Source organism: Podarcis vaucheri, assembly GCF_965113315.1.
Source record: "Podarcis vaucheri genome assembly, chromosome: 3".
Classification (NCBI taxonomy): Eukaryota; Metazoa; Chordata; class Lepidosauria; order Squamata; family Lacertidae; genus Podarcis; species Podarcis vaucheri.
In genome coordinates this window covers 119725918-119837451 of record NC_138761.1, presented here as the reverse complement: position 1 = coordinate 119837451, position 111534 = coordinate 119725918, and the positions used below count along the sequence as shown (strand labels likewise).

The 111534-nt window shown below is 42.6% G+C and overlaps 2 protein-coding genes across 3 annotated transcripts; one reads left to right on the top strand and one right to left on the bottom strand.

The window, feature by feature from the left end:
* Nucleotides 1-19947: 19947 nt before the first annotated feature.
* CTNNA1 (catenin alpha 1) lies at nt 19948-86970 on the bottom strand. 2 transcript variants are annotated; one of them, XM_082216330.1, is made up of 18 exons: nt 86813-86970; nt 78653-78759; nt 75812-76007; nt 73506-73672; nt 72572-72691; nt 70000-70266; nt 67761-67964; nt 52846-52926; nt 51719-51871; nt 45385-45477; nt 44541-44697; nt 40330-40530; nt 37364-37515; nt 34367-34477; nt 32013-32194; nt 29484-29589; nt 27568-27702; nt 19948-21274 (listed from the first exon to the last, which is right to left on the bottom strand). In XM_082216330.1, exons 2-18 carry the CDS (start codon nt 78755-78757, stop codon nt 20987-20989), a joined length of 2718 nt encoding a protein of 905 aa, XP_082072456.1. In that variant the 5' UTR covers nt 78758-78759; nt 86813-86970; the 3' UTR covers nt 19948-20986. The 2 variants fall into 2 exon arrangements, with proteins under 2 accessions (XP_082072456.1, XP_082072457.1); XM_082216331.1 differs by having other exon boundaries at nt 86824-86970.
* LRRTM2 (leucine rich repeat transmembrane neuronal 2) lies at nt 55228-59711 on the top strand. The gene is made up of 2 exons (XM_082217030.1): nt 55228-55648; nt 55927-59711. The coding sequence occupies exons 1-2, from the start codon at nt 55645-55647 to the stop codon at nt 57471-57473; spliced, it is 1551 nt and encodes a 516-aa protein (XP_082073156.1). The 5' UTR covers nt 55228-55644; the 3' UTR covers nt 57474-59711.
* Nucleotides 86971-111534: the final 24564 nt, after the last annotated feature.

The following is a 111534-nucleotide window of genomic DNA, read 5'->3' as shown; positions in this document are numbered from 1 at the left end:
GTTGAAAAGGTCTAAGCACTCTCTGAATGGCCGCTTCTCAGATTTTATTGTGTTGCAGGACGGTCACTGAGAGGTGGATGTGCTTTATCGCCTAATGTACACTTATAGGGTTGCTTCCAGCCAAAGCGCCATACACCTTCACCTCTAAAGGACATTTGAAGCACATTCCTTCCCTCAAAACATTCTGAGCACTGTTAATTAGAGTACAAAAATGATCAGGCGACATTGAGCATGATACGCCTAGGTGGACCAATGACCTGACTCGGAACAAGGCAGCTTTCTAGTGCTCCTGTCCTAAGGATCCATGCCCAGGAATGGGGAATCTGTGGCACTCCAGATTGCGTTGGAGTCCAGCCAGTGGCATAGCATGGGTTGCCAGCACCCGAGTCCATGCAAAGGTATGTGGTGTTTGGGAGGGAGGGAAAAGGGACGAAGTACACATACACATTCAACTGCCTAATGGCATCTACGCCACCCAGCAGATTGTAGCTGCGAAGTCATTCCCTTGTCTGGAGAAGGCACCTCCTGGTTCACGTGGATCAGTTTTCAACTGAGCCCTGTGTTGGAAGTGTGCAGCAGTATTGAGGCAGCGGTAGGGGCATGAAATTTCATGCCCCTAACCATTTTGTAAGGGACGCGGGTGGCGCTGTGGGTAAAACCTCAGTGCCTAGGACTTGCCGATCGTATGGTCAGCGGTTCAAATCCCCGCGGCGGGGTGAGCTCCCGTCGTTCGGTCCCAGCTCCTGCCCACCTAGCAGTTCGAAAGCCCCCTTAAGTGCAAGTAGATAAATAGGTACCGCTTTATAGCGGGAAGGTAAATGGTTTTTCCGTGTGCTGCGCTGGTGCCGGCTCGCCAGAGCAGCTTCGTCACGCTGGCCACATGTCCCAGAAGTGTCTCCGGACAGCGCTGGCCCCTGGTCTCTTAAGCAAGATGGGCGCACAACCCCAGAGTCGGACACGACTGGCCTGTACGGGCAGGGGTACCTTTACCTTTACCTTAACCATTTTGTGCCCGGGGCAACTGCCCCTGTGCCCCCAATGCTAAGCCACTGAGTCAAACTTCCATCAGCCCCAGCCAGTATGGTCAAAGGTCATGAATTATGTGAGTTATAATGGAGCAACATTTGGGGGGCCCCGGGTTCCCCATCTCTGATCTGGTCCTTCTCCTAGGAAACTCAGATGAATGCATGAATCCTCTAGGGTTGTGGGGGAGATGAGTTAGGATGAATCTATAACTCACTTGTCTTCATTATTCGTCACACAGGTACATCCAGGATTTCCCAAACTTACCCATTTCCTGTTTGTTTGAGACATTTATGTACTGCCTCTCAGTAAAAATTCTGGGATGGCCTACAACAAACGGATAGAAATAAATAAATATAAAGAAAGAACAATAAATATAAAAACAAACAGCAATTGAGAAGGGGTCGTAAAATTCAGCAGAATGGGTTTTATTTATTTCCTTCCATTTATGAATCCTGTCCTATGGAACATTTCAAAGTGCCAGGACAATAAAAGCATCAGCAATATAAAAAAACACAATTTCATATATAAAAAAACCAATTGAAACAATTTCGTGTACCAGAACAATTTCATATCCAATACAGATGCAGAATGGGATAAAAAATACCCACTTAAAAGGCTGGTTGAAAAAGGAAGGTTTTCAATAGGCGACAAAAAGGCAACAGAGATAGTTCCTGTCTGATATGTCACAGGACAGTAAGAGCTGTTTGACAGTGGAATTTGCTGCCAAGGAGTGTGGTGGAGTCTCCTTCTTTGGAGGTCTTTAAGCAGAGGCTTGACAACCATATGTCAGGAGTGCTCTGATGGTGTTTCCTGCTTGGCAGGGGGTTGGACTCGATGGCCCTTGTGGTCTCTTCCAACTCTATGATTCTATGATTCTAGGAGGGAGTTCCAAAGGGGAGACCCTGCTACACTAAATGCATATTCTCACATTGTATGGAACAGACCTTCTGAAGGCAATGGTATCTACAGGATACCATCCCTGAGATACCATCCCTGCAGAGCATAGTAATTTATTGGGCATATAAGAGGCAACACAATCTTTTAGGTATCCTATGTTGGGAAACTGTGTACGTACAGCTACTCACACAGAGTCGATTAAGGTTAGGCAGACAGCCAGAAGGCAGTCAGAAGGAGTATGTCTGCCTGGTGATAACAGAGACATGGAGACTGCTCCCTGATTGGCCAAGCTCTCTCAAGGGAGTGATAATTAATGGCCTACTAACTGTTAGTTCAGGAGTTCACTGTTCGTGTTCAGAGTTCTGTGTCAGTGTAGGAGTTGTGAGTCGTGTCAGAGAGAGCTAGCTAAAGATCCATGCTCTGTTCCTGTAAATAGTCCACTGTATATAATAAACACCTAACTACAAGTTCCTGGTTCCTGCTTCGTCTATCCTGTCTGCAGCCAAGTTGCCAATTGCTTACGTGGATTCTGCGTGTACTCTGCTAGGTCTGGCTAAGATCCTGCAACTAGTCAGAAAGTTGTGAAACACCAAATAGGTTTTGCCTATATCCTACACCCAAGCTATATAGGACTTTGCATGCCAACACCAGCACCTTGAGCTTAACCTCCCAGCAGATTGGTAGCCAGTAAAATTCTTGCAGCAACAGCAGCAGAATATGATGATGGTCTGCCCCGTTAGGGGCGGCCTGTCTTGTTTTGCTGCCTAAGGTGAAACAGAACTGCCCACAACTGCCCAAGTCCCCTCCTCTCCAGGGTTTCCCCCAAGCAATCTGAGATGGCTTCTTTGTGCCTGTCTTGGCTCCGTCCACTTCATCTCTCTCCTGGTTCTGGGAGACCAGGCAGGAGCTGGTTGCAGCTGGAAGAGGAGATTTCCATGTGTCTTCATCAGCCTGACTCTTCTCTGCCTCTGTGCTGGTCCTATGGGTTACCCGAGAGGCGAGGTCCAAGTCCGGTCCGTGGTCAAAGGTGCAACGTGGAGGCAGTCCGTAGTAGCTGAAGCTGGGTGCAGGGCAGGGAGTTGGACTCAGAGGCTGAACCTGAGGAATCCCAGCCTGCACAGGAGTCCCCGCCTCCAGAACCAGCTGAGCCACGGCTGGGGCCTGAGCCTGAAGGGTCCTCACCTGTGCTGGGTCCTCAGGTGCAGGCATCAGCTGAGTCTGCTCTGGCTCCTGAGGTGATGGAGGACCCATTACCTGCAGGTGCTTCACTCTCAGCCCCATCAGGAGAAGTGGAGGTTTACCTCTGGGTCCAGTAACCCTCCAGCCTCTCCTGAGCTGCAGAGGCTCAGGGCAGAGAGGCAGAGGGAACTAAGTTCCCCCAGGAGGAGTGCTTGCCTCCAGGCCAGGAGAGGCAAGTCACCTGTGGACTGGGGCCACCCTATGCCTCGGGGCAGATAAAAGCCAGCCAGCCCCAGTCCCAAGTTGCGGGAGCAACATTGTTGGTAGCCTGTTCCTGCCTGCACCCTCTCCTGTCTGAGCTCCTGACCTCACCGGACTCCCTGCCCTGCACCCAGCTTCAGCTTTGACAGACTGCCTCCATATTGCTCCTTCGGCCTTGGCCTGGACTCGGACCTCGCCTCTCGGTTGACCCACGGGACCAGCACAAGCTAGTAAAAGGCACTTGCTTAGATGCAGGACAGTGGGGTCTGTGAGTGTTTGCAGAAACTAGCCTGCTGTACAAAGGTAACTGTTATGTACTGAAGTCCTCACCCTGGGCCAGCATGGGGATACTGTAGATAGTTTTCACTCAGGTCCACATATGCAAATAAGGGATTGAAAGTGACGTTCAGTGATTGGATAGTGACAGAAAGTTGTTACTGTTGCTTTTGCAGTTGAGCTCTATATAGGCAGGTTGGCTGAACCCTTCAGCCCAGTTCTGTTCTGGGCCTGTGAATAAACAAGAGCTGTTTGAAGAATCGCTGTGTCGTCCGTTATGTTCACCCCCAACTTAACAGTAACATTAGCAGGTGTTGATTCACCCACTTTTGTCTCTGGTTCGGCCCATCACAGGCTGAAAAAAGTTCATCACCCCGGTGGTAGAAGGTGGCCTTTACTGCCCTTCCTTCATTTCCCACTATTCTGGAAAAGTTATTGATGTCTGGACCTCCCTCAATCTGCCTATGTGCTCCTGAATTGTCCTGAAGTCAGCAGCCAGCTGCTCCCATCTAATCCCCAACCCAAGCTGCGAACTGGGTTCAGTTCCTTTCCACACTCAGGTCCAATTACAGAGAGCAGCACCATCAGCCCAAGCCCAATGGCTTGAATTAGCCTGGCGCTGGTCACAGGAGAGACCCGCATGCCTTTCCAACAGAGCAGCCAGCCAGCTTTTCCCCCAGTTGCCAATAGCGCAGTTCTTCCGCTACTTCTAACTTTAGGGTTTCTCCTCCCTCGCGAAAACCCCAAAATAAGGCGAACTCATAAAAGAGCTGAAAAGCCCAGCCTTTCCCTTCCCACTCCCTGTTTACTCAGCTCCATCAGATGTAGAGCTCATGATCTCGTTAAGCAGATTGATATTTACAGCCCACAGAAAGCTCGTTTGAAAAATCACAGCGATCGAGTCGTGAGCTTACATGGGGAAATGTATTGGGGAAGCTGGGGCATGATTGATTATGCAAGCAGTATTCCGAGTGGAAAAGGGTTATCTCGGTAACATCATCTTGCTTGCTAATGTTCCCTGGCTCACAGACCCTGGGCGCCCACTGGGGAAGTGTTCCAGCTAAAACTGGGTCACGACTGTCATTTATGAAGACCACCAAGTACAGACCTATTGCAGCTCCCTCTCTTGCCCGGTGCATGTAAGCTTAAATATTTCAGATTCATTTTCTTCTTGGCAATGTGGTGCCTTTATGCTTTCACAGTGCTGTGCACTGAGTTCGTAAGGGCCGGGGTGTGCTCAATAGACATTTGAATATTCCCTTTTTGATAGAACAGGCATGTTTTTAGGCACCAGCACACAATAGACGTGGGTCCACATAGGTTTCCTATGAATATTCAGATTTTTATTTTGTTCCTGCCATTTTTGAAAGACTGTACTAAAAGCAAGCAAAACAAAGGAGGTCAGGAGGTATTAAAAATATTATTCACCTGGGATTATGGGCACCCGGTTGTCTTTTAGAGAACGATTCTCCACAACATGGAAGATGAAGTTTTCAATAACTTGACATTTTGCTCCTTTCACCTGATTATCTCTTTTGTTCTCCAAAGCATTACTCCAAAGCCTATTTGTGAAAAACACATTGGGGATATGAAGAAATGGAGAAAGTTGCGTGGCGAGTTCCCGCCTCCCCCCTCAGAAATAAAGACACGAGACACAAGAATTCGAGTTAATGGGTCAAATTAGGCCACAACTTTATTGATTACAGGAATTGAGCGGTATTGGCTTAGGCATTGGTCCTAACAATTAACCGGCTTTAGCCCACTGGATGGAAGACCAGTGAGGGTTAACCACCAGTAGGGGGAGTCCTGCTGAGGCACGTCAACTAGGAGCTCCCCCCCAGAGTTACTGCTCGGGGGTGTGCCGTGGGCCCATACCTCCATAGGCCTAAGACAAGGCCACGCCCCCCGGAATCCTTTACCGGACTACCCTTTATTTTGGGGGAAGGTGATGGCGCTTCCTTCCCCCCCCCTTTCATCTGCATAACAAAAGATCCATACCCCTACCAATGCCTAACTGCCAATACCGGGGAGTTGTGACGGATTGATACAAGGCGAAAACCAAGTGGCTGGTGCCAATCTGCCAAATGGAAAAATTCCTACCAGGCCCCTTGACCAACCAAAGTCCATACAGTGGTGCCTCGCAAGATGAAAAGAATCCGTTCTGTGATTCTCTTCGTCTAGCGGTTTTTTTGTCTTGCGAAGCAAGCCCATTGAAGGATTAGCGGATTAGCGCTATTAGCGCTTTTAGCGGCTTATCTGCTGATCGGATCAGCTGATAAGTGGCTTAGAAAAAGGGGGGGGGAGGAAAAAAAACCAGCAGGAACTCGCAAGACATTGTCGTCTTGCAAAGCAAGCCCATAGGAAATTCGTTTTGCGAAGCACCTCCAAAACGGAAAACTCTTTCGTCTAGCGAGATTTCCGTCTTGCGAGGCATTCGTCTTGCGGGGCACCACTGTATCAATGTCATAGAGCCTATCCTAACGGGTGGGAGGGCAGGGAAAAACCTGGCTAGCTGCTGCGCGGGAAAGAGGGAGACCCTTGGCTGCGCCAGACCTAAATGTGTGAGGCCACGCCCCCAGGGTGACGCGTCCGCGGATTCCCTAGCATCACAGGGCTAGAGCGTGGGTGTGTGTGTGTGTGAAGCCCGCAACCCCACCTCCTCACTAGCTCTGAAGTGGCTTTGCTCTGCCAACATCACCATTAATCCCTTCCCCAAAAACACACACGGGCACAGGGGGAAATTTCCTGTTCACATCTTAAAACGCAGGGAGACTAAGGTCTGTTCCTTGTGCAGAAATGCAGCGAACCTCAAGTAACCTTGGCGGCTGCCGAGACCATATAACACCAGTCTTGAAAGACCTACATTGGCTCCCAGTACGTTTCCGAGCACAATTCAAAGTGTTGGTGCTGACCTTTAAAGCCCTAAACGGCCTTGGTCCAGTATACCTGAAGGAGCGTCTCCACCCCCATCATTCTGCCCAGACACTGAGGTCCAGCGCCGAGGGCCTTCTGGCGGTTCCCTTGCTGCAAGAGGTGAGGCTACAGGGAACCAGACAGAGGGCCTTCTTGGTAGTGGCGCCCACCCTGTGGAACGCCCTTCCAGCAGATGTCAAAGCAATAAACAACTACCTGACATTCAGAAGACATCTTAAGGCAGCCCTGTTCAGGGAAGTTTTTAACGTGTGATATTTTACTGGAAGCCACCCAGAGTGGCTGGGGAGGCCCAGCCGGATGGGCGGGGTATAAATAATAAATTATTATTATTATATTATTATTATTAATTCAAGCACATATTCTAAACAAAGTAGTTACTTGGCCCATTTTGCAAACAAATCTCTTGATCTCAAAGCAAGCTCCAGGATGCGCTTCAAACATCTTGTAGAAAATTCTTCTGTTTCTTGCACTTCCCCTCAAACTAGCTACCATTTGATTAGAAAACCGAAGCCACGATTAAGCTGAGGTGTGAACAACAGGATAGCAAAAATGGATTCTATGTGCCCTAATGGTTGCTAATTACTGATGAATTGGAAGAACAGAGATACAATTCCCCTTAATAAATGGCTTGATAACATCGGCAACATATGAACAGACAGCTTACAGACACAGACTTCCTTGGATAAATACAGTGAAATTTAGAATGAGTGTGTGCAGAATATATTAGGTTAGTGACAATTATATGTGCATTAGAATAATAAGAATACGCACATCTGTTTATAAATGTATGAGAATGTAACAGTATATTTTTCTTTTTTCATTCTCATTTACTTTTTTCATTCTGTATTTTTGTAAATGAAATTATCTTGATCAAATATTAATAATAAAAATGAAAACCTGAGATGTGTCCATTTCAAGCAGCCATTGCACATGCAGATGGCAGCACCAGTGAATTCGAGTTCGGAGCAGGGAAACAAACCAGGTACAGTGGTACCTCGGGTTAAGAACTTAATTTGTTCTGGAGGTCTGTTCTTAACCTGAAACTGTTCTTAACCTGAAGCACCACTTTAGCTAATGGGGCCCCCACAGCCGCAGCCATGCAATTTCTGTTCTCATCCTGAAGCAAAGTTCTTAACCAGAGGTACTATTTCTGGGTTAGCAGAGTCTGTAACCTGAAGCGTATGTAACCCGAGGTACCACTGTAATGGGAATTCGGTAAAGACAACTCTACCCTCTCTCTGGTGTAAAGGTAAAGGGACCCCTGACCATTAGGTCCAGTCGCGGCCAACTCTGGGGTTGCGGTGCTCATCTCACTTTACTGGCCGACGGAGCTGGCATACAGCTTCTGGGTCATGTGGCCAGCATGACTAAGCCGCTTCTGGCGAACCAGAGCAGCGCACGGAAATGCCGTTTACCTTATAGCACCATAAAAAAAAACCTATTCGAAATGCCCCTGGTCCTCAGAATTTACTCCAATCCACACGCCTCACTAGCCCTGTTATTGCCAGACTGGAAAGTGACCTTGAACACTGATAATGCTTCTTGCCTGCTTGGAGGATAGAGAGGGCTGTGTGTAGAAGCTAACCTACCGCACAGAGGTAAAATGGACACTTATTGCGTATCATGTGCCCTCTGGAAGGCAGCCCAGAAGGGGAACACAGCCCTCAGCCTCAAAAAGATTCTACATCCTGTCCAACTGGCCGGTCGCAATCTACTAGTCAATCGCAGGATGTCCCTGGTCGGTCCAGGGACTAATGGGTAGATCACTGGCAGTTTTTTTAGAGTGGGAGTAGATTGCAGTCTCTTGGAAGTTGGACGTGCCTGCTGTATTAGAACTTTGCATGACACATTTCTTGGAAAGAATCCAAAATATTGATGCACTCATTTTTATTTTTTGGGGCCGGTTCCATAATTGTTAAATTTAGCAAACAGTGTTTGCAATGAGTCAATGTGAGTCAATTTCAGTGCAAACATTCACCTTAACCTAGTCTTTTGCTCATGTGTTTAAAGATGAAGAGGTACATATGTCACAAATCTGTCATACTAAAAATGTACCTAAAAATAAAAATAAAAATCACACAAACACATTTTGGAGGCAAGCTTCAGATCTTGTTTGCTAGTCCAGCGGTCCTTGCAGTGCAGGGAACTAGAAACCCTGTACAGTGGTACCTCGGTTTTCAAGCGTCTCCGTTGATGAACATTTCGGTTTTCAAACACCGTGAACCCAGAAGTAAATACTTCAGTTTTCAAACACGCCTTGGAAGATGAACACGCCATGCGGTTTCCATATGGAATTTTCTGTATTGAGGCTTCCATATTGAGTTTTTGGTTTTCGAATGTTTCAGAACTCGAAAGGTATTCCGGAACAGATTACGTTCGAAAGCCGAGGTACCACGACTTATAGGGTCTCTCCTTTAGACAGCCATGTGTATGACTTCATTGGTGAAGCATGTCAGAATTCCCTACTCTCCACTTCATACCCATGTGCACCTCACACTCTCCCCAGATCTGCTGGGTGGGGTATAAATAATAAAATTGTTGCTGCTACTGTGGTTGTTATTGAATACGACATCCCTATTTCCATCGGGAAAATGTTGAAAGGTATGTAAACTACTTTGTAAAATATATAGTAAAGGTATCTGGCTTGTATGATGTCTGCTGCGCAGTCGTACCTTCGATCCTGAATGCCTTGTGAATCGAATGTTTTGGCTCCCAAACACCGCAAAGCTGGATGTGAGTGTTCCAGTTTGCGAACGTTGTTCGGAAGCCAAATGTCCGAGGCTGCTTCTGATTGGCTGCAGGAAGCTCCAGCCAATTGGAAGCCGCGCCTTGGTTGTTGAATGTTTTTGGAAGTCAAACGGACATCCGGAATGGATTCCGTTTGACAACCATGGTACGACCGTACTGCTTTTTTTTTTTTTTTTGCTGGAACTGCTTTAGCAAAAGGCGGTTAAAAAAAATGCTGTTGTTGTTTAGTTGTTTCCGACTCTTCGTGACGCCCTGGACCAGAGCACGCCAGGCACTCCTGTCTTCCACTGCCTCCCACTGTTTGGTCAAACTCATGCTGGTAGCTTCGAGAACACTGTCCAACCATCTCGTCCTCTGTCGTCCCCTTCTCCTTGTGCCCTCCATCTTTCCCAACATCAGGGTCTTTTCCAGGGAGTCTTCTCTTCTCATGAGATGGCCTCAGCTTCAGGATCTGTCCTTCCAGTGAGCTCTCAGGGCTGACTTCCTTAAGAATGGAGAGGTTTGATCTTCTTGCAGTCCATGGGACTCTCAAGAGTCTCCTTCAGCACCAGAATTCAAAAGCACCAATTCTTTGGCGATCAGCCTTCTTTATGGTCCAACTCTCACTTGTATGGTCCAGCTCTCACGTATATGCCTTTTGTCTCAAACCCCATTGTCAAAGACAACAGGCATATAAGTTAAAAAAAACACAACAAGTAAAAACTTCTGACTGTATTGCTTTTTTTTGCTGGAACTGCTTTAGTGAAAGGTGGTTAAAAACAAACAAACAAGTAAAAACGTCTGACTGTATAAATGGAAAGGGTGAAAGAGGAAAGAATCAGGGCCACTTTCCCAAAGATGTTACTGACATCTCTCAAATAGTCTGGTGCTACAACATGGCTTTGTGGGGTATGTGCATTTTTGCAAGAGGAATTGCACGTGGCCCTGGGCTCATGCATACAGACTGCTTCAAATACGGCTTCTGCTTTCCCCAGCACTAGCAAGGAGGCAGTTAAAGCACGCAGCTGCCGCCATCTCCTCCTTTATTCCAAGAACCCTGCAACCTGCATTCGTGGTCCTCAGGGCACCCTCTGGGGATAGCATTCCTCAGTTCAGTCGCTCTCTGTTGCTGCTGGGAATTTGCCTGTTTTGAGCCTTACATTTCTAACTCACTGCACAAGCTGTCTGCAGTAATTTAATGTTGTAATGTGGCTTTAAGGCTTTCTGAGGGGTCTCCACCAACGGGTGTGTGTGTGTGTGCAAAAACCCACCTCTCCAAAGCCTGGGGCCTGATCCCAACTTTACTTCAGCCTGAGAAAGGGACAAATTAGATGTGACGGGGGAAAACCTTAGCTTTAACTATATGGACCTTTGTCGGCAAGGTGATGTTTCGTGACTACTGTCACCGTCTGCAGTGATCATGGAGCCCAAGAAAGTAAAATCTCTCACTGCCTCCATTTCTTCCCCTTCTATTTGCCAGCAGGTGATGGGCCCAGTGGCCCTGATCTTCGTTTTTTTTGATGTTGAGCTTCAGACCATATTTTGCACTCTCCTCTTTCACCCTCATCCTTTTACATTGCCTAGGTTTAATTCTGATAAGAGGAAGTAGCTTCTTTGTAGACATCTTTCCAACTTCATATATGACTGAGGTGTCGCCTAACTCTTAACTCGGAGCCTACAGTTGTGAGTATACTACCTCCAGATTATAAACAGAGTGAACCAAAAATATTACTTTATCTTTTTTTTAACTGTGATAAAGATGTGTTAACCGGTTTGGGATGCCTAGCCAATTGCCACCAACCCTGTGTGTCTCTGCGTCACCTGCTGGCTTGCCCCTGCCCCTGGAATTTCTTCGGCAACAACTCTGCAAACTTTACCTATTTTCTACTGTAAGTATTCAAGCAGATTCTTTTCCTAGAAGATTCAAGATGGGGGGGGGGGGGTCAGCAACTGCTGACACCAGGGACTCAGCTATATAGCTGCAAATACAAGGTTTTAAGTTTGTTTTAAGTGCACTATACACATTTGACACTAGATGGCGATGGTGAGCTTATGGCAAATTCAATATATTTTCCAAAACGTTTTTTTAAAAAGCATTTTCATAGCAGTTTTTTTAACGTGTGTCTAGATTTCACCCTGGAGTCAGGTAAGCATTCAGGAATGATATAGGCCAAGGCACTAGATTTGGCAACAGCTGGGCTGCCGGGGTTGTCAGAAGGAGGCATACAAGGTTTTGCAGGAACCCCTCCATCATTCAGTTTGTACAAACACGACACACACACACAACATATGCGACATTTCTGTTATAAATTCATAGTAAATCAACCATACATCGGATTTACACTGGTCCACTTTTATTTTGCTCCATGAAGGAAGGACTATCAAAGGGGGATGGTTTGATACAGGACGGCCCTTAAACATACCAACACGTACTCAGGAGCCCTACCCAGTTGGCATGACAACCCTGATGGTCCCAGACAGAAGACCATCAAGGTCACAAAGGACTTGCATATGGGAGTGGATTCAACACGGACTGGAACAAAGGACAATGATCAGATCTTCCCTCTGGGGGCAGGAAACTGCCAACTCCCCTTTGTCCTCTGGAAATGACTCATGGGGAGGGGGAAAGGAGGAACCAGCCAGGTGACAAGATACTCAGGTTACCATCACAACTCCTCCCTCAACCCCTCCTTTTTGTGATGTGTCAGTGATGTAGTCATGACGTTGTTGTGATGTAGTTCTAGGGGTGTAGCTTGGGGGATTAGTAACTAATAAAAGTTGGGGTCTTCTTTTGTTCTGGGCTTCCATCTTGTTTCACCTGGTGGCAGGTGGGAGTCCTGCCGTGACAGTCTTCAATAAAGACCAAGCCTACTGGCTGCTGTTTTGCTCTGGTATTCCTGCCTGGTGCCCTTGTTTTTTTGTCCAAGGGAGCCCTCGGATTTCTCCGTTAACAAAGGTGCCATCAAACCATCTTAGAAACTCCACTAGGGATTTGTGTTGGGTTTACTCCTTAGCTGGTGAATGAACAACTGGACTGAGTTCAGCAGGGCTTCACGGGTTGCATGGATAGATCGAGGGCCATGTGTGGCCCCTGGGCTGCCCACATGCAATGTCAAACCTGACGCACACCGGCCATTTTACCACAGTGTTTACCTGGAAATGAGTCGCGCTGACTGATGTGGGACTTATGTTCTGGCATTTATCTTTAGGATTGCGACTATCAAAGATACAAGCCAGCAGCCAACAGGTCATGCCACACTAATTTCATGCCCATTAGTATTTTACTGGAACGCTGAAATCCCATTCATGAAATACAGCCCTTCGTGGGATCATAAAAATTCATATTCCAAGTAAGAGTAAGTAAATCAGCTCACTGACAAGCCATACTAAGGACAGGAGGACAGCGCAACGGAGCCCATTATGTTAAATCCATTTAGCAGCTGCGAGGGTAGCGCCATCAGGCAAAGGGTTATGGGAATGGGGGGGGAGAGATGCATAAACCAAAGTTAGAAGGGAATATACAACAGATGAGCTTGGAGAGAGGAAGCCTTAATTCATGTAGGGGTAGCTGACAAGAACAGATGGGGGTCTGACGGGAATTCTACATTCCGCAAGAGGGATGTGCTTTTCCCTCTTAAAAACGTATCAATTCTAGCTAGCTGACAATTCGGGGAAATATGGCAAGAGGGGCGGTTTCAGTGGGGGCAGACTTGGCTCTGCCTCTGAACTGGAAGGCACTCTGAAGAAATGAAAGAACATTCGAAGAGCAATAAATAGGATACTCCACTTCCAGAGCCTTGCTACATGCCTGTCAATCATTTCCAAGTTCTTTTATTTTCTCCAGCCTCTGAAAAACTAAATGACCCACAGTTCCTAAATTCACTTGAGGGAAGTGCGGTCCGATCCCAGGAATTTAGGAACAGCTAACTTACAGAATGGGATGCAGGTGGCGCTGTGGGTTAAACCACAGAGCCTAGGACTTGCCGATCAGAAGGTCAGTGGTTCGAATCCCCGTGACGGGGTGAGCTCCCGTTGCTCGGCCCCTGCTCCTGCCAACCTAGCAGTTCGAAAGCACACCAGTGCAAGTAGATAAATAGGTACCACTTGAGCGGGAAGGTAAACGGCGTTTCCGTGCACTGTTCTGGTTTGCCAGAAGCAGCTTATTCATGCTGGCCACATGACCCGGAAGCTGTACGCCGGCTCCCTTGGCCAGTAAAGCAAGATGAGCGCCACAACCCCAGAGTCGGCCACAACTGGACCTAATGGTCAGGGGTCCCTTTACCTTTTTAACTTACAGAATACAGTTACTATTTGTGTCAAAACACCACCTTTCCCCCCGGCTGGTTGTAACCGTTTTTTTCCTTTGCTGACTCTGCTGTTGCTGTTTTTGTTCCGTTTTAGTATCTGGGTTGAATGTGACATTTTAATAACATTACTGTTGTATTTGTGCTTTATATATGACATTTGTCTTACGAGCTCTTTGGGATGGGTATCAACTTTGTTCCCTCATTCTATCTACTTTAGTACATAGTTATTTAGATTCTACAAGGAGCCTCTGATGTAGAGAACAGAAAAGGCGGTCTTATACAAAGTCATACCATCAGTCCAACTAATTTTGTTTGCTCTAGCCAGTCAAGTGTTGGCTCTCCAGGATTCCAGAAATTAGCCTTTGCCAGACTGCAAGAAGATCCAACCGATCCATTCTTAAGGAAATCAGCCCTGAGTGCTCACTGGAAGTTCAGATCCTGAAGCTGAGGCTCCAATCATAGCTGTCAACTTACAGATTTGAAAATAAGGGACCAGCAGCCTCGAAAATAAGGGATCAGCAGCCAAAATAAGGGACTTCCTGGGCACAAGTATGTACAACTTCTGAGCCCCTCCGAGACAAAGGCAGAAAGCCCAGCCAGCAGCCAAACGAAGCCTCAAGCAGTGGTTCCCACAGCGCAGCAACCCAGCAAAGGGGATGCAGCAAGGAAAACCACTGACAGCTCTCCGCTGGGAAGCGCTGAGCAAGGGCGAGTCCCCAGGCAACGCGGCCGATTTGATTGGCACAAGGCATGCAAGCTCCACCCCCCAGGTCATTCTTAGACTCCTTATTGGGTGAGCAACGCAGCCAAGCAACACAGTTGGAGCCTCCCTCCTCCCTGGCCGGCAGGGAGGGAGGGAGAGGAGCTGCTTCCTTTGAAACCCGGGAAATTTAAGGGACATCATCAATCTGGGACAGCAGCGGGACACAGCGCTGGGATAAGGGAGTTTCCTGCCAAATAAGGGATGGTTGACAGCTATGGCTCCAATACTTTGGCCACCTCATGAGAAGAGAAGACTCCCTGGAAAAGACCCTGATGTTGGGAAAGATGGGGGGCACAAGGAGAAGGGGACGACAGAGGACGAGATGGTTGGACAGTGTTTTCAAACCTACCAGCATGAGTTTGACCAAACTGCAGGAGGCAGTGGAAGACAGGAGTGCCTGGCGTGCTCTGGTCCATGGGGTCATGAAGAGTTGGACATGACTAAACGACTAAACAACAACAACAACAGATCTACCTGGATAATGAACCTGGGACCTTCTGCAGTCACAACAAGCCCTTTGTCAGGCTATGAGATGGCCTCCATCCCCAAAGTACACACAATGAGAAATATTTGAATCCACACATATTTTTTAACTGCGTATACTGCATATTCAGCAGAAAGCCTCTAAGCAGTTTACAAAGAACCATCTGAAATATATATATATATATGCCATATTCAGATGAGCAATAGCCACCTGCGGGAAGAGGAACCCATTCAGGTTTGAGATGGTGTGTGAATTTTAACTCTTAGCAATCCAAAATGTTATTCTCTTACTAAAGGGTTGTAATGTTAAGAAGACGCAACACATAACTAGGATCAATATGGGAGTGGCAGAACCTATTGAATGAAAATCTGCTGATCCTATCAGGGAAAAGTGGGAAAAGGTAAAGACTCCTGGATGGTTAAGTCCAGTCAAAGGCGACTATGGGGTTGCGGCACTCATTTCGCTTTCAGGCCAAGGGAGCTGGCGTTTCTCCACAGACAGCTTTCCAGGTCATGTGGCCAGCAGGACTAAACCACTTCTGGTGCAATGGAACACCATGATGGAAACCAGAGTGCATGGAAATTCTGTTTACCTTCCAGTCGCAGAGGTACCTATTTATCTACTTGCACTGGTGTGCTTTCGAACTGCTAGGTTGGCAGGAGCTGGGACAGAGCAATGGGAGCCCACCCCGTCGCAGGGATTCGAACTGCCGACCTTCTGATCGGCAAGCCCAAAAGGCTCAGCGGTTTAGACCACAGTGCCACCCACATCCCTATCAGGGGAAAGTGGAAAAAAGGCGATCCTAATCTGGATGGTTGATGCATACAAAGAATCTGTTCATTGGTCTAGCTCTCAGGATCCCACACCCTTATTGGCTACCAGATGTAGGTAAATGCAGACACCCATGATTTCATGGCTCAGTTTGCCACAAGCCCTAGGGAAGAAAGCAAATCTAGAACCACATGTGCTGCTACTAACTTTTTGTAGAAAAGGAAAGGAATGGAGCACCCCAATGATTTTTTGTGGGTTGGGTGGACTAGGGTGGGGAAAGCAGAGAACTGAAGTATTGGGTAGGTGCTAATCTTCCTAATCTCTAACATTACATTCTTGTTCCTATGTTCTTTTCCTAGCGCTCACTTTTCTTCACATGGAACACTTAGAAATAAAAAGAACATTCTGAACACTGATGTACTGTATTGCCAAGAGGGAAATTGCATGGCCATTTATGCAGCTGCATAACTGCATTTCATCCAGGGTCCTGTGGCTGTGAAACGTGCTGTGCTCTTTGTCCCCCTTTCCTTCCCCCCCTTGCAAGCCTGGGTAGTTCTCGCTGCCTTGCACGCCTTTGCAAAACGGTAGCTGCGCTTTTCCTCCCCTCTTGTTGCCTCCCGATTTTTACTACATCGTTGACTCTGAAGCCCCCCAAGGCACATCATCCACAGCTAACTCACACTCTCCGGCTGGCTTGAAGAATGGAGTGGTTTAGACATGCGTTTCAAGAGGGAGGGTAAACTGGCTTTGCAGAAAGTAGCAGAGGAACACGCCAGATCAGCCCCCATAAGCACAAATTTGGCAACATTTGAGATTAATTGAAATATGGTGAATTGGGTTCATTTTAAGACCTACTGTATCTTTTGCACCATAACACTCACTTTTTTCCTCCTAGAAAGTAAGGGGAAATGTCTGTGCGTGTTATGGAGCGAATGCCTACGGGTGGCAGGGTGGGATCTGCTGCAGTCGTGAGCAGAGGATCCATGGTTCCCCTTCCTTCCCTCCTCCGTGGTTACAAAGCATGGATCCTCAGGCTTTTTGCATTGGGCTCCTCCAAACTCACTGTCTGATCACATGTCTGTGGCCACAGCATGAACCACAAAAATCATATATCTACTATTTCATTTAGAATATTTTTTTTCTTGTTTTCCTCCTCTAAAAACTACGTGCGTGTTATAGAGCGAAAAATACGGTAAATCCTGATTTGGCACGTGCAAATTTCAAAGCAGTTGAAGACAAGTTGCAGCGATGGGCATACATGCTTAATAACAGCAAATGTTGCATATTGTGGACAGAGCCAGTTGCATGCCCCAGGATGATGTATTTGATGGTGTGTTGTTTTATTTACTATTTATCTATTTATTAGATGTGGATGCTTCAAGGACATTTTGATAATGTAATGATCCAACCAACCAACCAACTACTAAGTTTTCTGCTTCTCACTTACAATTTTTAGGTCTTTATGTAACTTCTTTGAATGGTTGCTCTTAAGAACACCCTCTCCCCATAAAGTATAAAAACTGACCTCTAAAAGGGACAAGCTCCCCTTCCCCTGTCATTAGGCACTGAAACTGCAGGATTTGTGCTGCATGGGAAAAACAAGATATAAATTCTCACTCTTTTCAATCCCACTGCTCACGCAAAGGGCTTTGCTGTCTCATCTGTCAAGGGCAACTGGAGTGGGATCAAAACTGATTTGGATGGCTCCATGCTTTTGGCATCACCAAAACTTGTCATCCATTTTCATATATGCATTTAACAGGTAGAGAAGCTAAAGGTGAACGCTTATCCAACTCCAGAGAGAATATATTTTTCTTTGAGAAGTGGTATTCATGGCTTCAGAAAGTTTTCCTGTAGAGATTTCTAGGTGTAGACTTATGAACTGTAACTGTCCTGGATGAGAGGCAGATTACAGAAAATCTAAGGAGTCTGAAGCTGCAGGAGAAACTGAAGATAGGCAGTCTTATGTGAATACTACCGTATTTTTGGCTCCATAAGACGCACCGTTTTTAGAGGAGGAAAACAAGAAAAAAATATTCTGAACGAAAGAATGGATGTATGATTTTTGTGGTTCATGCTATGGCCACAGACATGTGATTTGATGGTGAGTTTGGGGTAGCCCAATGCAAAAATCCTGAGAATCCATGTGGATCCATGCTTTGTAACCACGTTTTTGCGCCCCATGAAACAGTGGATGTGTGATTTTTTGGGTGCAGGCTATTCCTGTCTCCTCTCCTTACAAGTTCGCTGTCTTTACCTCCCCCCCTCCCCAGGCAGCCTCCTTTACCCGCAGCCTTATCTCCCTCCCGATCGCTTGCCGATCAGCTGCTCAGCAGCTTCGTTTCCACACACCCTTCCCACTTTCTAGAAAAAAAAGAGGACGATCTGCTTTTCGCCCCTGGGCAATTCAGCTCCAGGGACCACGCATTCGCTCCATAAGATGCACAGACATTTCCCCTTACTTTTCAGGAGGAAAAAAGTGCGTCTTATGGGAAAATACGGTATATATCTGGTTTATTTGGTACCCTCCAGCATCTTTTGTCCCATGGTCTTAAGGTTTCCTAACAAGCTAGTCTTAAGGTTTCCTAACAAGCTCCACGGGGCTTGGGGTACCTTTCTCGTTAAAAGCTGGTTTTGTTAAGTAAAGATTTTACAAACTCACCTACTTGGTCCACTGCAGTCCAAGTTATTGACATAAGACACTGTTCAAAGCTCCTGAACAGGGCAAGGAAGCTGTTCAATACCAGAACTTGTTTGACCTAGTTTTGGTAGGCTCTGACCTTCATTGTTAGCCTTTGGGGTATTTTGTTCAACACAGCTTAGCTGTAGTTAGTGTCTAGAAAAATGTCAAATTATGAAGCTCAGCTGAAAACCCACAGACTGCTTATGCACAGAACCTAATTTTATATTCCAAACCAGAGATTAAGAAGAAAAGGTGTGCTTTGTCTATAGCACAGTCAAGCTTTGTGAGCTGGACAGATCATGTGGCAGTTGTGATAAATGAGGAATAAATTCACACGAAGGTTACAGTGAGAGCACATGAAGGCTAGGAAAGTTACGTCTAGGAGGGTCAGGTAGGCAACACTTCCAGGAGAGGAAATATGAAATGAATTCACCTCCGAGAAAATATGACCAAAAACAAAAGCAGGGCAAGACATCTCTTGGAGATAGTATTTAAAAAAGCAGTGTTATGGATGTAATGTAGGAATTTTAAACAACACAATCCATATGAAAAGGTTTATCTGCTAGGAGTTTACTTAAGTTATTATTTCCTCTGTCTTTCCGGACAGCATACAAGTGCAGTATTTCTGTTGCAATATTATTGGTGGTATATATAGTTTCTATCCCACTGTTTCCAGATTATTTCAACCCTGCTCTTTTGTTTGTTGTGGTTATTGCTGACCTGAGATACTTCCCCTTATAGATGTACCTCTGTACAAACAATAACGTTTCATTTCAAAACCACATTTTACATTAAACTGGAATAAGTGGTAAACAGAGTCCTATTTCAAACTTGGGCTCCATTCAATCCGAATGTCTCATCATACAGTGACCTTCCCCAATCATTGGGAAAGTTAATTACCAGCCTCTAAGAAGATTCTGGTGCCCTATCAGCCTGGAAGGGATGACACACTAAAATATATCTTGCCTTCATTTTAACCTCTCTGGGTGACTAGAAGGCTCTCTCGGACACCTAGCCGGTTCTTTTCACGTGTATAATAGAGCATGCAATTTTGATTCATTGGTTTTGCATCAGAATCCTCTAATAAACACTGTGGCTTTGCAACTTCTTGCTATCTCATTATCTTCCTATCTAACTATGGGGGCAATACAACTACTGGGACACATTTAAGGCATTTACCATGAAGCCAGAGTTGCGGTTGCTGCTCCTGCTAGCACTAGGGTTGGAGTAAAGTGAGAGCCACCTGTGCATTCATGGTAAACCCTCAACTATGGTTAAACTGGGGTGTGTGAACTGAGTAGTTGCAAAGAGTCAAACTAAAGCACGAGCAGATAATCTTTGGAACAAGTGCTTCAATAACATGCCAAGAATTCAGCTGATTTAATTCTTGAGTACCTTCCCCCCCCCCCAGCACACGGTATGAGTCACAATAAGAGCATAGTAATTTTGCCCATGGTGCAATGAAACTATAGCAGACCCTCCATTATGTACATTTTAACTAAAGTGAACAAGTGATTCATGTGTTAGTCACCAATGACTAGCCCTTTAAATTGCCACTAATTAGTTGCATAGCCCAGCCACTTCATTACAGAATTAGGAGTGTTTTATGAACTGCAAAGAAAGCTCTGACCCTTACAACTGGTTTTTATACTGGACTTTATTGGAAAAGGTATAAAAACAGAAATCCATAAAAATTTTAAAGAGCAAAATTATACCATGAGGCTCCCAGTATGACAAACAATGCCTGAATCGCAGTCTGAATGCAATGCTATTTGCTAGGTTTTTTAAAAGCCCAGGGCAGGATGCATAGCAATTATGAGAAGAACACAATGATAGATTTGCATTTGAATGCCGAGGGAAACATGCAACATTTACAACAGTGGCTGGAACAAGCCACTTATTAGAGTCCCCTCCAGCAAAGTACATCAGTTATGTGTAAGTAAGGCTTAACATTTTCACCATCTTAAGTATTAAAAGTTTTCCTTGTGATGCACACTAAGTAACTTTCGCTCCCCTATGGGCTCCGATGGAAGTCTTCACAAGATGCACATGCTGAAAGCTAACCTTCAACCCAGCAATTCAGAACAAATGAATCAAAGTGTTCCGTTTCATATAAAGGAGTCAAAACCTGCTTAAATTAGAAAAGAATGCTATAGTATATTACTTTTTCAAAATCATTTTCTACGGTTGTCTTAGTGTTTTAAGCAGCAACTAGCGTTTTCCATTTTATCAATTATTTCAACATACCAAACTTATGCTCTCTATCCACCCAAAGCATAATATAATTTTGATAAAAGTACAGGTTCCATTCTACTTCCAAGTTGAGAAGGCTCACATTTCTTCTAAAGGAATTACATGATCCAGCTATGTGAAGGATTAATGTTACAGTAAATTCAACTTTGGTTATAGAATAGATTTAAAAGCAGGATTTATTATTTTAAAAAGCTAGGGGGGGAAATGCCACAGAATTCTAAACAGCATTTTCATACTAAAATTAACCATGTTCTCAGATTTAAAGATGTATTTTCATGCTTCATATATCTTGCTTACCTCCTTTTAGTCTAAGTGATTTTATCAAAAAATATTGTGTAAATGAATTCTAACATAATCCATAGAATATTTGGGGGGAGGGGGAATCTGATAATAGGAATGAAATCCAGAAATACTACTCCCTCTGTTTAAATGCTCTCCATTGCCTTGAATTCGCTGAGTGCTTGCACTGGGTTGACGTGCTTTTTCTGGGAGGCGCGCTTGATTTTGGTCTGTGTTTCGTCCTGTTTCTCTCGCTTGACGAGTGGTTTCTTCTCTGGGGCTTTCATTTTCCAGGACACGGCTGGCAGGTTCAGAGAAGCCATCCCTTGAGACTTCTGGTATTTTGTGGACGCCACGTAGGAGGCCTTCACTGTTTGCACCACAGCATTCATCAGGTTCTTGGCAGCTTGAATCAGCGACATGGCACTGTCCACCTAAAAGCAGGTCAGCAAGAAAGTCCCTTTAGTTTCAGATAGTGCTCATTGTGCAGCATTTTAGGAAAGGCAGAACGGAAGATGCTTCAAATAACCATTTATATTGTCTCTTTACATTCGTTAGATTCCTTTACCATAGAGGTTTCCTGTTGAAACTTAGCATAGTGCTTGCTTTAGACGAATTGGAGAAGGAGAATAAAGAAGGAAAGTGGGGACATGGGTGACGCTGTGGGTTAAACCACAGAGCCTAGGACTTGCCAATCAGAAGGTCGGCAGTTTGAATCCCTGCGACGGGGTGAGCTCCCGTTGCTCGGTCCCTGCTCCTGCCAACCTAGCATTTCCAAAGCACGTCAAAGTGCAAGTAGATAAATAGGAACCGCTCTGGCGGGAAGGTAAACAGTGTTTCCATGCGCTGCTCTGGTTTGCCAGAAGCGGCTTAGTCATGCTGGCCACATGACCCGGAAGCTGTACGCCGGCTCCCTCGGCCAATAAAGCGAGATGAGCAGCGCAACCCCAGAGTCGGTCACGACTGGACCTAATGCTCAGGGGTCCATTTACCTTTAAAGAAGGAAAGCAGTGGGCAGGACTCAAAAGGCTTCTTTAGCTGCACTCAAAGCAAAAATGTCAGAATCTGAACCATGCATCCAATCAGACTACTTTTGGAAGTCCCCTTAATTTTCAAAAGAGGTTTTCTACATGACATTGGGTGGGTGGAGGTGGAGACAAGGGCTGCTGTCCAAGGAATGCAAGTCCAAAGCTCTTGAATAATATGAACTCAATCACTGCATACAGCCAGCCAAGATTCCCAAGTCATCTGACGGCTGGATACACAATCATGAAACACAGATCCTCATCACTTTCAAAACAGAAGCACTCGCCCTGATTGCTGGCATGGCATGAAGTATTAAAAGTCTTGATGCTAAATTGAAGTAACTTCAGTATTCTGCTTTTGCCTGCGTAGGTTTAAGGAATTCTTCCTTACACGCCAAGCTTCTGGGTGAAAACCTTGTGTTTTCATATGCAGGTAAACAAAGGAAGAGGAACTTATATATTTTTAAAAAAATTATCAACACATACATGCCTTAGCGCTGCAGACATAATCTTGGACTACCCAAGGAGTCTTCAGTGCTTCACTAAAAAAACCTGGAGTGTTTCTTTTAACAGGACCGTTGGGCAAAAGTACAGTACTTAATAGTCAAATGGTGATTGGAGAAAATTTAGTTAAATGAGCTTATTTAAATAAGCCCTCAGTTTAGCAATTACTTAAGAGAAAAAGCAGTTAGGAAGGGATTTCCAAAGGTATGGCAGTATTTTGGCTTGTTGCAGCAAAAATAGTCATTGGCATTTCAAAAAAATAACATTTGTCAGGACGCAAGCTTCTGTAGACGAGAAGCATTTCTCTACAATAGTGGCTGTGTGAGAAGAGCAGGAGGGTGTGGCTGGCTCAGTATAAATGATGCTCATGTTAACAGGTGACCTGAAAACTTGTCTCATGTGGTACCTGCTACCTGCTCTGAGCCCATCGGCTATAAATCAAATTTTTTAGCAGCAACAGAGGAGGGCAAGATCTCGTTCCACTCCACCTCTCTGGAAATTGTTTTGTTGACATATCAGTGAACCTGGAGCTATTGTTCCACAGGGCTTCTTCTCTGTTCTGTCTCTGCTTATACTGTATGGTCTAGACTAGAGGTTTTCAACTTTTGATTCCACAGCTCCCTTGACCATTCTTTCTGTGGCATCCCTGTGGGGCTCAGGAGTCCAGTTATGCCACCCCTTGCCTGCAGAGTTGGCAGTCTCCCACTCTTTTTCAAACACCCTCCCTTGTGCAGTGTTTCCTCTGCCTCCTCTCCCCTCTCCTTGGGAGTCCTCCTGGCAGCCGCTGCTGCCGCCCCTGGTCTTGCTGCTGCTGCCCCCTGCCCCAAAGAGAGCTGCTTCCTCACACTAGTACTTGCCTGTTCATTCCCAACAGCAAGGGCTGGTGGACTGGCTGGCTGAACTCCCTGGCCTGCTTACTCTTGAGGCTGCCTCAGCTCCTGGCAACCAGCAACCCCTGACCAGCCCCAGAGGCACCATTCTCCTAGTGAGCTTGTAGCCAGGGCTGCTGCAACCAACAGCTGTGCAAGCCGTTGGGGGGCAGAGACATAAGAGAGCATCAGAGAAGGGAGGGAAGGAAAGAGGGACAGAGGCCAGTGTTGCCCGCGGCACCCCAGACCCTAGGGTGCCAAGGCCCACTGGTTGAAAACCACTGGTCTAGACTGTGAAGGTTATTCCGCTGCTGCTAGCAGCTGTCTATGTATTTTGAGACAGGGCTTTCAATTGGAGGGCTCCATGCCTATGCAAATGAGGAACAGGCAGAATGAGATGGACAGTAAGGAAAATTTAACTAAGCCAAGGTGAAGGGGGAAAAAACAACCTGTGGAGAATTTTTGAAATATGAAACCACACCAATGAAGGATAAGCCAGCTCTTGTATGTGTCAATTTGGATTGTGGTATCTATTCTACTAAGTCAACATATTTTAACAAACTGATAAAATATGGAATCGTAAGCACACAATTGCACTGCACAATTTCTGCCAGCATTCTGTTGTGTCCCATCACTTTGTGTCAACAGCTGATGTGTCCACTGTGCAGCGCTGCATAGTGACCACCATCTGCTTGCATTGAAATGTATCATATTAACATCACTGCACTGTCAAAAAGGACATGCAGATTGACAGAAGATGGCAACAGGTAGGGTGGCACAGACTGTTTGAATTCAGAATTTAAAGACTCCATGAGGGAAGCTTCAAAAAGATTAACTGCTTGGCATATTTTGAGGGACCTTTGACTGATTTAGGCCTCTTAATCAACAGATCAAGACTGCCTTTTCATTTTTATGATTTCTACAGCAGCACAGATAATGTCGACATTTACAAAGAGAATCTGGGTTAGGATCCATTGCAGCCATTTCTCAGATTCTGCATATCAGTGGAGAATAACCATTCCTGTATGTCCTGCATTTAACAAAATCCTTCTGACCAAGAACTGCATAAACAATAAAAATTATTTTTTTAAAAAAGAACTGCATAAACAAGTGATATGGGATTCCTGATTCCTTTTACCGATTTTAACTTTTATTTTTTATTTCCCAGATTCCAAAATGTTGTATTTACCGTATTTTTCGCCCCATAAGACGCACTTTTTCCCCTCCAAAAATGAAGGGGAAATCGGGGTGCGTCTTATGGGGCGAATGCCTGCAAGCCTCGCGTGCCCGGCAGGAGGTCCCACCGGGTGCGCGAGGCTTGGGGCGGCAGCCTGTCGCCCGAAGCACGGGGAGCCCTCTGGAGGGCTCCCCCTGCTTCGTGCGAGTGTCTGCAAGCCTCGCGCACCCGGCAGGAGGTCCCACCGGGTGCACGAGGCTTGGGGCGGCAGCGGACTGCTTGCGCGCACCTAGAAGCTTGGGGCGCGCTGACCTCAGCACGCCCCAAGCTTCTAGGTGCGCGCAAGCAGTCCGCTGCCGCCCCAAGCCTCGCGCACCCAGCGGGACCTCCTGCTGGGTGCGGGAGGCTTGGGGTGGCAGCGGACTGCTTGCTGGCATGCAGAAGCTTGGGGCGCGCTGAGCTCAGCACGCCCCAAGCTTCTAGGTGCGCGCAAGCAGTCCGCTGCCGCCCCAAGCCTCGCGCACCCAGCGGGACCTCCTGACGGGTGCGGGAGGCTTGGGGCGCGCTGAGCTCAGCTTGCCCCAAGCTTCTAGGTGCGCGCAAGCAGTCCGCTGCCGCCCCAAGCAGGAGGTCCCACCGGGTGCGCGAGGCTTGGGGCGGCAGTGGACTGCTTGCCGGCACGCAGAAGCTTGGGGCGCGCTGACCTCAGCTTGCCCCAAGCTTCTGGATTAGCGCAGGGGTCCGCTAGCCCTGGGAGAGGCGCCCAGCTCTCCCACGCAAGCGGAGACCTTGCCTGCACGCAGAAGGTTGGGGCGCGCTGAGCTCCGCACGCCCCAAGCTCCTGGTGTAGCGCAGCGCACCTGGGGGGGGGGGAAATAAATTTTTTTCCCTTTATTTCCCCCTCTAAAATCTAGGTGCGTCTTATGGGCCGGTGCGTCTTATGGGGTGAAAAATACGGTATACATCACAAACAAACACTTAATGGGAAGGCAAGTGCTGTAACAAACTAGGTCATTGTTCAACTGGCTGATGGGGAAAGGGATACCTACACGGTGTATGCACTTTTCTTTTTCAGTGTGTATTAAACTACATTCTACCGAGTCTAGCTTGGAGACAGACAATTATTTATGGCAGAAGACCATGTAAGTCACACAGGCATTTTATAGTCTCAGTAAAACCCCAGGGAACATGTTAGCGGGCTGTCGGGGTAACAGCTATGTCTTTCTCCCATGCCGAGAGCCTTGCCAAAGAGTGCCCTCACATGCAGAATACCACAGCAATACATGTTGTGTTTTCTGCAGTGCTCATCCACAATTCCCCTGGTTGTGACAGATCTGCTAGGAGCCTATTGCTACACCAAATGTACTCTGTGTGAAGGTGCTGCTGCCAACACTACTATATGTTTCTGCTTTAGTTTGCCATTATTCTCAAAGGCGGAATTCGCTTGTTTTCTTCTTCTTCTTCAAGCAAAATTTAGGATCTGAACCTTTCATTTCTCCCATATCTTATAGTGTGAATTCCCTTCTGCGAAAGTAATTGTCTAAACACAACGTGTAGCTAAGAACAAGCCTTTTGATGATCAGAAAAAAGAAGTTGAGGACTAGTTTTGTGGAGCAATAAGAACCATGTTCCGACCACCACTAAGGTATCTCTATCACAATCACTGTTTAATGCATACTTTTTTAATGGATAAATGGGGAGCCTTGATACAGTGGGATAGCATTCTTGTGCTGGAAAAACTTACTCCTTAAATGTAAACCCTTGAAGATGTCAGCATAGTACTGGACAGGGGAACTGCACTGCTGAAGGGGAGCATGAAGTCTTACATTTGGGTACAAACATTTGTACTTCAGTGCAAGCACACAACCACAAACGCACTTGCCCAATGAATTTTTTTTCAAAACTGCTCCAGTTTTGCAGAGTGAAGGGGGAAGTGGAAGAGACTACAGTGCGTATAGCAAAAGTGTGAGAAAATGCTGATAGTGATTTAGCACCATCAATATACAAAGTGCTTTACAGCATAATACAGGAGTAGGCAACCTAAGGCCCGGGGGCCGGAAGTGGCCCAATCGCCTTCTCAATCTAGCCCACGGATGGCCCGGGAATCAGCATGTTTTTACATCAGTAGAATGTGTGCTTTTATTTAAAATGCATCTCTGGGTTATTTGTGGGGCACAGGAATTTGTTCATTTTTCCCCCTTCAAAATATAGTCTGGCCCACCACATGGTCTGAGGGATGGTGGACCGGCCCCCGGCTGAAAAAGTTTGCTGACCCCTGGCATAATATAAACCTATGGGGAGGTGAGGAGAGGAGAAAAAGACTGTCACTACTGCCTGAAAAAGTTTCCAATGCTGGCAATGAGATAAAGGGGGAAGGTAAGATGGGATGAAAATGATGTGCACACAGCTAGGCTGAGGACCAAAGGGTTAAAACTACTAAAGGTTTCCAAGGGGAAGAGAGCGAGCATTGCTTGGTTATTCTGCTAGGAAGTTCCAGGGGCAGCAAAAGAAATAAGTGGGGGAGCCTGAAAGCAGAAGTCCCAAGCGGCTGACTGGTAGACTGGTAGGAGAACAAGGCACAAGTATAAACAATAGAATGGGACAGGTTTGTGGAGAGGTTTAAAGACAAGCAGTTTGATGTAAAAACTGATGAGAAACAAGCAGACATGATGGCAGAAAAGAATGACTTGGAACTGGAAGTTTGGAAAGAAGTAAAAGGATTTGATCTAGATTCTAAGATGCTTTCAGAAAATAAACCATTATTCAGAATGCAGCTGTGGAGTGGTCTCAGCTCTGGATAGCTGCAGATCGAAGTTTAGATGTAGCCTGTATCTTACAGGAATGAAAGTAAATTTACTCTCTGAATGAAAAAGCATAGCACAACTGTGAAAAATTGCACTCTAGCATGGCCTCTGACTTACCAGAAATATCTAAGTACATAAGGATAATCAGAAACAATTGTAATGAGTTTTTGAGCAAAACCAAGATGCTCCAGGAATCTTTCCAAAAGGAGATTTATATATTCAGAGATCAGAAACAAAATGAAGACACACAAAGTTTGTTCAGATTCCTAAAAAATTAACATAAATGAAGATTGTACAACTGTGGATGTAGAAGGAAGCCCAAACCAAAGTGTTCAGAAATTTACATACCCCAGACACGACGAGTTCTCCTCCCAGGTTTTGAACTTCTGCCTTCACTTTGCTGCAGATGTTTAGCTGGTGGCAGTATAAAGCAATACGTTGCAGATAGGCTAGCAAATCCTGTTTGCAAGCAGAATCTGGGCACTGAGGACAGAAATAAAATTGGTATTTAGTTCTGAGACATTAAAATTGATCAGTGTAACACATATCAATAGTGTTTCCAGTCCCCTAATGAACATACAGGCTACCTTAAATATCTAAGTTAGGCAAAAAGCTGATGTTGTAGAATACCTCTTGCACAAAGACTGATAATATCAACAGCCACCAGGTCAGTCGTTACCTTGTAAAAAAGATTTGGCAAAATGCCTGTCTATATACGCTGATTGACCTATAAACAGTAATAATACAGGTATATGGATTTCATAGTATGTCCTAACTGAGGCTTCTCTCTTTTGAAATGTATTCTGCTTTTGTTTTTTTTTAAAAAAAGTGGCAGCATACATGGTTTAATGGTAGAAAAACTTCGAAGCAGTTTATAGTTCCTCTCATTTTATCACAAGTCTGCGAAGAATTTATCCTGTGAGCTTCATGGCTGAGCAGGAATTGAACTCAGGTTTCCCGCCTCAGCCCATTACGCCAAGCACCAAGAATTTCCCCACACAGTATAAATGTCACCCATGGATCCCATAGCCTAATATGTAACAAAAGATTTTTGCTTCTAATTTTAAATAAATAGTGTATCTATTTAGTGAATATACATTTAGGCTTTCTACACTGCATAGTGGAAAATCGAAAGTGAATGGCTGAGAACTAAACGTTTCATTATTATCACGTATATTGTTCACTTCGTTTGCAAAAGTAGATACTTTGAATAATTGCTTGTTGAGAGCAATTGCACGAGCTATTCATTGCCTTTCAATCTATAATGGAAACATCCTGAACTTGCACCTGTAAGGCATTAAAATGCTTAAAATTGTGCTAGTTTGCACAGGAGGTCAGATTTTCCTGCTTTAACTAATCTGGCTGCAAAATATATGTCTTCACTTTTGAGAATTCCAAAATATACACACTGTGAAGCGAATAAAAAAAAAAAGGCAGAATGAATTAAGGTAACAATGAGATGCAATACTGTATGAATGAAGTTCTCACAATGCGTGAAAATTCATCTAAATGGTGAGAAAAAGTTCTTTGTAACTGCAAATGGAAAAAGCTATTATTGCTTTCAGTCCTACAGTTTGAGATAGATGCAAGTTCCAAAATACTGACATCTCTGCTGGTGGCTTGCAAGGCAAGGGCAATGTAGTAATTCCACTGCATTCTAGAAGCGCATATGGTTAAGTGCTGTGTGACTGCTTGCCTTCAGGCTCCTTATCTTCCATAAGGTCAGACCGTGCCAAGCCAGAGCAATTTGCAGAACTTCACAATGAACGTGTGTCTCAAATATGAAATTGTACAACTGGAGGTATAAAGCAAGTGTTCAGAGAGTAATTATTCAAAAACAAAGTTGAAAGATTACAACTTAACCTGCATTTACTAATGCTGGGAACACACAGTGAGGCAGTTCTTTCGAGATTGGGTTTTTTTTTTTTTGTAAGGTGTCCAAGCATCCACAATGATTGAGTAGTTGCAGAGCAATGTATGGAAAAACAAAACAAAAACCAGCAGTGGAAAGTAACAGCTTTCTTTGGGGAACTCTACGCTCAGTGACAATTTTTGAAGTGAACACCAAGCTTCTCCAAAACTCAGGGAAAACGAGTAATCCAGCTACAAATAAAAAAGCTGAAGTGGTGGAGAACAAAGAATCAATAATTTGAGTCAGAAGACACCATAAAACAAGCTGCTAGCTCCAGGACTCTTGTACCTGTGAACCTAAAACCCCTGTTTAAATTAAACTAAAAGCTTGTGAAAAATCAGTTCCAACTCACATGATCAGCAATTGTCCGTCCTAACTTGTCCATTCTTGACCCAGCTTCTGCAATTTTCTTTGCTGCACTAATCACATCAGATGTATTTTTCAGTGGCCCTTTCCCTCTGCAAAAAAAGAGAGCACAGCAGTTGTCTATTAGAATCAAGAACACAAATCAAGGACATTTTTGTTTCTCAGTGCTCTCCAGCTGTACAGGAATGGCTACAACTAGGCTGCACTAATGTGGCACTGAAGCGCACTGTAAAAGATTGCTTCATATTATTAATGTACAGTATGTTTCAGATATAAAAAGGTAAAACTTGTGAACCAGGTTCTTCACATAGTTCTGTTTCATACTACATATTGGAAGGAACCAAAGAATTGTGCAGATAGTTCTGAGTATCTGGGGAGACTGCGTTTGCATTTCTTGGACACAGACCCCACCACTTTCACAAAAAGAGGATCTTTTACAGGTTGGTGGAATCATATGTATCTATGCGCATATATACAATCCTATCTAAATCTCTGCAAACAAACAAAAACAAACAAGGCAAGCCCAAACTCTTGGACACTCCTATACTCTTTGGAACACAGTCATTAACCTATAATAAAAATAAACCAAAAGTCAACTAATTTCAAGTGTCAGATCATTACATTATTGCAATATGCAAAACAAAACAAAACACCCTTCTCTGCTTAATATTTAAGTACTATGAAACCTTATTTATTGTCCTCTATTTTCAAATAAGTATCATTTTGGCCCAGTTTTTCAGAATACAGATCACAAATTGAACACAATTTCTATGCAGTTTCCTGGAATCTCCATGTATGCATCACAGATAATCAATGTAGGAAGTTACATTTTAATCTTCACAAAATGTGGGATTTCCAAAATAATGTTGAAATTATGTTCAGCAATGCATGTGCTGGAGAGAGCTTTAGTTATTCAGACATTTATTATTTATTTCTACAATTTATACAGCACCCTACAGCAGAAGATCTCTGGATAGCTTGCCAGAATCAAAGAGAATAAAATGAAACATAGCCAATGAAAACCAGAAAGACTACATTAAAACAGAGTAGAGACTTTGCAGCACTAAAATTCTGAAGAGGACAGAGGGGAAAAAATCCACACAGCTAAGGCAGTATCAAACCCACATTATAGTTTAAAAGGCCAGGGACAATAAAAAGGTATCCAGCCGCTACTGAAAGGACAAATAACGGAAAGGCCCTCTCGAAACCACATGGCATTCCCCAGTTGTAGAGGACACTTAGAGAAGGGCCATGGATAATGATTTCAAAGTGTAGGGAAAAGGTAATCTTCCAGATACTGAGGTCTCACACCAAGAAGGTTTTTAAAGGTCAAAACCAGTTCTTTGAATTGGGCACGAAATGAGGAACATGAGTCAGGGGAGATGGAAAAGTACAAGCATATTATAATCATAATACCCAGTTCCAGTGTGTATTATTGTACCTATATTCTGTACCAACTAAAGCTTCTCACCGTTTTTAAAAGCAGGCCCACACACATCACACTGGGTTGTTTCCAAATGAAATTGTTAGTGCAAGGACTTCTGCCCAAGCAAGAGAACCATCTCTTTCTAACTCCACCCATGCTCCCAACTATCTGCTCTGAAGTGTGTTTTTTTTTGGGGGGGGAACCCAAAACAAATTGGCACAGGCACTCAGGAAAAGGAAGTATTGGTGCACAAGGTGAAATGCTTGCACTAACAGCACTTCACTGAATACAAGCCACTGTAGTAATACAAATGACCCAGACTTGGAGTCTCTCTCTGCCCCCCATAGAGAGCTCTAGCCTAAGATGGTAAAAAGTGTCTCATGGCACGCCTCTAGATACAAAGACAGGTGAGTGCCCTCAAGTGATGAACCTGGTCCATTAGGAGGGAGTGCAACATCCTCAAGGAGAGGGTGAACTACAATTGATCTGGGCAGATGAACCATGCACTAGCAGAACCTCAATCTGGTCTGGATTGAGCTTCAGCCTTTTGGCTCTCATCCCATTACCATTGCCAGGCACTGATAAAGCACTTCCATAACCTACGTTTTATCCCTCCCTCCCTGGATGATCTCATTCAGTGGCTTTGTGTAGATGCTAAACGGCATGGGGGACGAGATGGAGCCCTATGAGAGAAGGGGCCATGAAACTGAGCAGAAATCCCCCAGGCACCACCTCCCGGAAGTGGTAACCTAGGCACGAATAGAACCACAGCAGAAAAGTACTATGCACACATAACTTGGACAGGATCTTGAGAGGATCCCATGGTTGATGTTAACAAAAGCTGCTGGGAGATCCAGGAGAATCAGTCCTCTCTCCCTCTATGCTAATCACCACCCTGCAGGCTGACAAAGGCAGTTTCAGTACCAAAGCAAGGGCTAAAGCCAGATTGAAAACAGACAAAACTAGTCGGGTCAGTCAATAGCATTTAGGAACGAATGTAAATCTAACAGAGCCTTGTTGGACAACGGATATGAAATAAAGTTCCCCCAAAATGCTTATTTAGATGGCATGTCAATAAGGAATCCTTACCTGGTAAAATCTGTCATTTCCATCATAATCATGCACATCTGTTTTGCCAGAACAATGATATCATTACCACTATCATCCCATTTGGACACTTCAGCATCCAATTTACTCTTTTCTTCCTGGAAGCTGGCAACTTGTTCAGCGATTTTTGCTTTTTGCTCCTGAGGGAGTTGAGCCATGATAGCCTGGAAAGAAGAATGGTTTCGCATATAATTACTTCCATTCTTTGGCAAGGTGGCTTTTCAGGTTATTTTCACTAGCCAACTAATTCATAGGGGCAGAATCAAATTATATCTGAAAGGATGAGAGGAACATTTATTTCCATCTTGATCCATATCTTGCACCTATATGAATTATCTACCATTAGTAGTACAGACTATTGGGAAAGAAAGTCACTGATAAAAGGCTGATTTCTGAAGTCCTGCTGAGAGGAAATTGCTAGCATCCCGAGGGTGCCTTCTTTCTTTTTTCCTCCTTTTCTCTTTGTAGAGTACAATAGCCTTTACAGCAAGGTGGTTCACACCATTACAGAATCACTGCTGTAGAGTTCACCTACCTTCAGGTAGATAGCTAGAAATTAAATTTATGTTTATTGTCAAGAACAACCTCTTGAATATTGTTCAAGAGTGCTCAGGAGCAAAGCTTTGAAGCAAGAACACATCCTCCTACGTAATTACCAGATCACGATGTTCCAAATTAATCTAGGATTGGATTTTGGGAGTTTAAACACACACTGTCTACAGACAAAATTGTAGGGCTAGTTCACCAAGTGAAAGCAAATTATAACAGAGCTAGGCCACTGTTGGGCTGTATGAAACAACAGGATAACCCAGGGTGCCTGGCTTGAAAAGGCATGTTTATTCACAAACAAGTAGCCCACCTGCAGTTTCAAGTAGTGCACTGGCATGTCCTCTTTGGAGCAGTGCCACTTGAATTTAAGCATCTCCTTTAATTATTGTGGTAGTGTTCTGTGCAAACACACTGCACGCACGTATACACAGAAAACTTAGAAATTACCAATGGCGCTTGGCGAGAATTACCTCTGGTCTGCTACAATTTTGTAAGGGAGACAGTTGCCAAGTTTGACGTTTAGCATAAAATATACATATGAAGGGCTATTTGGTTGCAACACAGAAGCTAATCCAATTATTGAAGTATTACATTCAATTTTGGTATCCATCATTTAAAAGAAATCTGAAGAGGAACTGGAGAGAGCTCAGAATAAATAGTTTGGAAGCCATGCAATCTTAGGAAAAGTAAAGGAATGTGAAATCTTAAAAGGTTGAGGTGGCATAATATAAGGAGAAAATAAATGCTGTAATAAAGACGAGGGAGAGAGCTGAGACCAAATATAATGGTCTCAAGTGGCAGCACTTTATATGCTGGCAGCAGAACAAAATAGTCCTAAGTGGTACATTCTAATTAGTGAAGAGTCACTGTAGTGCAGTGGTTAAATGTTGGACTCGGACTTGGGAGATATAGGTTCAAATCCCCTCTCTGCCAAATATCTTACTGGAGTGGCCTTGATTAAGTCACCATTTCTCAGCCTTGGGTAACCTACAGGGTTGCCATGAGGATAAAGTGTGTGTGTGTGTGTGTGTGTGGGGGAGAACCAAGTATTCCACCTTGCAGGAAAGGCAGAATGTAAATATACCCTAGAAACAAAGAAATAAACTTATCCTTGGCTATTAAAGGGAATTCTAATGCAGGTATCAGATTAGATGTTCTTATCTGATGATCCTGTCTATTAGGTCTGTGGTTCTATTACAAAATGTGGGGCAGAAGGAAAGGTAAAACAGGAAAAGAAATGCCACTTATCAGATTACATAATGACTGACAAACAGCGAAGACTCATGGGTTTGAAGATAGGTTTATGAACTCACTGGGATAGCTGAAAGGATAGGGCCAGAAGAGTTCATGATCTTTGGGTAAAATTATCTTAAGGCTAGGGATTAACTAGTGTGGCAGGAGGAAAGTACATGCATCAGAGGGGAGAAGCAACTAAGGATGAGGATAGCAGAGGGAGTGATATGAGGGGGTGGAGCTGGACAGTTGAACAGGACACTTGGATATGTCATGTTCTGATCCAATATGGACTGCCCCATTGGCAACCTTTTCTTTCTGTTTTGATTCTACTTCCTTCCCCAAAGCAGAAAAGAAGGAAGATGATGGTTGGAGAAAGAGGGACGTTAAGACAATGTTATGGGGTAGACAATAAAAAGGTAATACACTTCTAACCCTTGAAACACAATTTCCCCCCCTAAAATGCAGAAGCAGAGAGGAATGCTAGTGTCTTGATTAAAGTATGGTCAAATGTTCTGCATATGTTCAGCGAGATTTGGAACAGTTTGCCTTACTCTTGCACTTTGGCCTGCAATAAGTTGGTCATCTTCAGTCTGAACACTTGTTCGGCTTCTAACATCAAAGTCTTCTGTCTCAAAGTCTGAATCATCCAGTTCTTCAGGAGTCTGGGAAAACAACAATACAAAAAGTCAAGAGCAATTCAGTGAACTAACATCTCTGGGGTTATTCCCTCTGGAATGCATCTAATTTAAAAGCTTTAAAACTAAACATGAATGAATTTTCACATTTTGTGGTTTACAGATAAGCAGTTAGAAACGGCACCACCACATGTGCTAAATGTACGGCTTATGACATTTAAAGCATCCTGTAGATAATTTGATGGGGAGATTGAATATAAATGTTTTAAATAAATATTTTAAAAACTGTGGACAACTGATTTGGGATGCACATGTTAAACTGCAGAGCATTGTGCCCACCAGCTTCATTAACTGATACTCCAAGATTAAGCCTCCTTCACATTTTAGTTGAAGACAACTAAAATAGGATTCACAACACTTATAAGAAACTCCAAAGCTAGGCTTTGGGAAGGAGGTGTGAGACTCTGAAAGGGTCCTAGAATCCTCCCTTCCCAAAGCCCAGTTAGCATTTTCCCAGCTTTGGGAAGGAAGCAGGAGGGGTTCTAAGACTCTGCCAGCATTCTCGTACCTCCTTCCCAAAGCCAGGTGCCTCCTTACTCACCTTTCGGAAGGCAGTGTGAGGGCTGGGGGCGCGTACTGTGGCCTTGTATAGGGTGCCATAGTACCCAAATCTGTCACTGGTGTGTGTGTGTGTGTGTCTAAAAACTGGAATACTTGCAGCAGGGGAGCAAATAGGTATGAAGCAAGCTCTAACAAAAGAATCTACAGCTGCTGAGACAAGGTGCAATATTTCAATTTTCAGGTTTGGCTCATGTTATTTTCTCTCTCTAGTACTGATACAACTTTTGGGGAAAGTATATATTCTATCTGAATTACAGGAACATAGAATGGAAAAAAGAAGTTGGGGAAGTATTACATGAAGCAACCCTCATAATCTCATCTGGGAATGCATGCCAATCTCTGCCTTGGAATACAAGTGATGCCAATGTGGTAATGTCACAGCAGGTAATTGTAATTTTAAAGCCCCTGTAATCTAGATCCCTATTTTAATACACATAACATGAGGAAATGAAGATCTGCCATCAGTTGTCCTGTAGTTTAATCTTTGTTAGATAAAAAAGGTTTCTTCGCCTAGCTTTTACATTCTCAGTACGTATTGGCTTAATTCAAGGTATACACAAATGCTTAACATTATCATGCTTTACATTTAAATGTTGATAATTAATGAACGGTATTAGTTAAAATTTCCAATATTTGTGATTCATTCTTATACTTGCTTAAAGCTTTCTACCATCTTTCCAATTTGCATTTTAGATTGAAATGTGAAGCTTTCAATAAAAGAGCTTTTCAACATAGGCCCAAGAAGACGAGACACACTTTTAACTTAACTGTCTACTGATTCATTAGAGTTTGAGTTTATGCATTTGGTAAAATTGAAGTAGCAAACAGGCTGTCTTTTGAATTTGCTTCCTGAAGCACTAGATGTAATCTTAACGTTATAGGGTTTTCTTAGATTTATTCCCCCTGCTGTGACCTAAGAGCCTATCAAAACCTGCTTTTTTATCTTAGCCTTGACAGTTCTATTTTGTGTCGTCAATCCTACAGCTATTTATCTGACTCTTAAAAGTTTCAAAGCAGCTGTAGTAAATTAAGAGTGTTAAATACATGTACAGAATCACATAACAAGATAAAAACTTAAAATATCTTTCGGTTAAATAATTAAAAACTTTTTGGGGGAAGAATGAAAATAGGTAGGTGGTTGTACTACTCCTAAGGAGATATTTCTAGCACAAAGATACTTGATATGAACACAAATCACATATATGTCTAAAGCAGGAGTGAAGAACCTTCAGCGCCCCCGCTCCCCCAAATTTGGGCCAACTGACATTAGAGAGCCAACAATTAGGTAATGCAGTCTAAGAAATGTTAGGTTTCCACACCACTGTGCCCCTCTAATCAGAGGCACCAGCATCAATTGTCCTGTAAGAAGCATCCCAATGAATTTATGTTCTGATATTGTCTTATTGTGATTGCTGCATACTGATGCAAGTTGCTTCTGAATTCTTAAAAAGCAAAGTATATGTTATGATAAAAGGAATACCATATTTTTTGCTCTATAAGACTCACTTTTTCCCTCCTAAAAAGTAAGGCAAAATGTGTGTGCGTCTTATGGAGAGCATGCAGGCTGCACAGCTATCCCAGAAGCCAGAACAGCAAGAGGGATCGCTGCTTTCGCTGCGCAGCGATCCCTCTTGTTGTTCTGGCTTCTGAGATTCAGAATATTTTTTTTCTTGTTTTCCGCCTCCAAAAACTAGGTGCGTCTTATGGTCTGGTGCGTCTTATAGAGCAAAAAATACGGTAGGTTGCCATATTCTGTACCAGTTGTAGCTTTCGAATGCTTGCCAAATGACAGCTATACATAAAGCATACTGTAGTAGCCAGTTATGAAAGCATTAATGAACTAAAAACAGTTCAGCCAACAAATGTGCGACGTTAACTGTGACTTGACTTTATTTGTCTCCGATATGTCTTTTAACTGTCATAATGACCTATGACCTATCACGGTTAAAACATTTGAGAAGTGATCACAATTGTTTACATAATATATAAACAAGATCCCATAGCAATTTGCAGGTAATGGGTGGAATTAGGGGTACAAGCAGTATTTAAGATTAAATCTGTGTCATGTGTTTTTAATTGAACAGCATTTATTGTTTCATTTTGTATTTTAATTGTTATATATGCCTTGAGAGCTGCCCAGAGGGGTTATGCTGTGAAGCAGCTGTTTAAATTTAGAATGTGTGTATATTTTATACAGACACTCTTAGTGCTATTGTACTGCCTTATTGTTTAATAAAAATGTGTTTGAGAAAACCAGTGAATGCTATTTTAAGGAAAGAAAGGCTGACTCACTCTGATCATCAGCACTGCTTTTCTGATGTCACGAATTCCATCGTATACCAATCGAGAAGCATCGATGAATTCATTTTCATCCATTGGTTGAGCAGGGTCAGAACTCAGAGCTTCTACAGCAGCTTCTACTTGTTCAGTAAAACGTGGCATAACTAAAGAACACGGGGGGAAAATACATTCCGCTTACCAGAATACAATAAAATTTGTGGCCCTTAGCACGCAGATTCTGCAGTAACACAGTACTGAAATGCAGTTTTTTAATCCACAAACATTACTGGTACAACTGTTCTTTCATTGAAATGTTACAAATCACACACATTCAGATTTCCTAATCGTATCCCTACAAAGGGCAAACAATACACACAGGACAGACACTTAAGAAAGGTGGGGATGTGACTACATTCATGCTAGTTTTGTACATTAATTGTATTGTGCATTTGAAACGTGTACATATGAAAAGGTTTTGCCACAAGACATGATGATGGTGATGTTGACCACTCAGAAAACCTGAGTTGCTGGGTGGTATACAAATGCCATTAATAAACAGGTCGGTGCGTTCAGCAGAAGGTTGGTGGTTTGCTTCCACCTGTCCAGAGCTGGCTCTGGAAAGGATTCCTGCGTTGCAGGGTCTAGATGACCCTGGTGATCACCTTCCAACTCTACAATTCTATGGCTGCTAATAAAAGTTATTTTGTTGGGCCATATAAAGAATGCTAATTTGTTAAGATGCCGTTAGTGTGACAAAACCATGAGCAAGAAAATGGAGTCTGCCAGTGCAACAAATGCAGGATTAGATTACAAGTTCTCACATATGGCCTCAGTGGTGAGCCTAACACCTTTGCTACAGGAGGAGGAAGAGCACGGTGAAATAAATACTTTCCCAAATAAGAGGTCAAATTGATACTTATAAAGATCCTTTAATGCTTTATAAAATAACATATATTCAATTTTGCATTTCTTGCCCTGAGTCCTGGCTAGACATGCTCTCTGCTTTGCTGGTCAATTTCCACCTGGCCTGGGGGTGTGGGGTCCAGACCAAAGTAGTTGCTGAAGGTACCGGGGACCTTCTTGCTGTCAGTCCAGAAAAGTATGCTGCTCAGGATGCTTAGAGACTATCAGGGTGGGGGTGTTCTGGGGCTGCTGTTGGGGCCAAGATTTAATTTTGGGGATCCACTGTATCTTCATGATTATGCTTTTGTATTTTGTTGTTAGACCTTATAATTAATTATATAATTTTATCGAGTATTTCTTAAGAAAACGTTTTCATCAAGTTATTATTCTCCACGTTGTGAGCTCCCCTTCAGCATAGTTTACTATGGAAATGCAGCATACAAATACACAATGTTGTTGATGATAACTAAGGGAATTTTAAATGATCTGCAATGAAGCATTAAAAACGCTGACCCCAAATGTACTGTGCGTTACCAAGATCATCATTGCAGAAGAGGAATGCAGGATAGTGATACAGGAACTTGGTGTTGGAGCAAAATGGAACTACAGTGGTACCTCTGGTTACAGACAGGATCCATTCCAGAGCTCCGGTCGGATCCCGAGGTTTTCGCAACCAGAGGTGCCTGTTCTGTGCATGCACAGTGCGCATGCGTGCACGGCGAAACCCGAAAAAATACTTCCAGGTTTGCCGTGTGTGTAACCCGAAGGATACTTATCCAGAGGTGCACGCAACTAGAGGTACCACTGTAATCAGTCTGCCAGAAGGATTCTGGCTTATCTGTCATCAGCACCACCAGAGACGTTTGATGGTAGAATCACTGCCACATTCAGTTCATTGGCAAAACTATTAAGATGCGCTTCAGTAGCTCAAACTCAATCCAACTCAGTAAATGGGGCACAAAATTTGGGCTCTATCCAAGAGGCCTCCAGCCTTCCTGGGTTGTATACCAGGTGGAAAGGCACAGCATTTCGTACAGTGGGGCAGCCGGTATCCTGCTCCTTTCTTGCTTCCATTTCCAGGGCAAACACAGCCACACCAGAGCCAGATTTGACTGCAGTAGTGGCACAAAGAGTTGATCTGGCACCAGATTTTACGATTTACACAATTAACCTGTGAAGTCACATTTGTAGATGAATTGAATTCTCCTTTCATATGCTAGAAGGAAAACTCCATTGATTACAACCTTTAAGAAAATCTTTCAAACAATTAAAAACTAGCACATTTAGCCTAAATAAAAAAAGGAAGTTAAATTCTGCAACATCCTATGCACTATACTGTGGCTCTGCACAAAGATGCATTGGCAAATTATTTTAAGCTCAAGCTACTAACCAGCACAAACACAGCACTGTTCATAGTGCTCTAGGACTGAATATAGTAGTCATATGGCACTAAGAAATCCCTCTGAATGATGATATTGATTTTATGATTAATTCATTTTAATTCAAGGTCAAAATGAAGTAATTGTCTGCTGTGGTTTTACACATGGACAGAATGGTCATTAAAAATTCCTTCTGGTTTGCATTTTACAGTTCAACAGAGTATCAAACTTGCTTCCAGACCAGAAATGTATTGAGTGTGAACGCTAAAATTAATGACATTTTAAATTTACCAATTACAGTCCCGCTTAGCTCTCATCTGTGACTTTACATTTTTTTCTTTCAAGAGAGCAAACTTGTTCCATTAGGACATGAATTTTGGTACTGCAAGCCAGTAATTTCTCAGTGATTATATCCCAGGGATGGGATGTTGACTTGGACTGGTGGAACTTGTAGTTCAACAACATCTGAAGACTCTCAGGTCTCCATGACAGCTATTATCATCTGTACTTAGCGTGGGGCTCACAGAACAATGCTATGGATAAAAAGACCCACATTTCAAGCAAAACACTAGATTTAGCACTGAGGTTTAAACAGTTAATAAATTTGCTGTACCTACCGACACAAAGTTGTAAGCCGAAAGCACTGAACAGGGTAAGTATCTGAAATTAAAAGCCTGATGAGGTAGTTTATCTTACCTGTGTTTGACAGCAGCTTTGTTGCCTCCAGAACCTTTTCTGTATACACTCCAGGTTCATAATTATCCATTTCAGAAGTGACAACATGAATTACTCTAGCTGCACGACCACGAATTGCACCAGCAGTGCGATCTAAGCCATCAACATCTTTTTCTTGGAGAGCAATGACACATTTGTTTACATCTTCCAGAATATGATTCTCTAGTAGTAAAATAGAACAGAATAGAATTCAAAATTAACATTCTGACCTAGGTTGGTGTCTAACAGCATCAGTGCAGAGGGTGAAGGGGATTGGTCACGACTGTGAAAAATCCAAGTCTTTTGTGGTTACGTGATGAGTACAAAATGAAGCAATTAAGAAAACAGCCCCTATACCCCCATTTCATGACTGAAGGAAATTGTAATCATTCACCAGTTCAAAGTCTATTTTATTTGGAATACGGGCATGAAATAAGTCATGTTCCAATCAACATTCTAAAACAGGGGTGGGAATCTTTAATTCCTTCCCCCATCCTGTTGAGAACCTCATTCCCTCAGTGATAGTCTGCTGGGGGCAGCAGATCATTTGCCTGTCTCTTTCCCTCAGGTTATCCCATTCTGTTCTCCTTCCTGCTCTCTTCCCTCTAGGTTCCCCACACCTGCAGAAAACCAAGCCAAAGGCCACAGGTTCCAGCACCCCTCTTCTAAAAAGTTTTATAGATCAAATCGGACAACAAAGTGAGAGCTGCAGACAAAATCAAATACCCAAGAACATTCTTAATGATTTGATGGGGAGAGAATGCTTTTCACTTTTCTACATCTACTTCTTCAGGAAACAAAAGATCTTTCTGAAGCCCAAGAAAGATGAAGATGCTCAAGTTCTTATTGGCAATAATTTGTCCATGTTCCTCAGGCAGCTCTGACAATTTCACGCTTTATGGTACTCAATTTTCCAGATACTTCTGGCACTGAAGGTATTAAATGTTTGCACTGAAGCGGTATGCTCCTTTATGGAAAAGTGAGACATGTACTACAAGAAAGATTTTTCTTCATGCTTTTGACATTCACCCCTCATTCCAAGTCCTCACACGTGTTCCTATTCTTGACATTAAGCCATTCTGAAATAGTCTAATGTTAATCAGAAGTATACAAAGCGGTAGCCAGGCCACCACAGGTAGCCTTTGCAAACAGCTTGTTTCAAGTTTCCACTGTCTTTTAAAAGGCACCATTGGAGAGCAACTTTATGCAGCCATTAGCTATGTAACAAACATTATTCAGCAAAGAGCAAACGAGTGAATGCAGAATGAAAATTAAAAAGCTGGAGATGCAGAACAGTTAGGATAGGGGATTCTTAAAGGTAAAGGTACCCCTGCCCGTACGGGCCAGTCTTGACAGACTCTGGGGTTGTGCGCCCATCTCACTCAAGAGGCCGGGGGCCAGCGCTGTCCGGAGACACTTCCGGGTCACGTGGCCAGCGTGACATCGCTGCTCTGGCGAGCCAGAGCCGCACACGGAAACGCCGTTTACCTTCCCACTAATAAGCGGTCCCTATTTATCTACTTGCACCCGAGGGTGCTTTCGAACTGCTAGGTTGGCAGGCGCTGGGACCGAACAACGGGAGCGCACCCCGCCGCGGGGATTCGAACCGCCGACCTTTCGATCGGCAAGCCCTAGGCGCTGAGGCTTTTACCCACAGCGCCACCCGCGTCCCTCCCAGGGGATTCTTAGCACAGTATAAAATCCAGAGACTGAATCCAGTGAAAGTGGATGTGCAGCACCATGTTCCAACCTCCTCAGCTTCACTCTGTCATTGGCTAAAGAGTCTGTCCCTTCCACCCCAGCCAATGCGTTTAGGAAAGATCTTTATAGAGCGCTGTTAACAAAAGAAAGAAAGAAAGAAAGAAAGAAAGAAAGAAAGGAAGGAAGGAACTAATTATTAACGGAAGGGGAGGAAAGGCCTTCTGGCGGTTCCCTCATTGCGAGAAGTGAGGTTACAGGGAACCAGACAAAGGGCCTTCTTGGTAGTGGCGCCCGCCCTGTGGCGCCCTTCAGATGTGAAGGAAATAAGCAGCTATCTTATCTTTAAAAGACATCTGAAGGCAGCCCTGTTTAGGGAAGTTTTTAATATTTAATGCTGTATTGTTTTTAACACTTGATTGGAAGCCGCCCAGAGTGATCCTCCACAGCCCCAGAGAAGTAAAGGCTGCAGTTGTAGGCATCTTAGCTTGGCAGTACAGTTGTACCTTGGGTTACATACGCTTCAGGTTATAGACTCTGATTAACCCAGAAATAGTAGCTCGGGTTAAGAAGTTTGCTTCAGGATGAGAACAGAAATTGTGCTCCGGCGGCACGGCAGCCGCAGGAAGCCCCATTAGCTAAAGTGGTGCTTCAGGTTAAGAACAGTTTCAGGTTAAGGACGGACCTCCGGAACGAATTACGTACTTAACCCGAGGTACCACTGTAGTAAGATAATAAATAGTAACTACTGCTGAAGTCTGCAGTAAGGCTGGGTTGCAAGTTGCGTGTGTGGCAGAGCACAGTGGGAAATGTGGCAAATGGCTCCAAACTCACACAGCATACATTTTCAACACCTCGTTGTCTACAGCAGCTCCATACATGGAAGGAGTGAGGCAGCCCAGTGGTATATTTTGCACTTCCACTACCAGCCTGAGATCTAGAGAAATAGCAACAGCAGTGAGGGCTTTTGTTTTTGCATATGCTCGCAGTACTTTCTAAAATTTGGATTGAGGAAATGCAGGGCTTTTAAGAAAACTTCATCTCATGGAGGTGAGGTTTACAGGAAAAGAAATGTCTGTTAATTCCACTACAGTCCACTACAGACTCCACTACAGTCCCGTTAACCTGTTAGTAATTTTAGACATCTGCTTTAGTGCAAGCCTGACATTCTAACACAACATGGCCATAGCTGAAGACAGTAGCTGTTCTAGTGACCTGGTATACTTCTTTATTTACATAAATCTATGCTGAACACCAACCGTAAATGACTAGTGATTGCTATCTCTAAAGTGCCTGAGGTAGTCAGACATTTTATTTTAAAAAGTAATACACAAAACCTAGCTGCAAGCTGTGTGATTAATAAAGTATTCAAAATGCTGCCTGAAAGGAAATAACATGCAAATTAAAGTTGGCATACATTGTATCTTCTATTTATCCAAGCAATTATGCCAGCAAATAAGTCAAGCAGCCTAAATAGACTAGTCTCCCAGCAATCTACAATAATTTATACTATAAACTTCGCTCTTTTGTACAAAACTGTTATCATTCAACAGCAACAAACCATAATGATTGTCACCTTATTGTATTGTGTGCACATAATGCAAACAGGAATTTCCAGAACAGTAGAAAATGTTTATTGGATAACAGATGTTAAGGAAGTACTGTTCCATGTACACCACAAATATGGGGGAGATGTATATATTGGTGGCAGTGCTATTGACTGTACAATATAGGTTTTCCCAATGCTTCAATTATTTGTGGAAAGGAAATATTCCCCCCCCCCCGGACTGGTGTGACCAAAAGAGTTCTGGGCTAAAAGCTGTGGTTGCCTGCAAATGTCTGCCTCAATGTGTTCACAAACCTCAGAAGACTGGATCATCTTACTGGAACGTTTTCCTCTTTTTTTTTTTTCCTCTCACATTGTAAGGCGAGTTCTCCTCCTACAGAACTGATAAGAGTATATCTACACCTCTTCTATCTTTATATATTGACATCTTCACCATCCATTTTCATTTACTTCACACAACTGATGAAATACAGTAAGCCTGCAACTTATGCAAGGGTTACGTTCCAGGGATCACGCCTAACGTCAAAATTGTGTATAGTCAAAACATATGGGGTTCAATGTCAGCTGGATTGTCTGTCTTTTTGCCCCAGACATCTACTGTTTTGTTTTTTTGCCAAGAACTTAAAAGATAGGGCTTCCATATTTCAAAGGTTTCTGCCCTGAACACTCCTTCCGACTGCAGTATTCCAGGTATGTCCAGGATGTATGGCAACCCTATGAAAGATAAATGTCCACAAGCCAAATGCTGTAGACTCTTGCCTACAAAAACTTGTGCTTGCTTGAGTCAGCTGCTACCATATTACATTCTTTGTTGCAGCAAACCAACGATGCTATTCACAGAATTCCAAAGGATATTCCTGTGCCACTGTAGCAGGATAAACAATAAAGCTAAACATAAAATAAATCTTAGCATTCTGCAGCCCATTACCTGATACTGCCAGGAAGTCATCAATGGAAGTGATGTCATCCACAGCATCTGTAAGCACACGAACTTGCTTTTCCCACTGTTCTTTAAACATCTCCATGTTTTCTTGAGCTAGCTTACTTTGTGGCTTGGCAGCCAAAGCCAGAGCTGCATTTATTACCTGTAATGCAAAGCATTTTTTTAAACACACTATGAATTTACCAATTTTCAGACTTTATGTACTAAAAATGAACTACGTTCTGCAAAACTGACAAATCAGTAGGGTTTTTTAACTGGGGGGAGTGGGAACAGAGGCTACAGCTGTTTTGGTTAAGATTCCCTTGAGCTAATTCATGACAATAATCAAACTGGGGATTTTCCTGATTAACTTTTATGATACAGCAGCTCTCAGTATGAAGAAAAAGCAAGGAAGACTGAGGGTTCCCCTCCCCTAATTTAGATCTAAATATGTTTAGGATTGGCACAGAGTCTGCACATGTTCAACTGACTTAAATAACAATGTCATGAACACATCTTTTTGCAATTTTGTTTTTCTTCCAACGTCTAAACAATGGAGTAATGTCAGGCACACATTACCCCTTTGCTCAATAGAGAAACAGATGACAGAGGCTATTATTTACCACTGATGGAACAACTCACCAGAATATTTTATGTTAATAGCTTTAAAGCTACCTCTGGCTTATGCTTTATATTAAGAGACTACAATAACTTTTCTTTACTATCTGAAAAACCACCTACCCTACTGTGTTGATTTTAGCAGGCAAAATATTATTATACACACTATTTACACTCCCCACATTTCATACAGAATTAGACTATAGAATTCATAGGTCCATCCATAATTTACCTGAGGACAGAGGGCTTCAAGCTGGCTTGCTGACATGTGGACTAATTTCACACCTTCTTCGTTATTTGAGATAGAACAGGCCAAGTTGGCAACCTGTGCAGATGACAGAAAGGTATTTTAGGAAGGTGTTTTTGCTTCTGGAATCAAAAGCTCTTGACAAGGAAACTGTTACAGTTTGCATGCCTTTTGCAACTGGCAATAACAATTCTTAAATTACAAAAAAACCCCCAAACATTTGTAATACATTTCAGGGCTAGCCTCTAAATATTTGGTCTTCCAAATTCCATGCAGTAAAAAACATTTGAACAGACTGATTGCTATCATCTGATATTATTGCTTTATGCCCATGTAGAAGTCAGTTCATTTGGCTATTCTAAAGAAAACATATACTTTAGCTAAAGGTGTACTGCGAGTCCTGATCTATAGTTTCACTTAGCCATTTGGCCTCTCAGAAGCATAGCCTGGTGTGGGAACATCCTCCACTCATGTGCAAGCAGTTTACTGTATGTGCATCCAAGATTCAGAACAGAATACATTGTTGCCAATTGGTGCAGAAAAAGATGACAATTGGCCATTTCTAGAGATTTGCTTGGAACCTTGAGCTATCTAGAGACAAGCCCTTCCATTTGCTTTCTGGAAGGGGAATGAAAGGGCACACTTATTTTAAAGTGAAAATGTTCTATATTTTGGAACCTGTTCTCGGAGGAGGGATTCTAAAAGGGTTTGTAGTTATTAACTGACAGGTGAATGACAGCTTGTTATTTAAAGCCTACATTTGCGCACAGAAATATGTAAAAATTAGTACAAAGACAAGAACAGTGCGTTCCATCCCACTATAAGCAGCAAAATTTCGCCTCTTTCTAGCAAGCAGCCAGCAAAGGAAGCCTAAACTCTGGTTAGTAAACAGGTGGTTTCTTGTAAAGATTTATCGTGCCTATAAACATTCCACACCAATAAGGAGAGAAGCAATTAAAAGCATTTTAATGTGTTTTGTTAAAGAAGCACAGACATTGCCATGGAAGGAAAGCCAAAGTTTTTGCTGTCAAGACTTGAAACCAGGCAGAACCAGAGCCTTAAGTATAAAGGCTTCTAGTTATTTTCAGGGATCTTTGTACCTGTGTTTGTACTTTTATCTATGCTTTCATAAGAATCATATTGTATAGATTAGGTATTTTGAACAGTGACAGAACTAACTGGCTCGTTAACAAAGTTGTTCATAAATAATTTTACATTTAAAAAAATCAAAGCTTTTTGTTAGGATTATTTTCAAGCTTATTATAAAGACAAGTGTATTATCTACTGTGAATCTCTGTCACCAACCCTATTATTAACTGCTAGGAGAGATGAGTCTACAGAACTAAAAATAATCAAGCTTTTTGTTACATTAAAACACACACAGATCATAGGTTGACAATTTATTTGATGCTAACCTTATTAAGAGCAAATCTGTGGAACACAAGCATGAAAGGATTTTTTTGTTCATCCTTCTCCTTGCTATTTGGAGACCAAAAAAAGGGCATAGAAAAAATAGCAAGAAATGCAGGTGTTTCTTCTTTCTAACTAAGTGAATGTTTTGTTGACCTTCCAAATTCTTTTGCTTACATTAATATCCTCCTGACCTAGAACTCAAGCCAGTCACCCATCCAGGAGCTGACCTAGATGGTTTGAATAACAGGGTTGGCTATTCTAGAACAGGCAAAAATCAGCTGTACGTTGGAAAGACAAGTCTGGAATCACTACCTTAAAAAGAACACAAACATTTGGTAATACCTCTGGAGATAAAGGCTTTGTTACTCTTTTGACAGTTTTATCAAATTCAAAACTCGTGTTCTAATCTTAAAAGCTTAATAGGTTTGTACATCACATTAAAATACAGTAAAAACAACAACCCCAAAACCCTATGGTTTAATGTTTGTGTGCAGTATGCTATTGCAGTTCCTTGATGTTCTTCCCTTGTTCCTGGCTATGCTGCTGGAAAAGAAACCAAAATCTGGTTTGTCACAATATCTGAACTTGGGCTGACACTTCTCCCCCCAAAACCCACAAGCAGTAAGACAAGAATAAACCTTGGTTACCACCTGTGGCTGTTTGGAAAGAAACGAACCTGAAACATGCTTGGGCACTGTGACAAGTCAGACACTGACTTGCTTTCTGGTGGCACAGCAGCAGGAACAGAGTGAAAACCTTGAACTGTGTGCCCCAGCATGATGCTAACTTGCATTAAACATTAGTTTTTAAATCCACATTTAAGAATCCTAGTAATGAGATAAATTGCTAGGCATGCAAGGGAAATTACCCCTTTCCATCAGCATTCCCAGATAATTGATATAAATGTTTTCTAAATAGGGTTGTCGTGATCAAATGTCTTTTCACTTCACTTTGTATATTCTTAGAGGATCTGGATTCGTCTCCTTTTTGGAGTCAGAAGTCAGCAAGGAAGATGGTGTGGCTATCACATGGGCTAGAAACTCGTATTAGCAGGATTCCAGATTTCCTACTCAGTGCCTGGGTAGTGGAGAGTATAATCCATACTACAAAACTTCTCACTGTTATGGTTGCACAGGAAAAGATAGGAAAATATGGGCGACTACCAATACTGACACAATATTCTTTCCCTGTATTGGCCTTTGAAAAACTAAAGAATTATTTTCTCCCTCTTATCTATCAAATCATTCTGTTCTTACTGAGCTGACTTCAGAATCCTTGCCAAAGGTTAAGGTTTTCACATGATTATAACAAAACATTCTAATGTAATGGGACTGTGTGAATGTCGAAGGACTTGCAAACCATCTGCCATGTTGTTAGGGACAATCCCACAAAATGTCCTCATGCAACTGCTGCTTGCCCAGTTGTCCAGGACATTTCATCCAACCAAGCCCAGGGAGAGATGGCAAAGCACTGTTCCTCACTAGGCTGAGGAACACAGCCTCCTATTGGGAAACTGAAGAAAATCCTAAAAGCTCCCACGTCATGGCTGCTTCCCCATTTCCCAATACAATGGACAGCCAGGACAGTTAAGTGTGATTCTTACATGATTTTCCTGGCCTTTCCAACCCCAGGTTATTCAGCTCAGGAGATAGTGGTGTTCAATCACCCCACTGATCTGGCTGCTAAAACTAGAGAATGTCATGTGTTTCTGTTCTGTAGTCCCTCAAAACTTGACTGTGGAAAACCTAGCCTCCCAACCTAAAGCTGACCATCCCTGCTATATATTCTCCATGTTTGGAATAGCCAACACTGCACATTTGCAGTGTGGGACAAAAGCGGCCAGATGCACACAATTTAAGATTGCTTCTTTTGCCAGACACCTGCCCCGTACACTATTCTATGTGACAGGCTAATATACATACACACTGACAGCAAATCAATGACCATACCCCCTGCCCCAGGCTTAGAAGCGACAGATATGCTGTGAATGATAATTTAGGTAATCCAAAAGGAATGAGTAGTTACGAGTTTGGAAGTATTTCCTGTAATACAGGCGGAAGAAATTAATTTTAATACAGTTATAAAAAACACACACTCTTTGAGCCAATTCTGTAACCCATCTCCAAGAATCTGCCCTTTACATCTTAAGATGCATGGATGACCTCGGGCTGCCTACTGGTGCTGCTAGCATTTGGATGAACAACTTTCTATTTACCCCCAAGTGACAATCCTGCCACATATAATAGTAACAAATGCGTACTTACAACTACTTCCCTAAAACACTGCACTATGATTTGAGCTAATGTGCTGGTGACAGAACGTTAAGCGGTGGGTAGTCTTCTAGAAGGCTGTCCATTCTATATGTGGATCAGCTCTTTAAAAATTGCTTTGAAATTCATTAACAATGACACTGGAGCAGGAAATTAGGTTGATGTCTCAAGTGAGGCATTCTTAACTCTTTAAGTTTACTTGTAGAAAGCAAGCACAAGGCTCAGTTCCTTGAGCAAGGAAATGTTGATATAGGCCCACATTAGCCAACATGGTGCGCTCCACATATTACTCAACTACAACTCCCATTAGCCCCAGCTAGCATGGTGAATATTCAGGGATGATAGAAATTGTAGTCCAAAGTATCTGCACGGCAACATGGATGGAGCTGGATAGCTCAGCTGGTTAGAGCGTGGTGCTTATAGTGATAAGATTGCAGGTTGGATCCCTGTACGGGACAGCTGCATATTCCCGCATTGCAGGAGTTTGGGTTAGATTATCCTCAGGGTCCCTTTCAACTCTACAATTTGATGATTCTATGATTCTGTGTTAGCTACCCCATTCAACACACTTTTAGATTGAAGTCCCAGCCTTCAGCACTTCCTGATTTGTGTTTAAACCATGTTTCTCTCCACTGATCATAAAAAACAAATATCTTTTAGAGTATTGAATTGCTCACCATTACCCACAAGCCATCATATTGCAGTTTACAAGACACAGTGTTTTATAAAATACTGAATCACATAACAGCAGATAAATTAAAATCAATCTATTGAGTTACTTTCAAGACTATATAAAACATAAGCTATTGGATGAACTTGTCTTTTCAAAGCTGCCCCTCTCAGTAATATGTAACATTTATCTGAAGTGGATTTCTCTTCTACCATGAGCCTGAAAAGTGCCTGGGAAACGGATTAAGTTAGGTTGCAAAAGGGTTTATTAAAAATATATTTGTAGAAATCTTGTATATATCGCTGATTATACGTAACTATACTGAATGTTAATCACTATATAGTGACACCTGGTAATATGCTGTTCTTGACTGACCTTATGGCTTTCCTCTCTGTATTTGCAAAATCTTTTTTAATTTTTTTTTTAAAGCTACTTAGTTACAACATTGTTTTTCAAGGCCTGGGCCTCTTATTTTCTTCTATAAAAGCCCTGAGGCACTTGGGCTAAGGCAGATAAACATACTTAATAGATAACACACAGATGTATTCTCACCCAAGGCCTACATGAATTTTTAATTAACTGAGAATCTTAAGTTTTGCTGAACAGATTTTGCATTTAATTTTAATTTAGCAGTTCCCTAAAATTCCTCCTCAGCAGTTACATTAAGTTGTGTGCTGATCTGTTGATACTTTCTGCATGATGGAATTATCTATAGTATTTTTCAGTCCCTGTTGACATCTCAACCACATGCACAGACCATCTCCACTGAAAACAACTGGTGTTGGCTGATGTGGTGTCTTTTGTCTGTGGTGATTGGTTATCACTTGATACTACAAAGAATTATAAATATGTATAAATTAAACAGGCTTTCAAGTGTGACAAATGCCTGTCTTCAAAATTATAGCTTCTCTATAACATTGAATTCCATATTAGTACAAAGCCTTTTTACACTTGTGTTAATAGCAGCATGTGGCATTGGTAAAGCCACTTGGCATCTTGCATTAATGTTAACAAAATGCAGGAATGCGATCGGTGAAATTCTGGCTTTTATGTCCTCAATAATAAAAACACTTTCCCCCATAGTTATGAAACAGATAAATCTACAGCCATTTCAAATTTAATCATTTTGGTCCAAATCTACCAAAGCTTGAAATGTTCTATTATCTGACACTACCCAGCTGGCTCCTTTTCTCTTAAGTACTTAGGCCGTCACACTTGCAAACTTCTCTCCTCAACTTTGTTAAAAAACCCATAAAACTCTATAATGCACATAGTATTACCAGTCAGGAAAAGATGTATTTAACACGCTGCCCAAAACTCAACTATAAGTAAAAGGAGAATTTTTAGAAATCAAGTATTGTAGCTATAAGGGTAGGTAGGGAAATTTCCAGATACATACTTCATTTGTTTGGTTGTTTTTATAAAAGAGAAGCGAGGACAGAAAGCTCTTAGTGTTAAAAGAGCGAGGCTTCTCTATCTGCATACCAGAACCTGAAGTGATCCAATGAAGTTGGCTGGTTGTAGATGGAAAATACAGTGGTGCCTCGCAAGACGAAAAGAATCCGTTCTGTGATTCTCTTCGTCTAGCGGTTTTTTTCGTCTTGCGAAGCAAGCCCATTGAAGGATTAGCGCTATTAGCGGCTTTTAGCGGCTTATCTGCTGATCGGATCAGCTGATAAGCGGCTTAGCGCTATTAGCGGCTTATCTGCTGATCGGATCAGCTGATAAGCGGCTTAGAAAAAGGGGGGGAAAGGGGGGAAAAACCAGCAGGAACTCGCAAGACATTGTCGTCTTGCGAAGCAAGCCCATAGGAGATTTGTTTTGTGAAGCACCTCCAAAACGGAAAACTCTTTCGTCTAGCGAGTTTTCCGTCTTGCGAGGCATTCGTCTTGCGGGACACCACTGTAAATACTTAATACATAATTAACCTGATACAAGTTATTCAAATTTTAGATTATTACTCTACCTCTATCAGTTTGTTGGCATGTTCACGGAAAACCTGTGCGTATTCCTTAACCTCTTTCTCATTCCCGTTCTTGGCGGCTTCAATCAGCACTAGAAGTGGCACGTTTGTCTCCAGAAAGGAATCTGAAACATGGTCCATTACAGCCTTGCGGAGCTAAGAACAGAGAGCAAAACAATGTTGGCCCTTCAGTGTAAACTGCATTAATAAAAAGTTCACTTTGTCAGCAACCCTATTATTAAACACACATAATCCTTCACTTTAATGCAATTGGCATTGCTGTATGGAGACTATTCTGAAGCTAACTCCCCCAGTAAATGTTTCATGTCACATAATCGTTTTAGCCTCAAAATAATAATCTTAATGGGGAAACACAGTACTTGCTTAAACAATTAATTAGGTAGTATGAGGTAAAGCCACTGTGTTGATCATAGGCCGGATCTGGCCCACGAAACCTGGTTCTCAGCAGCCCTATCAAGTTTTAAGTCAAGGCACTGCAGAAGTTCCATCAGATTTCACTTGTTGGTAAAATAATGTTTTAAAAGCTGTGAGACGTATTCCATGTATCCAAGGTTTGACGACAATGTTTTGGCCTTTTTGGATCTGATTTGTCCCACTACCTGTGAGATGCTGGTGACTTTATAACAAAGTATGGCCACCCATGACAGGGAGCATAGAAACTGGTCATTTCTCATGTTTTAACAAGATCAGATTGACACAAAAGCAGTTTTGACTTTCCGTGTGGCCAAGGAAAAAGACAAAAACAAAATAGCCATTGCTAATGGCTCGCTTCGATGCTCTCTCTTCATAAGGAGAGAGTTCATTCTAGGAAGACAATCCTTGTAAGCAGTGGCTCGATTAGGTTGGCCTATGCTGCTGAAGAGAAGAGGAGGAAGAGCTTGTCATGTGCCCGCCTCCAGCAAAGCTGCACTTAAGATGCTTCTGCGAAGACACTGTGACTCCCTTCTTCCAAGGCCAGCTCACTCAACTTCTAATTGAATCCAATCTTTTAGTTTTCTACTACAATGAACAGAACAGTAAAGACTGCTAGAATCAGGCTAACATGATAAATGGAATGTTATGTAGTGTAACTGTTTCCATGAACACTTTATACATATTTAATACTGTACCTGTCTACGCAAATCCCTTGTCTTTTTTGTCATTTTGTCTATTGCAGAATTTAAAGCATCGCTTCTTTCTTTGCGCCCAGCCTAGAAAATTAGAGAAAACAAACAAGCTTCATTAATGTACTGTACCCATTGCAATGGCTCTTTTCCAAAGGATTTGAACACCCTGGTTTCTCTGCTGACTTCAGTGTCAAGGGCAATGCCTCACAGATGATGGACTAACAACACTGAAGTCCAAACAGAATGCCATGCTTTGCAAGCTCAGGTCACATGCACAAGTAAGGAGCCCCTTTATGGGACTGAATACTTACACTGGTTGATACAGACATAGGATTGAATCAAACACTGCACGAGCAGACTGCTGCTCTCACACAATGGGACTGCTGAACACATGAAGCACTTATACATAGTTGAACCTGGCAAAAACTTAGTTCTGTAATAAAATACTTTAAATCACAGTGGGGGTGGGTTGTGGCCTTCCAGTTGCTGCTGGACTCATAATCCCTGATCATTGCTATGCTAGTTGGGGCTTATGGGATTTGGAGTTCAACCACATCTAGAGAGTCACGGGTTTATAGTGGTTTCAAATTTCTATAACTAGGGGAAGCAGCCTTTCAATATTTTGGCTCTTGAAACCATCTAGTTAGGTGACCAAAGATATACTCTCTTAGAACTGCCTTTCTCCAAGACTCAGACATTGCAAAAACTTTACATTTTTGTCAAGAAGTCTATGAGTGATTGTGGCCTTCCATTTTTTTCCCCCTTTCCCCTCTTTCCCCAAATAATAATTCTTCATATCTTAACACTTGGTTTTGCTGGTTTTAGGGAAAAACTCTGGAATTTTTCATTAAAACTTTCCCCACATGCATGTCGGCTATGCTGCTCTTTGTGTTGTTAGAACTTCACACACCTTGTGAAGTTTCCCTTGTCCTCTGGCCAGTAGGAACATAAAATCAAACTGTTTAATACTCGTACAGATGGAGTGAAGGGAGAGGTCCTTAGCATTGGGGTTAAAAAATCCAAAGCAGACAGCCTGAGGTGAGAACCTAACAGGATTCTTTTCTTGGGGGTGGGGGAGGCAATTTATGCTTGGAAAGCCTCCTTCCAGAGGTACAAAAAGGGAAATAACCGACAGAGGTACTGGGTGAGACTGGCATTTCAAGCAGGCTTTGAAATGTCTGCTTACCACTGTGAGTGCAGTGCTGCCCTCTAGTGAGCATGACAACTGAAAAGCTTTCACTTAGCAACTGAGTTTGTTACACGTAAAATCATTTTAAAGTTGCAGAATACAGATAATGACAGAACAAGTATCGAAATACTTAAGACAGCATTGTTAGTTAGCATTCATTCTTACTGCCATAGCCTATTTATTCTGATATTTGAACAACTGATATAATTTGCTACACAACTTGAACAAAATCCCTCCAATTAACACTTCTATTTTAAAAATAAAAGCCACAAGCTTCTTGCTTATTAGAATTGCAGGTAGTTTTTTTTACCTGTACTATATCACCCACATGGCAAAATTAAATATTTATGGTAGTCTTTGCCAAACAAACCCAGACTCGTGCAATTAACATTTGCTTTGGCTAGGTAGGGGGGAAAGTAAAGTTTACTTTTCCCCAGAAAAGGCTGAAAATTGACTAGGATGCCTGCACACATCCTCAAGATCTATTTCAAGTTTCCCTGTGAACTCTCTGTCCACCCAGGTTTGCTTTTGTTCTTCAAGTTCTCATTATCACATTTGTTTCATTGGAATAGGACTCAAGTTTGCTTGTTCTCAAATAATATCCGAACTATCCAGAAGTAGAACCACTAGAGCTTTGAATGACATTATCTTATTTTATTTAAAAAAACACATTTTAAAATAGAAAGAGATTTATTAAAGCTATTGCATTTGATTGACTCTCCTATGTGGTCTTTTCCAAAGCACTCTTTCTCCATTGCTAGCAATAAAATAAAATAAAATCCTCCTTTTAAACTAGATCTTTAATTATATAGCAATACAAATAATTTCTGACATGCTAATCCCATGCAACTCTCCCTTGGCAGATTTTTTTTTTTAAAAAAAATTAGCACCCTGCTCTCACACATGTAGGCAGAAGAATGCCAGCAGGACCACCATGTCACAAAAATCAGTAACTTTACTTCACAAATTCAGATATATAGCTCAGGGCTATTGTAATAAACATGTAACTTGCGAGAGAGATTCATGTAAAGTCATTCCTATTACTTGAATGCTGGATAACAAATTCCTACAATTAGTTTTTCCTCTTAGTGGTAGTCTAATCTCACAATTCACAGTATGCACCACTGTGTCTTAAACTGCAAAGCTTCTGGAAAACCCAAACAAAAAGGAACGTCACAGGATGACGTCAGCCTATATACAGTTGTGTGGTCGCAGCACATAAGCAAATGCATTCCTGTACCGTATCCCTGAAAGCTTTTCAGCAAATGCATTCAAGCGACTACAGAAGCTTCTCTCAGCAATAAGCCACCCTTCTGCCATCAACAAGTTAAGACAAAAAAGCCATAGCAGTGGAAAGCATTTTCAATTAAGCAGCAGTACAAAAAGAACTCCCAGTTCAGCACTGTTTAAGGAATTAACAGACCTACCGCTGGAAATCAAGGAAATGAATTCAAAAGGAATATGAGAAAAGAGGATGTCAAGTCATTTTTTTCCTCGGATGAGGACAGAAGAAAGTAAATTATTCAAAGGTTGTCAGCGTTAGAGCCTTTTACAGACTCACTGTGTTGAGTCTAAAACTGCGACTGAATGCAACCGCCAACGTACTCAAAAGAATGGGTAAGTTTATATATTTTTGTTTGTTGCACTATGTGCAGTCAACCTTGCTTTAGAAATGCACATTTAGACAACAATAGATTTAAAAGGCACTTTTCAGTTGCCTTATCAGTAATGTCAATAATTCAGAGAGATGCTCACGAGGATTTGTTTTATATTCTTAAGACCTGAAGCATTTTAATGCATGTGATTTATCTGTAGCATTCTTTCTCCGTTTTGTTGGAAGCATACATCTGATAAAAATATCCTATTTTGTTGTTTCCCTGAATTATATTCTGCAGGCTTACATTTCAAGTGGCCATTAGGGGCTCCTATGCTGGCAGCAGTATATGCAATGAGTATTGTTTTTAAAATGCTGCCTGCCTTGGGCACGGCTTGTCCGCCAAAATGCCGTTGCGAGAAGCTGCTCTTTTACTGTGACTCTCAGGGGTTTCACTCAGTGCCAAACACCACTGACAAGGGCTGTCTAGGTTTGTCTTTGAGGCACAATGTTATTATGGAACTTGAAGGGGATCAGTTTGCAAGCTTCAGTCAACTTACTTGGCTTCATTTAGACCATAATCAAATTGATACAATAAGAGAAGATGGTTTCCAAGGACTGTATAAACTCAAGGAATTAGTTTTAAGTTCAAATAAAATCTCTTATTTGCCAAACACAACTTTTAGCCAACTGCTTAACCTGCAACATTTGGACCTCTCTTTCAATCAATTGTCTGCTTTGCATCCTGAGTTGTTCTATGGCCTTCGCAAACTGCAAACCTTGAGTTTACGTTCCAATTCCCTGAGGACTATCCCAGTCCGTCTATTTTCAGACTGCCGTAGTTTGGATTTTCTGGATTTGAGCACAAATCGCTTGCGAAGTTTGGCACGCAATGGATTTGCAGGATTAATCAAACTGAGGGAACTTCACCTAGAGCACAACCAGCTGACAAAGATTAACTTTGCTCATTTCCTACGGCTAAGCAATCTGCACATGCTCTTCTTGCAGGGGAATAAAATTAGCAACTTGACATGCGGGATGGAATGGACCTGGGGCACTTTAGAAAAGATAGATTTGTCCGGAAATGAGATCAAAGCCATTGATATGACAGTTTTTGAAACAATGCCTAATCTTAAAGTACTCCTAATGGATAACAACAAGCTAACCACTCTGGAGTCCAAGGTTTTATATTCACTTACAACCCTTACTACAGTGGGCCTCTCCAGCAATCCCTGGGAATGCAGCCCCAAAATATGTGCACTAGCCACATGGCTGAGTGGCTTCCAAGGTCGGTGGGAGCATTCGATACTTTGTCATAGCCCAAACCACACCCAGGGAGAGGATATTCTAGATGCAGTTTATGGTTTTCAGCTTTGTTGGAATTTATCAACTGTTGTTACATCCATTGCTACAAGTTACAGAGCTCCAACGACTGAATATACAAAAAGGATAAGCTCCTCAAATTTCCATGTGGGAGACAAAGAAATTTCAACTACGACAGGCATGCCCATTACTACAGAAGAGCAGTTGCCTGAGCCGAACAATGCCATCTTCAGCCAGCAGGTAATTACAGGAACAATGGCTTTATTATTTTCTTTCTTTTTTATCATTTTTGTAGTGTTCATCTCCAGGAAGTGCTGCCCTCCCACATTAAGAAAAATTAGGCAGTGCTCAATGATTCAAAGCCACAGGCAACTACGATCTCAAACACGGCTACATATGTCAAACATGTCAGACCAAGGACCATATAATGAATATGAAGCCAGCCATGAAGGACCTTTCATCATCATTAATGGTTATGGACAGTGCAAGTGTCAGCAACTACCCTATAAAGAATGTGAAGTATAATATATACAGGTAATCAAAAACAAAAAACAAAATCAGATAAACTTATTTTAAATTGCAGGGATCCTACACATATTTTTGATTTTTTTACAAATGTTGAGAAAGCTTGGATTTTTCTAGGCTACTTGTTTTGAGTGATGCAGTATTTAAGGGTGGCTTTTTTAAACCCATAGTATTTTCTGTGTTAAAGCAGCAATGTTTGCATTCAATTTGCACTCCTAATGTTTGGAAGTCTAAATATGCTCAACCCAAAATATGTAAACTGCTTCATGTTATGTAATTATACGTGTAAATTTTTACTCTCAAGCCTCCAGATTTGATTTAGAAGAATAGTCTGGATGAAAAGATGTTAGGTATCTATTTACAGGACCCAGTCAAGGGAGGACATTTTACCAATTGAAGCATTGTAGCTATGATCCCCAACATTTCAGCTGGCTCGGTTTTCTTTTGAAGTAGAGATTTAATGGAATTTTCTTCATTAAAAAAAACACCTGGTTCTTGGGACTTATGATCTACAGTGGAAAGGTGCAAAAGAGGGGATTTTCCAGTGTACTGAAGCATGGAAAAAGATTATTATTTTCTTAACTCCATATTGAGAGTTCAGCTTATCTAAATGTGTTCCAGATTCAGAATATAGCTGTTGACAGTTCTGAATAAACCAGGATTACATCCCCATTGCTTTGAAATATCAACCTTCTACAGGCAATCAGTAGCATGCAGTTTGGTCTTCAAAGTATTAGATACACTTCAACTTTTATTAAATCTGTCTTGACTTTTAATGGGACACATTTCAGACTAAGAATCAATATATACTTTACACAAATGAAAACTGAGATGGTTGTTTTTTTAAAGCAAACATAGAAAATTATTCCTTTCATCTCCAGCTGTTTGTCTAGACCAGAAAACTATTTTATGCACCAACTACTGGTTTCTCTGGAGGCCAAATTAGTCCTTGCAGTACAGCTTTCATCTACCATTGTAACATGCCAATCCACTAAGATTTATGCTCAAATCCTGGTCTGGTTTATTCAGAAGTGAGACTTACTTCCAGATAAATATGTTGGGAGGCGTAAGAACATTTTAATGTAGGATATCAGAGATGGTTTACTAAGAAAAACAATGTTAGGAACACTATTTTGCTGAACAGAACGTTTAGAAATATTTAAAGCAGTGCAAAACTACTCTGAACAAAACTGATTTCTGGATAACAATAGAGTTTCCAGATTGGGTTGTGGAATTGAATATTACTGTGCATCTACGTAGACAGAAGTCCATTGGAGAGGAGAATTTAATGCAACTGTTCAAAAATCATGAACACATAACCAAAGCTATAAAGTTAGAAGAAAATGTACATATGTAGATCTAACATATCATGCCACGTTCAGCTGCAACAGTATTTACAAGTACATGCAGAGGGAAAAGAAACATTGGTGCTTGGATTTCTTAAATCAGTATCTAGTATTGTGTGTTGTACTATGCTGCAAAGTTTTCAACCTAACCATTGGCTCAAAAACCCATTTTTATATGCGTAATATCTCTTAGTGAAGTACTTGGATAAATATATTTCAATGCTTTAACATAAAAGTGAGTAGTCTGGAGATGCAAGACTTTAAAGCCACCGAGTCAAAGTCCACTACCCATGAGCTTAAGCTTTTCATATTGGACTCTATTTTAACTTAATAGGAGGGTTCCTATTTTTCTAGTTCTATTAAGCCACTGACTGTTTACTACTAGAGTGAAAATGGATGGACAGATGGAAGGATATCTGCAAATATCTCATGTAGTAAGCCATCATTTTAGCCATATATGGTGTATTCTATGCATCTGGGTAAAGGGAATTTCTCTCTGCATTTAAACACTGCAGCCACCAAGAATCTATTCAGCTTCATTGAGATTAGTGTTCTATATACCAAACTCTTGCAAACTGTCAGCCTCTTCTCCCAGCTCCCACTCCATATGGAGACACAGATAATTTCATGTCTTGCCAAGAATCAGCTGTGCATAACTCTACAAGTGTGTTAGGAAGGTGGACAAAGGTGGGTACCTGGCAATGAAAGATAAATGCTTAACAGCAGAAGCCGGTCCCTTCCTTAACAGGTAGCAAACAGGCTTTTCTTTCAAAAATGTCTGCAGTTCCTCACTATGCTGAGTAGCAATGCACTAACTCTGTAGAATTTAGTATGAAGTGGGAAATATAAATTCCAGTAGATTTTCCACAGAACCATTTACATACCCAATATCATTACCCTATAGCATATTTCCAATTGAAAATAGCCCAACATTATCCCAGTTAATTACTTAAAAATTATGTAGGAGCTGGGAAACTGGCTGGATTTATTTAGCCAACATTTCTAGTTCCCAACAACCCCTGCCCTCCTGCGTACTTTCTATGGCTTATGCTGGGCTTTTGCAAGAGACGCCAGTAGAACTCTACTGCTGCCATTATCTCCTCCAAATGTGTGGTAGGAAAGGGATATTCTGCAGCAAGTGAGTATGTGGAACTGCTGATATAATCTGATCTGCGTTTACTTTTCCCTTCAAGGAAATTCTCTATTCCTCCCTGCCATGTTAATCCACCTATCTATCCTTTCCCTTTGAGCTGGTATTTGTAGACACCTAAGCAAGGACAGTCCAATGTTATTTCCATACTAAAGCAGGTTTGGATTACAAATATATGACATGTCTTGCAGATATTTCCATTGCCACAATGAATACTTGTCTTTATGGTGACCTTTGGCTGCTTTAACCAAAAGCTATGTGGGCTACTAAGTTTGAACTTGCAATCACTCAAAGCACAGTAAGAGGAATGATATGGCTTACGTGATGATTCACTGACATCCACAAAAATAGACCAGTCTTTCAAACAACACTGAGCTGTACACAGCAAGCCCGCCCACTAGTTATGTTTGCTATATTTCTAAATTCTATTTTGCTTTGTCTATCTAGGAAAGAGGGTATTTTATTGAGTGCAAACTGACTGCTACTACAGTCACATTCAGTCTTGTATAAGCAAAGATGTCAGGAGTATTATTTTAACCAACAGAACATACAGTATGAGTATCATTTCAAACCTGCATAATCACACTGACAATAGCATCTATGAAGGATGTACATGTATGAAATGCCAACAGACTGAATTCAAACACAAACTTTTTCAGTTAAGATAGGTTTCTACAGTTTGGCCAATATACATCAAATATCAAATAAGTGAAAGGAGAGTGTTTCATGCATTATTATTTATTAAATTTATATACTGCCCTTCATTACAGGGCAATTCACAACGTAAAAATACAAAATTAGAACACAAAATACATAACAAGAACAAACACAAACATGTGTAAAAGACCATAGAATGTTAATCAGACAAAGGCCTGGTTATAGAGAAAAGCTTTCGCCTGGTGCCTAAACCCATGCAGTGAAGGTGCCAGGTGGCCTTTTATCATTAAATAAATTACTAAATTTATTCAGGAGGAGTAATATTTATGTTTTCTCTTAGCTTACAAAAGGTCAGGCACTTTTAATTCACTAGTATGAGATTAATATCCTGCCTCTCCCTTTGGCCGCTTCACTTTATTTCTGCCTCCCTCAAAAGTTAAAGAATGAAAAAAGTAGGGATTTAAAAATGTGTGTGTGTGTGTGCATATACACACACACACCAAATTTGTGCAAGGCATAACATTAATTCTTCCCAGAAAAAATATCTTCTTTTGGCAATAAGAAATATAAAGCATAAGAATACTAACATCAAAGCAGAACACTGTTTACAGTGAAAATGGATAGAAGCTGCATCGTAAACGCGTATCATGGAGATATGCACATGTGAATCAACCTCAAGACTAGCATAATGCACTGTGTCATGCAGCTGTAGTTCTCCCCCAACCTTTGTACACTATGTGTTTTCATTAGTGAGGGTTTCTACACATGCTTGAAGTTTTCTCTTATTTGCTAATATCAGAATGCTTTCCTTCATGTCTTCTACAGCTACACTTACAGAGCCTTAGAGGGGAGGGGTCAAAACAAGCAGAGCCACATCTTATTTGTGGAACTGCACTGCCCAACAAATCCCTCAGTATATGAATTACTGCCATTACGGTCCATTAAGGTCCTTGCAAGCAAGCTTCAGAATTACAATTTGTTGCTGCATGTGGGAAGAACAAGGTGGCAAGGTTATATCATGTTTGGTGCCACAATCTTCTGCACTCCAAGATCAGATACATGGAGTTTGCTTCACAATCATTATCTTCCTTCAACGGATAGCAACATTAAATACTTTGGAATCATTTTTAATATTCAAGTAGTTACTTGATTTGTGTGTGATACACACAAACACACTCACTCTACAGGGGTATAAAGGTTTAGATTACACCATTACCCAACATAAATGCAAGTCATGTCACCTAAGAGAACATGGTGGTAGCTACATCCATGATGCAAACTTCAGAAGTCTCTCCAGTACTTCTAGTCCATCATTTCTCTCATTACTAATTTCCCCCCTTGGACTTTTCATCTAATTCTGAAATCAAGTATTAACAGACATTCCAAATGACTTGTGCCAATAATGTTCCAAGATGCGTTTTCTGGTGGAGGATAAAGGTTCATAATGCAGTAATTGCAGTGTACAAAAAACATTAAAATTGTGTATACTGTAAAAATAGAAGTTGCCTCTTTATTGATGCCATTTCAAGATGAAAAATACTGGTAATGCAATCTATTTGGTGACAAAATGTAACAAGGGCAGTCTTTAGGACCAGCTATAAATTATCTGCTCCTGCAATAAAGGCTGTCTAGAAAGGCTCCGAGTATGGTACCTTCCATTACACACCAGTGAAATGCTACTATTAGCTACATTAGCATAGACCATTCCCTGCTGTCAGAGTTAATAGGAGTTGTAGTCTGACAACTTATGGAGGGCACCATTTTGGCCACTGCAAACCTTCTGGGTCCTCAAGTGAATAGTTATTTTTAATAATAATTTATTAAATTTCTAAACTGCCCTTCATCTGAGGATCACAGAGCGGTTTACAATATAAAAACACAATAATTCATAACATAGTAATAAACAAAAATAATGTAACCAACAGCTGAACAACAAACAATGGAGGGAAATACTACATGGAAGAAGCAGTGAAAACCAGCAATTACTGAATCAGGGAGGCGGGTGGAGAGATTAAAAAATGGGAAACACTTTGGGTTAATAGCTTGATATTAAAGACCTGAAGAACCTAACAAGCATGAAATAGCCTGGGACCTGCTGGATTTAAATCCTTTTATTTTCAAGACACAGATTTGAGTTTGCCCAGCTTTCCAAATGAGTTTAGGATGGCCCCTAAAGCGACTCATGAACAAGACAGTGCCACACAAAGTAGTAAACCCCCCCCCAAAATATTTGGAAAAGAACTGTGTGTTTATTCTGATTTGTGTATAAACTGGTTGTTTCCTTGCTGTTCAACAAACATGACCTAGACTGGCTGTGATTGCTAAAGCTCAGCCAGCTTGACTGCACTGCCTTCCATTTTAAAGTTACAGTTTGGAAACCCAAGGAATGGGTTTTTGTGAATCTGTCACTATGTCAAAAAAAAATTCTCTTCCTCTTCTCTATCTGCCTAGCTAGGATTACCTGTTCACCTTTAAGTTTCACAATATGCTCACAGGCAGAAGTCTTCAAAATTTCAGACACTGAATCTGCTTTAAGCCCAAATATGCATTTGGGAACCTACTTCATCTTTTTATCATATATGTATGAATTGTGATTGTACTGCTGTTGTGATCTTATCCTGAACCAAATAATGAATCCTGACCCTACAGTTGAAAACTAACATTTTTAATGGATGTTCAGAATTCTATGTCAGACTACTGTCTGAGAGGTAAAGATTAAATACTCTTCCTGCAACCATTAAATTGAACTAGCATGGACAATGCGAATGTCGTTTTGATTTGCAAGGGTACAGCTGGCAGTCCATTTGATAAGGATAGGATTGCCCAGTAGGATAGTCATGCCATACTAAAAGCATTTGTTGTGCTCACCATCAGTACCCTCCTTCGCAATCTTGTGTAGGACAAGAGGACTGGGAAAGGGGGGCTGAGTCTGCATTTCCTAATTTTACGGAACACATGTGGCATGAGCAAGGTACTATGGTAACCCAGTTAGATGGTGGAATACTATTATTTATTTATTTTTATGCGACTCTAGATTGGGGTTATGAAGAGAGGAAAACAGCTGCAATGAGTATTATTTTGTAATGGCATAGCAAACTACAGAATTTTGTTATTCTTTAGCACCTATGTCTCACTTGCAAACACACTGCTGATTTAGTGCCTAAATGTGGTTACGTTAACCTTCATATGCACTTCAAGTCAGTTAAAGTAGTGTTTCTTACTAGGATGCTGAAGTTGGGGTCTGTTTGTTTTTTTTAAAAAACAATTATGCCTTGATTTCAAAGTTAAGATTATAATGTTGTTTCCTGCTTGGCAGGGGGTTGGACTCGATGGCCCTTGTGGTCTCTTCCAACTCTATGATTCTATGTTCTAATATAAGCAGAAGCACTGTGAAACGAAGCATTACCTGGTAAATTAGCTCTTCAGCAATTTATCTTCCCTCAACATACAAAAGAATGGTATAGAGGACTTCATTAAGTGGAGACATGGTCCAGGACCTGAACAACTGCAGTTAGCTCTATACCTCTCACAAAAGTTTGGATTTGCGCTCAAGTACTCCCTTTCCATGCTTTATTGCAAGCCTGGTTTGAAACGTCTGAGTTCTAAAGTAGTTTTTATATGGTACTGGGGACCGCAAGTCAAAGAAAAACAAGCCAAATTCCACTGGATATGCCCAAAGCCTCGGATACACTTAAATGTAACTCTCTAGATTCTGACCACCATTCTGCTAATGTTGCGTTGATACAGATACCCAATTGTGTTTTAGATTAAACCACTTTGGTTTCTGCTTTCTTATGAAGGAAATGAATTGTCTCAACACAAACGCCCTTAGCCATCAGTTGTCCAATATGCAAGCCAAGTGACACCATAAGATTACTTTCTGCCAAGTGTTTTTCACGGAGATTTCATCTTCAGATTTCTCATGGATCCAAATAATTTTACTTAATTACACAAGTTTCATTCACACCACAGGCAAAGACTGGTTCACGCTTCTCTGATGTGTGCAACTGCAAACATGTGCGTTGCCCAAACCCAGAAATGTCCCCAAAAGGGGCGGATTGGGGCAGCCTTAAGTAGGCTCCAGTGACACAGGTAGGGGTCCAGAATAACCCCTGTGCAAATCGGTTGCTGCCTCTACTATCTTGTGCTTATATTTAGGTGAAGTTTTATGGATATTACCTGTTGCAATAGTGCTAATGATCTGAAAGCTTTGCTCACTGGGGATGTTATTGCATGAGGTGAACCAGTAAAGCTATGTTCCCACGAAATAAGATCTACTTCTATTTGCTGTGATCTGGATGGGGGGGGGAGAGGGTCATAGAAGCAGTGGCACCTCCTGGAATGCTGCCTGAAGTCCAATTTTGGGAGAATGTTTCTGGGGCATATAAGACAGCAAAAAAATCAAAGATGAAGAAGCTTCCCTACCACTGTAATTGATTCCTACACTCTACTTCTGGTTTTTATAATCTAGCTGCCGATCCATAAATAGGTCAATTTACTTACACCATGAATGTGCATTTCATAGAATAACTATTCTTCACCAAAAGTTTCTAATAGAAGTTGGGCAACATCCAGTATTATGCAAGGGGACACCTTTATTCTACAGCTCCCTTCCCACAAATGCTAAAGTATCCTCCTCCCTGCCCCTCACAGCTAATACTGGGGGCTTACAGGGGGAGAAGGAATATGTTATGCCAACAGTATCTTTCAGTTGTGGACAGCTATTGTTAGATTTCACCCCAGGTATACTGCTTGACAATCATCCTCAGTAAGTTTATTGACCAGCTCAATACACTTAAATGTTATAGAATTAAGATTTCCTTGAATCATAGAATTGGAAGGGACCCTTAACAGCCCAGGCATGGCCAAACTTGGCCCTCCAGCTGTTTGGGGACTACAATTCCCATCATTCCTGACCACTGGTAATGTTAGCTAGGGATGATGGGAGTTGGCCATGCCTGATCTAGACCAACCCCTCCAATGGAATCTCAATAATCCTAACCTGAACCTTTAAAACAGTGCTACTCAGCACAAAATCCTCCAATTCTTCCCCTGCTTATAATATACTTGCCTTTAATCTTCCCACTACTACCACTTTCTTTTTATTCCTTCTTTGCACCCCACCCAAGCACAGCCATAGATAGCTCTCTAATGATGCCTTATTGCTACTCTTAACACTTTACTTAGGAAGGAATAAACACTACAATGATCAATCAGAGATTACTAACTGCTGAAGCAAAAGAAAGCTTTGGAGCAGGCAGGGCCAAACCTAGCCCTCCAGCTGTTTTGGGGCTACAATTCCCATCATCCCTGACCACTGGTCCTGTTAGCTAGGGATGATAGGAGTTGTAGTCCCAAAACAGCTGGAGGGCCAAGTTTGGCCATGCCTGCAGTTTAGAGCAAACATCTGACACTCATGGATTGCAACACAATTTGAGCAGCAGTTTACCAAATTCCCTCTGCCCTGTTTTGTAAATGAGGTCAAATTAATTTAGAGCCATTTTATGCACACGTTCGAAGCTACATCTATAACTACTATTAAGTCTCGTAGGCATTTGACAACTCCCCCCTCCAATAATTTATTTGTTGGCAGTGACCATCAGTTCTCAAATTTTATTTCAAACATAATTATTTCCATACGCTTTAAAATCATCATGCATCCAGTGTGGTTATACATCAAGTCAATTTACAGTAAGAATTGTAAATGTCGTAAAAGTATTTCAGACACTCATTCTCCCAATAAAGCAAACAAGATGCTCGTTAACCTAGTTGTTTTTAAACTGCAGTCTTAATGGATTTAGTCTGTACTCATGGGCATGGGTGAGAGGAGATACATGAAAATCCAGAAATGAGTGGAACTTGCAACACGAAGACCAAGCAGCAGATAGTTGACACTGCAGCCACCCAAACTGCACATGCCTTTTGTTCCTTCATTCTCCTTAGACAAATCTTTTTTTACTTCCTACATTTGTAATTAGTGTTGACACCAAATTTGCTGAAGGAAACTCTCCTCACAAACTCTTCACAAATTTTAACAAGTTTACTACAAATATTGTAAGGATATACAAATATACATTTGATGGAAGACTGAACATTTTCAGTCTGAAAGTATATGACAGGTACCAGCAGTAGGTTTGACAGTTATCACTGTGCAATGCAGTTAAGTCTTATGTGGACCTGAAGCAAGGATTTTTATTTTGCTGTCAAAAATCCATCCTAAATTCAAATGCTTAAATGTTGGGTGTCAGCAATGAACTGTTTCAGTTCTATTGCCATCTTTTAAATCTCTTTACAGTATGTGGAATGAACAGAAATGCATCTTATGCAAACAGATGTCACTGATGCTATATTTGCAGCATCAACACCATCTTAAGCTATGTCGTCATTTATTAAAAGACCACATTACTTTAGTCACTTTAACCCTTAACATGCATTCATATGGTTGTATTTGTCAATATCTGCTGCATATGTTAAAAAAATCTCCTGGAACACTTAAAGCATTGAGTGTTTCTTCAGTGCATCTCTAGAGCTGCACTTGTCTCAAGACCTGACCAAACAGTGGTTTTTGTTCACAATGCAAGTTGTGTAGCATGTGGGAAGGTCACTGAAAGTCCACACATTGGAATGAAAATACATCCTGTACAAAAAATACTTTATTATTGCTGCGCCATATGTTTCAGAGGAGCAGCTGTGCTGTTTTAAATAAATAATTGTAGCATGAGCTTTTATAGACAAGAGCCTACGTCTTCAAAAGTACTATATACTGCTGATATTCCCCAGCAGGACTCTTGCTATATTTAAGATCCATTTCATACACAACAGTAATTGCACAATGTAAGGCCATAACACATCTATTTAGGGCTGCAGGAAGCTGGAGCTACAGAATACTCAACATCCAGCTTTTCCATCCAACCCTCATTTCAATTCAATAGATACGGAGTAATTTAGAAGTTAGGGAAAAGTTATAGCAACACACCAAGAGAGTATATCCAAAAGAAAAAAGTTACAAAAGACCCAACTTTACTCCCAGTTCTATTTCTTAAGAGATTCCAGTCAAATTCAAACCATACCGTTTTACGGCCTCTCTTCAAATTTCACTTACAAATAAACACACAACATAATTTGGTTACTCACATTTCCCATGTATTCGGAAAGCAGATCTTGCAAGGCTTGTCGCACTGCATTACACTCAGCAACTATGCGTTCCCGTCGGTCATCACGTGTGCAGGATGAGTCAGCCATTAGGGCTGCACCGCTAATGATGCTCTCCAGGCGCTCTTCCAGGGAAGGCCTAAAACGCTCCTCACTGAAGTTCAAAGGATCCACAATGATTTGTTTCTGGCAGGAAGAAAAAGTTTTAAACTCCAAGTAAGTGTCATACTACTCTGGGTCAGTTTGATGAACACAGCTTAAAAATATTAGGAAACGCAACTCATACTTTTGACATCGAGCATGTCACCCAGTTACATCTTTTCAACCTATGCAGGGCTAAAATCTTCCTTGGACTAAGAACAAAGTAGTACATCAAACTCAATTCCTTCCAACTTAAAAGCCTCTTTAACAGAGTTTGCAACAGTATAGTTTATACCAAGCTAAAGCTACAGCAGATTGCACTTCAATCTTTTTCAGAGTCATATTAACATGTTAAAAAGGATCTTCAGACGAAGTGTTACAGTTTGTCAACTCTGCAATATTTTCAGTGTTTAATCCTCTTAGGAATTCTGTTACACAGTAGCACAGCCACTGAAAAGGGTTTTTGACCACTACTGATAGCCCAATTCAGTACACGTCTACTCAGAAGTCCCACAGAGTTCAATGAGGTTTACTCTCAGGTAAGAGAGTGCAAGATCACAGCCTAAATTTTATTTACAAAGGAATGGACCGAGACCAAGAATTTCACATATAATGCAATTTCACTTGGGTCGAGAAGTGCCATAAGAAGGCTGTTGAGGGTTTTAAAAATTACACTAGCACATGGTAGTGAGCCTGGAATGTATTTGCAGCCAATGAAGACAAACAAGATTTGATTTAATAGGTTGATTAACTTTTCTATACCAGAGCTTCCTAGGAGATGTAGAAGAAGCCTCAAACAGGGATGAGGACAGGAAAGGCTGGATGGTATTGGCAGGAACACAGAGAAGACATAGAAATGCTGATCAGGGTATGATACAGGGTAGGCAACACATTTTTGATGGCCTTGGTAGACAGGAAAAGTTTGCGTTTGCTATGACCCTGCCTGCTCCTATGACCCAAAGATGTCTGGGATATTGAACCCCTATGTAACTGTGGGGTAACAAAATCCCTGCTCACTTCAAATCTGTGAAGGTGGCTTATCCCTGCTGCACTAAGCCCAAGAGCAATTCTGAAAGGAACCTGATGCCTTACTGCTTTTCAAATATCTTCAAAAGTCAGTTCTGGATCAAGAAGTCCCAGTTCTTCTCTATGGTCTGGGGCAGGCTTAGGCAAACTCGGCCCTCCAGATGTTTTGGGACTACAACTCCCATCATCCCTGACCACTGGTTCTGTTAGCTTGGGATGATGGGAGTTGTAGTCCCAAAACATCTGGAGGGCCGAGTTTGCCTATGCCTGGTCTGGGGAAAGGGGTGGAGATTCTGACACTGCACTCCTGTCAGAGGCAATTTTATTTCTGCCCCTTGCAAAAGTGGATTAAGGAAATGGATCCAAGGAGGCAAATCTGGAAAGCTGAAATGCAAGGTGGGGGTAGTAGCAGCCTATGCAAAAGCTGGATGAAAGCAGTGCAGAGCTAAAAGGAGACAAGAGTCAAAGCAGGGTGGGGGGAGCTGTGAAGTAACTTATTCATACAGGACTGAGGAAGAAGAGAAGACATTGTCAGGAAAAAAGAGGATATAAGTGAATATGTGAAATGCAACCTAAATAGGGAAAATAATCTGTTTCAAATCTCCAGCTTTCCTATCAGGTCATGGCACAAGTTGAGAAAAGTGAGTTTATTTCCTAATTTCAGCTCTGTTTTGAATGAAGCTAAGCACCAAATCTTACTGCTACCCCCTAATAGTTCTCTGAAAATAACCATGTCAACATGCCATAGTAAGGAAGGTGGCTTATCCAGAGCTAAGTACCACTCTTGCCAACTACACATCTCCAGATGTTTAAGCAGTCATGTAATCAACTGTGTGTGTTCTCATGGTGCCCAAGTGTATCTACAGAAATGTAAATTTATTCACACAGATGGTACAGATGTTTACAAATCTGTTAGTTTCTGAATAGCCATGTGTAAACTAAGGATATGGTTACTCATCACCCTCAGGAGATCTAACTGTTTCTAGGTAACTTACGACCAACTGACTATGAAAAGGGAACATACATTTCCCCCCCTGCAAAATGAAGTACTTACATCAAAGTTGTTAAGTGCATACGCCAATTCTCCGCCACCGCTCTGCTGCTGAACACAGTCTTCAGAAGCTGTTGCCTGGGCTGCATTAGAGATTCCTGTGACTGCCTGCTGCAGCTGCTTGTAGATCAAATCCCTGTTGGCTTTGTAAGCAGCTACATCTGGGTGCTGGAGACATGCTTGGGAAGCAGTGTAAAGTATAGGAATATTTTTCTGAAGGATTCCTCTGGCTGCTGCCATCTGATCACGATGGCCAATATCTTTTAATTCCTGCAGAGAATATTTCAAATAGCAAGATGTGTTAAGAGATAAATATGATGCAGGTCAGCACTTAAGACTCCTCCGTAACTAACAGAGCATTGCATATTGTTCCCTTCGAACAAGTAGTGTAATAGCATAACATTCATCAAGAAGTATATCAAACTACAAGGCTTTCAAAACATGATTTTTTTGCAACAGTATAATCCTGAAAATTTAGGTTTCATTAATAGAAGTTCAGGTAATTAGAAAACTTCTAGACAGCAGAGAGAAGTATGAGCAAGAGTCTCACAAGTTTCATCAGAAGCTTCTAATAGTAAAGCAGCAAAGTCTCAGTCAGGCCTCTTATGGTTTCAAATCTTAATAATTATACACATGCACAATATTCTCTCAGACCATGATATGTACTCACTGAACCTTAAAATTCTGCAGAAAACCAACACAAACCACCACGCATCACCTCCACAGAGCTAGCTGCTATTTTGTTGTTGTTTGAGAAGAATAGTGGCTAAGTTGAAATTTGAAGGGCAGATTGGGATACAGAACTCTCTTCTATATTTTGCTAATGATGTTCAGGTGGTTGTAAATAGGCCCAAGGAATTGGAAGTCATATGAAAACTGAATGCAATTTTCTTTGCCTACTCTGGAACTTAACTTCTAAGGCTTCTGCCCCACACCATTTCCAGCAACTGTCTTGGAGGTATACATAGATGTGATTCCTCCTCCAATCTTAAACCAAAGAAAAACAGATTCTTATTATGAACCAATTCCTGAGACTGAGTGGCAGTTCAATTTAAAATAAATAGAACTCCCGTTGAGAGTGATGGCAGTCACTTCCAGGGAGCTTGCTACATGGAGATTTCAATGCATGTAGCAGCAAAAGCCGTGCGCAGGGAGAAGAGTCGGTGGAAGAAGATCGAAAAAAATTTAAAGTATATTTACAGAAATATTGCAAAATTAATGAATGTTAGAAGGATGCTGGAATGAAGCTATATGGCTTTAGCAGAAATGTTATAAAGAATTAAGTAAAAATAGATTGTTAATGGGCCAAAGTGGAAAATTTAAGGTTAGATTGTTTTAAGATAAATTATAGAACAAAAATTGAGAAAGATGGAAAGGATTTGCTGGAATAGCTAATTGAACTAGAATACAAAAAAGGGAGGTGTGAGGAGGTCGATGAAACAAGTAATTGAAAGATAAAGATACGGAAACATTGGATGTGTTTTTAAATGTTTTTTTTTGTTGTTGTTTTGCTGTATTGTGTCCCCCCCCTCTGATGTATTGTAAGGTATTGTTTTGTTTTGTTTAACTTTTCATTGTTTCTTTCTTCTTTTTTTCTGTAATCTTCAAACCTCTAATAAATATTATTATAAAAAAAGTCCTGCACACTAGCTAACCACTTAGGCAGCTGAAATTATTAAAAAACATACTAAAGGACAGCCAGTCCTTGGATCAACTCATCAGCACTCACAACTCCCCCCCCCCCGAATTTTTAATTGAACTCTGTGTGGATTTATAGGGACTTGTCCTTAAATTCTATGGAATGGGTTTTAGAGCCATTTCATGGCAAACTGACCCAACACAACTTTTTGTCCATGGGCCCAACCCTACTGGTAACATACAGTATAGGCAGCCAGTGAAGATCATGCCAAATAGGTATTCTGTATGTCTGCACACCAAAAAGTCAGTTAGTATTCTGATGGTAGCATTCTGCACTAGCAGCAATTTCCTAACCATCTTCAAGAGCAGCCCTGTGTAGATAGCATTACAGAAGTCAAGATGGGAGATTACCAGAGTACGCATAACTAGCTAGGCTATCCCAACAGTTGTAGTTGATGAAGTAGACAAGACTGGAGATGGGCACTCCTTGGCACATAAGCCAATTGAGCTTCATATGACAGAGATAGAATTATAAGTGTCTCCAGACAATGGGTAAGATTCACCTAACAAGTCCCATCTGCAGAAGCCCTGCTTGCATAATGGGGTCTCCCCCACCCCGCCCAAAAAAACTAGATCAGGGTATGTGTTGGGAGAATGAGATGAAGAGGGAGGAGAGGGAATTGTTTCCTCTGACAGGCTGAAATACTTGCACTGGCGGAATGGTCAGAAGACTGTGATATTGAATTCCTCCCATTGTACCTACAACTCCATCCAGAAGAGGCTGAACACCCATTTCCTGGACATGAAAGCCACCCACCCCAGTCCTTAAAAGTATTTATAGCATCGTAATCTTGTGATTCTGTTACAAATAATGTCAGATCCTATACCAGTATATAAAGCAACCATATATTTGAAAACATGCTAAAAGTTACTATACCTGTTGTCTTTTGCCTGCCATTATATTAAGCTTATCCACCTCTGGTTTAAGAGCTTTGTACTGTATTCCTAAATCTTGTTCAGTACCAGCATTTCTTAGTTTCATGATGCCTTCTTCTACCTAGAAGATTAAATCAGATTTTGAGCTATATGGACTATACAACTTTTAAAAATGTAATACAGATTCTATAGAAGTAGTACCAGTAACTTCCAAGAGCACTTAAGCAATAGTAATCTGTGGGGCCCCTCCAACCCCCAACGAAACAGGCATGCCATCTGAATGACAATGCAACCTGCCTGTTTTAATGGCATATAGCTCTAGCCTGACTTTACATAGTAATACTTAGCCCATTGGCCAAAATGTCAGCCAAGACTTGTATATGGGGTCATATCACAGAGGAAGATCTGTTAGTCCATCTAATCCAGGGGTCAGCAACCTTTTTCAGCCGTGGGCCAGCCCACCAACCCTCAGACCATGTAGTGGGCCGGACTATATATTGGAAAAAATAATGAACGAATTCCTATGCCTAAATAACCCAGAGACGCATTTTAAATAAAAGCACACATTCTACTCATGTCAAAACACCAGGCAGGTCCCACAAATAACCCAGAGATGCATTTTAAATAAAAGGACACATTCTACTCATGTAAAAACACGCTGATTCCCGGACCATCTGCGGGCCGGATTGAGAAGGTGATTGGGCCGCATCTGGCCCATGGGCCTTAGGTTGCCTACTCCTGATCTAATCTATCAATGTGTTTTCAACAGTGCTTATCCAGATGTTCCTAGGAAGCCCATTAGCAGAGGAATGAAGGCAAAAGCACTCCCCTACTGCAGTCCCGTCTTCCCTGCTATTCCAAAAAACTATTCTAAACAACTTTAATAATAAGCAAATTAAAAAGAGACAGAAAGTTACAGTTGAGTCACTACTTACAACTTTAAGTTGAACAAGCAGTTTGTACACATCTGCCATATCAGCCAAAATGAGCAGCCGGGTGACTGCTGATAGGAGGGCACGGGCTGCTCTCACCATGTTCCCCCGTTTCACAGAAGAACATGGATCATCAGCAAATTCTCCAGAGGCACTCTTCATCAAGTCTCCTACGTACACAAAGTTAGCAAAAAAGGGGTTACATTTCTTCAGTCTTTCCAATTATCACTGGATGAGGTAGTTTACACTTCCTATGACAATAAATGAATATGTGGAAACAGCACTATTTTCTTACAAAACTGGCAGAATCCTAATAAATATCTATTGCAATTATGAAAATAGCTGTAAATTGCCAGGAGAGACATTGCATCCTATTAAAATTAATTAAAATAAATCCCACCTTCTGAAAAGAGAAAAATATAATGCACTGGATTCCCCCCCCCCCCCGAGACGGAAGACAGAGATATTTCTTTCAATTAAAAGAAAATTTCTCAAATCAGACAATTTGGTACCATGCTCTCGAAAGCAGAGAGGTCAAGGTAATTATCAGAAAATTGTATAGTTGAGATCTCATTTTACAAAGGGGCATTATTGTTACTATTATTATTTATTAAATTTATTAAGTTGCTTTTTCGGCCATTCAAAGCAACTTACAATATTTTAAGCAAAAAACACAAACACATACATATATACATACATTAAAATAAGCATTTAAAAAACTCTAGATTAAAAAAATTCCACCCATGCAAAAAGGCTGTCAATAGTTAAAAGCCTGATTAAAAGGTATGTTTTTGGCAGGTGCCAAATTTTATTAATAATATGTAACAATGGTGCACAGCAAGCCTCCCTGGGGAGAGCACTCCATAAGCGGTGAGCCACCACTGAAAAGACACATACTTATGTTGCTACCCTCCAGACCTCCCATGGAAGGGCCTCAGATTGCAGGGTTCATGTCAGTTCATATGGGGAGAGCGGTCCTTGAGGTACTGCTGTCCTAAACCACATAAGACTTAATAGGTCAAAATCAGCACCTCAAATTGTAATTGGTAGCTAGTGCAGTGGCCTGGGTTGGTGTTCTGTGCTCAGACCATCTTACCCCAGTGAGCAACCTGTCTGCACCAGCTATGGTTTCTGACATAGAACACACTAAAGTGATCTAATCTAGAGATTACCGGAGGGTAGGCAACATAAATTAGGCTATCCCTGTCCAGATAGGGCAGTGGTGGCGAACCTATGGCACGCGTGCCAGAGTGGGCACTCAGAGCCCTCTCTGTGGGTACACGAGCCATCGGCCCAGCAAGCACAATGGCCATCTGCTCTCCCCACGCCAGTGTGGGTGGGAAGCGCTCCTTAGAGTGTGCTCTGACCAGAGTGGTGCAGGGGGTAGTTTTTTTGGGGGGGACACACGCCGCTGTGAGCAGTAAACGTTTCCTAAGAGCGCGCGTTGTGTGAAGTTCTGTGCCCGCAAACCAGCTGGTGGTGTGCTATTGGTGAGTTGGAGGTGCATGTTTGCTGTGCTGACACGAGCGATTTGCAGCATTTTTTAGTGGTGTTAGTTATTTTCTGCATTCCCTAAAAGAGCTCCGGAACCCTGTGTAATACCCCCCCCCCAATAAAAACCTCAACAACTTTGCCGTGTTGGCACTTTGCGAAAAATAAGTGGGTTTTTGGGTGCAGTTTGGGCACTTGGTCTCTAAAAGGTTCACCACCACTGAGATAGGGGCATAGCTGGGCTTCAAGGTGAAGCTGATGGAAGGCAATCAGCACCACTGAGGCCTCAAACTACGTACCTGCTCCTTCAGAGGGAGTGCAACCCCATCAAGAGCAGGTAACCTCCCCTTCATCAGGCCTATGGAACCACTTGCTAACAGTGCCTTGGTCTTGAATAGTTTGAGCTTCAGTTTATTTAAGTTTATTTTAGAAGCAGAATTTTAGTAGCTTGTCTCACTGAAGATGAAAATGGCCTTCCACAAAGCTAACTGGGTGACTTTGGGTCCGTCACTATCTCTCAGACTAACCCACCTCACAGGATTATTGTGAGGATAAGAAGAAGATGGGGGACTATACGTGCCACCTTGAGCTCCATGGAGGGAGGGCAACATTAAAATGAAATACATCTGTAAATAAAATCAGCGCAATTACTTAAAATTGGCTGCTTTCTCATAATCAACGGAATGAAAACTTTAAATATGTGCATGTATTGAGAGGCAGGCTACTAGTTTTGTAGACTGATAACTTTAGTGAACTAATTCACAGGCCTGGGACAGCAACTCCTCAGCTTCCCACCACAATGTGATATTACTATATACCTTGTTTGCGAACATCTTCCACCGCTGCGACCAGCTCTTCTTTAAGAAACTGGCTCTCCTTTGCAATTTTGTCCCCTTTCTCCAGGAAGTTCTCTGTTGCCTGCTCAACTGATGCAGCTAGAACATGAGCCTTTTTAGATCGGCCTCTTTTTTTGTTGGAGGGACCCTTGTTACTGGTATTAACCAGTGTTGTAACCTGGAAAGCAGCATCACACAGGACATATTATTAGTTGACAAACTATAAGAACCTTCCCTGCTAATATGGTTCCAGATTTATTTGTTGGACAAGCATCACAATTCAAGCAGGATCGACTGCATTTTAATTAAACAACACATCAAGCTAAAAGAGTTTGTTAAGTTTAAAAGAATTTTATGTCAAACAGTTACGTAGCTGAAACATTAGTTGCTGATTAGGAGTGTAGACTTTAATGCAAATTTTCAGTTTTCTGCTCCAGAACAGTTTTTACAGGCAGTTCTCACTTTATTTCTTCACTCCTGCATCTTTAGCTACCCCTAAAAATTTTGTTAATCTAAATTTGGCCTCATTGAGGGGCAGTATTTCAATAAGAGTAGGAAAATGAGAGTACCCCTAAACATTTAAGAAAAAAAACACTGCCCATATTCATACTGCTTTTCTCAAAAACTGCTTTTCTCTCATCCTTTTCCAAGCCAATCTCTTCTCATGATACTACATGTCTGTGGTTATTCACAATTGCTTTCTATATTATGGAAACACGTCACTGTTTTGTATACACAAGACATCAGTTTAATGTTACATGGGATTTTGCTTTCTTATGTTTGAATTCCTTCCTCTAAAGAGCGCAGGGTGGCATTCATGGTACCATTCCATTTTATCCTAATAAAGTTGCAAGATAGAGAAAGCTACTTGGGTGAGGCCACCCACTAGGATAGACCAATTTAAAGTTTCCCCATTTATGTTTCAAATATTTCCTCAACAGATATGCAAAAGAAAGTGTGCATCTGCGTAGAGACCACAGAGGAAATACCTAAGTTTCTGAGATCAAACATTACACAAATCTGTTGATTTACAACTGAAGAAAGCCTTTGCACTACCTAACAGGATACTTCCTTTTCACTGTTTTAGAAAATATTTTGTGATATATTCATTGATAATTAACTCTTTGTTAATGACTGTGTATTGCTAAATTGTATTATTGCTTGCTTATTATATTGGATTTTGTTTTAAAGTTTTAACGGTGGTTTGGATCAAGCTATGCAGGAATATATCAGGAAGGGCCAGCTGCAAGAAATAATGCAGCTGCATTGGGATGGTGATTAAAAGTAAATGCAAGAACAATTAGCAAAGTGATTTGCTCACAGACCAAGCACTTAGAATCTCTTAGAAGCAAAGAGCTGAAAGTTAAGGTCCAAAACAAGGTATTTCCATATGGGAAATGCCCACCTTTGTAGGAAACAAAATCACATATCCACAATGTGATTGCACAACTTTGTCCTCTTTCTTAATTTAATAGATTATTGTGATGACATATAGGTTGGATTGTCCTGGAGATTGATATTAAAACTTGAGACAACTTGTCATGCCCTGACCCTCAGTACTGTCTGTAATATGCATGACCTATTATGCCACACTTACATTTGATCTCAAAAAGGAGATATTTTGGTCATGATTTCCTTTGAACAGAAATGCACTCCAATGTTATTTGGAACTGAGTCAGTGAGTGAGGCGCGGTGCAGATATGACATTTTGCAGTCTCTTAATCATGGTTGGATCAGATGTGCCAACTCAGGCTCATATGCTATTCTCCATGATCACTCCCCTGAGATAATTACAGTCAGTATTACATTTATCTCAAGTTGAATGCTACTCATAGCTGACTTTAAACAAGAATTAGAAGCTATAAATTGGAAGGAGGTTTTAATCTCTGCTTTAAAGTTATCTATTCTCAGTGTCTGAAAAATGCTTCTAACCATATCATCACTTGATTCAATGTAGATATTAGTATCAACCATTAGCACCGAAAAGGGGAAAGGGAAGGAGGGAAGGAGTGCATACACCAGGAGGAGTGAATGAGACTGTTGGGTGCTCCTTGTCTCTCAAGTCAGACATAGTTTAGAGATCACCAAGTACTATGGACAAAATCTTCAACAGATGCACTCAAATCTGATTGAAATGACAAACTTAACTAATTAATTCCCATTTAAACAAATGCATCTTCACTGATTAACAAGACTAATTTATTTTGAATCAGGTAGGTAGCTGTGCTGGTCTGCCGTAGTCGAAACAAACAAACAAATAAAAATCCTTCCAGTGCAGTTGGTCTCTAAGGTGCTACTGGAAGGAATTATTTTGAATCGAGCACAATACCTTTGATATTGGTTTGTGGTTTTAATAGAGGGCCACAGATTCCATTTTAAGAGACCAATATAAGATTTGCTTTAATTCTATCTATCTATCTATCTATCTATCTATCTATCTATCTTTTCCCACTGTTTCACCAAGTGGACTTCATTGATGAGCAAGGATTTGAACTTGGATTTCTCCCATTCAAACTCAACATTCGAGAATATTTTACACAGAAGGCATTATGAAAGATAGTATCAGATCATATTTACCAGCTATGCACCAGCTATTTTAAAAAGGTGATTTTTTTAACTTGTTGATGTTTTATTTTGAAGTTTTCTTACAAAAAAGAAAATGTGGGCAGAAGACTACACATTGCAAGTTTGCCATGGTGCCCACTTTATACTTGGAAGTCCAATGCAGATCTTACCGACTAGTACAATTAAACTAATAGTTACCCAACTCACTACTATTGATCCAAAACATTATTAGAAATCACCACATACAGCTTTTGTTACCTGTGTAACGAGAGGCTCTAACAACCTTTCAACTGCCAGTGTCCTTATCTCCAGACTTTTCGGATCCCATTTGAAGTTAACGTTTCCTGCATTAATGGTAGTCATTTCTGGGGAAGAAGAGAGACTTATCTGGTTATTATTTCACTTACTAAAATTCTGTATACAGCACAAACTGGTGATTGTTTTAACTCAGAAGACTTGCTGAATTCAACAGGGCTTACTCAAAAGTTAAGTATGCATAGAATGGATGCCTCAGCTGCAGGCTAGGACAAATTACTTCTAGTACTAGAGCTCTGCCGCAAGAGCAGACAAAATTTACTCTTGTCCTATCCATCAAAGGAAGAGTTGGATCAGTAGCCATCGTTTAGCCCTGACCTGCAAAATGAGATCTACTTTTGATTTCCGTCCCTGCATTTTTCTCTATTTATCCACTATTTTTATATTCATCTACTGTTTTTCTTAGTCTTTTTCTGCTAAGAGAGCCACCCCTAACAGAACAAAACTTAAAATTATATATGTCACTGCTGCAACCCACCAGTCAAAGACCAATGAGCTGGATGACAGTTGGGAGAAGAAAGAAAGAATAGATTTCTCTCTCAAGTGGATTGCATAGGTTGATCTATGAGGAATTAATGTGTTGACGGTCTTGACTGAACAGGAGGATAGACACCTTGTCATTCCTACCACGATTTTTAAGTGCTGCAATAAAAATACAGCAGCAGCAGCATCCTATCTGTACTCGCTGGAAACCCTCAGAGAACACACATTCAAGTTTCATGAAAAAGAAGACAGGGACTGACAACAAATGCAGTGCAGCTGGGACTAAGACAGCCCTTCATACTTTACACAATAGCTACATCCACCATTAACATAGGAAGACAAACAAGGATTTCCTCTCTCGGTTCTCACAAACTCTGGAAACAATGTGGTACTTTCAATGCTTTAAGAACCCCACCCCCACTTGAGCTCCTAGTCCTTCTATAACTCCCTCCAACTATCCAGTTCCATATTACATGGCACAGTAGAAAACAGATTATTTGGCTTTACACTTTCCAGAACAGACACAGTCAATAATACAACCAAGTCTGCATCCACATACTGTACGTTTTCCATAGGCAAGTATATAGAAAAAGCTGACTACAACATCACTGCTTAAGTACTTTTTAGCATATTACCTTACCACCTCATGATTTGACCCTGACCACAGGTACAAATCTTTGATATGTGGGAACAGGTAACACATTTTCTCCACTCTGATCAGTACAAAAAGTCCACTATCTTTTCACAACATGCTTGCACAGCAGGGGGTGGGAAAAGGATAACTCCTTAAACTGTAGCTATTATTATGGTTTAGGCCAGACAAGTTTCAAGCTAGGATTTTGTGATATTTTGGTTGGTGTAATAAATAAATTGCCCTACTATGGTTAAAAAAAATCCATAATGACATTCATGCATTAAAGATGTCTCTAGCAATCACAGTTACAGACACAAACTTTAAAATCCAGTGAGAATATGCTCAACTGAATGTGAAATGGGAGATAATCCAATTCTGATAATGAGACATGAATCCTTACTGCTACAGTCACAACCCAGAAACTGATAAAATTCAATAATTTGCCAAAAACTGCACTATACTGCTGTAATGCATACAAAAGATGGTGGCTTAAAGAGTCATTGTAGAGAGTGATAGCGTGCAATGCTTATTTTATCTGTCACAAACCACATGAATTGTTTTTAGGACCTTGAGCAACAGGTGCCATTTGCAATACAGGCATGACTTCCCAAAGCTGCCTACTGTTTTGCCATTTTGCTAAAATGCATGCTTGCATTAAAAAGTGCTGATTTCCCCCCATTTTTATTACCATGGTGCCTTCCTAAGTTCACCTTTGAAGCAGTAGTTCTAAGCATAGCAAAATTTCCCTCACATTTTCTATTACACTCCGGGCAAAGGATGGGCATGGAGGCCAGAGAATGAGTCCATTACCACGTGAATTTAGCAGAAATTAGCTTTACAAAGTATTCCCCTACCCACACAACATGATTCTAGTCACACACTCCACCCCCCTTCCACAAGAGCAATATTTTCTACCTTATTAATGTTCCTGCCAATACTACAGAATTGTGGCATCAATTCTGTTTCTTGGAAATCTTTGCAAGGTCTACCCACTGTGTGCTTTGTTTTGTCCCTCCCATCTACTACACCCTTCTTTTCATTCAGTCTTGGCTTTCACTGATCCTTTGAGTTCTAAGCCCGCCACCAGATCTCATTCAGCCACATTATCTCTGGACTCCTAGGTTCACAGTAGGTTGAATAGGTAGCAAACTAAGCATCATCTGCAGAAATTTAAATAGAAGAAAGTGCATTACAGTGGCACCTCGGGTTACATACGCTTCAGGTTACAGACTCCGCTAACCCTGAAATAGTGCTTCAGGTTAAGAACTTTGCTTCAGGATGAGAACAGAAATCATGCTCTGGCAGCATGGCAGCAGCAGGAGGCCCCATTAGCTAAAGTGGTGCTTCAGATTAAGAACAGTTTCAGGTTAAGTACGGACCTCCGGAACCAATTAAGTACTTAACCCGAGGCACCACTGTATTTCTTCATTTATAGATCGCCTTTCCACTAAAGAGCTTGAGGCACTGAACATGGTTCTCCTCCTGCCCCATTTTATCTTCACAACAACCTTTCGGGAAGTAGATTATGCTAAGACCCAAGGTTACTCAGTGAGTAGAGATATGAACCCTCATCTTCTGAGATTTGAGCCCAACAATCTAACCACTAAACCATATTGGCTTCGATCAGGGAGAAAGAATCTGTGCCACAGATTTCACAATGAAATCAGCTCACGGTATCAGTTTAAGAGGAAGGCAATGGTTGCTGAAAAGGAATATCTGTGCAGTGATGTCATCTTTTCACTCAAGAGTCTCAAACTTTTGTTCTTCTATGCTGCTTCCATTCCAGTCAGAGACAATACGGGGGGGGGGGGGACGGGACCACCTCCAATATTGAATAGAGCAATGCATCAGTTTTGGCAGGAGGCCTAGATGACAATTAAATGACTGCATTAATGCAAGTACTGTACTTGTCTGGCAGACTACATACCAGACATTAATCATCCTATCCAAAGAACTCTGACTACACATCACACACATATTCTAGGCAGTGCCTTCAACAAATAGTAAAAAGGAAAGAAAGAATGGCAACACATCCTCTTAATGCTGACTGATTCCGTAGAGAAGCAGTTGTAGGGGGACAAGAGAAACCAGTTATTCCAGAAAGAACACATATATGCAAGTACACCCTAAAATTACACTGCCTAGCAATTTTATCCACCCATGACAGAACTTTTAACATTACCTGTCCCTCCTGTTTGCCCTAACAGAAAATGTGGAATCACAGTATGGCATTTGTAATTGGGGGTAGGAAACTAAATTTCCAAGTAGGTACACCAAAATGAGTAATTCTACGCATGCATGCAGGAATAAAGCTTACATGGATTTAATAGAAATGATTTTAAAAGTAATGTTGTACTGGATATGGCTTGATACATCCAAAAAAAAAAAACAAAAATCCTGTTCAAAATAGAGACCCCTTTACTAGAGGTCAGAAGAAACTGCTGAGGCTCATTTCTCCCTTATTAGGATTGGTTCCCTCCCTCAAGTAGCAGAATTTTAATGAGTCCGTTTGTACTAGCACCTTTCTGCTAAAATTAATGTAGCAATCACCTCCATACTGTGTTAGAAACCGGGATATGAAAGCTAGGAGCTAAACGGCACCTTAAATCTAGGTTATAGGCACAACAACAGAATGTCTAGGTACACTTTTTTATAACAAGAATACAAAGCTGAAAATGAATGAACTGCAGCTAAAATACAATGTTCATTTTCTACATGGTCTAGTAGTCCTTCCCCCCCTAACATTCTTAAAAGGGCCTCTAAAATCACAGGCCTCTAAAACTTTTGACACTGGTGAGTCAGATGATAATAGTATGCCAGCTTCAGCTTTTTGCAGACAGACCAAAATACCAGAGATTGACACATAAATTTTCAGTTCCAATGGATGTTTATAGTGTTTTACAATATGCACCCAAGTTGGAAGAAGAAACAAAATCTCTTGCCCTAATCTGTCCCTCAACTCAGAACATTGCCCACTAACTTTATGTCAAGTAGTACTTACTCCACACTTTAGAAGTCTGCAATACAATGTATCTGCTATCATGTTTCAATCATAAAAAACTTTCATCTTTTAATTATGGTCCTCCCCAACATCCTTTCTCCCACACCCAGTGTAACAGTCACAGAGGTAAGAAAATGTTGCCTAACATATAATGGAATGATGCAAAAACAAAAACAAATTTCAACCTGACTTGGAAATATTTATCCTATGATATAAATAGTTCATCCAATGAGATAAACTAATCCTGTTTCTTGCTCCCCAAATCTCTTTCACTAGGTACAATTCAGAACCTAATCAAGTTTCGTGCGCTATTTTCAATGATACACAGTGGTGTGTACATTGTGGTGTGTACACTGGGCAGTATGCTGCAAAGGAAAAATTGATTACTCTGAAAATGGGTGCAGCCAGGGCCAAATCTGAACCAGAATGAATTTTTAAGAATCCAAAAACAAACAAACAAAAACACAGTTGAAAGCAAGCCGTTCTGCAAAGAAATGCCAAGAAAGGTTTCTTTCCTTTCCAGAGAGATTTCTTGAACAAGAAGGGACGTAACAGTTTTCTCAGACTTAAAGTTCCCTTTGTGCCAAAGACACAAGCTGACGACAGACCGCTTATCTCCAGGGAAGAAAGCAAAGTGTGTTTGCTAATTTGTGCTATAGGAACAGCACAGAGCTGCTTCCAGGTGCCTCAATATCACGAAACCCCAATAACACCTATGAGAAGTAACCACAGGGTTGAGATACAGTTGCATCAGCATTTCCGAGGGTGCTGGTAATACCATGGAAATTAGTCAAATTATCTGGGCAACCATGCGGTTGCTCCTTTTAGGGGTTATTGAAGTACAGTAGTATGCTGGCAACAAAAGCTGCCCCCTACAGCTTCAGCAAAATATGAATCTCCCTGAATTTCATATCATTCCTGCACAGTACCCAAAAAGACTTCAAAGACAAGACGCCAAAGCCCTCACCCCACCCTGGACTTCATTGTTACAATACATCAAAGCCTTCTTAGATTCCATTAACCTCTTCTCAATGAAAGTGAAGGTACTCAAATGGGACATTCTTTCCTTCTCCACTTCCCACTCCCTTCCTGTGTGTTGAATTAGAGATTGTAAACTATCTGGGTAGGGCCCTGTCCTACCTGTTTTTACTTCATAATTGTTTGTCATGTTGTCAAACCTGCAACTGTGTTGAACAAATTAGCGGTTGGTTTAAAACTAGTCAACTTCGCAGTGGCTTTCTGAAAGTGGCTTCTTTGAAAAACTAACTATGTACATTGATGCAACACAATAAGCAATACTATTTCTATTGGAAGCAACAATTAATTAGATTTGAACTATACCAATGTCTAGGAGTGCAACTAATGTTCCTGCTACGCAAGCCAGGCCAGAATTTGGGGAGCTAAAGTTAGTCATCACCCAGGAGGTAACCCTGTGTACAGTGTTTTATAACAGTTATGTTCAATTCTCAAAACACCTGTAACTTTTACTCAGTGGTTCTATAAACAAAGTGAAAAAATGAGATACTGTCTCCAAGAAGTATAGAACAGGGGAAACCTACATAATCCATGGGATTCCAGGAACAAAATATTAACACGTATTACTGTATTCCAGTATTATACAATTTAGCAAGATATGAATGAGGCTAGCATCCTCTGGGCTTATGCATTCCTTCTACCCCTCCACTAAGGAGTTTGGAAGCTTTCACTTCTGCTTTTGGTTAATTGCAGTTTCTCATGTTGTCCAGACCCGTCACTGTGGTTAACATTAAACACTTCGTCTCAAAGAAGCCACTTCAGATACAGTGGTATGAAGCCGACTAGTTTGTTAACCACTAGATAATTAACCAAAGTTTCAAATCTAATACTGTATGCCAAACCCCGATTAAACAAAAAGCATTTTAACTCCTCCTTGGTGGGAACGGTGGGAGGGAGCACACAAGCCCAGGAGGAGGCTAGGCTTGTTCATATTTTACTAAACCATGTTTTAGGTGACATTAGGAGTAACCATTATGTGCTACACTTCTTCTTGGATTTATCGCATCAATAACAATTTGACATATGACAAACATAACTTATTGCTTAATGTGCTACTTTAGAACTGTATTCTCTAAGATTATGCTCATGTTTACAAAACACTATATTGTAAGGAAAATTGTTTCTAAAGGAAAATGTACCACATGATAAAGCACAACAAAAAGGCAAGGCTCTTAAAATATGCTTTTAGATGTAGTTTTGTAATTTAAATGGAAGTGAGTTCAATAATATGAAATGCTACTGTTATGGCACTGCAGCGGTTATATGACAGAGTTCTGGGAGGTACAATATTTGCTGTTCATAAACAAAACTCTGCAACTCTGCATTCCTGCATCAGTTCTTTACACCTTACCTTCCACACATGGGTCCATAATTTCTGGCTGGCCTTTGTCACAAAATCAAAAATTGTGCTTGCTTACTCCTGACCCTTTCTGGATAAGTTGCATTTCCAAGGCAAAAGGGAGACTCAAGAGGCTGCCCACTGCTCAGATAAGTAGCTCTGAATACCTTGGCAACCAACAACCAGGCACCCTGCAATTCATACAGTATTTGTTTTTTATTTTAGAACAGAAACGACAACTTGGGGGGCGGTGCGGTGCTTGCTGATCTGGCTATTATCCAAATTTGTAATGGCTCAAGTCACCACTCAGGAACCAAGCTTGGTGGGTGACTTTGCCCCAACTTTTGTGTCCGGATTTCCACTTCCTGAAATATGGCAACCTAACCTACCTCATACACATCAACCTATCTTAAGTCCTCAGGGCAGGGCGAGTTGCAGCTTAGTCCAAGCAAACCTGCCCAGGATTACAGTACTATATAAATACTTTCTGAACACTTAACATGCCACTTGTTCCTTCCTACAAAAAAAATCAATACAACATATGTTACTTGCAGCACAGATGCTTGTAGCCCAACAATGGAACTCATCCTGGCTATTAACAGGAGACAGATTGGATTTATTAAAATATGGGATGTTTTGCTAATGGGCAAATTAACGCAATGCATGTGAATTAAACCAAGATTGAGGAAAGTAAATTTATGGCAGGCGGCCACAGCATTTGAAAGAAATGATCCGAACACTACTACTATTGCCGCGCACAAGATCTCGATTGTCAATGTTTATCAGATAACCCTGGGCTTATAATTGGATTTAAGGATAAAAGGTGTGTCGGGAGGCTACAGGAGGAGTTTGCTGGTTCAAGGTGAAGTCAAGCTGAGCAGCAAAAAGCTTGCTTTTTTTCTTTTCTTTACTCCTAACTTCCACCCTAACTTTGTGGGCGAGGATCCAAGGCAAGATCCGTAGCTGATGGGGCGCAACTACCTCTCCACTGCTGTGCATTTGCACATTTCGCCACACACACAAGCGGGCAAAAAACCAACATTTTTAAAAAAAAAAAACAGAGATAAAGCCTGGGCGAAAGAAAGGAGACCCAAACCCCTACTTCCTCCTCAACTAACTACTGGGGAAGAAAAGAAAACCAGATCTTCTCTCTCTCTCTGTGCTTCCTTCCTCCCATAGATAGCAGCTCACAAATCCCTGGAATGAGGGCGGCGCCCAGAAAGGGGGGGGGAGGGGAAGCGCGAGGAAAAGGCCTCGAGCGTCTGAGTGGATTATCTCTCCCCCCCCCCCCCGCATTCACACGCACGGCAGTTCCGTGTCCCACTTCGAAAGGGGAGCGAGAGAAGATATCCGGGGCGAGGGGAAAAGACGGGGCGCCGCGCCAAGGCCCTTTTAAAAGACACCTTGAAAGTTTCTAACTCGGCCTGAGGAGGCCCAGGCGGGCGAAAAGTGGCGACGCCTGAGTGGAAAGTTACCTGAGGCGGGCCGCTCCTCCTCAGGGGAACGTTATTTACCTCAGAAAACCCACCCAAACCTTCCGCACCGGGGGCGCTTATTTACCTCAGGGGAGGAAAAAAAAAACTCCCCCCCCCCCACATCCCGACCCCTCACCCGTCAAGTACCGGCCGCTTTGACTCCCGTCCGTGTGGGCCTTTCGCTCGCCGCCGCCGCCGCGCCCTATCCCGAGCCGAGCCACGGAGTCTGCGAAGGAGGCGGCTAGGGAACGGGCTCTTCCGGGCGCCTCCCCCCCCCCCCCACTCCTGGCCGCCGCCGCCGCCTCCCGGCCTGGCTCTTCCCAGCACCGCCCTCCGCAACGACGCCGGCTCTTCCCAGCACCGCCCTCGGCCCGTCGTCCGGCCGGCTGTTCCCCGGCGCCGCCCTCCGCCTTGCAGGCCGCCTACCTGAGAAGGTAACGAAATTTACCTCACGCGACACCTGACGGAGCTTGTGTGGGGAGGAGATTCGGCCTCGGCTGGGAATGAATCAGGGGGAAAGTTTTCAGGGGAGAGTTTGTTGGGATTCCGGTCACATGGCGAAACTGCTTTGGTTTCGCTTTATCCTCGGGGGGGAAGGCGGGCGCGGACTTCCCGCCCAGGGGCTACTTTTGTTGTGTGTCTCTGTCCCATATATATCCCCATATAAGGCCTGGCGTTCCTTCCTGCTCTTTGGCCTCGGGCGAGGTGCAATTAAGGCACTTCCGGGAGGGGCCCGTGATCTCATTCGGGTGCTGAGAACTCCGTTGGATCGGCCTTTCCTCATTTGCGAGGGAAAGTTTCGTCAGCGTGAGCGAAACCCTGCATGACCTCACTGCTGCTTCTCAAGAATTAAGACCTGCGGGACTGCAGAAAAGAAATAATAATAATAATAATAATATTTTTTTTATTTATATAGTGGTACCTCGGGTTACATACACTTCACATTACATACGCTTCAGGTTACAGACTCCGCTAACCCAGAAATAGTGCTTCAGGTTAAGAACTTTGCTTCAGGATGAGAACAGGAATTGTGCTCCAGTTGCGCAGCAGCAGCAGGAGGCCCCCTTAGCTAAAGTGGTGCTTCAGGTTAAGAACAGTTTCAGGTTAAGAACGGATCTCTGGAACGAATTATGTACAGTGGTACCTCGGGTTACATATGCTTCACGTTACATACACTTCAGGTTACAGACTCCGCTAACCCAGAAATAGTGCTTCAGGTTAAGAACTTTGCTTCAGGATGAGAACAGAAATCGTGCGGCAGCGAAGCGGCAGTGGAAGGCGCCATTAGCTAAAGTGGTGCTTCAGGTTAAGAACAGTTTCAGGTTAAGTACGGACCTCCGGAACGAATTAAGTACTTAACCTGAGATACCACTGTATAGTTAAAGCTATGGTTTAAAGAGGTAACACAGCCTGCCAGCTTTTTTCTGCTTGGCCCCAGTACTGCCCCTTGTAGAACTCAGCTGGGAGGCGGATAGCAACAAAACTAGAATTTGTTGGCTCTGTCTGTCACTGGACCGGGCTCCACCTTTTGTTAACCCCCTTGCCTTTCACCCCACCAGTCCCAGTGGTCAGCAGCCACCCTCGAGCAATTTTATAAATCTCTTAAATAAGAAACGGCATCCTGCCTGCAGCCAGCAGTGCCACACCAGCTCTGAACATACAAGCGCCCCAAGAGACCATAAGAGCAAGGCATGTTGAGTACTGAATAAATACCAGGCCCATTCATGTTTTCCTTCGCCTATAGGGTTAAAGTGTGGAGGATGGAGCCTGCCATGCTGCCCCACCCCAATGTCTGTGTGCTAATAATAATAATAATAATAATTTATTTATACCCCGCCCATATGGCCGGGCTTCCCCAGCCACTCCGAGCAGCTTCCAACAAAATATTAAAATACCATAATGCATCAAACATTAAAAGCTTCCCCAAACAGCCACCTATGTGTGATCAGCTGCTTACATGTAGGTATGCAGTCTTGAGCGCTTGAGGGGGCAACATACAGAAGTGGAGCCAGAGCACTGTTTAACATCAGGGACAAGCCAAGTGGCAGGACCCTGTTCTCTCTGTCACACGTTAGCCCTATGCATAGAGGAACATGTGAACAGGCCATTGTGACAGGGAGACATGGATAACCCTCTTCTTAGAAATGTGGGGTGTATATGTGGCAAAGTATACCCCTATGTGGCTAAGGGACTTCCAGACCACCATCAGAGATGAAATTTGACACACGCAAAGCCCACAATGCACCAACTGCTAGAAAAGTCTAACAAGTGGACATTTTACACACCTGACTATCAGAATGCGAGGCATGAAGCTCACCAGTTCCAGCTGCTCAGCCCTACTCCCTTGCCTCAAAGGACCTTGGGAGACCATTGTTGCCTGGAGACAGCCAGCTGCCAGCAGGGGGAAAACTTGCATCCCTTGTGGGCTGAGTGCAATCCAGCTGCTCAGCCCCAGTCTCTTGCCTCTGAGGATTTTGAAGGGAGTCGCAAGGGCAGGAAATGCTGCCTGCACAATCCTGCCTCCATATGGGCACCATATAATTTATTTTCCCGTACTAGACTTGAGTGTGATTTTATTTTGAGATTTGTTTATTGGGGGGGGGGGGTAAAAGTTCTCAGGGCTATTGAGTCAGATATAAATATTCTATATAAATTATTGTTGAGGCCAGAATTCCAGCTCAGAGCATTCAAAGCTACATATGGGACAGAAAGTTGTGTTGTGAGAATTATATTTCCTCTTCACACCACTGAATCACAGGCTTGAATTGGGGAGAAAGGCAGCCAAGAAAATGTATCTTCGCCTGCCAAATGCAAGCTTAATTTACTTGTGTGCATATGTGTGCTTCTCTATATACCCACAGAAATGTCCTGGCTAGTTCACCGGTGATAATTTATTAACTGATGGTGAGAATGAAAATCTTCTTTGGTGGTAGGCTAAAATTGATCAGTTACAGAATCTGGCTCCTGTCTTGGTCTGAAGCAGCTAACCAAGGCAGCCTAATCAGGGACACAAACATAACTACAGACCAAGAGTCACCTGAAATGCTTTAGATACCTAAGAAAAATATATAAAGATTTAGTAGTCTGCATGATTGTTACATGAGCCTATAATTTCTACAAAAAATGTACTCACTGGACTATAATACGGTGTATGTACTATATTCAGAGCTTTGCATTTGGTGACTACATGAGCATAATTTGGAAGAACACACTGTTACATTTCATCTCTCTGCTACTAAAGTAATATAATTTTGAGATAAATTAAGAGGGACGCAGTTGGCAAAGCTGGCAATAAAAAAGGAACAAGTGGAACACCTAGCTGGGCTACTAACATAGCAAGTTAGAAAATAGGATTTCTACTTGGTGCTAAATGCCGAGCTAAAACAGACCACGGTACATAGTATAATTTCTGGCTTACAATCTCCTATATGTTACTTGAATTTTAAAAGCTAAAGCATTAGTAAGTTTCTCTAGGCACATGAGGATCAAAAATGGCACTGGAATTAGGCTCCCATCCTAACCAATTCTATTCAGAAGTAAGTCTTATTGAATTCAACTGGGCTTACTCACCCATAGGTGAGACTGGGATTTCAACCTTTTTGCTTTACTAAGACTGGATCAAATGTTTAAGCATCACCTGTTATAGGTGATGCAAATAGCCAAAAGAAGTGTAGGTACGCCACTCAGTGCACACATGAATTGTTTCTAGAGGAGTTTGGGTGTGCCAAACCAGTCGCTAGTTTTTCAGTGCCCTGAACCAACAATACCTGAAGCTCACAGTTACAATAGCATGTTAGTTAGAAGCAGTAACAGCTTCTTCCGCAGTTCATGCCAAGCTAACGGCACCCCTGAGAACATGGCATAACCATAGTGCCAATGATCATGGTATCTTATCACATTAACTTTTGATCAATGACAGTTCTATAGCAAGGCAACATCCCAGTAATAGCACCAATCTATGACAGTACCTGCTCTCTCTAGACTATAGCCTGTGAGTAGCAGGAAACAGGATTATCTTAAACAGCTCTCTCTCTCCCCCCCCCCATTGCCCTCTATAATGCAAACCACATAGCTAGTTAAAACAAAACAAAACAAAAAAACTTGTTAATACAGCATAGGAGAGGTGCTCAGGACCATTAGGACAATTGTCCCAGTCCATGCACCTCATGCCTGGTTGTGGTGGCCACAAACCACAGCAGTACCCAATGTAGCAGTGTGGACAGTTCCCCCGCACAAGGCGCCAAGCCGAGGGGGTGCAACACAGAAGCTCCAGGGTGAGGCTACCCCTTGTTGTTTAGTCGCTTAGTCGTGTCCGACTCTTCGTCACCCCATGGACCAGAGCACGCCAGGCACTCCTGTCTTCCACTGCCTCCTGGGGCTTGGTCAAACTCATGCTGGTAGCTTCGAGAACACTGTCCAACCATCTCGTCCTCTGTCGTCCCCTTCTCCTTGTGCCCTCCATCTTTCCCAACATCAGGGTCTTTTCCAGGGAGTCTTCTCTTCTCATGAGGCGGCCAAAATATTGGAGCCTCAGCTTCAGGATCTGTCCTTCCAGTGAGCACTCAGGGCTGATTTCCTTAAGAATGGGAGAGGTTTGATCTTCTTGCAGTCCATGGGACTCTCAAGAGTCTCCTCCAGCACCGGAATTCAAAAGCATCAATTCTTCAGCGATCAGCCTTCTTTATGGTCCAGCTCTCACTTCCATACATCACTACTGGGAAAACCAAAGCTTTTACGATACGGACCTTTGACGGCAAGGTGATGTCTCTGCTTTTAAAGATGCTGGAGTCCACCCCTGCCCACAGCTTAATTTCCCAATGAAGTTTCCCACTTCCTGCCTACCAGATTGGGGAGGGAGGGAGGAGGTGGAGGCAAAGGACTTTACTAGCCCTTCTGCCACTGAAGCAAGGAGAGGGGGAATGTGGTAGTGGCAGTGGGGGATGGTGGCAACAAAACCCCACCACCTCAGCAAAAGATAAACCAGGAGGAGAGACCATGAAGGGGAGATGAAGGTAAAAGGCAGACCTCCCCCCACAAAATGCTTTTCCCTGGGCCCTGCAAGGACCTGGGGACAGCCCTGGAGGTGCTGTTTGGTGATCCGGGTGGAGAGGCAAAGGAAAGATGCAAGAAGCTTCATGGATACATGCCAACATGCAGCTGTTTTTGAAATATATCAAAAAGATTTCTTATTTTGTGTCCTTAAAAGAAGTGTCATAAGAACACCTGTTCTGGTTTTCTTTTTGGGCTCTATGTTTTGTACCTTAACATTTTTGACAGTTTTCTTTCTTTCTTTCTTTTTAAAGAAAATAAAACAGTCTTGACTTCAGATGGATTTCCTTTGTAAAATTGCAGAAGACAAAAATACCAGGGGAGGAGGGGGGGGGAAATCACTTAAAATATAAAATAGCTGTCACCCTGTGGGAATGCGAACGAGGAAGACTTCAGAAAATGATGCATGCTATTTGAAATGTCTCATTGACTAACACAGCAGGATAACTTTAGTCAGAAAGGAAGTGCTTTTTTTTTTTTTGGTAGGATGTATAGTTAATGCAATTGAAGCAGGCTTGAGAAGAGAAATCTTTGAATACCAAATTTCCCCCAAAGTTTTTCATGAAGAAATACTGTCTTTTTTGTAGGAAACTGATTTCATCTTATTCACAGATTTCTGGCGTGTGTGCGTTCATTGCTTTCGAGATGACATTTGATATAAAAGTTTCTACAGCAAACCCCCCGCCCCCAAACATTCATATATAACTTCATGGCAGAAGTGGGGGGGGGGGGGAAGCCATTGCAGTCGTGACTGGCTTTTCTTAATTTGTTTTGCAACTATGAAACACTTGTAGACATACCATTCTGCTGCTCAGTCCTTTATTGTCGTGTCCGATGCCTGCCAAAGTTGGATCAGTGGGGAAAGCCAGCATATAGATGCATCCAGACAATTCAATTCAATGTATCCAGACCTTTCAAACCAAGCAAGCTTCTGTTCACGTTTGAATGGCAGGCAGTATCATGAACTATGCAGAAGTTCATGCCTGTGTTTGAGGAGGTAACATAAGTTTCATAATGCTTTGAAGCTATGTTTCATATCCTCCCAAGTCTGAACCGACTGACACTACCCTTGGGTAACCTCCTCCATATATAGTCCTGCGAGGCAGGGACAGCTATCATCAGGCTTGAGTGAGTCACTTATTGTTTTACTTGAATCCTTGTGGCCTATCAGTCTTGTTTTCAATTGACCAAGTACAACATGCTAGATTTATTTCAATCAGGGTTTAGGCTCGGTTTTGGCACAGAAACTGCTTTGGTCACCCTGTTTGATGACTTTTCTTGGGGGAAAGAGGGAAAGACAGTAATAATAATACAGTGGTGCCTCGCAAGACGAAAAGAATCCATTCTGTGATTCTCTTTTTTCGTCTTGCGAAGCAAGCCCATTGACGGATTAGCGCTATTAGCGGCTTTTAGCGGCTTATCGGCTGATCGGATCAGCTGATAAGCGGCTTAGCGGCTTAGAAAAGGGGGGGGGAGGAAAAAAAACCCGCAGGAACTCGCAAGTCATTTTCGTCTTGCGAAGCAAGCCCATAGGAGATTCGTTTTGCGAAGCACCTCCAAAACGGAAAACTCTTTCGTCTAGTGAGTTTTCCGTCTTGCGAGGCATTCGTCTTGCGGGGCACCACTGTAACAACAACAACAACAACAACAACAACAACAACATATTATTATTATTTATACCGCCACTCTGGGTGACTTTCAACAAAATATTAGAATGACAATAAAACATCAAACATTAAAAACTTCCCTAAACAGGTCTGCCTTCTAAAAGTCAGATAGTTGTTTATTTCCTTGACATCTGATGGGAGGGCGTTCCACAGGGCGGGTGCCACTACTGAGAAGGCCCTCTGCCTGGTTCCCTGTAACTTTGATTCTCGCAGTGAGGGAACTGCCAGAAGGCCCTTGGAGCTGGACCTCAGCGACCAGCAAGCAGCCCGGTGGGGCAAGATGGTTTGAGCATATAATACCTATTCTGGCCTGATTACACTAGCGACCAATTTCTGCCCAACCCCTCCCAATGGATGGGTGGGGTTTGCAACACCGCGTGAGACTCCCTGACCAGGACCACCCACCGGCTATAGGGCGGCCGCCGTCCCGCCCCCAGCTTGGAAGGACAATGGGCTGGGTGTGGGGCAAGGGCCAGGGAAAAGGGATGCTTTGGCCAAGCCTCACTTTGTTCTTCCCACTCCAGGGTACCAATTAGTTTCTGGGCCCAATTCAAAGTCCTGGTTTTGACCTATAAAGTCTTAAACTGCTCAGCAACACAATGCCTAAAGGACCGCCTCTCCCCTTATGAACTAACCTGGACCCTGCAATAATCATTTCAGGCCCTTCTTTGTGCGTCTCCTCCACAACAGGTCGGTAGGGTGGCAACATGAGAACAGGTATTTCCTGGGATGGCTCCCCATTTGTGGAATGCTGTCTCCTGGGAGGCTCCTAGTTGTGGTTGTATTAGGTATTTTATATTTTTATATCGTCAGCTGCCCTGTCATCTTTGGATGAAGAGCAGAATATAAAATTGGTCAACAATAATAATCATCATACTAAGGATCTTTTAAAGGGTCAACATAGATTAGTTCTGCCTAATGGTTAACAGAACCTGACAATACACTCCTGCTTAAAAACCCAAGTGTCAAGATCCAGCAAATATATATATTTTTTAAAAGTGTGTTTGTTAGATTTTATTTTTCAGTTAGTACACAAAAGCAATACAATAGCGCAAGAATCGCAGCAAGCAACAAGCACTAGACAATCTATTGGAGATTGGCCAGTGGATTACCATCAGACTTATCTAAAACATGTTGGGAAAAGAAGGTTGCTTCCTCTCCTTGCAGCCTGCAATAGACGCTCTCTGTGTTCCTTTGATCCCTAGGGCTTGCTTCCAAAACCCCTGTTCTATAAATACAGAGTAGAGGATGCTACAAGCTGTCTTCAGTTGGCAGGGCTCAGGGTGATGCTTGCTCGATGCATGGTGCTTTTACAACCACACTCTCAAGCAGCAGTAGCTTACTTTGGCATGAACTTCATTTAAGTGTACACACACACACACTGGTCCAGGCACATTAAATCCACGTGATCTTTGCTTTACAACACCTTTACATAAAACACAAGTGACTCATCTGCCAGGGGGCATGGATCACTTAAATAACTTATACACTATAGAAATGCATGTTGTTCAGTGAAACCACAGGCGTGAAAGTTTGTAATGATCCTAGAGGGACACGTAAGCAACCATGAAGGCAGCGGCAACCAGGTTACTCCATGTACGTGTAAAACCAGCCGCTTGACACCAGCTGATGTTATTTTTTTTAAAGAGGAAAACAGTCATGCCTTCTGCTGATTGCTATTCTGTGTGATTAACAAACTCCATGGAGCCCACTGTAATTATTGAGCAAAGAATGTGGCAGCTGATTACTGGATACACTGTGTGGAAATATATGCATATGTGATAAAATAAATAACTAGACACGTCTTTTTTGGTGAGTTCACAAACCCAGAATATTTCACTCTCCTAAAGTGGATTGTTCTTAATGCCGGTCATGGCTGACGTGTGGAGGGTTTGGGAAGGGGCAATGTATGATGTTCACGCCTGATATTGAGGTACTGCTACCCAAAGTAGCAATCCTGTGTTGAGTTCTCCCTCTTCTCCTCTGAAATGTTTAATTACATGACTTGGGTACATTTAGCTGTGCTGTGATGCCATTGAATCGTACCTTTTCCCGCCAGCAGTCCCCAGTCATGGTTTGACAGCCCCCAGCAAAAGCTGCCTAACTAATGACATAACTAAGTGTGCCTAAATGTTACAGGAAGCAGGCAGGAGGTCTGAAAGACAGCTCCCATTTGTGGTGGGAGTACCGCGTGCCTCTCCAGTAACCTGTTTGCCTGAAGATGAAACCAAGGCCAGATCTTGCACCTACCTGGGGCAGTTGTCCAGCAGTGTGCTAAATAGAGCAGTCTTATATAAGGTGCAAAAGAAGGGGATGAATGGCAAAAAGAAGTCCACAATCACAATTAATATTAAGCCTCATTAATATCATTGCATGCTGAAAAGAGCACCCTAATCATCTATGTTCATTTTTTAACCAATCTGTCCCATTATGGAACTTCAGCAGTTGTTACAACAACCAAAGCAAGATCTGAAACATTCAAAACTTCCTTTAAATATAAAAGAAAGCAAAGCGTTATTTCATACGTAACTTTTACTTTACCTTACATTTGTTTCAATAAGTTTCATGAGCTGTTTCAGCACAACAATGGCAAATCTCGCAGCTCTATACATGACACATTTCTCTTGATTAGACAGAAGATAAAAACCATGTTTGTCAAATCATCTGATTTATCTGGGCCCTGTAACATTTTCTCAATGAATTTCCCCCTATGATTGTATGAATATTACACCATGGAGTATGGTAGTGGCAAATATTCTTGATTTCCCATGCTTGACAGATGCAGGAGTGCTGGTGCAGTGGAATTTTCTTCTATAGCTCTTCAAGCGATTGAGAGTGCCTCATTTGGAATCTCAGTGCATAATGCAAAAACAAACAGGCCCTGCAAACAGTGTGGAGATTAAATCTTGAAAATAGCTCTCAAAGGCATGATCAGTCTTAATGAGGCAGAGATATGGCGAAAATAAAGAAGTCCAGATTGATTCCATGTCTTGATTAGAAAAGTAATACTTCAGTCTATTTTTGGTATTAAAAAAAAGGTGTTTTGGCGTGGTGTTGACTACAATGCCTTAAATTTGAGAGATGGGTTTCCAAATGCCTGCATTAAAGTTCACACTAGAATGTCCTGTTTCTTCTAGATTTGACTCTTTTTGTTTCGGCTAGCATTTTTCTACCGACGGTATTGCCATCTATAAAGTGGAGTTTATATTAGTGTGTCACATCCTCCAACACTTCTCCGATGACAATAAGGATGTTTGTGTGTGTGCAACCAAAATGGTATGAAACATCACAGGCCTAAAACTCACATCTAATATATTCAAGCAGGACAGGTATGTGGAATCTGTTATACTCTTGATGTGGGGCTACAGTTGCCACCATCCCAGACTTGTGATTATGCTGGCTGGGGCTGATGGGATTTGGAGTCAAACAATATTTGGAGTGCCACAGATTCCCCACTCACGTTTTAAGGTTCGTGGAAGTTTCCACAAATATTTTGCACCTAACTAGAACCCCCTCAATCTCTCAAAAGGTTGTTTTCACATCAGTTTACCAGAACCTGCTTGGTAATAGGTGAAGTGCTAGGTGGCGGTGAATTTGCATGTGAACACGCCAGGTATTTCAGAAAGAATGTGTGTGTGTGTGTGTGCATTCTTGTGCCTAATCATATGATGCTTGGTCTCACAGTCATGGGAATATCAAGGATTCATCTCAGTGACCTAGACAACTCTGTTACCAGAGACAATCTGATATCTAGCAGTTTTGGACCTCAAAATGGAGGCAGAAGTGTCAAATCATTCAGGAAGCTCCAAAATTCCTAACAATTTAGCACACGTATAGACCAAGATGCCCTGATGATAGTGGAAAAGTATGACTTCAATACATTTTTGAAAATTGGATTCTGAAGACCACCCAAATATTTTTTCACCATGTGCGGAGAAGTCAGCTTGGAATGGGTAGGTTGATCTTAATCAGTAAGATGGATAGCAGAGAGAAAAAATTAGGCACCCTATCACAAATGAATTGCTCCCCCCTGCCTCCCGGTATTATTTTGACAGTGCCACCTGGAAACTGAAACAGGAAACCATTTTGTTTGCTTGAGAAGTTATCCTGCCAGGTTAATCATTTGCTTTTCTGAAAATCCAACCCTGAATGACTCACCACATATTGCTGGACTCCAACTCCCATCCATCCCAGCCAGCATGGCGAATGTCAGGGATGATGGGACTTCTTCAGCCTCTAAAACTATAGTTCTATCTTGCATAGTATAAGATGGGAGGGAAATGAAGAATGGAGAGAGGGCAGCCTGGGTTGTTCTGACTTGCGAGAACAGGCGGCAGAGAAAGATGATCTGAGGCCTGTTTGATTTAATATGATGGTGATGGAGATGGTTGTGTGATGTGCTTTCAGATACCTGTTTGTGAATTCTCAATAACAGAAGGGGAAAGAACAGAGGAGAAACGTTTGTGTATTAACTACCGTTTACTGTATGTCAGCCTTCCAATGATTGTTGTTAAGTATTCATGACCTAGACATCATTTTAATAATAAATATGCTTGCAGAAAAGAGCCTGTGAGAGTGTGTCATGAACGCATGTATCTAAAGATACTTTATTGGGGCAAGCAGCCTTACTCAAGGGGTTCCTGCAGTCAGGAGAATTATCCATCAAACATGGAGGCCTGGTGATTCCCCAAGCTCCAGGTGGTTGTAAATCTGCAATAAGAGGTGCTTTAATACATCCATTTACAGTACAGCCCCCTCCCCTTCTATGGTACCCAAATGTAAGGGTAAAGGTAAAGGTACCCCTGACCATTAGGTCCAGTCGTGGCTGACTCTGGGGTTGCGGCGCTCATCTTGCTTTATTGGTCAAGGGAGCCGGCGTACAGCTTCTGGGTAATGTGGCCAGCATGACTAAGCCGCTTCTGGCGAACCAGAGCAGCGCACGGAAATGCTGTTTACCTTCCCACCTGGGTGGTACCTATTTATCTACTTGGACTTTGACATGCTTTCAAACTGCTAGGTTGGCAGGAGCTGGGACTGAGCAATGGGAGCTCACCCTATTGCGGGGATTCAAACCGCCGACCTTCTGATCGGCAAGTCCTAGGCTCTGTGGTTTAACCCACAGCGCCACCCGCGTCCCTTATGAAGCAAGAGAGGAATGGGCAAAGACTGAATAGAACAGGAGCAGAGATTCAGGCATCCCAAACCTTCCGTGACTTCAGTGGCTAAGCTTCTCCCAGTCACCACAAGTTACTGGCTGCATGATATTTGCAGAACCTGCTGCTGCAACCGCTGTTGTGAGTATCTTGGATGGAAGGAGAAAGGAAATACATTTAAAGAACGGGCCACACTCCTTCTTCCACATCCAGTTCCCCCTGCCTTAACCTGAGACCAAGTGATGACTTGTTTCAATCCCCTCTTCAGGTGTTCTTTATCCTATTTGGGGTTGGAGGTGCACTGTGTATTTGGTAGCTGCCTCTTTCTTCCTTTCCCTCTCTCCATCTCCACCTCTCCACCCCCCAGCGCCTTTCAATTCAGTGATTCTGCATGGAGAATGTTAGTTCTTTCACTTGCTTTTCCCCCAGAAGAGAGGAAGGAAGGAAGGAAGGAAGGAAGGAAGGAAGGAGAGGATCCTAAATTGGTGACTGAGAGAAAGACCGTATCTTAGTCAGTATGAGATGTCATCAGTAAAAAGGTAAAGGGACCCCTGACCATTAGGTCCAGTCGTGACCGACTCTGGGGTTGCGGCGCTCATCTCGCTTTATTGGCCGAGGGAGCCGGCGTACAGCTTCCGGGTCCTGTGGCCAGCATGACTAAGCTGCTTCTGGCGAACCAGAGTGCATGAAAACGCCATTTACCTTCCCGCTGGAGTGGTACCTATTTATCTACTTGCACTTTGACGTGCTTTCGAACTGCTAGGTTGGCAGGAACTGGGACGGAGCAACGGGAGCTCACCCCGTCACAGGGATTCAAACTGCTGACCTTCTGATCAGCAAGTCCTAGGCTCTGTGGTTTAACCCACAGCGCCACCTGCGTCCCCATGTCATCAGTATGAGGACCCTAATCCTCAACTGTCATAATGATGGGTATTTTCAGAAATGTCCCAAGAGCTTCTGTTTTCAGTTTCACACCAGGAATTGCATAATCCTGCAAATTCCCACCTTTCCCCACTACTTCTTCAAGCTGCAGCAAGCTAAAATGCAGATTGGATGTGACTCTCAGATGCTTCAAATATATATAACACAGGGCTCAAATCCATGACTCTGAGATTAAGAGCCTTATGCTCTTGCTGACAGAGCCATCCTCCAATCCTATATTCTGAGCTAAAGCATTCCAGAAGAAAATCAAATATAAAATATACCTTCAAAGCAACATAACGAACAGGAAAGCAAAATGTTTTCTCAAGGATTTCATAACAAGACATTACAAATGAAGGTGGCGTGTAGAATACACATTTAATGTAGGAAAGTTGACAATTGTTTATCTTCAACATTTCAAAATAAAGCTTTACTGAAGGAGGTCTAATATAGAATACACATTTAGAACAGCGTAATTAGCAAGAGAACACAATATTATCCTGAACATAAAACAATCTGCTGCTTTTGCTGCCAATGGTGGTTCATGGCAGGCAGGGACTGTGGAAACATGGAACTGATGACCTGGGTCTGCACTAAGAGACCCAGTGCTGGACAGAGAAGCAGAGAAACTCCAAAATGGTGTGACGCTAACACCTGGTGCATTGCTGAGGTGCTGCTGAGGTACTTCATGGAACAGCTGACTAATGCAGACAGATCCTATCTGCCCGTGGATTGTCTTGCCAGAGTGGTGCATGCTCTGGTTATCTCCTGCTTGGACTACTGCAATGCGCTCTACGTGGGGCTACCTTTGAAGGTGACCCGGAAACTACAACTAATCCAGAATGTGGCAGCTAGACTGGTGACTGGGAGTGTCCGCTGAGACCACACAACACCAGTCCTGAAAGACCTACACAATTCAAAGTGTTGGTGCTGACCTTTAAAGCCCAAAATGGCCTCAGTCCAGTACATCTGAAGGAGCGTCTCCACCCCTTCTGGCAGTTCCCTCCCTGTGAGAAGTGAAGTTACAGGGAACCAGGTAGAGGGCCTTCTCGGTAGTGGCGCCCACCCTGTGGAACGCCCTCCCATCAGATGTCAAAGAAGTAAACAACTATCTGACTTTTAGAAGACATCTGAAGGCAGCCCTGTTTAGGGAAGCTTTTAATATTTGATGAATTATTGTATTTTAATATTTTGCTGGTAGCTGCCCAGAGTGGCTGGGGAAACCCAGCCAGATGGGTGGGGTATAATAATAATAATAATAATAATAATAATAATAATAATAATAATTATTTGGCAAAAACTCTGAACAGGAGCACTCCTGCAAGGCGGCAAAGGTACGCTGCAACTTTTTTTGTTGCAGATCCCACTTGCAATGTCAACGAGGTTCTTCTCGATGTTCCAGCAAAGCCTAGTTATAGATTCAGCAAGAATACTGTGCATAGCTGCCCCCGTGGTAAAGTGAAATTATGGTGTGCCTGCTTTTCTTATTTTACTGCCACACTTTTGAAGGATCGTCTCCAATTACAGCCTTGATGCCACCTTAGGATTGATGCCTTCTTAGGATTCCTGCTGTGTGCTCTTTTTACATTATGGCTTTATCCACTGCTATTTTATTTCATATCTCAGTTCCCTACCTTCCTGTCTTATTGATTCATAAATATGTATTAAGAAAAGAGTAAAAAATTATTATAGCATTTCCAGGAAAGAAAGAATGGGGCGCATGATGCATATGCCCATCTTTGTGAGAGTGCTGTGCTTTGCCCCTCAGCCATTTCTGCCAACCTCTCCATGCAATATGAGGAGCCAGCCTGCCCTCAGCAAGGAAGAACAGATATGCCCTTGTGCAAATTTTACTGGTGCCCTCCTACTTATGGAAAGGTTTGCATGTGTCCACCAGCGTAGCATTTATATACAGCTCATCTGCTGTACACCTTGCCAACAAAGGTCCGTATAGTTAAAGCTATGGTATTCCCAGTAGCGATGTATGGAAGTGAGAGCTGGACCATCAAGAAGGCTGGTCGCCGAAGAATTGATGCTTTTGAATTCTGGTACTGGAGGAGACTCTTGAGAGTCCCATGGACTGCAAGAAGATCAAACCTCTCCATTCTGAAGGAAATCAGCCCTGAGTGCTCACTGGAAGGACAAATCGTGAAGCTGAGGCTCCAATACTTTGGCCACCTCATGAGAAGAGAAGACTCCCTGGAAAAGACCCTGATGCTGGGAAAGATTGAGGGCACAAGGAGAAGGGGACGGCAGAGGACGAGATGGTTGGACAGTGTTCTCGAAGCTACCAGCATGAGTCTGACCAAACTGCGGGAGGCAGTGGAAGACAGGAGTGCCTGGCGTTCGCTGGTCCATGGGGTCACAAAGAGTCGGACACGACTAAACAACAACAACATGTGCTTTTGCAAACCTAACGTGCCATATTGTCAGAGAGCTCCAAATCTAATTGTTTTGGTTTTCTAAAGCTTTGTGAGTCACTTCATCTTTTTTTCTCTGGATGTCCCTCTTTTCATGGGAGAAGTGTTGGAGGGTATGGAATAGGACACCCCTATTTTCACCAGAGAAATGTTGGAGGGTATGCAGCCAGTGCTATCAAGTCATGAGCTGCGGTACAAAACCAGGTTAGCTTTCCCACCATCTGGTGCTCAGTGTCCCAGCTGAGACAGCCTTTCTCCTCTCTCAACTCCCTCACACAGGAGTTGTGGGGAACATCTCGTCCTGAGGGAAAGAGAGAGGAAAGGCAAAATGACCGGCTACCATCTACTCAGTGTATCAGTTGAAGTGGCCTCTGCCTCCCCCAAAACCCTATTGCCATCACAGAGCTACTGAAAAGGATCTTGCCCTGAAGAAAGAAAATATATTGCTTTCCGAAAGACTTTTCCTTGTAGCTTGTCTCAGCATGCACCAGATGTTGTTCTGCAGCCAGGCAGACTGGGCCTTTAGTAGAAGTGCAACTGCTCCACAGACCACATGCCCCATAGATATCAAACAGCCGCTGGCGGTTAAGGCTCTCCATAATCTATTAAACACACCTTCTTATAAAATTGCATGGGCTCCTAGAGGGATGAGTCCATCTATATTCAATGACAATATCTAAGGATGGTATTTTATGAGAACTGTAGAGCTTATCTTGCATTTTCTTTTAATTGTGCACATTCCTATTGTACTGTTAAATTTTTAGTGGTCCGTAATTTCTCCAAAACTCTTTAATTGATGCTTACAGTGGTATCTCGGGTTACATATGCTTCAGGTTACAGATGCTTCAGGCTACAGACTCCGCTAACTCAGAAATAGTACCTCGGGTTAAGAACTTTGCTTCAGGGTGAGAACAGAAATCGTGCTCCGGTGGCGCGGCAGCAGTGGGAGACCCCATTAGCTAAAGTGGTGCTTTAGGTTAAGAACAGTTTCAGGTTAAGAACAGACCTCCAGTCAGAATTAAGTACTTAACCCAAGGTATTACTGTATTGGGTTTTTTGTAAGCAGCTTCATGAGGTTCTCCTGAGAACTGCTATATAAATGGTTTAAACCACCAACACTCTGTTGTAGGCCAATGAAGGGATACTAGAGAAGAAACAGCTGCAACGTGATTTCACAAAGCCTGACCTTTGAGTGGGAAGGTCTTCAAAAGGCAGGAAAAGACGACACATGAAAATTCTTCAGCAACTGTTATGAGAGATTTAAGAAGCAATCTTGGCCGTATATGAACAATAGATTTAAAGCAGTGTCGTTTTAAACAATCATGGCTTCCCTCAAAGTCTCCTGGGAGGTTTAGTTTGTTAAGGGCGCTGAGAGTTGTTAGGAGATCCCAGAATCCACTGGGAGGAAGGATCGACTTTTGAAACACTCTGAGAATTGCACCTCTGTGAGGTCTTCCTAGCTACGTAACCAGTGCTTTTTTGGGGGGGGGGGGTACGCAGGGGTACGCATACCCCTAAACATTTTGTGAATCGTAAGTTTGGCCTCATTAAGCAGCAGTATTTCAATTTGAGTAGGAAAATAAGAGTACCCCTAAACATTTTTTTTAAGAAAAAAAGCACTGTACCTAACCAATGTACCCACACCGTCTCTCTATAACAGGAATATACTGTATATGTTTTAAGAAACCAAACCCAAACAAAATAAAATAGTGTAGTACTATATGCTACTCCAAGAACCTCTTCAATTAAATGCAGTGTTCTGGACTTCAGGAGGAAGGCAAACTTCAGTGGAACATGCAGGAATTTAACAAATGGCATGTCTGCATTAGTTTTGATATATTCCTCCAGAAATAAACAGTACAACAAGGAGAAATTAGGAGAAACTTTTAAGCCGTTCTGAAAAGGCCCAGGGGAGAGTCATAGTGACACTCTGCCACCACGGAAGCCATTCGCTTTCACCTCTGGTTCACACACTTTTCTCGTATAATACATCACCATTGCCTTAGGAGAGAGAGAGAAAAAGCCCCTCAGCAAATGTACAGCAGAAACAAACCTTTCCGTCAAAGAGTCACGGACCCCAAGCACTGACGTGACTTTAGCTTTCCTTAATTAATGCAGATTTGCATTTCAAGTGTATCTTCTACGAGAAGGGATTTATGAGTCCATCTGCGGTGGCTCTGAGTACAGAACCAAGGGCTGAAGATGCAAAGCATCGCCTGTTGGAAAAGGGTTTTCTTTGCCACTCAAGGGCTTTGCAAAAGTTTTCACATTTCACATGTTCTTGCCTTGCTCAGCATTAACACACAACAAGGGCTCTTGTTTGTTAGTTTTTTAAAAAAAGGTGTTTGCAAAGACCCTGCAAGATTAATCATCACTTGGTTATATAATAATAATAATAATAATAATAATAATAATAATAATAATAATAATAATAATAATTTATTATTTGTACCCCGCCCATCTGGCTGGGTTTCCCCAGCCACTCTGGGCGGCTTCCAACAAAGATGAAAAATACACTAAAATGTCACATATTAAAAACTTCCCTGAACAGGGCTGCCTTCAGATGTCTTCTGAATGTCAGGTAGTTGTTTATCGCTTTGACATCTGGTGGGAGGGTGTTCCACAGGGAAGGCGCCACTACCGAGAAGGCCCTCTGCCTGGTTCCCTGTAACCTCACTTCTTGCAGTGAGGGAACTGCCAGAAGGCTCTCGGCGCTGGACCTCAGTGTCCGGGCAGAACGATGGGGGTGGAGATGCTCCTTCAGATATACTGGACCGAGGCCGTTTAGGGCTTTAAAGGTCAGCACCAACACTTTGATTTGTGCTCAGAAACATACTGGGAGCCAATGTATTATATTGCTGGGTTGGAGAAACCTGGGGCCTGTCAGATGTTGGATTACAAAGCCCATCATCCCTTGCCGTGGGATAATGGCCAACAGTGGTTGGAGCAGGTGGGAGTTTAAATCCACTGCTATCTGGAGGAGCGCAAGATCCTGTCCCTCCTTTAAGTCTTTGAGGTAACCAGACAAAATCTCAACTTGCACTATGCACCTGTGGTACCTCGCGTTACAGACGCTTCAGGTTACAGACTCCGCTAACCCAGAGATATTACCTCGGGTTAAGAACTTTGCTTCAGGATGAGAACAGAAACTGCGCAGCGGCAGCGGGAGGCCCCATTAGCTAAAGTGGTACCTCACGTTAAGAACAGTTTCAGGTTAAGAACGGACCTCTGGAACGAATTAAGTTCTTAACCCGAGGTACCACTGTATACCACTGCCTGGGGTGGATTTAGGGCAGTGTGACCAGTTCAGCCTAGGGTTTAAAGGTAAAGGTAAAGGGACCCCTGACCATTAGGTCCAGTCATGGCCGACTCTGGGATTGCGGCGCTCATCTCACTTTATTGGCCGAGGGAGCCGGCGTACAGCTTCCGGGTCATGTGGCCAGCATGACTAAACCGCTTCTGGCGGAAACCAGAGTGCATGGAAATGCCGTTTACCTTCCCAGCACAGTGGTACCTATTTATCTACTTGCGCTGGTGTGCTTTCGAACTGCTAGGTTGGCAGGAGCAGGGACCGAGCAATGGGAGCTCACTCCATTACGGGGATTCGAACCGCCAACCTTCTGATTGGCAAGTCCTAGGCTCTGTGGTTTAACCCACAGCGCCACCCTTGTCCCTTCCACCTGGGTTTTAGGATGTGCCAAAAGGTTCTGCAAGCAACTTTGACACAGTGAATGGCGCAGGATGGAAGGCGAGAGGCAGGGAGGGTGCTGAATTTTGGCCTTGCGATGGGCACTGCTGAAATTGGGAAGACCAACGCCCACCCCTGCCCAGAGATGGTCACTGACTGCACCCCACAGCTGCTAACGTGATCATGCTAAATTCACCTCCCAACAGCACAATCTTCCACAGTCTCTCAAGACAGACAGATGCCAACAGCTGACTCCAGGTTGCAGAAGAAGAAGAGGAGGAGGAGGAGTTTGGATTTGATATCCCGCTTTATCACTACCCGAAGGAGTCTCAAAGCGGCTAACATTCTCCTTTCCCTTCCTCCCTCACAACAAACACTCTGTGAGGTGAGTTAGGCTGAGAGACTTCAGAGAAGTGTGACTAGCCCAAGGTCACCCAGCAGCTGCATGTGGAAGAGCACGGAATCGAACCTGGTTCACCAGATTACGAGTCCACCGTTCTTAACCACTACACCACAGTAGCATTGATGGGGAGGGGAAATAAATCGGCTACCAGACCTCTTTTGCCCCCACCCTCACGAAGGACCTGTGTCCCACCATTCAAGTGAGAGGAACCTGAATAATAATAATAATAATAATAATAAATTTTATTTATATCCCGCCCTCCCCAGCCGAAGCCGGGCTCAGGGCGGCTAACAACAATAAAACAGTACAAAACTACAGCATAAACAACACTCTAAAATCATTCATTATAAAATTAACGAAGAAGTCTTGCTCCCCAGAACTTGAGCTGGGGCCGGCTCTACTATCAGGCAGAAGAGGCATCAGATTTTGGAAGTCGTGAAAAGGCAGCAAATGATTTGCTGTTTAATTGGTCGTTCTTGTACAGTATTCTTTGCTGCCAGGGAGATGTAACTGTGGGATTTTCTAATCAAAGAGCTTGACCGGCTTTTGGTACTTTGCACTTTGGCTTGGGCGCAGGGGGTGAAGGGAGAGCTACCATTTGCTGCTCTGCCGCAGGTGGTAAATTGGCTTGGCCTGGCCCTTCCAGTTCAGATACCTTGCTGGCAATTTGCTTCAGAGCCCGTGTTCCTTTACAATCTAAACTGTTGGAATATCGTGGGAGGTCTATTCAATCTTGGCATCAGAAATGTGTTTCTTCCAACCCCCCTGCTGTATTATTTGTGAGTAATAGTTTTCGGTATTGAAACCATTTTAAAGGAGAATGTGAAACTTCGAAGGGGAGGGAAAAAAACCCCAAACCCATAACCCTTAATATATTTCTAAAAATATTGCACCTATTATTGTTACAAAGAACACCCACGGTTTCTGAGGGAAGGCGGAGGAGGTGGGGAAAGAAACGTGTTTTCTGTTTGGTAGTGGTAATGGCTAAAAGTATATTTGCACATGGAACTTATATCTGATCTTTTTTTTTAAAAAAAATATTTTTTATTGAATGATTTTATTTTACAAAAAACAGTACAACCATAACTACCACTAAATATAATTAAGAAATAAAAATTACATACATCAATATTTAGTTTGTTATTTGTTATTTACCGTCTTATTTCCTTCCAAACATTCCATACAAACACACACATATGTGCAGACACCCACACACCCAAAATGATAATAATGACAGTAAATATTTTCCCCCTTTTATCTTCCAAAACCATTTCTTCAACTTTGACTTCCTGTCAATTCCCTTTGCATATATTTTATCTTACAATCGAATGTACACAAAACAATAAACCTTTCCATATAAATTTTCCAATACATTCTGAAAACATAATAAATCCTTAATTGTTGTCCACCTCCTTTTAGTTCCTTTATCCCTCGAATGCTAGCAGGGAGTCAAAACTATTATTGTATTTTGGAACATATCTTCTATAACCATCCCATTTTTCTGCAAATTTTTGCTTTGAGTTTCCTCTGAGTTTACTAGTCAATGGAGCCGTCTCCACCAATTCCTGTAATTATATCTGATCTTAGATGCCAGAAGGTAGGTTGGGCAATCCCCAAATAAGATTGAGGCTGGTTCACTAGGGCAGGTGGCCACTGTTGCATCAACCTCAGCCTGCCTTCAGCCAGCCAGTCATCTACCCACCAGCCTGCCAGCCTACCTACTAACAACTAGTCCAGGTCTGTCAATTTCCTCCTTCTTGGAACCTAAGAGCATAAGAAGAGTCTGTTAGATCAGCCCAATGCCCCATCTACTCCAGCAACCTGTTTGCACAGCGGCCGACGAGATGTCTGTGGGAAACCTGCAAACAAGACCCAAGCACAACAGTACTCCCCCCATGACCTCTACCAATGGTATTAGTCTTAGCGTTGTCCTTGTACAGGGGTCAGAAAACTTTTTCAGCAGTGGGCCGGTCCACTGTCTCTCAGACCTTGGGGGGGACGGGACGGACTATTTTGGTGTGTGTGGGGAATGAACCAATTCCTGTGCCCCACAAATAACCCAGAGATGCTTTTTAAATAAAAGGACACATTCTACTCATGTAAAAACACGCTGATTCCTGGACCGTCCACAGGTCCGATTTAGAAAGCGATTGGGTCGGATCCGGCCCCCAGGCCTTAGTTTGCCTACCCATGTCCTTGTAGAACAGTGTCCTTTCTCAACCTGTGGGTCCCCAGATGTTGTTGAACTACAACTCCCATCACCCCTAGCTAGCAAGGCCAGAGCTCAGGGATGATGGGAGTTGTAGTCCAACAACATCTGGGGACCCACAGGTTGAGAACAGCTGTTGTAGAACCCAGCAGGGAGGAGGATGGGGACAAAACTAGAATGAGTTGCCTCTGCGTTTCATTGGCTGTGGCTAGGCCAGTCATTGGCTTTAGCTTCGCCTACTGGTGGGCCTCTCTGCCTGCCCCCCCGCCAGCCTCAATGGGCACCAGTGACCACTTTGGGGTTGGTTCTGATCTGGGTAAGTGACTGGAACCCCTCAAGGATTGGGGTTGGGCTCACAACTCCATGAACGGAGGACATTGTTCACTGTAGTTAATCCCATTTGTAGATAAGTGCACAACGCCTCCTTGGATTCAGCACTGAGCTCTGGCTGGGCTTTTAAGGCTGAATTGGACTTACCCTCTGATTAGGTATGCATCAGATGGTGCTGTAAAATTTGTACAGAGAGAGGGGGCATTTGGATAAAACAGCATATGTTAATTTATATGTATAGAAGCACATTTGGACTGCATTTCAAAGGAGGGGAAGCCATCTCTGACTCCTGGCTCGCTCTTGAGATATTGGCTGCTAACTGGAATTTCTGGGTGTAGCACATTGTCTGTGTGTACAGTGGTACCTCGGGTTAAGAACTTAATTTGTTCCGGAGGTCCGTTCTTAACCTGAAACTGTTCTTAACCTGAAGCACCACTTTAGCTAATGGGGCCTCCCGCTGCCGCTGCGCCGCCACACAATTTCTGTTCTCATCCTGAAGCAAATTTCTTAACCCGAGGTAATATTTCTGGGTTAGCGGAGTCTGTAACCTGAAGCGCCTGTAACCTGAAGCATCTGTAACCCGAGGTACCACTGTACACCTTTGGAAATTAAGCTGGGAGCTGACTGGAGTCTGACTGGCAGTGTAAGTGTGCCCAGCTGCCCTGTAATAAAAGTACAAACAAATACAATGGTACCTCAGGTTACATACGCTTCAGGTTACATATGCTTCAGGTTACATACGCTTCAGGTTACAGACTCCGCTAACCCAGAAATAGTACCTCGGGTTAAGAACTTTTATTCAGGATGAGAACAGAAATCGTGCTCCAGTGGCGCGGCGGCAGTGGGAGGCCCTATTAGCTAAAGTGGTGCTTCAGGTTAAGAACATTTTCAGGTTAAGTACGGACCTCCGGAACAAATTAAGTACTTAACCTGAGGTACCACTGTACTTTAAAAATAGAGGCAGGAGATCAGGGACCCCGTGCAAAACACCCATCCCTAACTATGCCCCTGACTTTATTAAATCCAATAAGGGCAAGTGATTTCATTTGTAAAATGGTAGTCCCAACAGGTTACGAGGAAATCCAAAATCTAATCAAACTCAGCACGTTTGAGGGCCTGCACATGCTTCCTTAGATCTCTGTAAGTAAAAGTGCTAGAGGTTTGCTTTTAAAAAATAAAAGGAAAATGAAAACTGAGCACTCAAGGAAGGAGCTTAGGATATCACCAAGACAGCCGAACTCTGTCAGGCTATCCTCTCACAATGGCTGTGGGTGCACTGAGGTTTAACATTAAATCACTGATTCTCTACTTCCATTTCAATCACTGCGTATCGCTCTTGCGTTCCACAGCCAGGGATGCTTTAAATGCTGCTTTTTCCATATCCTGGGATGTGTGTGTTGCTTTGACAAACACCACCCACCCAACAAATGGTTGCTGCTGGCAAAAACATCCTCCCTTTCTTCCCCACTATGCGTGCACTGAAAGCTCGGCAAGCGTAATGTTTCATGAGCAATGTCCTAGCAGCATTGTGGTGTGTTGTTACACAAACACCACAGGCGGACGTGTTGAGGATGGCAGAGAGAGAAGCTCTCACCTGAGGTCTGTATCATAAAAACAAGGCCCTAGGTCATGTGTGACCAAGGCAAGGTGAGGTCTGTACCCCCAAATCATTAAATAACATGTAAGGAAATCCTCTACAGTCGTACCTCAGGTTACACACGCTTCAGGTTACAGACTCCGCTAACCCAGAAATATTACCTCGGGTTAAGAACTTTGCTTCAGGGTGAGAACAGAAATTGCATGGTGGCGCAGCGGCAGTAGGAGGCCCCATTAGCTAAAGTGGTGCTTCAGGTTAAGAACAGTTTCAGGTTAAGAACGGACCTCCGGAACGAATTAAGTACTTAACCTGAGGTACCACTGTATTAGAACAGATTCCATTTGCTGTGATATCAGACAAAAGCCACAATGCGCTAGGGAATCTGTTGGACTACAACTCCCATCTTCCCTGCCCATTGTTTCTCCTAGCGTAAATAAGCACTAACTTACTAGGCTGCCAAATACATAAGTTGGCCCTAGTGCTTCTTCTTGTTAGGGTTGCCAACTTACTAGAACCATGCTTAAAAGTACATGGTGCCTTTTAACTGTGGCAGGAGTCCAGCAACACCCGCAGAGCCACGAGTTCCCCATCCCTGTGCCAGACAAATCTTTACTAAAAGCAGTCAAGCTCTATCTTGTATGACAGGGGGCAGTCAAACCTTTTTATACCTAAAGGTAAAGGTAAAGGGACCCCCTGACCATTAGGTCCAGTCGTGGCCGACTCTGGGGTTGCGGCGCTCATCTCACTTTATTGGCCGAGGGAGCCGGCGTACAGCTTCCGGGTCATGTGGCCAGCATGACTAAGCCACTTCTGGCGAACCAGAGCAACGCACGGAAACGCCGTTTACCTTCCCGCCAGCGCAGTACATATTTATCTACTTGCACTTTGACATGCTTTCGAACTGCTAGGTTGGCAGGAGCAGGGACCGAGCAACGGGAGCTCACCCCGGCGGGGGGATTTGAACCGCCGACCTTCTGATTGGCAAGTCCTAGGCTCTGTGGTTTAACCCACAGCGCCGCCCGCGTCCCTTTGGATGTATGTGGTTGCTTACTAAAAACAGGAAGGCATGGAGTTGGAGGAGATCCTTGATGACAAGATGAACATTTGAGAATCCTTTAAACAGAAGACCTTCCCCCCTCCAAGCCTCCAGAAGTGGCGGGAGCCGAGGACAGCACCTACAGATCCCCGTGATGCTGCGAGTGAATGTGAGCAGCAGAAAGCCTGCAGGCAAAAGTCCCCACTTGCCAGACTTGGGCGTTTGGCTGAAGGGAAACAAGATTATATGCTTTTATACTTGGCATCAACAATCCTATCTGTTGATCCCAGTTCCTGAAACCCCCCTGCCGTTCTTAAGGCGGCTTTTTGGCTTGCAGCCTCCCCGGCTATTTTGATGTGCACCATTTGCCTGCGCCGTCTATAAA

Excerpts from the sequence above, each read along its gene's own strand:
- CTNNA1 (XM_082216330.1), bottom strand. The coding sequence starts at position 78,757 with ATGACTACCATTAATGCAGGAAACGTTAACTTCAAATGGGATCCGAAA. Across the intron at positions 76,008-78,652 it reads TAGAGCCTCTCGTTACACAG|GTTACAACACTGGTTAATAC; the intron begins GTAACAAAAGCT and ends GCTGCTTTCCAG. Across the intron at positions 67,965-69,999 it reads ATGCACTTAACAACTTTGAT|AAACAAATCATTGTGGATCC; the intron begins GTAAGTACTTCA and ends TCTTCCTGCCAG.